This window comes from Mesocricetus auratus, unplaced genomic scaffold (genome assembly GCF_017639785.1).
Source record: "Mesocricetus auratus isolate SY011 unplaced genomic scaffold, BCM_Maur_2.0 Super-Scaffold_100707, whole genome shotgun sequence".
Classification (NCBI taxonomy): domain Eukaryota; kingdom Metazoa; phylum Chordata; class Mammalia; order Rodentia; family Cricetidae; genus Mesocricetus; species Mesocricetus auratus.
Genome location: NW_024429269.1, coordinates 2628225 through 2757247, shown reverse-complemented (window position 1 = coordinate 2757247; position 129023 = coordinate 2628225). Strand labels below are relative to the sequence as shown.

The window sequence follows — 129023 nt, the reverse complement described above, 5'->3', positions numbered from 1 at the left end:
CACCAGAAAAAGGTATTGGATCACCTGGGCATGGGATTGTAGACAGTTGTGAGCCACCATGTAGGTACAAGCTGGGAGCAGAATCCTTCGCAAGAGCTCTTAAATGCTGAGCAATCTCCCAGACTCCCTACTGATATATTTGAAAACAATTTCTGTGAATGTAGAGAAGACAAAAACCCACAAACCCAATGTGAGTTAGATTTATTTCTTTTTGTTTTTCTTTTCTTTTCTTTTTTTACAAATGCAGGGGATAAATATAAATGTAAGAGTTAAAAGGTTGGAATCAATGTCGATGGGAAACAGGTTTTGGCATGATAGTTGAGAGTTAGGGAGCTCTTGCTTATGTAAATCTTAAAGAACTATCTGATTGTTTTAAAAAACAGTATAATACTTGCATGCTTTTCTTTGATAAATATACACTCTAAATAGAAAGTAAAAATTCCATTTTGCACCAATTGTAACTTATGCTTCAGAAAAAAGAAAGAGAGAAAGACAATAATTTACCACTCTTTCTTTCCCTCTCTGCCGTAAAATTTTTTGTTTGTTTTTCACAACAGGTTTCTCTGTGAAGCCCTGGTTGTCCTAGAACTCGATCTGCAGACTGGACTGGCCTCAAATTCAGATTTCCTACCTCTGCCTCACAAGTGCTGGGATTAAAGGTGTGCGCCACCAATCCCAGTTTCTTCTTTTTAAAAAATTTATCTGTGCAACTTCCTTTCTTTTCTTTCATCCTTTCTCGATCTTTGTTTTTCTCCTTCCTCTCTTCCTGGAATGATTCACGCTCAAGTGTCTTTACTATTAGGCTCATCATGTCTATGTGATACCACATTTCCAATTCTCAGTTGCTACTAAAGGCATGCATGGAATGTTCTTTCTCTCCCTGACCACAGCAAACTAAGCAGCAAAGCCATCTGTGAGTTACTGCTCAGCAAGATGGAGGGGCTTTATTACGTGTTCCTCTCAGAAGTGGGGGAGGCATCAGAGGTCACAGGGTCCGGCAAGCCACAAGATGTAGGAGACCCCTGGTGTGATAATCCTGTTGGGAAAGAAGTTCCAGGCTGTGATCATACAATGACCACAGTGGAACTTTTTGATTCTGATGGCCAGTTCTAGATGGCTCAGTGCTGACCCAGGATGCTGTGGTTTGAATGAGAAATACTCCCTGTAGACAGATGTATTTCAGTACTTGATTCCCTGGTTGATAGTGTTGTTTGGGGAGTGTTAGTACATAGAGCTTTGCTGGAGCAAGTCCATCACTTGGGGGTGGGTTTTGTAGCTTTATAGACTTATTTCCTGTTCCCTCTGCTTTCTGTGTGGAGATGAAATGGGATTGGCTCTTTCTGTCGTTATGGACTCTCCCTCTGGAACCCTAAGCATAAATAAACTCTTCCGTAAGTTGCTCTTAGTCATGGTATTTTATTACAGCAACAGAAAACAACTAATTCATAGGCCTTTTGCTAATACATCGGCCTCCTCAGATGATTCAGAGAAACCCAGTTCTTCCCTTGACAGCTCTATACATATCTGCCACCAGAAACATCCTCTGAGAGATTTCTTCTCAGAGCCGAATCCTTTCTTGCCCACTTCTGGACCTTCAACATCTCTGTCACAGTGTCTACCAGGTGCATCTAGAGCCAAACATGGCATCCTGTATGAATTTGTCAATGCAGAGGTCAGGGACTCTGTGACTTCCATGCTTTTGCCCATCTTAAACTCGTAATGGCTTGCATTAACTCAGAGTCCTGTAAATTAAGATTTTTTTTTCTAATGTGCCCTGGGAATCCTGGTAGCCCACATCCTGTCCATGGGAAGGAACATCATTCCAACAGTGGTGTCTGTTTTACATTTATCCCATTACTTTCTTCTTAAAGGTTTTGGCCCAAAGTCTCACTCTGTTTTGATTGTTTTTTTTTTTTCTGATTGAATGTTTGCTACCAACTACAAATTGCTCAGATTACAATCGTTTCATTATCTAATTGTCAAGCCAAATTTGGATCATCTGGGCTCTGAGATACATCCCTTAGAAAGTGCCCTGGCTCCCTGAGTTTGACAAGACAAGGAGCTCCAGGTAGATCCCTTGAGGTAGGCCAGGGAGGATGCTTATCTGCCTTATAGCCTGAGACTCTGAGCCTGTGTGGGGAAACCTAGGCTGTCTCCTGCAATTCATCATCACACAGCTTCTGGAGAATGAACTAAAATGCACCCAGGGAGACAAAGCAGGTGGCTGTGCAGATTCCGCGATGGGCAAAGAACAGGGAGCTCGGAAGACAGAGGCCCGGAAGACAGAGGCCCGGAAGACAGAGGCCCGGAAGACAGAGGCCCGGAAGACAGAGGCCCGGAAGACAGAGGCCTTGGCTTCATGGCTTGGAGTCGGTGCTAGCTGCCAGCAGCTGGACACTGCCGAGACCCACATGGCAATTAGTATCCCGTTTGTCAAGAGCTGTCAGCTCTGGGAAGCAACAGCAACAGCTGACTTTCAGGATTCCCGAACACGTTTTTTAAAGAGTCTGTCTCTCATAAATACCCCTAAGACAGGGAAGCCAAAACCAGGAACCTGGCTTTACAGACAAGGTTCTGTGTTCTAAGAGGTTCCATGATTTTACCTATAACCACAGAGCCAGAGGCTGCCTGCCTGGAGACCTTGTCTTCTCTTTACAGGATCCTTCTGGGGGTTGCCACTCATGAAGTCCACAGCCAGGGTTGACTTTCTACTTCCTCTGGGCCCACTTCTGAGCTCTGTGATGGAATAGGACATACAAGACAGATGTAATCCCAAGAATGCAAGAAGCACTAGAGTGTGTGTGTTATGGTCTGACATGGCTCCTCACCAGGAATGCAGAACTGATGGGATTGCCTTGGAGAGATCTCAATTACACAAAAATCTTGTCTCTTCATAGTAAACACCCAGAATCCACTTCTTTTAGTTTCACTGATGTAACTATAGGCAAAGCCTAGCTAACCCTCCATCATGCTTCCTGTTACCGTGTGTATGTGTGTTTGTGTGTGTGTGTGTGTGTGTGTGTGTGTGTGTGTGTGTGAGAGAGAGAGAGAGAGAGAGAGAGAGCAGCTGTCATAAGCTCATGGTTTGGATGGAAACAAACTGGTTTTGGACTTTTAAAAATTATTTTAATGTCAACCAATATCTACTTATTTATTTGTTCATTTATTTTGCACGCATGTGCACTTGTGTGTGCATCATAGCGCACATGGGGAAGTAAAATGACAACTTACCAGAGTAAATTCTCTTCCTCCACCATGTGGGTTCCAGGGATCAAACTCTCAGACTAGGCAACAAGCACCTTTGACTGCCGAGCCATATCATAAGCCCTAGATTGGTTTGATCTTACGTGACAAGAAGGTCTGACTTGAGTTGCCTGAAGGACTTTCTGCCCACTAAAAAGAAAGCCCGCCTTGCCAGCCACTGCTCTCCTCCATTCCCAGGAGGCCCCTTAACTGCCTGAAGCTGTTATTCACAACAAAGGTGGTAAACACATGAAATGCCCATGAAGGGAGGATAAACAGGGGTTGGGAAGATGGCTTAGCTGTTAAGAACACTGACTGCTCTGGCAAACCATGCTGGTTCAGTTCCCAGCACCCACATGGCAGCTCACAACCATCTGTAACTTCAGTCCAGGGGATCCGATGCCCTCTTCTGGCCTCTGTGGGTTCCTGCATGCATGGCGTGCACATGCATGTGCTCTGGCATACACCCATATGGAAGAAAACTTAAACAAAGAAGTTAACAAAGTATGGTCCACGCACATGTTATACTGTTCAGCAAGAAGGAAGGAAAAGGTCAAGGACTTAGCTGGTGCTGTCTTTAATACAGATAAACTTATCCTGCGAGAGGTCAAGTGAGCCAGAAACAAAGGATGGGAAGGAGAAAAGTCTCCTGGCCCATAGCCACTGGGTGTAAAACAATACACAGATTCCTCCAGCAACCTTACAGTTTGACAGTCCCATGCCTATGTGTGGGCCTCGTGCAGAAAACTGGGCCCTGTCTCATTCAGCATCGTTAATTACAGATGGTGAAGGAGAAGCTTGGCCAGCGCCTTGTCACTTCTCTGCTGCTATGATAAACGCCATGACAACTAGTGGAAGGGAGGGTTTGCTTTGGCTTACAGTTCCAGAGGGCTAGAGTCCATAATCATGGGGAGATCACGGCAGCAGGCTGCAGACATGGAGACTGGAGCAGAAGGTGAGGGCTCATATCCTGAACTCAGAACGGGAGGAGAGAGAGAGAGAAAGAGAGAGAGAAAGAGAGACAGAGACAGAGACAGAGACAGAGAGACAGAGACAGAGAGAGAGAGAAAGAGACAGAGAGACAGAGAGAGGCAGAAAGAGAAAAAAAACGAGAAGTAGGCTTGGCTTTATTTTCAAAAGTTACCCCCAGTGGTATACTTCCTTCAGAAGGCCACACCCAAACCTCCCTAAACAGCACCGCTGACTGGGGATCAGGTATTCAAATGCAGGAACGATGAGGGACACTTCTCATTCAGTCCACCATACTTGGGCTGTGCTTAGATGTCCTCTTCCTCCTCTGTCCATATCTGTCTTCTTCCCCTACTGCTGAATGCAGGTCAGTGCAGATTCATGGGGAAGAAATGGTGTCCATTTTAGGCATAGTTGGAGTTACGTTTTGAATCTGAAATTCCCACCACAGACTTCATGTTTTGAATACGTGTACCCTCGTCACTGGCGCTATTTTGGGGTGCTGTGTAGTCTTTAGAAAGGGGAGCCTGACTGGTGGAATAGCTCACTGGGGTAGGACTTTGGAGGTTATGCCCAGTCTCCACTTCCCGCCTTGGCATCTGCTTCCCAGCTGACCATGTGTGAACACCCCCTCCAGACCATCTTGCATCCACCCTTCTCTACCAGGGTGGTCTGAAGTCCTGAGCCAAGGTAAGTCTTTCCTTCCTAGTTTTGGTTGGCTACTGTGGTGCCAGCGGCATCAGAGGTGAGGAATACCGTAGGAGGACCCCAGCTCGTAGTGACTATCTCAGTACATCCGTGCTCTAAAACAGAGCGCCTGTGAATAGAATCTATAACAAATGGAAACTTGTTTCCTCACCACTTGAGACCTGAAAGTTGAAGGTGAAGGTGCCAGTCCCTGGTGTGTTCTTACAGTGTGCTCACAAGGCAGGAGACAAGAAAGAATGAAGGTTGAGTCTTGTCATATCAAGGGATGGACAAGAGGAGGGCGGTTCTGTAAGCCCTTCTTACTGTGGCATTGGCTCCTGTCATTCCCACTAGGCCCTGCCTCCCTGCACTGCTGTTCTAGGGATTCAGTTTCTGGGACATGAACTTCCAGCCGTAGAACTGACGCACTGCATACGCTGATACACACGTGTCTGCAGTGAAGATCTCTGAGTGTCACGTTCTGAGCACTCATCTGGCTAGTTGGAAGATTCCACTCCCTGGGGGTGTTGGTGAGTTCCTTGGTAAGGGGTAAGACGGCGGGGCAGTGATTATAGGCTCAGACTCCACAGCTCAACCGCCTAGGGCTGAATTACAGCTCTGCCATTTACAGACCGAGTGACCCAAGACAAGTCACTTGATCTCTCTCTGTAAATGGCTACCGGAGCGGTACCTGCTGCTAAGTCTATGTCCTGAACTGCACTAACAGCGCCCACCTGTGCAGATTCAAGCTAACTACAGCTCAAAACTACTTTAAAAAATCGGTGTCTGTACTGAATATGAAGATTTATTCTTATCCTAATTCTCAAACCAATATGGCGTGGTAGCTGTTTATGTGGCAGGTTTATTGCGTTGGGTAGTATGCATAACCTGGAGACAATTTAGACAGGACATCGTGGGAGCTTTGTGCAAACACCAGGCTGTTTTGCACTAGGCACCTAAATGCCAGGGGTTTTCACATTCATGGGAAGAGTCCTGGGGCCAACCTCAGGAGGATATCAAGAAACAACTACATAGACCCAGTAGATCGATACATGAAAAGTCCTTCCTCCTCTTCCCCCTCCTTCCCTTCCTCATCCTCCCTTTCCTTCACTTCTTTCTCCTTACACAATTACTGCTTTTTTTTTCTTCCTGTAAAACAATGTCCTGCAGGAGCTGCCGCTGGGGACAGTTAGTTGGGTGGTCACTAAAAATGACTAAGACTTTCTGAGTCAGTGAGGGTTGGCAGTTGTACTGTGGAAAGCGTTGAGTTTGACCAACTCTCTTTATGTTCAAAGTCTGACCTTGAAGCCCCTGGGGCTTCTCAAGTTTAACCAATAAACAGAAACTTACATATGAATGTTACCTTCTGAGCATTGTGGTCCAGATCCACCGTGTGATCTCACTATTCATGGCTCACACTGGGTTTATTGGGAGGGGGACTTCTCTGATATTATCTCACCCTTCCCGGTGCTCTCATCTGATTGCTTCTTTAACATCTGGTTGGATCTCCTTTTAATCTTTGTATTTGTGTTGTACTGTATTTATTTGTGTTCCATTGTGTTGTGCATGTCCGTATTTGTCTATGAGTGTACAAATGTGTGTGTGTGACTGAAGTCAAACTCGGATGCCATTTCTAAGAACCATCCCCCATACTGGGAGTTTTTAGACAGAGTCCCTTACTTGCCGGGACTCACCAAGTAGACTAGGCCAGCTGGCCATTGAGCCCAGTCATCCTCCTGCCTCCACCTCCCCAGCACTGAGGAGGGTGGCACAGAGGAGTTTTGGCATCACACCATCCTTTTTTTTTTCATGTGTGAGTTGGGGATCCAGCTCAGGTCTTTCTGCTTGAGAGGTCAGGCCCGGGCAAATACAGCCATCTCCCAGCCCGGAGCAGCTCCTTTTCACCGCGCAATGTTTGTGCTGAGGTGCCCAGCTCTTTGAGGTGTCGCCAGGCTCCCAGGCAGCTGGCTCCTCCCAGTCTCATCTCTTGCTCTTGTGCAGTATCTGTGCTCCACAGACACTGGCATTATCACTGAATCGTCTTGAACTTAACTTTGGGAAGTTCTTTTAGAGCCCCCCAGACAGTGTTCTAAATAGCTCCAGTGTGAACGTCCAAGTCCTTTCGGAGTGGATGTGACTTCAGGAAATGCCAAATTTGCGGAATGAATGAATTGAGGAATGCCAGTTCTGTCCTACTGTACATTTAAAAGACTGGTTTCCTTGGGTGGGTCATAAGTCAGGCCTAGCTTCCATTTTCCCAGAGGCTGTCCAAAAAATATTTTGAGGAGTGCCTTTAGAACAGGCACTGGGTCCCATAGCCAAGGCTGAGTTGCTCTGGCTGGGGCTGAAAGCTCGGTGTAGAGCTGTAATTCCTAGAGTGGTCACAAGAGGGCGAGCGTAGTCCGGACTCCCTCTAGTAAGATACTCTAAGAACTTTTTTTTTTTTTTTTTAATAAAGATTGGAGGAGGTTGGAGCAACTCCCACCCAGTCAGTACCTAGCAGAGCTGCGGGAGCCTCCACAGAACATCTCCGGATCGCTTTCCGAGGCTGACGTCTGAACCAAGACAGAGAATCCCAGGTGCAGACCCCTCATTCAGTCACCAGGCTGAACCGGTTCTCCTACAGAAGTGACCCTGTGGCCCTGACCTGAGATAAGTTACTAGGTGACCCCCGCGGCCTCTTTCTATGACTCCATCTGGATTTGGCTGGCTGTGGGGACAAGCTTCAAGGGACTGCCTGAGTCTCCGTGGGACAGCAGTCAGCTTTCTGGCTACCATGGCAATTGCGGGGAAGTGAAGGCACAGGCTCCAACCTCAGCACAAGGCACACAGGTGAGTCTCGAAGCTTTGACCTACAAGCTACTGGGTGATAATGCCCCAAAGGCAGATTCGGGAAACGTTGCACCGATGGAACAGTGCTAGGAAGTCTTGCAGACACAGAACCTGGAGTTGCCTGCTTCGGGTGGGAGGGTCCCAGTAAGCTGAGTCTGTAGATACCTGGGCCCCAGGACCCAGCTGTTAGGGATGTAGAGTATGAGAGCCAGCATCCTGATGCCAGAGGGATGCTGTTGTTTCAATAGCATCTCGGACTGTCTGATTATGTCATAGCTCCAAGCCTATTCAGAGAGTAAAAGGGTCAAGGAACAGCCACTGTGTGTGTGTGTGTGTGGGGTGTAGGTGTGTGTTAAATGTATGTATGCATGTGTGTTTTTATATGTGTGCATATGTAGATATGTATGATGTGTATATATGATGTATATAAGATATGTAGATATGTATGATGTATGTGCATGTGTAGATATGTATGATGCGTAGATAAATGATATGTATATGTATGATGTGTATATATGTATGATATATGTGTATGATGTGTATATGTATGATGTGTATATATGTATGATGTATATAGTTATATGTACACATGTGTGTATGTGCATATATATGTATCAGGGTAGGATTGTGATGCAGGAGGTTATTAATGGAGCATCTGCACCTCTCCAGCTAAGGATCCAGAGAACTGAGCACAGTTAGAAGGAAGGGGTTTAAGATCTACCTAGCAACTTTTTCTCAGAGGCCACATTTGCAGTGACTTTTTTTTGGTTTAAATAAGTTTTAGAATCTTGGCAATCCAAACAACAACAAAGCTGTAAGCCCTGCTGAGTTAGAAGCCATAGCTCACAGAAACTGATCCAGAGTTGCAAGTGAGGCTCCTGATCCATCTCAGTCCTTTTGGTGCTTTCAGAGAAACTTCTAGAACCAAGGTCCTAATCTCAATCTTATGCCACATTTGAAGTTGCATTTTTGCAAAGGGAACATCACACAACTTCATTTCTAGGACTTTCTGAGCAATGGGAAGTCTTCCTGACTCTGAACCCCCCTAACCAATGGGGATGTGGTTTCTCTTTTGACACTGTGCCTCAGCTATAATGTCTGTATGACTTTTCAAAGCCCTCCCTCCTGCATCAGCTCCCAAGATGCTCACTGTCCTCCCCGCTGCAGGGAGGGGGTCAGGAGAATGGACTTCACATCCCAGGGCTGAAGCGCAGAAGGCTAGATGAGGTCAGCAGATTGGGCCACCTTCTCAAACTGATACAAAAAGGAACCCTTGTGCTGTGAGCTGTTCCACTCCCACACCTGTGCAGAGTGTGAGGATTTCCCACACCTGTACAGAGTGTGAGGATTTCCCACACCTGTGCAGAACATGTGAAGATTTCCCACACCTGTGCTGGGCATGTGAGACTTTCCCAGGGTGTTTTTGGTGGTCAGATACAGACTCTGGAAGCTGTGCTTGTACCCTACCCCACCCTTTGTGGGGAGTGCATCATAGCACCCCCTGGAGGTCAGTAGGACGCCCTTCCCTGTTTACAAGGTGGCTTCCCTCTGATGGGCAAAGTTGAAGTCCGAGCTCCTTGAGCACTAGGGGACCTGTGACTCCCTCCATGCTGCCCAGGTTTTCCCTTCCAGCCCCCTCCTCTGATCATGTCCTTACAGACATGCACTGGCTGCCCCTCCAAGATGTGCCCATTTCTGCTGCCTTATAGTGTCCCTGGAGATGACCACAGAAAGTGACTGACACAGATGTATATCCTTGGTACAGCAGCCATGACCCCCAAACTATCTAGTTACTGCCTCTTCCGCTCTGATTTCTAATATTGTCATTCTTGCCTCTTCGGTCTTGCTTAAGTTATCTTTTAAATGGGAGTGATAAAATGATGGCCTACCTTCCTGACCTGCTCCTAGTGCTCCCAGGAGGTCCCTGAGGGCAATCCATCTGAGGCCCAAGGGACATTTACAGTGTACTAGCAGCTTGCACTATGACCACTACTCTAGATGGTCAGTTGTGGCTTGCTTGAGAATGCAAATGGGGTCTTAGAGTCCAGCACCTGCTCCCTACAGGAGAAAACACAGCCCCCCATAAAACCAGGGCAGGCAGAACATGCTTACATTTTGTTTCCAAGTAATGAAGAGTTGACAATTTCCAAACTCAACCCTCTCACATCTGGCCCCATTCGGCCCCAGCCCCTTTCCCTCGGCTCCTTAGGCTGTTTCTCAGTCCGGCCAAGGGGTGGGGAGGATGGCTAGGAGCGGTTGCCTTGTGGACACAGTCCAGATCAAAGCAGCCTGAGTCGGTCAAGAGAGAAGGAAGGTGGCATGAAAGTAGGGTTCCCTGCCCTGTAGGTTCTGGGGCCTTCTGCAGGCAGATACTGTTGCCTTTGGCAGAGCGAGGGCAGCAGAAACAGTGAGGCCTCCTGCTGTGTAGCTCCCCAAGATTGAGGCCAGAGGGGAAGGGACCACACATCCTGAGACCAGTGAGGATCCCCTATAGCTGAGCAGGATTGGAGCCACCCAGTGCCCCACCTAGAGGCCCTTGCTGGATGGAAGGCTTGGATGGAGAGCCAGAGACAGGAGACTAGCAGACTGGACACTATGGGGAGAGACACAGAGAAGCTGGGTGGGAACTGTCTATGGGAGATCCTTGTAGACCCAAGGACCATCTTCATCTCCCATCTCCTATATAGACTGGGAGCAAGACCAAGAGACGGAGTGCATGTGTGTTTATGTCTGTGCCCAAGTGAGTGAGCCGGCGTGTGGGAACATGGCATCTCATCACTTGGCATGATGGAGGCAGGAGACCCCGTTGCTCCTGAGTCATTGGAAGGGCAGTTGAGCAGCCACTGGTCAATGGCTCTTCTTTTTGGCCCCAAAGTCCTAGTCTCTGGAGACCAAGTTCAAGTCAGGAAGAGAGCACACGTTTTCGCTCTGGGCTTTCCTCTCCATCATTAACCCCACCGATGCTTCCTTCATGCCCCGCCTTTAAAGAGGGATGGGTTGAATCCAAGACCCATTGCAGTCTTCCCATAAGGACCTTCCAGGCACTGTACCATCTCACCCAGGCTGTGGGGACTTGCTTGCTTCTTTGGATCTCAGTGAGTCTCCTCCATGCTGGGATTGTACCCATCTCCCTAAGGGCTTTGTTTTTCCAAAATTCACTTTAAAGAAAAGTAAACGCCACCATCTGATTTATTTTCTCTTCTTCTTTTACCTCCTTTTCCTCCCCTCCCCCTTCTTTATTCCGGTTAAATAACTATACCGCTAAAGAGCATCAGCAAAACAAGTTGACATAGACTTACGGGCAGTTAGAACGGTGCTGAAAGCAATGTGTAAAATTACAGGGCATATATGTGAGGAAAAAGCCAAAGGATTTTGTGTAAACAAACGCTTTGTAATTTGGTTTTACAAAAAGGATTTTTCTCATTACACAAAGAATGCAAAGGCATCTTAGAAAAACTCAGAAAATCCCTTCCAGCCCGGATCTCATAATGCCTTCCTGCCCCGGAGCCACCCGAGCAGTCTCTGAGGATGGCCTTCCAGTCACACACAGTTCTGTGTGACAGAATTCGATGGTGGAGGCCTCACTGTTGTGCCAACACCATGGCTGGGTCACTTCGAGTGAGAGGATTCCCCAAGTCAGGAGCTCAAGACTTTGCTTCAGCCTTGGGGGATCATACAGGCACAAGGGTCCCGGCCAACAGTTGCTCATTAAGACTCCTTGAGACAACTCAGCCCCTAGGCTCCCTGGAAATGAATTCCTGCCATGGTCCACTGTGGGGCCAGGGGGCATCTCACCTGCTCAGCTGATCCTAAAACGTTCAATGCATCTGTGCTTCTAGTTTCCTTTATGCAATTATCTGACCCTCCAAAATTGCTGATGGCTTATTCAGTGGTTCTCAGCCTTCCTAACGCTGTGACCCTTTAATACAGCTCCTCATGTTGTGGTGACCCCCAACCATACATTATTTCCATTGCGACCTCCTAACTGTCATTTTGCTACTGTTAGGAATCATAATGCAAATATCTGTGTTTTCTGATAGACTTAGGCAACCCCTGTGAAAGGGTCATCCGACCCCACAGTGGTTGCGACCCACAGGTTGAGAACCTCTGGCAGAAGTTGCTGTCTATTCACCATGTGGGAAGTAGGGTGTCCTTCAAGTTCTGTCCAGCATGGCCATGGTGGCTCCAGCCTAAGGCTCCAGCCCCACAGAGAGCTGTTATTAAAAAGGGAAGGACAGATTCCCATGCTGAAAGCTGGCCAGGGCTTGGCCTTCTAGCAGTGACCAGGGAGAGGCTGGAGATGGAGGGATCCCAAGGACCTGGGTGGTGGCCCTAGCGCCTGTAAGTGTAGAAAGGGTCCCACTCCAAGCCGGGGCCATTGGGAGGGCACCCGGTTCTACCATTTGTGTTTTCCACACAGTTGACGCTGTGTCTCCTCTGTCCCCTGTGCCACCCAGTGTCTCCACTGCTCCGGACACGATGGACAACAAAGCCATGTACATGCACACCGTGAATGACCGTGACAGCGGCTCCATCTTTGAAGAGCCCTTCGATGGCAGGAGCCTGTCCAAGTTGAACCTGTGCGAGGACGGTGAGTGCGTCTAGCTCTCCAGGATCTTGCTTTCCACGGGGCCTTGGTTACCCCAGGGCCTGCTGACCTCCCTGTCTAGCTCTGTGTGTCTCTTCGCTGGGCTTGCACGGAAGAATGGAGCACCGTCCCGCTTCTGAGAGGGTTTTTTGAAAGGACTTCAGGATGCCTGCCAAGAGACAGCCCCGTTCATGCTGTAGTCTCCAGAGCGGTACTCGGTTTGGCAACTCCCTGCCAATGGCGCTTCTGGGGAGCCATGGCTCTGGTCCTTTTCCTCACATCACAGGAACAGATGTGGGAAGAGAGGGGGGCAGGGACAGCCCCAGTAGGAGGGACAGACAAGGAGACCTGAGCTTCTGAGTAAGAGCTCCTCCACCTACCCTTGGGGATGCTCAGCAGTTAGCGCTTTGCCCAGGTGCTAGTCTGTGTGCTGGGTGTCAGGGATGCTGGGGGCCAACATCTGCCCTCAAACAGTTGCTATCTGGAAGAGGAGCAGGCCTGACAGTGGTCCCCTGAGTGCGGATGTCGAGGTCAAATAGGGAAATGGCTTCTGGAAAGTGGCTGAAGAACGACTGTACCATTTTTTTCCCTCTGCTGTAATAAAATGTCCAACAAAAGTACCTTAAGGAAGGAAGGGTGCATTTTAGCTCACAGTTTGAGGATGTTGCTGTAATAAAATGTCCAACAAAAGTACCTTAAGGAAGGAAGGGTGCATTTTAGCTCACAGTTTGAGGGTGTTATGGCGGAGACATCGTGGTGGTGGGGGCCGTATTTCATTCTCAGTCAGGAAGCAGAGGGAGATGAATGGGGGTGCTGAGCTCCCCTTCTCCATCTCATTTACTTGGGACCCCTGCCCATGGAATAGCACTGGTGGGTCCCCCTTCACTTAAACGTGTCTGAACAACCTCACAAACACTTAGAGATGTGTCTCCAAGGCAACTCTAAGTCCCATCAAGTTGTCAGTCAAGACTAACCATCACAAGAAGATTTTGAAAGAGGCGGGGAAAGGCTCTGTCAGCTTGTTCCCCAGACTAGGCCAATGTCCTGCCTACTCGGGTGAGGGAATCGTGTGTGAGTGCATTCATGCCTGTATGCAGTTTCTGGTGCACTGAAGCTAGGGGCTGTGGGTTCCAGACTGACTCCAGGCCTTCATCTGCCGGAAGGAGACACAGTGGGTACCTCTGAGGGTGTGGTTCTTTAAGTTCAGGCTCGAGGAATGATGCTACCCCATTTAAAGTTGAGACAAAGTCTGGGCCCTGCTCATGGCCCAGGAACCCAAGCTCTTGTGCTCCCCTTCGGGATGGGGTCCCCAGTCTCTCCCCAGCCTCTGCCCCTGAGGAAGACGCTTTCTCCAAAGCGCCTATAGACACTGTCCTCACTGCCCTCGCATCAGGCCTCCAGAACTTGCCTCCAGTCTGCTACCCTCCCACCTCTGCTTCCCACCTCTCATTTTCCTCCCTTCCACAAGCTGTTCTTTCTCATAGCACTTCGCAATTTGCACCGTTATTACATTGTTTCTTCTCTGCTCAAGTGGTAAGAAGAATGTGGGCTGGAGGAGAGCTGGCATCTCCTCCAAAGCAGGAGGGCTGCTTAGTTCACGGATGCCTCCCAGGCCCAGTGCAGGGCCAGCACCATCTAAATATTCGCAGAGGAGCTAACTAAAGAGTGAGTGGATGAACAAGGGCACAAGGCCCTTGAAGTCTAGAAGGAGCAAAGCAAACGCCTGTGTGCCCTGCTCCTGAGCTCTCTGCATTCCTTAACTCCTTGTCCCCGGCTGGTAGGTTCCTGGAGGGGACACAGAAGTGGGGAGACTCGAGCCAGATTGGATCTGTTTTGGAAGGATCCTGATGCTTTTCTGATCTTCCTCTCTGGAGGGTAAGACAGAGGAACAAAGGGAGTGAGGCCAAGAGAGGAAAGAAGAAACTGGAAGGAGATGGCAAAGGGAGGGAAGCCTGGGCCAGGTCCATCCCAGAGGCCTTCGGTAGATTAAATCCGAGAAGTGTTGGATGAGCTCCAAGCCCCTTTGAGGACTGCCTCCTGAAAATGAAGGGTAGGAGGAAAGAGGAAGGGTGTGTGTGCTTCCTCTTGTTGGAGGCTGGCCCTGGGTCTTGGCATGGAGCAAGATCCTGAAAGCACAGCCCAGCTGTTCAGGTGTGACTCAGATTTTAATGCAGGTGGTACTTTAAGAACTGTTGGTGGGGGCTAGAGAGATGTCTCAGCAGTTGAGAACACTGGCTTCTCTCCCAGAGGACCCAGGTTCAATTCCCAGCATCCATAGTTATCTATAACTCCAGCTACAGGGGATCTGAGACCTTCACACAGATATGCATGCAAGCAAAACACCAATGCACATGAAATTAAAATAACAAATTATTTAAAAAATAACATTTGGGGGCTGGAGAGATGGCTCAGAGGTTAAGAGCACTGACTGCTCTTCCAGAGGTCTTGAGTTCAATTCCCAGCAACCACATGGTGGCTGACACCCATCTACAATTCAATCTGGTATATATGTAATAAATGAATAAATCTTAAAAAAATAAAAATAAAAAATAACATTTGGGAAGGAGACAGAGGCAAGTGGATCTCTGAGTTTTATGCCAGCCTGGTCTACAGAATGAGTTCCACAACAGCCAGGGTCACTCAGAGAAACCCTGTCTAGAAAGTAATAATAGTAATAATAATAAATGAGAACCATGGGTGTAAATACTCCCATTAGACAGAGGTCTGACCCTGGCTGCATCCTTTCCAAGTTCTGCCTTGGCCTCCTTGCCTGATCACTCCCAACGTGAGTCAGTGGGTTCTGTCTATACCGTCTTGCTCTTGCTCAACCCCTGAGGCAGCCACAGCTTCCCCACTCCATACTCTTCACCTGCCTGGGCCCCATCCATCATCTCAAGCCCCATGCTTCACTTCCCCAGACACAGCCTTGCTTGGTTGGTTTCTAGTCACTGTTACAAAACCTCTGGCAGAAACCACCAACAGGAGAAGGGTTTATTTGGTCACACCCGTTTGACAGGTTTCAGCCCACGGTTGGCTGGACCCATTGCTTTGGGCCTGAGGTGAGGCAGAGCATCATGATGGTGGGAACGTAGGTAGTGGAGGCCGCCTTTTTACATGGTGGCCAGGAAGCAGAGCATAAGTCCAGGACAAATTATAGCCCCCAAGGGCAAGCCTCCAATGACCTACTTCCTCCAAGCAGATCCTGGTTCTGGAAGTTTCCATCACCTACAAATAACGTCATCAAATATGAAGCCATCATTGTGTCAATTCACCAGTTAAGTAAGGGTCCTCAAGAGCCTCTCAATTCTCAAGGGTCAGATTCACAGTCTGGGGACCAAGACTTCCACACCTGATTCTTTTGGGGGACACAAACCCTAAGCATAAAATACAATGTATTCTAGCATGCTGGGCTCTTCTTTGAGTGGTGTGTGTGTGTGTGTGTGTGTGTGTGTGTGTGTGTGTGTGTGTGAGATTTCTTGTCCTTACTGCACTCCAAACGTCTTGAAGTCAGAGAAAGTGAGACACCAGGTACTTTTTAGGTGATAGGCGCTCAGGAAATCTCAGGGATAGTTAGCACATGACTTGTCCAAGGCCACTCAAGTGGTTAGTAACAGACTGAAGCCTGACTTGGGGCCTCCCTGCCTATAATTCAGGGCTCCTCCGTGGGAAAGGAATTGGAAAGCAGACTAATGATCCTAATCTCTGGATTCTGAACTGATAGAGAAATTGACTGGGCAGTGGATGAGAATTAAAACACAGAATCTGCCTCTTACCTGGAAGGTTACCTTCAGGGGTGTGGCCGGGGCCTGCCGCTGGCATTGCTCGGCAGAGCCCTAGACAGGAGTTTGTGGGAAGACAATGCTCACCCAGTCAACACGCATGCGCAGCTGCACTGGTACTGACCCTCGCTTGACAGCCACCCCCTACCCTCCTCCCCAGAGCAGTAGGGCCAAAGGACTCCAGTCACAGGCCGCCTTCTCACCAAACGAGCCAGTGGTTCTTGTGCAGGCTGCAGGGCCCAGAGTTCCTGTCTTGCAGGCAAAGTTCTGGACTGCAGAGCATGGGGGCAGCATCGGGTGTGAGGGTCGAAGCTTGTGCCGCATCCTGGATGGGGGTCCATCGCCCAGGGAGAGTCCTCAGTGCAAAGGAAGGGCCCCCCTCCCCCACCAGCGTTTCCAGCGGTCACCTTGCTGCTTTTACTACAGATGTCTGCCGCCCCTTCCTTCCTTCCCACGTCTTCTGTGTCTGCCCCCTTCTCTCTGCTTATTCCGGGCTTTTGCCCTCTCCTCTCCCTCTCTGCCTCCATTCCTGTGTACTTCACAGGTGACAGGGAAGTGGAGGGACCGTGGCACACCATTGGTCCCCTCCATGGAAGGCCCCTTTTCTAACACTGGCATCCTCACATATGTCAGCTGCCCCTCCACAGCGGCCTTGGTAATTCAGGGTTCTGTACCTCTGAAGTCCAGTCTTCCTTTCCGTCTTATCACTCAGTGGCCTCCATGGAGCCCGCTGTAGACCAGAAGGCTAAGGGCAGGGACCAGAATGTGCCAGGCATCATATGGGGGATATAATCCCAGAAATGCTTAGAGGATGTCCCAGAAAAACCCAAAAGGCCCCTTCCACCATGTGGCCTCACTCAGTCATCCCCCCAAACAGAAACTCAAAGGGGGCAGCCCGGCCTGTTTCCTATTCCTTTCTTCCCTCTCATCCCCCATCCTATCCCTTGCCTCAACCTTCTTCTCCAGCCTTTGTTTCCCCTGCCTGCTCAGCCAGCTGGGGACCTCTCTAGGCGGGTTCTAGGACTCAGAGGAGGCCTGGGAATAGGAGGCGCCTGGCTGGGCCCTCCTCTTCTGAAGCAGTTTGTGAGGCCTGGGGAGAGGTGTTAGTATCAGAAAAACATAGTCCTGCTCTCTCTCCATGGCCTTAGCCCGCCCCTCTGCGAGTGTGGCGTCATCCATGACTGCCCACGGGAAGCCAGAGGAGGTAATGAGTTGCATGTGCTTCTGGAGGTGGCAGGGTACCTGCAGCCTGGACTCTCTGGTCCCATGTTCCTTCCCCACAAAATTAAATTATTCTCCCAGGGGACCTGCTACATCTACCTTCCATCCAGCAAACACCCCTGCTGCTTCACTTGGCTTAGCTGAGGGCCGCTTGGTGGCTACACAAGGGTCTGGCTATGACCTTACTGAAGGTCACCACCTTTTATAGGTTAGAGCAAAATATGGGTGTTAACTCATTCAGTACTGTGACACCAGGGGACATGTCCTGCTAAACAAGAGCGGAGAGCCAAGTCCTGGTAGATGAGGTCGTAAGCACTGGGGATGCTGGTGGCCTGGTGACCCAATGGGTTTTCTCCCCAACACAAAGAGGCTTAATGAGGGGAAAGGCAGCCAGGATTGCAGTTTTTCAGATCATAGGCCACACACAACCACTGTGGGCTTGGGCATGGTCCTCAGGCCGGGTGCAGAAGCCTCTGTGAACTTTGCTGGTCCCACTTGCTGCTGTTCTGTACCCTGCCTTATGTCTCCTTGGGTCCAGGTACTGGGGGACCCTGGCAGGAGATGGGAGGATGGAACACATGGGAGCTTGGGTATACACTACTCCCCAAGGCCTGCTCTGCAGGGCTGCCTCGGGCTGGGGTCCTCTTTGGGGGCACTTTTCTTCCTGAGTTCAGCTACTCTGTCTCATCCCTGAGATATCCTCAGGCCCAAGGATGCTGACAGCTCCAGCATCCTGCTCTGTCCCTGGAGAATGTCTCACACCTTGCCATCCATTTGCATACACTAGCTTTGTAAAACCTAGACAACTGTGTGTAAGTGATGTACGTCTTTTGCCCTGGTGAGGGGGGTGGATTTACTCAGAGTCCTCATCCTTAAATGAGAGTAATGTCCTCCCAGGACCAGAGAGGGATGATGTGACAGAACCATGTACAGCAGTAGACACTCAGTCCCATTTGAGTCCCTTTACCTGTTTGGAAGACCTTGGAACCCTTGGAGAGGTGGGGAAATGGAAAGACAGAGAGATTCTGAGGAGGAGGAAGAGGAGGAGGAGGAGGAGGAGGAGGAAGAGGAGGAGGAAAGACAAAAGACACAGAGAGAGAGAGAGAGAGAGAGAGAGAGAGAGAGAGAGAGAGAGAGAGATCCTAAACACACCACAGACAAGCCCAGCATTAGATGTGTGTTTATCCTTCGCTAAGATACGCACTTCCTTCTGTGGCACACCCTGCTCTGTTTTGGGGTAGAGGTGGTCCAGCTGCAGCCTCCAGGGACACATCAAGCTCAGTCACATTCAGATGACCCAACCCTCCTGTCTTCAAAAGCAGACATCCGTGTGGTCCTTCCAATGGGTGCGTGCAGCTGCTTGCAGAACTGAAGGAGAGAAGGCAGAGACGTTAAACTTGATTGTCTCTGCCCAAAGAAGCCAATTCACCTGTCACATCAGGATGGGGGCAGGACGGGTTGCAGTTCTGGAAAGAATGGTGGTGCAGATATAGACCTGGCTTGAGTCCCCCACTTCCACCTTGCAAACATCTTCAGGTCAGGCATCTGGCAGGAGGCAGGAGAGGAACTTGGAATGTTTACTGGCATTTGGGGCTACTCTACAAGCTGGTGACTGTCTGGGATTTTTGTTTGTTTGTTTGTGGTGGGGTGTGCATGTGCACACACACACATGTGTGTATATGTTCCTACATGTGTATGTATGTGTATACGTGTGTGCATGAATATGTATTTATCGTATATGTGTATGTATGTGTGTGTGAACAAATGAGTGTGTGCATGTACACAGATGTGTATGTGTGTGCACACATGTGTATGTGCATGTATGCATATGTGTGTGCTGTGCTCATGCATGTGTATGTGTGGGCATACATGTGTATGTATGTACTAATGCATGTGCATATGTGCATGCACGTATGCATACATGTGTGCATGTGTGTATATATGTGTTTAAGTCAGAGGTCAACCTTTGGTGTTGTTTCTCAAGCATCATGCACCTGGCTTTTCTCTCTGACCTGAAACTCACCAGGTACGCTAGGAAAACTGGGCAGTAGGCCCAAAGGATCTATTTGAAGTCCTTCCCCTGGTCCCAGGATTACAAGCATGTACTACTCTCCCAGCATTTTTTCATGGGCTCTAGGATGAACTCAGGTCCTTGTGTTTGCAAGGCAAGCCCTTTACTGACCTAGCCATCTTCCCAGCCCTAGAAGAGGATCTTTTGGCCTGAATCGTGCAGAATCCTAGGCCTGGTACTTTTTGAGACCCCTGTATTTGCAGTATCCTTTTCAGACAAGGGCATTGCCTTTCATTTATTTTATTAAGTTAAACTTTATTTTTTTAGAATTTCATGCATGAGTACTGTATATCCTCCCCTTTCGCTCTCTCCCCTCCAACTCCTCCCATTTGTTTAGGGCTGACCTCTAAGCACCAGACAACCCAACAAGGCACGTGCTCTAGCAAAAGCCGATCTTTTTCTCTCAGTGGCCATTAGTCGCCTCTAACTCTTCATCTAATGGTAGGGCTTTGGAAGATTTACTCCCATCCACATTGTTGTTGTACCAGTGTTGTTTAGGTGAGCAAATTTATGAGATTTTATGGGTGTAGCCTCTGTGTTCTGGCTCTGAAAATCTTTCTGCCCCTCTTCCGTGGAGTTCTCTGAGCCACATGTACAGGCGTTGCATTGTAGATGTATCAGCTAGGGCTGGGCACCCACGGCAGTTGTTCTCTGCAGTTTGATGAGTCATGGCTTTCTGTAATGGTCTCCATCTGCTGCAAAGGAGGGGCGAGAGGTCATTTGCTGTGAGCATAAGGGTGGGTGAGTACTTAGACTGCAGTAGGAAGTATGCTGTCTTGGGGAAGTGGCAGCAGTAGGTGCTCTTTTAGAATCTATGGCTCTACCAGCCAGGGGTAGTTGATAGTTGACTAGGTTTAATGTAGCACAAGTCCAACTTAGACACCTGTTGGTTGCCCTCAAGACATAGATACGGTGTCACTACCACACCCTTGGGGATATCTTGCCATGCCGGTCATTATCATGGGCTGTAGGCTTTATGACTGGGTAAGACTACTGACTAGCTTTCTTTCTTGGCTGTAAAGAGAAGCTTTTTCTTGTTAGCCACTTTGGTTTATCACCCGCCAGTCACTTGGGCTCTGCCGCGTTGTAGTCCCCAAATAACACACAAGACGCTGTATTAATTATGAAGCTGTTAGCCTTGCTTGTCTCTTACTGGCTAGCTCTGCTTTAAGTAATTACCCCATAATTGTTAATCTAAGTATGTCTCTTACCGGAGAATAGTTCCGGGCTTCTACCCCATGGCGGTTACATATTGACTCTCCTGTGTTTCTCCTTCCCAGAATCCTCCTGGACTCCTAGTCCCACCTATCTAGATTCCTATTGGCTCAACGGTGCTTTATTGACAAAAGACTTCCCCAACACTTGGCAGTTTGCATAGCATCTTCAGATGCCCCTCAGGGAATTGGCTTCCAGGTCAGTTCCAGCTTTATTCCTCTGAGTCTTGTGTCAAATAAGCATGGAGTCTTCAGCAACTCTCAGGTTCTGGGAGACAGACAAGGATGAAAGCCTGAATTGTTTGGGGAGTCTCTTTGACTCCACTGACCAACGACATGAAGGGGGGTTTCCCATGCCCAACATTGGGAATTTTGTTAGCTAGTGTATGACTTTTGAGTAGAGCATTATTACCACACGTGGCACAACTTCATTTAATATATGTGTGTGTGTGTGTATAAACATATATCACATACATATTTCAAGTAAAGCTGAGATAAAATGACTCCATCTGGGACAAAAATAGTGGTAACTTCAACCAGGCCCTACAAATGGTTCATTCTGTGTATAGGACCCCATGGCCCTCTCCATCCCACTTGGATCTTGGTGGCTAGCTGACTCACTTTCCCTGCTCTTCTCCACCCCTGGCTGGACACTCTTTCCATCTCTGAGTCTTAGCTCTAAAAGCAGATGTGGAGCCGCCAGCAGGCTGTTCTTGCATTGGTGGAAAATAAGCACAAGCCATCAATTGTTTTCAAAGAATCTTTATCCAGAGTAACCTTGGGAACAGATAGGGCTTGGGACACAGAAACTTTATGGGAACTGACAAAATTATTAAACAATCTGGAACTGTCCTAGAGCCCCATGAAATCTTTGTGGAATTAGCTTAGACTGTCCCCACCCCGTCCCCATTTTAACCATCTTACCTCCTTTTCTTAAAAACTGAATGTGAAAGGTTCAGACTCATTTGATGATGGAAACAATCACTTGTACATCTACACCTCCACTTACACCTCCTCTTTCCTGCCCTCTCTTCCCCAAAGACTAAGCAAGGCCTGCGGGCAAGTAGGGTCATTGTGTTTGCTGCTCACTATAGGAAAACCAAACCAAGTGGTGGTGTTGGCTTTTCTTTTTCCGTCCTCCCACTCAACAATCAACACAGAATACTCTAGCTCAGCTCATCAAAAAGTGGGGGTGGGGATCAAATATGTGGGGGTGGGGCCACTTCTCCACCAATAACCAGCTCTGAACAAACTGGGCACCAGCTGTCTTCCAATTCACTTCAGTTCTGACTGTATCTTCTTACACTGGCCCACTAGAGAGCACATTCATGTGCCCCAGGTCATGGTATATGCTTCCACCCCTGGCTATAAATCAGAGTTCCCATGAGCCCCTTCTCTAGTCTAATTTGTTTGTTGCAGTGGCCCAGTGGTCAGGAAAACACTTTAATCACATGTCCCCATTTATCACAATTGGTGTTACCAAGGATACTGCTCTACAGCTATATGGAAGCATTACATAGGATAGGAGAGGGGTGCAGAACCCTCCATAACGTCTTGGGACACACAAATTCAGCTATCTGGAAGCCCTCAGAACCCAATATTTGGGGGGATTTAGGGAAGCTGGATTAGCTAGTATGACTGAGTAATCACTGGCTATTGGTGACCAACCTTCATCCCATCACTGACTTTCAGGGATCAACCTTCATTCTTTACACCTTCTTAATGAGTGAAAGATGGTCTGCATGTTGATCATTCTCTGTGTACGTTGACCTTTTTATGGCCAGGCTTATTTTAAAGCTACATATGTACAAAAGGCCTTCTGTTCACTCTTGAGGTTTCAAGGTTTTGGGGGAGATTTCTCTAGCATATGCAATGAAGATGACTGTATACATCACCATATCAAAGATGTTTATGACCTTCCCAGGTCCTGGTAAGACTGCAAATGTCACTTCAGGCCAGAGGCTTTCTTGACTTTGTCCCTGCTACATATGTGTCCTCTTCTGTTTTATGAACAAAGCTTAATGGAGGTCCTCATTAAAGGCACAAAGTTGCAGCTACATCAGACACAGAGGTCATTTGGGGCTGCCTCTCATCATGCATATTGTACAATGAAAACCACGTGAGCGATGAGTAACCAGAGTGAGAATGAAGCTTATCCTAATGAAGTCAGACTTGGGCAGGTTTATTAGAGATCCTTGGATGAGCCAGCACTGGGGTTCCTCCCAGCAATAAAACGCTGGCCCCACCTGCTGTTTATGGGCCCAGGACCAATACCAATGAGAACCAAAGAAAATGGCTGTCGTGACTGTTAAAACTCACGTCTGTGGATTCAGACGCATCTCATCCCGTATACTGTTGTTTCCACCAGTTACTTTGCCGACAAATACCTGATTTATCATACTTAACTTGCTAGTGTGCTTGTGGATTGAAAGAAAAATAATTCTAAGCAGAGAACTCCCAAAAGGGTCTTAAGTTATAACTAAAAAATGGAAACTTTTTTAAGAGAAATTGAAGGTTACATTTTCAGGGGACGAGCACATTAATGAGGGACAGTTTGAAATGTTTTCACATGTCACACGGCCTTTCTGTGACAGACAGGTTTTAAATCTCCATACACAGCCCCATCCCCATGCCTGCCCTCTTGGCAGGGCTGGGAGGGGCCTGGGCTGCCTGATACTCTTTGGGCATGCTCACTTCTGCTCCCATTATTCAGAGTACTCCACACTTCCAACCTATGGGAATCATAAACTACTTTAGGACAACCTTATTTTGACAATGTCCTATCAAAAAAGAAATCAAATGTTTATCCCCTAATAAATTGAATTCTTACAGTAGACAATTGATTTGCTGTCCAAGAATGTGTCTTCACATTCTCTCTTGATATGACAGTGTTTTACTCTAGAACCACGGACTTCTATGCCCTAGATCTGTGATGTCATCACTGGAGCAGAATGAGACTGTCCAGGGTGGAGCTCAGCCTATAGAACACTGAAGAATATTAATTCAGTTCCAAGGATTTGGTTACATGGTTTACTTTCGTGGGCACTAAGAGGTGTTCAGAGTCCTGGGTATGTAAGGAGAACCAGGCCTTCGTTTGCCCTTTTGGAACAAAATTTTGCTCCAAGTTATGTTTTGTAGCCAAGTAGAATTTGCCAATTATTTATTTGTATGGGGAAAATGTAAGAGATGACCTTTCCAGAAAAAATAAATGTGCTCACATGTGTCCATTCCTACAGAGAATCTCACCAAGCCCTGCTGCTCCCAGAAACAAGAGGCTGACCCTGTCCCTGAAGCCCTGCGTGGTGTGTGGGGTGGACAAAAGTGTACAAAGACAGTCACACATAATGAGGGCAGTGCTAGAGAGATGTGTGAGGTCCTAGCATTGCTCTCTTGGTGTTCTTAGCAATCCTCAGTGTATTGCCTTCCAGAATATTCCCCAGACCTAGGATTATAAACCTCTACCACCACGGCTTGTGTATGAGTGTGTGTGTGTGTGTGTGTGTGTGTGTGTGTGTTTCTGGGAATCAAACGTAGTCATGCTTGAAAGACACTTTGCTGACTGAGATATTCTTCTTAGTCCCTTCCAGAACATTCTTAATCTTGAACACCTAAAGAAAGCTGGGATTTTCTTACCATCACTAAAGTCGGTGTTTCCTAGAATGTGACTGTGTTCAACACGGCAGCACTAAAATTGACTGAGTCACACACAAGTGTGTATTTGTCATTTTAATAGTGAGGTATTTATTTAGCTACTTACTAGGAAGATATTTGCTCTCCACTTGTGATGATGCAGTTTTTTCCCTAAATAAACTTAACTTCAATGGTGGAATGATGTCAAGATCGTAAGACCCTGGGGTACCCAGCCATGGGCAAATAGCACAAGGAGCCTGTAGATGCAGATGTTTAAGGACGGGGACACCCCAGTGGTCAGCAGCTGCCACTGGTTCCTCAACTAGATCATCATCCCTATGCTGGCACACTGAGCCTAGATCACCATCTCCTACGATGAGCTCTTTCTTTAAGTCACTTTATGTGGGTTCAGTTTTCAACTTGCTCAGAGCTGTTGGCCTTGCCCTCTGCTGACCTCTTGGATCACTTCCGGGTCTCTGAGACACTGCTGTCTCTTCCACAGGCCATAGACAGAGGGAAAAACCTTTCCCATAATCCTCTTAGAGCTTGGATTCCAAGTACTTCTCAACCTTCCTAATGGTCAAGTTATGTGACCCCCAACCATAAAATGATTTAGTTGCTATGTCGTAACTGTAATTTTGCTACTGTTATGAATTGTAATATAAATTTATGTTAGGCAGCCCATGGGAAAGGGTCATTCAACCCTGAAGGGAGAGGTGACCCACAGGTTGAGAAGTTCTGCCTTGGAAGGTTTTGTTGTCATTCATCATTTTCTCCATCAATATGGTCACCAGTGTCCCTTCAGCCCTTCAGCTGCAAACAACAACAACATTTAATAACTCGCAGCTTCGCCAGGACTCACTTCAGAACTGTTCTTGCATTGGGAAGATCATTTTCTTCTCAGAGTCCCGGCTTTCAAATCTACCACAGCTGCTCATGTAACAGTGAGGCTGGAGGGAGAGGCGGGACATCCGCCCATGCGCAGGCCGGTCCTTCAGGCCCACCAGAGCAGGACTCCTCTATGCAGATTCCACCTCAGGTACAGGACCACCTCTTCCGCCAGAGCACTTCCTGTAGAGGCTCTGCTTCACTCTTCACAGTCCACATGTCTTCTTCCCATCCTGCGGGAGCTACTGGAGGGCGGTGGTTGCCTTCCTTCAACAAATGTGTTGAGCGACATGTGGTCGCTTTCAGGTCTAGGAACCAGAAAGTTGGCGAGGAAGGGCCAGGACATGTCTCTTCCATATGCTTGCCTTTGCACTTACGGAGCTGCTTATAAGTCTATTAGTTAGCTACGGGCATGTGTTAATTTACCCCCCAAACTTAACAGGATAAAACAAACAGATGTGTACCTCCCTCACATGTTTTCTGAGGAAGTCATAGGCATTGCCAGCTTTTCTTAATTTAAATTCTCTCTGTCTACCTTTTGCTTCTGGGATTTGACCTCTCTCTATTTCTGTATATCTTTTCTTTCATTCTCATTCCGCATCTGGCTGAGTGTCTGACCCCTTCTTTTCTCGCTCTTCAACCTCTCCTCCCGATTTCTCCTTTTATTTATTCCTCCTGCCAGGCCCTCCTATCCTTTCTCCTGTTTTGCTATTGGCCATTCAGCTCATTAGACCAATCAGGTGTTTAGACGGGCAAAGTAACACAGCTTCAGAGTTAAACAAATGCAACAGAAAAGAATGCAACACATCTTTGCACCATTAAACAAATATTCCACGGCATAAACAAAATAATAAATGTAACACATCTTAAATTAATATTCCACAACAATTTGCCATCTTTTTCAGATAAAGATTTTGCTAAAAAAAAAAAAAAACCTCCTCACTTAGAAAAAAAAAAAGGGGGCAATAATAAAAACATGCTTCTCTATGGTCTGGTGTGATGACTCAGTCATTAAAGCGCTTGCTGCCCAAGTGTGAGGATCTGAGTTGGATCCCTTTCAATCCACATCAGAAGCCAGACTTGACAGCACACACCTGCAGCTCCAGTACAGCCAGGGGACTCCTCCAGCAAACTGGTCTGTCAGTCTAGCCAAATGGGTGAATCCCAGAGTCAGCAAGAGACCTGTCTCATAAAATAAAGCAGAGCATTGAGTCAGTCAAAGTTGAGCTCTGGTACGCACACACACACACACACACACACACACAGTAACAAACGTTCCTCCATTTGTTAGTCTTCATCTTAATTCCTCTTTGCTTCCCTTGCAGTCATATTCTCTAGCATTGTGCAACAGGACACCTCCTGTTAGGAGCTAGCAATATGCATGCAAGCTGCAAAGGTTAGCCTTGAGGTAGCAATATATGTGTCTGTGGCTTTCCTCCCTCTATTCTGTTTTGAGACTCAGGGGTGGGAGACACAGCCCAGGACAGCTGGGATGTGCACTGTATAATGAGAGTTAACGTGTGTGTGATATTATGCACTGTATAATGAGAGCTAACATGTTTGTAATATTAGGCAGTGCTCTGCCTACTGCCCTGGCTCTTTCAGGAGGCAGGCTTTTTTTTTTCACTGTTAAGTGGCAATAAGAAAGTTAGTGACTCTCACCAGAAGAGGTAGATGAAGTGTTCCCAAAGCCTACATGTTCAGGAGTAAAACCAGTTGGTTCCTAGTATAGGAAGAGATGGAAAATTCTAGAAAGAAAATTCCAGGTAAGTTAAAAAGATGTGCTCTGTTCAAATGCTAGTGGAAAACCAGATTAATTTCCCAAATTTGCTACCATTTCAGGACCGAGGAGAGTGATCGTCGACTTTTATTTCTTTGGCAGTTAGCTTTGCATTGTGCCTGATGTTTTATGGCGAGATTGTGCAACCGTCCTGATTAGTGTTTTAAAGGCAGTGTTTACAATAAAATGGAGTATATGAATGGGAAAATGTTGTTCAAGTCAAAACACCTGAGGATCCAGGACATCAATTGCCACCCACAATTTCCCCATGGTAACAAAACCTGCAGAGGCCAAGAATTAGTTAGTAAGGATACTCAAGAGAGAAAACACAGCTCTTGACGTTCCTCAAAACCAATGAAACTACCAAGGGACTGCAAAGATCTCACCAGCTTCAGTTTCTCTTGCCAACCCTTTCCTTCTCTGTACCTGTCCAGTTAGCAGCACTGGACTATGAAGGGCAGTCCCTCTGGAGGTGCCTTCCACCTCCATGGAACAAAAAGTGAAACAGAGACATTGTGCTTTGAAAAGAATGCCATACATTGATTCTTATAAATTGTCATAGGAGGGTTTCGCATTGATTGACATAGGAGGTTTGCAAGTTTCCAGGTCTCTGTGTGGGCTCTTAAGGACTGCCCTGAAGGACAAATTGAGTTGACAGGTCACCTGAGTCCTAACGCAAGGTAGCTGCTATTTGCAGTCTGAGGATGGGGCCTAGGGCCCAGTGTGTGCAAGATAAGCTCTCTACCACTCAACTACCAACCACCCTTTTATTTTTATTTTGAGGCAAGGGCTCACTAAGTTACCCAGGCTGGCCTTGAACTTACCATGCAGCCCAAACAATCTTAAATTTGCTATACTCCTGCTTATCCTCTCAAGTAACTATATTGACAGGTATAATGGTTAATCTCCCCCTTACCCCCACCCTCAGACAGAGTTTCTCTGTGTAACCACCTAGCTGTCCTGGAACTCAATTCTGTAGACCAGGTTGGTCTCAAACTCGTAGAGATCTGCCTGCCTCTGCCTTCCAAGTGCTGGGATTAAAGGCATGCACCACCACACCCATCTATAATGGTTAATTTTAATTGCCAAATTCATTGGCTTTGAGAATCACCATAAAATCACCCCTCTGTGTGTACCCATGATGGTCTTTCCAAAAAAAATTTAGCTGAAGAGGGAAGGTCTACCCTGAATCCAGGCAGTAGCATCCTGTGGGCTGTAATTCTGGTACTGGATAAAACAGAGTAAGTGGGCTAAACACCGCCACTCATCTCTTTCTGTTTCCTGACTGTGGACGCAGTATGATGTCACACTACTGCCACCATGCAATATGGACGACATGCTTGGACCAAACAACATCATCTTCCTTATTGCTTTTGTCAGATATTTTATCGCAACAACAAGAAAATCAGTACGCCAGGCAGTTAGTTAGCTGACTTTGGATGTGAAGCCCATAGAAGTGGACACACTGTGAGGCCCATGATAACACGCTCCGTGCTATCTCCAGCAGATGCTGGTGGCCTAACAGCACAGAATGAGGTTACTGTGAGTTTGGGTAAATTTAAACCCAAGTTTGCAAGCTGGTGATTGGATTTGGCTTACAAACCTGTTTTATTTGTGCCTTTAGCTTCTAATTAGTTGCCAACGTTAAAGATAAATAGTCATGCAGCACCTTCTAGCACAGTGGTTCTCAACCTGTGGGTCAAGGCCCCCACAGGGTTGCCTATCAGATATTTACATTATGATTCAAAACAGAAGAAAAATTGCAGTTATGAAGTCTCAGTAAGATGATTTTGTGGTTGGGGGTCACCATAACATGAAGGACTGTATGGAAGGTGGCAGTACTGGAAGGTTGAGAACCACTGCTCTAGGATGAGGTTGAGAACCACTGCTCCAGGATGAGGGTGGCAGTATCAGGAAGGTTGAGAACCACTGCTCTAGGATGTCTGCTTCTTCCAGAGCAGGTGCCCCGCCCATAGTCTATCAGAGCCTTGTGCTCATCCCCGCTTACTCCTCACCACTGCAGAAGTTGGAACTTGCGAGTCCTATTCCTTTAGAGTCATTATTAACATGTGTGCATGTATGTACCCGAGATGTGTATGTGTGGTGTGAATGACATAGTAGACTGTGGAGGCCAGAGGGAAACTCCATGGAGCCATTTCTCTCTGTGGGGATCAAAGCTGAGTCCCAAGTATGTGCAGCAAGCATTTTCATCCATTGAGCCATCTTGCAAGCCCAGCAATTCTTAATTTAACTTTTCTCAATGTTCCCTGGATTGCATGAGGTAATGGCACTTGGTAAAGAACATACATTAAAGTCCATCTTAGTGTGCTTCTCTTACTTGGAGATGGGTTTGTGGGGACCACACAAACCTGTTTGGGTTGTTCATAGAGGGTGCATGGAGAGCAAAATTCTGAATGGCTCATGATGGTCTTAGGAAGTTCCTGATTGGGGTGGCTGTGTTATAGATGTGCAGAAGGGCGTAAACATCTGTATAAAAGAGGGAGAGGTGAGGCCTCAAAAGAAAAACAGTCCATGAGGTTGTTTTCAAACATCGTTTCTGTTCCATTTCTCCTCTTTTAGGTCCATGTCACAAGCGGCGGGTGGGTGGATGCTGTTCCCAGCTGGGCTCCCTGTCAGCCCTGAAGCACGCAGTCCTGGGGCTCTATCTTCTGGTCTTCCTGATTCTTGTGGGTATCTTCATCTTAGCAGGTAAGAGCAGCCTTTCTGTGTCCAGGGCTTTGGGGATGAGAGAGGGAGACTCATCGCCTCTGCTCCCCACTCCCACTGCCATAAGCCCAAATGCCACTCTTGTTACTATGGAAACCAGAGAGGAAGATGCGGGCTTACCCTGTTGCTGTGGAAACGACAGAGGAAGACGATGGCTGGTCTTTCTGATCAGACACAGTCTTCGGTAGTGCTGCTTGTTTCTGTGTGGAGTGGACTGGAAGGGGAGGCTATTTGAGGTTGTAGGCCCTCTGAAGCCAGTGGGATAGATCCAGCTCTCCAGGGTGACTGGCTGTCCCTACATCATCCCTGACCCTGCATCACCATGGGACGTATGCCTTATACAAGGCCTCTCTAACCTCTGGGATGTAGTGTGTCCCTAGGGTGTCATCAAAATAGTCACGTGGCACTTTGTTGCTGAGGCTAATCAGGGTTGGGGAAGCCTGCTTCCCTTTGCAGTTATGAGGAGGAAGAATTGGTTCTATCTCAACTCTTGGATCTTCCTCCATGGTTTTTTTTTTTATGAGATGGGTCTTTGATGGGTAGGATGGGAGGGGGACATCCTTTAGATAGGATGAGGCAGAGCTGGCAGATTTAGAAAGGGATGGGGTGTTGGCACATATTTAATCCCAGCACTTGGGAGGCAGAGCCAGGCGGATCTTTGTAAGTTCAAAGCAAGTGTGATCTACATAGTGAGTTCTAGGACAACCAAGTTTATATAAAGAGAAATTGTCTCAAAAAAAAAAGGAAGGAAAAAACTAGAAAGGATCTAACGGGAGCCTGTTGGCTTTGTGCTGTGAACAGCCCAGTTTCCCAGCTGCGGGCCATCCCACCATGGTGGAGACAGCAAAGCCAGGCTCTTATGGTCTCTTCCTGGCTCTTCCCAGAAGACGGAATGCTCATTTACCATCTTCTTAATGGAGACATGGACAGTTTGGCAAAGTAGGCCAAAGGGGCCACTCTGTCACATGAGAACCTACTTTGTGCCAGGCTCTGTGCTAAGATACAGCTCAAAAAGACCAGGGGATCCTCTCAAGGGGTTTCCACTCTAGAGGCTGATCCAGGGTCAGGTGACTAGAGCCCTCTCAAGGAGAAATACGGTGGCCACTGTGCTAGGGTATAGAATGACGCTGGAATGGGGCACTCTGAGAAGATGGCTGTTGCCTGAGAGGGTGGGGTTGTTTGGAATGAGGCGGTGGACCAGGCAGAGTTAACTTGGAGTGCTCAGGGTGGGGTCCTTGTGTTAACGAGAGGGCAAGCCTCTGGAGGTTCAGCCCATACAGATGACCCTTTGCTGGAAATCCTGAAATGAGGCCCAGGACCTCCCTGATCTTGACTCACTCCCCATCATGTGGGACAAGCCACTTGGGCATTGTAATGGGATAGCTGGTGTTGCCTGTGCCTTCAGGGTTCCATACTCAGGGTTTCAGGGGTGGTGCCCTGTCTCACCAAGAGCTACGCTGAGGAGTGGCCAACAGCAACACAGAGAGAAACCCATGATTCATCCCAGCGACCAAAGGATGGTTGGTGTTCAGCAAGGTCTATCATGGGCCAAGCCAGCCAGGGGATGATTTGAACATGTTCTTGGGATCTGGGTTTTGTGGTTTTGGCTGCCAGGACCATAACAAATTTCTGGAATGTTTGGAAAGTGTCTCAGCCCAGCAGGAAAGCCATGGTGTTACAAGTGCTCTGAACAGGAACTTTTAGGTGACCAAAGGGGGTTTCCAGGAAAGGGACAAGGGTGGGAAGGGACCTGGGATAGGACCTTGGAGGCTAAGGGTGGGGGCAGGGAGGTATCGTCTCATCTCAAGAGAAATGTGCCGGGGAGGAACGCCTTCTGATGTCTGAAGGGCTGCCACATGGAAAAGGGTAGACATGTTTGGCTTGGCTGAGGGTGGACCTGAGACCAAAGGGCAGATACTGTGAAGATGGATGTCCCTTCAGAACAGAGAACCAATGCCATGCAGCCAAGCCGTGCAGCAGGACACAGTTAGGCTCTCTCTTTCTTGGTTTAGTGGTCTCGTGGGATTTATGATGACATCCTGGAAGCTTCAGAAAGGAGGGCGGAATGGGGTTTCCCAATCTTGTGAAAATGCTGCCAGGCGTCCTTAGCTGTTCAAGTTATCCAAACCTGAGCAGGGTTTTTTGTTTGTTTGTTTGTTTGTTTGTTTTAGTTATTGCTGTCACCTTTGAGCCTGTAAGTTTTGGAGTAATGGATTATTGCCTGGGTACGATGAAAATTTTGAACAGATTGGAACTAATCTCTTGGCTTGGAGGATGTGGCCATTATCAACTGCCTAGGTTCTTGTCTGGACAGGCATGTTGGCCTCAGGGAGAGGTTTTATAAGGGAAGTCCACCGAAATGCAGGAAGCAGTGGCCACTCCCACAGGAAGGAGAATATTGTACTGAGTAGAATTCCTTAAGGAGGCCTTCCCAGTCTCAGGGAAGAGGGCTCTTTGGTCACCTGCCCCCTCCTAGCAAATACCAAGATGGTGGGAAATGGAGGAGTTGGTTCAGGTGACCTAGAGTTGCCTGGCTGGCTGCCTTGGGGGTTCTCACTGGGAGTGCTTCACCTCAGGCAGAACCAGCCATCCATACCCTCCATGCTCTCCTGTATTATAGCCCACGCTGAACTGGAATTCACTACATAGACCAAGCTGTCCCCAAATTCTTGGCAATTCTCTGTTTCCTGAGTCCTGGGCTTATAGGTGTATACTACCACACCTGGCTTTAATTCTTTCTTAATAATAGCAGTTGACCATTGCTATCATCTTCTTCAATCATGGGAATACAAAGGTAATGAGGTGTGGTTGCTGCTCAGGATGAGTTTAAAGTCTCTCTCTCTCTCTCTCTCTCTCTCTCTCTCTCACACACACACACACACACACACACATACACACACACACACACACACACACACACACAATGTAGCTTATGTTACATAGCAGATTATGCAAGAGGAATGTCCCATTCCCAAACACTAGCGTTGAAGAGTCCTCTGCCTAGGGGAGATTCTACACTATAGATTCTGATGTCAACATGCCTCTTGGGGGTCAGTGTGTGATGCCATCAGTCTTTATTGCGACAATCTGGTGGCATCTGTGTCTGGCAATCCTGTGTCTGTAGCTGTGGTCAAGGACATTGCTCATTGTGTTACAGAATCTTGACGGTAAGGATAGCAGAGAGAATTTTCCCTGCCCCTGTGGCAGAAGGAGGTGTGCACCTATGAGGAGTTAATTTTCTCTCTTTCTTCCTGAGGAGGCTGTAACTCTTAAGTCATTAAAATCACTTTTGAGGAGGTAATTAACATGGACAGAGTCAGCTGTCACCATGTTGTACCTTGTGGGAATTTGAAGGTAATTAAAACAAGAACCGAGAGACACATCTGTAGTCTACCTGTAGCAAGTGCATAGACCACAGAGAAATGATTTGGGGTGTACCGAGTTTGTGATCCATTTGAGGCCTCTACACTTGCCCTTCCTATGTCACCTGCTTCCATCACAGTGTATTCCAATCTCCCCACCAACAGCACTAATCCTTTTAGAACAAAGAAAGTATGTTATACTTAGTTTTGCCTTACAATTTTTTGTTTACTTGGTTTTTCTCTTCGGACTGATTTTCAAATGTGTGAATGGACGAGAGAATGAGTGAACAAGATAACCTTGGAAAAACATTCATGTGGGGAAAATGGTTATTTTCATTTTAATCAAGTATCTAAAGGATGTGAATATGGAATTGCCCTTCAAGAACATTTGGTGCTGGGCGATGATGGCACACACCTTCATTTCCAGTGCTCAGGGAGGCAGAGGCAGGTGGATCTCTGTGAGTGAGGCCAACCTGGTCTACAGAATGAGTTCCAGCACAGACAGAGATACACAGAAAAACCCTGTCCCAAAACAAAACAAAAAGAACATTTGACTAGGAGACTTAGTTATGTAGCTGAAGATTAGTACATGCTGACCCTATAGACTTCAGAGAGAGTACTAAGATAGAGAGGGTTGTGTAGTAGTTCACACTGGGGTAAGTCTGGGTCTTAGAGCTCATCTGGACTTGAACTCTGGCGTTTCCAGGGCCATGTGATGATAGCCACGTCACCTGACATTTCTGTACTAGGTCCTTTTGTTGAAATAGAGGAAGCTGGCATTCCTACTGGCCACACTGGGCTGCCATGAGGGTTAAAGTGTCAATATATCTAATGCACTCAAGAACGTACCTGGTACCCGGAAAGTGTGACTGAGGTGGGTGAGCTGGTATTATTGCTGTTGTTGATAGCCATTCTTTTCCTTGGTTTCCTTTGCTGTCAACTGAGGTGAATGATGGAGACTGGATGTTAGTTTCAGCTCATCTGAAACTATTCTCAGAGCATCTCTCTGCTAACTGGATATTAGGCTATTCATTTGTAAGACGAGCAGGGTAGACATGACCAGGGTCTCCCTCCCTCCCTCCCTCCCTCCCTCCCTTCCCCCCTCATGGCTTAGGTACATTTTACATCACAGTCAGCACCCACACACAAACCTGACATTGAAATGTCTGGTTTCACTGATGATTTTCTATCCTATTCTAGTCAATTTTTTTTTTTTAGTTTTTAAAACAGTCCCATCACAGCCATTCATTTCATAATCTCTGAATGGAACACAGCCATTGTTTGAAAAATATTGGGTCAAATGACAGTTTTATTTTCCTCTGTGTCTTTTGTATATTGTTAAAGAGTGCTGTTCCCACTAGGCTCTGGGCTCTGAGGCCAAACTTGTGGTTTGACTCCAGGCTCCACCATTGAATGGCTGTGTCATCCTGAGGGTAAAAAAGAGTAACCTTTAATAATTCTTATTTCCTCGTTTGTAAAATAGTACACACCCCTGTAGGATTGTCGTAAAGATTAAACAAATCAATGCGTGAAAACTCTCAGTTCCTGGCACAGGGAAAGAACTCAGTGGCCCTTAGATGATTAGTATTAACACACTCCGGGATTTTGTTTTGAGCATAGCAAAGGATTAACAGACCCACTGGTTTAGCCTGAGCACTCAAGACTGTCTGTAGGTGGGCTGCACTCGTGCAGTATGTGTCCAAGCCCTACCTGATTCTAATGAACCAAGACAGGTGCCTCGTGATCCATCCTGGTCCAGACCCCAGACAGCATTTCCAACTTGTGGGTCTTGAGCACAGAGGATGCTCATGTCACATCCACAGTGCCAGCCCCACCCATGGCACTGACGCTCAGCCTTGGAAGGGACCTCTGTAGATGTCTTACAGAGCCTCCCTCCTTCCTCACTCCCCAGGCAGATAAAGTATTCAGCTTTGCCTGGAGATCGGTCACAAATGAGAGAGACATTTTTATACCTCTTGCTGTCCCTCGTGCTGTTTGTAGTGTCGATTAAGTGCAAACCCGAGTGAGCAAACCCATTCCTTCCAAATGCAGTAGCTCAACAGACCTGGTTTGGAGACCCCCTGTGAATGGAGACCTCACTCTTTACATTTCCATATTGAAATGATTGGTTTAGATCCCTGTTCTTTTCCACTCTAAGAGAATTCTTTCTTGGTGAGGAATTACCTCTTGTATCCTTAATCCCCTGTATTCAACCAACACTAAGTTAATAAATAGAATAAGCACAATTCCATTCTCCCTCAACACCTGTTCTCCCAAAAAACTCCAGGTTTGAGTGATAAACATAATTAGATACTATTCATGATTTGATGCGTCTAGGGCAGCATATACTAGACTGGGCCAACTGTGGTCTGGCCCATGTAGATCTAATTATGGAATACTATGCAGCCCCTAACAGTCATGGCCATTTCTTGCCCCAGCCCCTAGGTCTCTTTCAAAAGACTCACTTCTCAATTCTCTGCTAAGGAAAACAAGCTTTATTGGTCTTGTTGCTGTTTCAACTTAAATGCAGATGTTGTCAGGGATCCCAATGAGATGTCATCACACTGGATTCTGCCAAACATCGAAGTCTGTTGCATCCATTTGACAATGGGTGCAGACATCTGTCATTCAGCTTTCCCTTTCAGCCTTGTGCCAGTGTCCCAACCCAATCCCTACTCCATAGCCCGCTGCCACGTGTACAGTTCCCTGGAGAACGTGACCAGGAGCTCGACAGCCCGTACTTGTACTTTCCCATTGTGCCCTGTAAGGTGAGAAAGGTCACCTCCAGGATCCTTAGATTTGGCCAACACTCACCTGAAAGACTACTGCTCCCTTAATTCCACCTGACTCTGCAGGGTTTCCCACCTGTCTGAGCATCTCCCATCATCTCCTTGTAGGTAGTGGTAGAAAAAGAAGGACCAGGATAATTTTGACACCCTGATACCTCTAACCCTAATTCTATCACCCAGCTCGATGTCTCTGACTTCCCTTGAGGCAAGAAAGGTAAGGGAGAGAGGCAGACAGCATGGTGACATCATGGTGGCTGAATTCCTTTCTCTAAGTTACCAATCAAGTCCTGGCTGCATAATAGGGAAAGAAGAGAAGAGACTTCCTCTATATCCCATTGGAATCCTACTTTTAATGAAAAGACCATGTCTGATCACCACCTTTTTAATAAATAAAGTTTTATCAGAACACTGCCACACTCATTCATTCACATATATCACAACTGCTTTCACTCTAGAGCAGCTAGGTTAGTGATAATAGCCTTTATGTGACCTACAGTGCTAAAACACATGCTGCCTGATCCTTGGAGGAAGGGTTTGGCAACTCTGCTTTTAGTCTATTTGCTCGTCAGCTAGTTCCCAGACACGCATCTCAGGCTTCACAATTTTCAAAGGTTTTCAGGTAGATTGTTGTCATCTATCCCCATAACAAAAAAGGAATATAGAAGACAGTTCATTTTTAGAGTGAAGAAAATGAAATACAGGGGATGTGTATTGTGGCCCATGGTCCCACAGCGCTGGGCTTCAGGCCTGGGGTTTTGAAGGGTAATCAGGAGAACATGGTATCTCCTTGACCTGAGCCTCCTGGTGTGAGATAGGATCGGCTGCCTGGTAACGTACACACAGGTGTTAGACTTCTGCTGAGAGTGGACTGGTTATTCCAAGGGTCCAATGCTTGTGTCTCCATCCACACAGAGAAGAGAGGACCCTTCCCCCTGGACATACACGTCACACTTAGCTCCCCTATGCAGGAAGAGGAAAGGAGTCCTCTGTACACTGCCTACTCTTGTGGACGGGGCGTCACTAACTCATTCTATTACTAAGTTGCCTCTCTTGGTGCGTGGCCATGCAAGTCCATTGGCATTCGTGAGGTGGTTACAACTCAGAGCCAGGGTCTTCTTTCATCACACTCCACAGAAATGATCAAGCGTGTTGAGTCTGTGCCAGGACACAGAAGAAGAGGACCCTGGAGACTGTCTACAGCATACAGACCTCTCTAGAGAACAAAATTTTCTAAGCCAAGAGAAGGGGAGGCAGGCCGGGGCTAGCAGCTCCCTTCCTTTTATGACCAGTCTCTTTCTTCAGGGCTTAGCCGTAGCACCTTTGCAGTCTACCTGTGTTTCTGCCTTCTGCTAGGGGAGCCCAGGGCTGCTGAGGAGATTTTACCACTAACTGGGGACTGTGAATTTTTTTTTTTTACTGGGATTGACGCCAAGCAACTGGCACGCTTTTGTTTCCACCCTGTTGGTGAGAAATCATAAACACTTGGAAATTCTGTGATAGTCCTGCAAACAAGAAGGCTTAGTAGGCACACCCAAGGACTTGGAGCCTTCCCTCCTCAAATTCAACTCATCACCAAATGTCATCAATAATGCCGCACACTGTGAGAAGGAGAGGACCAAGGAGACTCCCTGGCCTTAGAGGTCAGACCTGGCAGTGTAGCAGGCAACAGGAAGGCAGAAGGACTAGCAGAGATGTTTCGGGTCCAGCAAACCAGAGTTTGCATTTTAGCTTGATTGTTCTTTTTAAAAGTGTGTTTTTAGGATTTTACATATATGTGTGTTTCTACGCGCATGTGAGTGCAGGTGTCTACTAAGGTCAAAGGTGTCCAATCCCCTTATGGCTGGGATTACGGGAGGTTGTAAGCTACCCAGTACAGATGCTGGGAACTGAACTTGGGTCCCCTGAAGAGCAGTGCCTGTTTACTTGAGCCATCTCTCCAGCCCCAGCTTGATCATTCATGATCTGCACTCTGGGGAGATGACTTAAGATTTCCCAAGCTTTGAGTTTTAAAACCCTTAAGACGGGGATGTGAGTGATCACTTACATTCCAGGCTGTCACATCTAGAGTGCCTCTGTGCATTGCCTACCTTGTACCAGACACTCAACAATGGCTTCCTTGAAGAGCTCAACAGGGAGCTCTAAGATACTCTGAGGAGTTCTAGTTTAGCTCAGTCACTCACTGTGTGCTCTTGGCTTCTCGCCCCAACCTGCATCACCTGTATATCTTGGAGAACAAGGAGCTCAGTCCAGGGCGTCTTCTCAGTGTCTTCAACTGAACTGTCTTCCTAGTGACCAACATCATCGGTATTGTGTCCCCTAAAATTCTTGCTGTCTTGACCTCTGACCTTTCTCCTGAATCCCAATCTAATACATTTCATAACCACTTGGTCATTTAGTAAGCACAGCAAACATAGCATGCAGACGAAACTCTTGATTTTTTTTCTCCCCCATTGTCCTACATCTCTGTAAATGGCTCACTGTCTACCCCAGTATGCATTTTAAAGACAGGACTCCTATTTGGATGACCTCATCCTCACTCCACATTCATTCTATCAACATGCCCTCATCCTTGTCTCTCCATCTACAGCTGCCAGAGTCAGAAAAACAAAGTGTGTGTGTGTGTGTGTGTGTGTGTGTGTGTGTGTGTGTGTGTGTGTGTTATGCCCATGCACATTGTACAACCAGTAACTTGGAACTTCTCTGCTCTGAAGCAAATAGGAGCACTACAGATGAGTGCTCTCAGCAACAAGGTGTGGTGAGCTGTGTCTGAGCATATTAATGCCCTACTGGGGTTATACTTGGAAGAGGACTAGCAGAAGCACATTTGACCATGAGGACAAATACCTTCACTGCACAGAGGTACAATCAGACCCAGGAGAGGTAGTTCACAGCCTCAGGCCAGACTCGAGTCACTATGGTGGGACCACTTAGGAAAATGCAGTGATGGTGGACATGATCTAGAGAGTGGAGAAACAGAACTCTTACTGTTAGGTCTGAGGTCAAGTGATGCTACATAGATTCAGAACCAGCCCTTGATCAACAATGACCTGGATAGCACTACCCTTAACTATTCATACAAAGGCATGGGACCAGTCTCTGGCTACCAGGATGAGTGGGATCATCTCTGGAAGTCAATCCAAGTTACTCTTGCCAGTCATTTGGTTCCTTGGAGTTTCATTAGAGAGTTCTCTATCCATAATCAGACAGACAGCTCCTCCCTGGGAACCAGGATGTTAGAAGAGGAATCTTTATCAGTCTTTGAGAAATATGTGAATGTTACTGAAGGAAGTTGAACTGGTGGATCATGCTGTCACTCTCAAGCTGGGAAATCTCCAGGTGTAAGATTCTGTTAGACTGGCATCTAATAAAGGATGTTGTCTAATGTGTAGTGCATATATATATACATATATATATATATATCAGCAACAAAGGAGAGTGTTTTTACAACATCATATGAAGGGGAAAGAGAGTTCTAGTGGTCTGTATACACTTAGAGGAACATTATGTAAATATGTATATAAAAGGATAAGGAGAAGAGAATTTGGAAACATGAAAACCATACTGGTAGGGTGGGTAGGAGGATTGCTAGAACCCATTTTTCATTTTTTACTTTCTTTAACTCTGTTGGTGCTGGTACTCAAACAGCCCTTTTAAAATGGCACAGGAATCCCTCTCAAACCCAGACAGCTTGGCACCCACTGGAGTTTCTGCAGCCTCAAGGGAGTGTATCCAGGCAAGTCCCCCACCCCAAGGTGGCCTGGAGGGTGTTCTCTAGCCTCTGTCCAGACACTGCTCCACATGGGTAAGCATCCTGGACAGCATAGGACCCTTGAGTAAAGAGCTGGAAAGGCCCATAGGATACACACAAGGCAAGGCAGGGGTTGGGGACTGTTAGCCACTCCTCAGCAGTATAAATGGGACTGAAGCCAAGGTGGAGATGAAGCAGAGGCCCTGGCCTGCAGGCTCTGGTTTTCAGAAGTCCTGCCTTCCTCCTGGGGGTCTCAGCTGCACCAGATCCACACACACCTTCTGGGGCCTCCCTTGGTTCTTAAAGCCTGCTATTTTGTTCATTAAAACACAAAAACAGAAACAGAACCCACATCTACCATTTCTTTTTTGAGCAAGCCATGAATCCTTGAAGCTATTTATCTGGGTGGTATCTTCCATGAGGTCCACCTTCCCAGCACCAGAGGGGTATCCTCAGTGAACCCACAGTGTCTACTATCATGCCTCTATATGCGTGTTCTAATGCCAAGAACTCACTTGTTTCTGTGTAGGCAGTTGCTTTCCAGATGGCTCCATGTGGAGACTCTGGGGACTTCTACTTTACCAAGAGAAGCCCAATGTCACCATCTCCTCCACACCCCCATTCCACATCTTCATTAATGACACGGTCCTCCTAGGGTGGGACCCGATTTTACAAACTTAACATCTTATTTTATCTAAATCCCTCTGCTGGGAGCTAAAACTTCCAACTCCATACCTTAAGGTCAGGAAAGAACCAAGGTTAATGATGTGGAGTTCTTCAGCAGGCCAAGGCCAGGAAGGAGACTGGATTGGCCTTGAGCCTGGGCTCTGGGGGAAGAGAAGCAGAGGCCCCAGGTGGTATGCTAGCCTGTGCATCTTGCCTTTGCAGTAGCTCTCAGGCTCTATGAGAGGCAGCCCTTTCCTGCCTCCCCCACCCCCCAGAAAGACTCTCTCCTCCATACTTGGCTTTAGATGTCTTAGCTCCCATGCTCCTAAGTCCTCTTACCCATTGGTGCTGATTGTCAGCGTTCAAGCTGTAGTGTCTCTCCTGGGTTCAAGCATAGGAAGAGAAAGCCCTTCTCAGTTCTGCTTCTGGGTCAGGCATCTATACAGAACATACTTCACTCGAGAAATGACCCACTTTCAGTGAAACTGTCCCACACCATGTTGATGAAAAGAATCCCTCCCTTTCCTTTCCTTTGTGACTTATGACAAAAGGCCACCTGCTGTAACTCTAGCTTGGCCTGTGCCTGGTATCAAAAGGAACTGGGGTGTGTCATTTGCTGCATAGATCATGTGTGCCTGGAAGCCATCATCAACATGACCAGTGGTTTCCTCAGGCTAGACCCTTGATGATGCTCTAATGAGGGCAAAAACATAGTTTTATGTCTTTCTGTTTTGGATTGGCCCAACTTTTTAATTATCCTGTCTCTGTGAGTATGTGTAAATGACTTATTATTATTGGGTCCACAAGAAGGGTTGTACATGTTCCCCATGAGAAATGCAGCAGTTGACTTAGTTACACTTTGGGCAACCATAGGTCACTGTGTGTGTGTGTGTGTGTGTGTGTGTGTGTGTGTGTGTGTGTGTGTGTGTGAGCGATTCTCAATCTGTGGGTCTCTACCTCTTTGGCAAACCTCTATCTCCAAAAATATTTACATTATGATTCATAGCACTAGAAAACTTACAGTTATGAAGTAGCAATGAAAACAATTTTCTGGTTGGGGGTCACCACAACATGAGGAACTGTATTTAAAGGGTCATAGCATTAGGAAAGTTGGGAACTACTGCCTTAGGTGATGGCAGCAAAAGTAGAAAGAAAGGCCATATCCCACTACCTTTTCAAAGACTCAGTCCATATGAATCACTGTCCATCCACCCTCTGGAGCCATTTCCAGAACATTCTCCAACAGTCCTTTCCATGCCTCACCCATTCAAGTCACTGGGGTCTTTTCAGGAGCTGAGTTCACACCCATGGCCCTTCCACACACAACAGATTGTGAGGGCCCCCAGATCTGAAACCCTGTCAGGATTTCCCTAGCTGGCTCTGGTCTCCATAACTGCCTTTCCACAGGGCAATGCCAGGAATGGGATGTGGCCAGGAGGGAGGGGTGGGGCAGATGAATGAGGATCCTCTGCTAATCTGTACTCACCTGACCGTCCTCTGAGACGTCATCCTGCAGCAACAATGGCCACTTTCCAACCTGTGCAATTTGTAGTGCCCCAACACCCTGACCTTCCTGTATATGAGAGTTCCCGCCTGTGCCACCATTACATTACAGCAGTGGTTATATCTCACGCTTGTATGTCACGGTCCTCCTAGTGTAGACAGTGTCATCCATCCCCATTCACAGGTTAGAAGACTGAGGGCCATAGTTCTTACAGAAGACTGTGTATCAGGAGGGGTGGGTGGACGAGGTGTTTCAGAGTAAAGTGCTTGTCACACAAACATGAGGGCATGCGTTCAACTCCCCAAAGCCCACGTAAAAGCCTGAATGTGACAGTGTGTGTCTATAAACCCTGTGAAGGGGTAGGAGGGACAGAAGGACAACGAAGACTCATTGACAGACTTCTAGCCATTAAGTGAGTTCCAGACTCAGTCAGAGACCCTGTCTCAAAAAAAGAAAAAATAAGGTGGGGAATAATGGAGAATAATAAAGGAAGACACTTGATATTGACCTCTGACCTCTACAGGCAGGTGCAACTATATGCACATGCATACTAAAACACACACACACACACACACACACACACACACACATCACCACCCATAACAAAATTAGAGCACAGGAATTCAGCCAACTTAAATGTTACTAATGATTGGAGTTCACCCTGTCCCTAGTTCAAAGCCTGTCTCATGGGCTCCCATTATCCACTCCTGATTTATACCTGGCCCCACAAAGGGAATGTAGATAGATCAGTTGAACCTAGAACCTAGGTCAGACAGAGTTCTCTTCACATGTGATCGTGCTGAGCCAGACCTCAGATCTATCATCACCCACTGGATTCTTAACAAGTACTGGGGGGAAATGTGGCAGCCAGAAGTGATTGACACAGGGGGTGATTTTTCCACAAGGAGTCAAGTACTGAGCCAATTCTTCATTCCCCTCGTTTGGGCTCAGCACACACAGCCTGGGAGTGTGGGTTTTTATGAGGTCTGTTTTATGGTACATGCTCACACACAGATGTGCAATAGGATCATAGCACCACATTGAAATTACGAAGCAAAACACAGGAGCTCTCGGGGATGGCTTTTCAATTTTCCTTGATAAAATGGCTTTATGGAAATGTTCCCATTCCCTCCCATTGCCTGTTGCTTTCCATTTAAGTAGACATCTGGGGCTGGGCTAGCTTTCCCCATCTCAGCTTTGGGACATGAGCAGCAGCTGGAGCTGCCTACTCTCAGCTGTTTGTTTTTCTTCCTAGGAGAGGGGCTTGGAAATGTTACCCACCGAGGCCCATGGGAGCTCAAGAGTTCCCAGCCACACAAACCCCAAGCACGCGGTGTTCAAGCAGTGCCCTTCCTCTCCTATTAGGCAGAGCGGCTAGACCCTCATTCCAGACAGGCTCATAGAACAGGCCCGGCCCAGGCCTCACTACCTCTTCTTTATTTGATGGAAGAAGGGATGAGAGGCAGTGAAGAATGAAGACTCCGGCCCATGGGCTGGGAGCCAGACCCCCAAATTTCAATTGTGAAAGCTGAGCTGGGGCTTCACGGGGTCCCTCCCAGCTGGCCCATCCATCATGTGGACTTGGGTGGGACAGGCTGACGCTGAGTAATCGCTTGCCGGGAGAGCTTGCCTGAATCTCGCCAGACTCTCCCTTAAGTTGCCTCCATCATCCCTGGGGTTGAATCTCGAGACCCAGACTAAGTTTCAGTCCATCTTCCCACCCTCCACCCTACTCAACACCACTCTTAAATTACCCTTTGGAATCATTTCATTGTGGGAAAATGCATGGCAGAAAAATCTGCCCTAATAACAATTTCAAGTGTGTAGATTTTTGTTCTCTTTTCTTTCATTCTCCCCCCCCACCCCACCCTGTGAAACGGGGTCTCACTATGTAGGTCTGGCTGGTCTGGAATGTAAATGAGGCTGAAGTTGAACTCACAGTTCTGCCTGCCTCTGCCTCCTGATTAAGAGTTCTGGTATTAAAGGCGTGTGTCACCACACTCAACCTTTGAGTGTGTAGTAATGATATTGTGTGTATCCATGTTGCTGTGTGGCCACCAACACTAGTTCAATCCTGGGAACTCTCTTCAGCTTCTCGAATGGGAACTGTGCTGTTAATCACTTACTCCGTCTTACCCTTTTAGTTCCTGGCCAACTCTATCTACTTTCTGTGGCTACACTAGGTACCTCCTGCAGGTGGAGAATAGTGGATCCTGTTTGTGAGGGGTTGATTTCACTAAAATCATCAAGGCTCACCGGTTATACGCTGGGCATGTGGGGCTGCTTCTGCCTTCTAATGAATACTGTTGTGGATGAGAGTGTATATAGTCTGCTTGAGTCTCTGCCATTCATTTCTCCCCATATTTCACTGTGTGTGTGTGTGTGTGTGTGTGTTGTGGTATGTATAATGTGTGTGATCTGTTTTGTGTGTGTGTGTGTGTAGTATTGTGTGGTATATAGTGTGTGTGTTGTATGCTGTGCATGGTGTGGTATGTATGTGGTGTCGTGAGAGAGGGAATGGGGTATGTGATGTATATGTGGTGTGTATATGTGTGTGTTAGTGTCAGAGGGAGGAGAATGGAGGGAGAGAAAGAGTGAGAGAGGATATAAGGTGTGTGTGTGGTATGTTTGGGGTATGGTGTGTGTGTGTGTGTGTGTGTGTGTACTCGTGTATGCATTTTTGCATGTGTGGGGGCATATTGCGTGGGTTAGGAAACCTCTCTCTATCTCCTTAAACCCTTCCCACTTCTCTCAAGGCCTTGTCTGTATGAGCGACATACAGTTCTGGGCTCTGGGACTTCGATGTATGAATTAGGGGGAGCCACAGTTTAACCCTTGACATGCTCCTTTTCTCCTTTAGTCAATCTGTGATTGAGTCAAATTCCTTATATGGCCCAAACATAGCAGCTGCATGTGGCCTATCAGAGCCCGCTCATCAGTCCCATGCTCTACCGCCAGTGGCCTTAACACCCACAGCTTCCTTTTAACCCCATGTTCGCACATATAATACATACACCCGCTTGCTACTGCGGCACATGTATTTCAGTGAGGTTATGTAAGACACATCTCTGTTTTTTGGATATTTAGGGGGGGTGACACCCCCAGGAGGAGGAATAGTTTATGAACAATGTGAACCCTTTTTATGGCTTGAGATACAGCTTGCCAGATTGTTCTCCAAAGGAATTTTGCACAGTCATCAGCAATGTGCAAACGAGTTGGCTTTCCCTATGGTCTCCCCAGCATGATGCAGCACTGGCCATTGTATTTCCAGAGCAGTCCTGTTTTGTTTTTTCTTTCTTTTTGCTAGATAATGATCTCATAATGTTTTTTTAGGTCCCTGTGCTTATCAACTGAATGACAGCTTAAGGGAACTGAATCTTCAAATCTCTTGCATGTGTGCTGTGAACTGGGAAGTCAGTTGTTCAAATATGATATGCTCATTGTCACAGGCAGCTAGGGTGTGACCAATGAAAGCTTGCTTCTTATCCGCCAGAAGGTTATGGCTCACCATCGCATCTTATTTATTTGTTGTCACTTCAGATGTCACATGTGTGCAATGCTGTTTTGTTCTATGTGGTTCAATCCCAAATAACATGTTAGTCTTCTTTGTAGTTCTCGGAGCTCTGTCCTGAACTGCAAGGAATAGAGAATCTGAATCTAGCGTAAGCCTGAATCCCGAGAGAGAGAGAGAGAGAGAGAGAGAGAGAGAGAGAGAGAGAGAGAGCTCAGACCCAGCCTTTCAATAGTGACTATGCTACAGTGGTGCCAGGGAAATGGGGAGGCTGTGGTGCAACAAATGATCATTTTAATGCTCAACTGTCAATAGTAATCTAAGTACTTACGGGTACAGTGTGAAAATTTCAACTGAGGATTTTGCTTGTAGTTTTGAAACATGGTCTCAAATCTGTGGCCCATAGTGACCTGGAGCTCACCCTGGTCTTAGACTTGAGACCAGCCTCTTGCCTCTGCCTCTCACCCTGGTCTTAGACTTGAGACCAGCCTCTTGCCTCTGCCTCTCACCCTGGTCTTAGACTTGAGACCAGCCTCTTGCCTCTGCCTCTCACCCTGGTCTTAGACTTGAGACCAGCCTCTTGCCTCTGCCTCTCAAGTGCTGGGCCTGCGAGTGTGAATTAACCACCATGTACAGCTTCCATTCATGTTTGACAACAGTTTTCAAGGCAGGGTTTGGGTTAAGGTTGGTATTATGTCAATACAAAGCTACATTAATAGAGATACAGTGTATAGGATCAGGGGTGTGACCATCCTGTTCAGCTCTATGTACATCAGACTAGCCTCCTTTGTGACTGCCTTTGTTTTAAACCCACAGAGACAGGAGACACTGTAGCCAGCACCCACAGATCCTTTATTTGGGCCATCAACTGTGAATATTTTGCTACATTTTGATTCTTCTTTAGACTTTTTCTCTCACCCTCTTGTGTATTTTTTGTAAAACCATTTGAGAGTGGGCACAAATGTCTCCCCTAAATTAGTAAGAGTTCATAAAAATAAAGGTAGTCTTCAGTCACCTCTATATAACTGTTAACTCCAGGAATTTAAACATTGATAGAATTCTATCATAAACATATCATCCATGTTAACTTTCTTCAGTTACCCCAGTACTGTCAATTATACCCTCATTTTGACCCTGAGGCATCATTCAGTCTAGGGTCATACATGTGGGTGTTGCGCCTCATTACTCTTCCATCTAGAATGACTCCTAGCCCCTCACCGTACTTCACGGCACTAACGTTTTTGAAAAAGACGGGTCAGTTGCTGGGCATGCTTTTTTACAGCTTGTGTTTACCTCGTTTCCCCATGGCGGATGTAGGTTAGACATTCTTGGCATTCACACTACATCCTGCTCAGGAAGCAGATTACCCCAATTTGTTCTTTTATGAGTGGTGGTAAATCAAATCCTTCTTTAAAATGATACAGCTAGATTTATCTACTGCCAAAACGTCTTTACTTATCTGTGATTAGGAAACATTCTGAATCTAGTGGGAGAGCCCTGTTAGTCAGCGGCTTGCTGTGCGAACTTAAGGGTACAAATTGCATCCCCAGCACCAACTTTAAAATCTAGGCATGGTAGTCTGTGCTTATAATCCCAATACTGTGGAGACAGAGACAGGCTGATTCCTGGAGCTCACAGGCTGGCCAGTCTAGCCTAATCAACTTGCCCCAGGTTCTAGAGAGAGATTCTGTCTCAAAAAACGAGGTGAGTGGTTCCTAAGAAACAATACCTAAGCTTAACCTCTGGCTTACTCGCATACATGCATACATATACACATATGCACACATACACAAATAAATGATCTGTTGTGATACCCTCTGATATACTGTGTAAATATGCACGACTTCCCAATAATCTTTCTCTTAATAATTTTAGCATCCACTGATAATTCTTGCCCAAGTAACTTACAGGTTGAATATCTCTTACCCAGAAATACTTAAAACCAGAATTCCAGTTTTTTTAAATCAAAATGTTTGCATATGCATTTGCATAATGAGGTCACTTGGAGAAGGGAAAAAGGACCCTTCTTATTCTGATCCTCATGGAAGCCGTGTGCATGCAGACACTGTAAGGTTCACAGTAAGCAGAGTCCAAGCTATGAGGCTTTCATATTCTTTGCAAGGTGGGTAGTGTTACATCTAAATGAGAGGACAAGGCAGGCCTGAGTGTTAAGGAGTGTGTAAATTTGGGGTGGCATCCAAGGATACTCACCTACCACTCAAGGCAGTTCAGATCCAGGTGTGTTCAAAGAACATAGGAAAATCACATCAGCAAAATTCTTTAGGGATTCCAGATAACCCAAGAGTGAAAGCAGGGAGAGAAGTTTGGTACCCATGGCCAAGGATCATCATTCATGGGTCTAGAAGTAGTGAAGTTATGTAGAAGACAAGGGCATTTAAGTACAACACTGCCTCCAGGCATGGCAGTGATTACCGAAGTAGAACCAACAGAGAATGTTAAAATTCCTGCATCTACCTACCCATTCATGTATCACATGCATCTTGGACACTTCGCGTATTGGTAATTTTATAACATTTTAAGTGTTTCTGTGTTTCAACGTGGCCTCTAACAGCATGTCAGGTATAGAACTTTCCGCTTGTGCTTAGATGGATAGGTGTTGAGTGAGTAGGCAGTTAGGTGGCTAGACAATGGATGGGTGGGTAGAAAGATGGATGGATGCGTGCATGCATGAGTAAATTCCTAGGTGATGAGTGAATATGTGGGTAGACATATGGATGATGGGTAGATGGGTAGGTAAGTGAGTGGTGGATGGCTCCTTATATAGATGGATGTGTGGATGGATGTGTGGATGGATGGACATGTTGGTGGATGGATAGATGGGTGGATGGTTGTAGATGGATAGATGGGTCGATGGTTTGATGGACACATACGTGCATGAGGACAAGGGTAGTTTGGGGTGTGGTGGGGAGATGATAGCTTTAATAGAGGTGGACTGATATAAGAAGACAGTGTTCTGAACCTCTTTGGAAAGCATCAAGTGATCACCATGCCCTAGGGGGAGCGAGCCTTGTGGTCACCTGGGTAAACAGGGCAAAGAACTGTATGTTGAGGTTTTAAAAAGTCACAGATTTCAGACCAGAACCCGAGAAACACACATCTAGATCTAGAGTATCTGGATCCCATTTAAGGGTTTGGTTGTCACTGATCTGTAGTGGGAATATTATTCTTTTCATTGGCCTCACTTCTTTATCTGATAAAAATGTATACTGAATGCTGGCCAAGTGCCCTTTGCTCTGTGTTAGAATATTAATACCAGTAAATTTGATAAAGAGAAAAAGGGGAGCATCAAAATGCAGAGGATGAGCATCGAAGTATGTTAATGATGACCATGGCCACAGCTTGGATTTGAGTGGGGCTTTGTAGTATATACCAATATTCTTCCCTTATATTTGATTTCCTCAAGTGGAAGAAAATCTACATAAAACACAAAGCACAGAACCTGGCTCATAGTAGGTGTTTCTATAGAATTCATTCTTTACTTGAGTCCTTACACAAGTTCCCAGGATAGGTCTTAGTAATTCCTCTTTTATATGAAAAATAAGATACTCAGAAAGACAAATTCCTTTGTTCAGAAGTATATAGCAAGGTTATGGCAGACAAGATTTGAACCCACTTACTTAGATTACAAGTTAGTGGTCCCTTCCTTTCTAACTTAGATATGTCTAATGGCCCATCCAATTTTAATATTCTAAACCCACTTCCTGTATGTAACCTTCTGCACTGTACACAAAGTTGCCAAATTTTGAAAAACTGTAAGCATGACATTCATGTAGTGGGTTTTTTTTATTACAATATGTTAAATTTGTCATCAGAATTGTTCCCTTTGGTTCAAAAGGTTCTGAATCCATCTAACACCATGCTGTGACTGATGACTATTGCTGGCACAATTTCATACAAGCCTTTTGCAACACTAAATACTTTTGCAATACTGGAGATACTCCACCAATTTTATAATTCCAAATACTCTGGGGACCAATTAATCCTCCCAAATCACTATTGTGTTAATGGTCTTAATTGGAATGATTCTGACTGTTTAGGTAGAAATGTCATTTAAGTTACTGTCAGTAGAGATTCAGATGAATGGATAAGGGGAGGGAGGTATATGCACATATGTCTTAATGAGTAGGTTGATAAGCAGTGGATGAATGGATGTGCAGATGAATGAATAGATCTATCCATTAGGTAGATGGATGGATTCATGAATGAGTGCACACATGTATGAGTGGAAGGATAGGTGGTGAGTGAATAGATGGATATGTTAATGGGAAGATAAATAGATCATGGATGGATGGATGGGTGGTTGGATGGATAGATGGATGGATGGGTGGTTGTATGGATGGATGGATGGATGGATGATTAAGTGTGTGATAGATAGCAGGTGGGGGTTGGACAGATGAATAAATGGGCAGGTAGATGATACATGGATTGACACCCAATTCTGGTTTCGTTGGCAGTTATGTGGTACAGGGGAATGAAATATAAACCATGTCTACAGAAGTATGTTCATGGTTCTTGATTGTGTCACCAGTGATATAGGTGACCCAAAACATGTCATACTTCCTTTTCCAGTCTAGATTTCTTCATCTGAAAGTGAGAAGTGAATTAAGGTCACTCTCAGCTCAGAGCATCCATGATTTACTTACTTTTTGGAGAACAGTGATGTGAGAAATTCAAAGGCTCCAAACCTCGAGTTCTGAGAGAGAACTCCCAATAAATGTCTACAGTCCTGGCAAGTCTGGCCCAGATTCCTTACATGCTTATTAGTGGGGATAATTTTTAGTCTCCTTAAAATACTTTATGACAGGCTCAGCAAGTGAAGAAACAGGGATCTAAGAAAATTGGCCAACATTGCTCCAACCAAAAGCAGTGTGGACACGCTGGGGGAGCAGTGTTGAGTGGTTTGAAAACAAGCACTTACGGAACAAATTGTCCAAAAAGATAGAGTAGAGAAGCAAGCTGTCTGCCCTTGATGATTTCAGATCCCAACCTTGTGGGACTGAGGCTAGGAAGCAGCCCCGTGAAACACAGAAGGAGACTTGCTCAGTTCTTGTGGGTTCCTGCTAGAGTGAGAGGGCTGGATCGCGTGAGGACGTGAAACAGAATGAGGCAGACAGACAAGTTTAAACCCTGTATTTGTTGTTCTTGAGTGCAATTATTCTGAACAAACCACTCAGTCTTGTTAAACCTCATATGTAAATTTAGACAAGGGAACAATGACCTCAGGGGCTCTCTGTCTGGCTGTGAGTAGACACACATTAGTGTCTGCTTCCTTTCTTGTCCACTCCAGTTAAGTAGATAGACCTCTAGATTCCTCATCCCATCTTTATCTCCATCATGGCAGCATGGGCCTGTATCCACGCACTGGAGAGGTGGAGACAATATTATTCCTGTAACTCACTGGTCAATTAATAAGCAAAATCAGCGAGCTCCCGTCCAGTGGATGACTGTCTTAGAACATCAAGGGGAGAGCAATTGAGGAAGATACTTGACATTACCTCTGTTCTCTAAACTTACACACACGCACACGCGCGTGTGCACATGCTCGCGCGCGCACACACACACACACACACACGTACCCACACATACATATACGGATAATAATATGACAAAGCAGAGTGTACCCACAGGTTTGAGGGTTGGAAACATGATCCTATATCAAGAGACAAACTGTCCCTGCTGCATGAGTCTAGATCCCACCTCTGCCACAGCCACTTGCACTGAAACTCTCTTTAGAGCCCACATCTCCCCAGCATCGGACTATAGATTCATCTTTTCATGAGGCAAGAAGAAAGGTTACAATATTGAAGCAATGAAACACAAGAAATCTCTGTTCTCCTGCATTTAATTTAATTTTCCCAATGATCAGAGAATCCTGCCAGACCCTAGGTTTCACACATCACATGTCTCTGAGGGCTGCTATAAAAAAATCAGGCCAGGCCATAATCCCAGAGAACCCAGGTAAAAAAGAGGACCCCAAGAGAGACATAAATGGACCCGCCTAGGAAGAAAGACAAAACCTCCTGGGTAAATTGGGAATGTGAGGGATAGCGGATAGGGTGGAAGGAGATGGAGAAGGAGGGGAAGTGGGAAAAATGTGTAGCTCAATTTAAAAAATTAGAATGGAGAGACATGACTCAGAAGCTAGGGGTGTGCACTGCTTTTGCAGAGGACCCCAGGTTGGTTTCCAACACCCACAACAAGTGATTTGCAACTACCTGTAACCCCATACTAGGAGATCTGATACCCTCTTCCTGCCTCTACATCCACAACCACCCACAAACACACATATATAGATGTAATTTACAAATAAATCTTTTAAGAATAAAAATGAAAAGATCTGGTCATATATCAGAGATTCCATATGTATGAAACTGTCTAGCACAGAGCCTGGCTATCTGTTTAAATTAGGAATAAACAAGGGTTTCCTCTCTGATGATCAGAGCCCAGTTGCTATATCTCTGCAGTAAGTCTTAAAATGATCTCAAGCCAAAAATGCACAGCAGAGAAAGGACAGAACCTACAGCAAGTGGTGAGGTCAAATTGGATGTCTGCATGTAGAACAATTCAAATTGATCCATATCCATCACCTGCACAAAACACAACTCCAAACGGATCAAGGACCTCAGTGTAAGATACCCTGAATCTGGTAGAAGAGAACCTGGGGAATATGGTTGAATTCACTGGCACAGGACTTCAAAAGCAGTCATTATGATCAACAATTAATAAATGGTACCTCAGAAAGCTAAAAACTTCTGTACAGTAAAGTACGCCATCGTTTGAACAAATAGGCAACCTACAGAATGGGAAAAAAATCTTTATCAATAGAGAGTTAGTATCTAGATATACCAAGAACTCAAACAAACTGAACATCGAAAAAACAAATAACCTAATTTTAAAATGAGGTGTAGAACTAAACAGATGCTCAAAAGATGAAATAGAAATGTCTGAGAAGCAGTTAAATAATGTTCAACAACCTTAGCTATCAGGTAAATGTGAATCAAAATTAATTAGAAATTTCATCTTACACCAGTCAAAATAGGTAAGATCAATAAGACAAATGACAGCACATGTTGGTGAGGATGTGGGGAAAGAACACTTAGTCATTGCTGGTGGAAGGGCACAGTGGTACAGTCACAATGGAAATCAGTGTGGTGGCTCCCTGGGGAGCTGGAAATAATGAACTACAAGTTCCCGATACCACTCTAGGGCATATACCCCAAGAACTACATCCTACCACAGAGATGCTCTGGCTCTCATCGTAATAGCCAGAAACTGGAAACAGCCAAGGTGTCCATCAACTTGAAATGGATGATGGAAATAGGGCACACAACATAATATTATTCAGCTGTTAAGAAAAATGAAATTTGCAGATTAGTACATTATGTAACCTCACCAGAAAAGCTTCTTCCTGCAGTAGATGTCGAGTAATGCCGAGACGCATGAATGTGCAGAAAGTGAGAGACTTTGGAGTGCTCGGGTTTGGGGATCTATACAGAAAAGGGGGGACTGTAAGAGCCAGAGGTGGGAGCTAATTTTAAGGTTGACTTTAAGGAAACAGAGTTGTCCAGGTGGACAGGTAAACTCACAGGGACTGTGGCAGCACACACAAAACCTGCACAACATCAAAGCAGACAAAAATCCCAGCGTGAAGGAGAAGTTGGCACAAAGCCCCACTCCTAGTCGAGAAACTTCACAAATGATGACTGCTTGGAGAGAGAAAGTCAGTTTTCTTCAGTGAAGTGACACTTCGTGGATCAACCACACTCCAGGGCAGACCTTATGGTCAGGAATAGATGGCCAGCACCAACCGTGTTTCCTAGTGGAATTTTTTTCTTTTTTCTTTTCTTTTAGGAGACAGAAAGACATGAAGTTGGGTGGGTAGTGGGGGAGGGGGGTGTGGGAAGAGCTGGGGAATGGGAGGGAATATAATAAAAATACTGTTTGAAATTCTCAAAGAATAAATGTAAAGGAGGGGAAATGAGTAGAACATAAAATAAATCAATAAAATGATGTCACAATTTCTTAACACAGTTTAAGCCATGTGTTTGTTTTTAAGATGTGTAGATGATCACTTTGCTAACTCAGTGATGAAATAAAATTCCAAAAGGGAGTAACAGTTTTATGATGGGCGGGTGCTACATTTATGGAAAGGGGCTGAGTAGTGCATGAACTCCAGCTTGTCAGGGTTTATTTCCAACCTGAACTTCTTAAATAGGAATGAAACCTCTGGAGATAAGATCAGGGCTGGGCTCTACAAAAGCAATCCACACTCATGTCTCTGTGTGTTACATCACTGCAGGTGGGACCTTTGTTTTCTCACAAGCCAGCTGGGAGTTTTTGCTTAAATAAAATGCTGAGGTACCTGGGAAGGTCAGTGAGCTTGTCACTCTCCTCTATGTGGGAGCCTGTGCCCTGTGTGTGTTTGAAGACAGTCTTTAAATTTGCCTGGAGACTTTTCTATTTCTTTATATCTATAGTAAGTACTCCATTAGCCAGTCATTGAGAAAGGCTCTCTTGAAACAACTACAAAAAGCACCAGTAATGGGCATTGCCTCATGGAGGAGTTTCTCCACAAGAGATTGTGTTGTTGTCTCAAGACAGTAGGAAGGCAGGAAGTGAAGAAACTAAAAGCAGAGAGGAAGACAGGATTTGAGATGACCTATTGGTATGCTGGAGGAAGGCACGACTCTTGTTTTACCCTGGGATTTCTGCGGAATGGGAGTACAAGGTGGAGGCCCCGTAGCTGTTTCTGAGATGTGATCCTCAGAAGCAGTGGTGGGAGATGGAGAGGATAAAACCAGGAAACAGAGGAAGCCAAGAGAGGCACATGGCCCTGAGTTAGTCTCCACTGGGATTCCACCCCTTTCTGCTATCTAAGGAGCTGGTCACAAGAGCCTCAAGCTGTCTGTTCCAAGTAAGTGTTATCATCTGGCACCTGCCTCCATCCATCAGGATGTCCTGGGGGTCAAGGGCATAGAGGGTAATTTCCAAACCATTTCTGAGATGCCAGATATGCCGGATGCAAAAGGCTAGAGATGGGGAGGCGAGCTCGGTCGTGGTACAACAGGTGGCACTTTAGGGGACTTGGGCACTGTAGATACAGTTGGAGGAAAAAGTTGGCTGAGGACAAGAAGCACAGCCCACAGCCTGCCAAAGCAGTCAGTCCAAGCCCATCTTTTTCCAGGAAAGGCTGAGGACACTTGTGTTTCACGACACTCTCCATTTTCAATCATTCAGTAACACTTTTGACAACTGGCGACTATTTACTCATCGCCTGTGAAGTTCAAGAGTCCGTGTCAAGCATTGTGCTGGTCTAAGCAATCTTGACTTGCACTTGGAAAGAATCAATGGCTTTCCTATCGGGTATATGCACCTAGTGAAATCTCCTCTCCTCTCCCTCCCTCCCTCCCTCCCTCCCTCCCTCCCTCCCTCCCTCCCTCCCTCCCTCCCTCCCTCCCTCCCTCCCTCCCTCCCTCCTCTCTCTCTCTCTCTCTCTCTCTCTCTCTCTCTCTCTCTCTCTCTCACAGTGCCTGGCCATGATTTCAGACACTTGAGCCTCCAAAACGGGAAGCCAGGCCTAATCTCCTTGTTACGAGGCTTTTGGTTTATAATTCGTCTTGGATCTTGGATCTCATTTTCACAGTAATCAGCAGAAACATTAGAGACACTGTGTGCTTGGATCAGGATGAGGCAACCTTTCTTCCAGGACACAGTATACACAATGTATCCAGCCTGGCCTCGGGGACAATAACAAACACATTGGTGGGATTGGCCTCCTTTGAAGTTCTGACGGGGCATCCTAATATGGATGGCTGTGACTGGCTGATGGCCCCTATCCAGCCTGTGTACCAGCAATGTGCCAGAGACAGGACCTATTTGTAGACAATGGGCAGATCAAAGGTGACTTAGCAAGATGAAGACAAGTGGAGGCAGAGTGTGGTGGAAGGGTTATCCCCTTCATTCCAGTCATGAGAATTCTGGTGGGGTGGTCCAAGCCAGGCATGGTCAGCCCCCTCTGGGCTCTGCAGAGCTCAGCCACTGAACCGATCCCCACACTCTCTAGTGAACTGGACATTCCCATTCTATTGATGAAGAAACTGAGGCCAGGAGGTGGAACGACCATTAGTGACATGCCTCCTGACTCTTGTTCCCATGGCCCACACCGCTGCCACCCTCTGGAAGGAGAACTACAGAGTTGTCAATATGCAAGCCGCTTGCAGGGCAGTGAACCCGTGAGCAGCACAGCCAGGAGTCCACAGGACTGAACCGAAGGGAGCACAGCAGGACAGTGGGGTGAGGCACTGAGACAGGGCAGGAGGAGAGCAGAGATCCCAGCATTCCCCATGAGTGTCTGCTCAGGACACCCCGGAGCTCGGGCAACCCTCAGGTCACCAGGGGAAGGAAGGCCACCTGGAGGTGTGAGCACTCTGCTTCTGACATTGTGATTGGGGGTGATGGGGAGAAAGAGTGCCAGCCCCTTAGCTGGAGTCACAGGAGTGGTTCAAGGCCACATTGGCCCAAAGTCCAGGTGGTGAGATAAGCAACTCCTTCTCCTTCATCCACAGCCCACTGGTTCTCAGGCCCCTGGAAGCCTCAGGCCCTGCCTGTCCCGGCCTCCTCAAAACAGTCCAGCTCTGAGTCCCTCTCTCTGAACATACAGTATTCCGAGACTGTGTTCATGAAGGAACAATGGACAATCAGCTTCCTTGAGGGGCTTTGCAGGTCCTTGATCATTGCACAACTAATTTAGCCATAAATCCAAATTAAGAAAAAAAAAACTCCTCCCTAAGCCCACACCCTCCATTAAGTCAGAGTTTTGTTTTTGTCCCTTCCTCAGATCCACCCATTTGCATATCTAGGTTTTACAATGTCATTTCTGGGGTGCAATTCCATCTAATATTAGTATAATGATCTCATGAGAATTTTGCCATCCTTGTCCTGGTCATTTATAATTCCAATGGCTGAAAAGACTCCCACAAGGGAACTCCTAGAAAAAAAGCAAGCTTTCTTCTCTGGTTCTCAGTCAACAGGCAGAGGAGAATATGGTACACGCTGTTGGGGGAGTCTTCCTCTCCACACCAAGCAAGCAAGAAGTTCAGCCAAGATCCCAGTTGTCTTCTAATTTACTTCTGACTATTTACCCAAAGGTAGTGTCAGTCCCCACAGGCTGAGGACTTGGCCTCTAGAATGTGTGCCACCTTCAGTACCAGCCCCAAGCCCAGGTCTGTTTTGCCTGTTTTGGTGAGCTACAGAATGGGGTTTCCAGAAACCTACCTTTGGGATTAGTTCATTTGCTAGAAAATCCAGAGAAGCAATTATGCTTAATGATTTATCATAAAGGGTATTACCAAAGATGAACACCAAGATGCGCTTGGGGCGTAGCAGACAGTTTTCTTTGGACCTGACCGTTGTGAGCTGCCCGGTGTGGGTGCCAGGAGCACCCAAGTTCCTTATCATGTCATCTTCTAGCTATTCCGAAGCACCACAAACTCAGTCTTTTGGGATTTGGAAGGTTCCTTTTGTAGACATTGTTAGTATTCGGCATCTGTACCGGCCTGTCCTTGGGGTTCTGACAGGATACGCCCTCAGCTGCAGCCACGAAGAGAACCATCTGAGCATATTAACTCTGTTCCCTTTTAAAAGGGCCCTGCTCACCTCCCATCCTCCTCTCCCTCTCCATCTGTTCCCCCACCTCTTCCCTCTCTCTCCGCCTCTTTCATTTCTCCTCTCTGCTGCTGCTCCTGTCTCCAGAGGCTGGTCTCCCTGCCTCCCCTTTCCCTTTTATGATCCCTTTCCCTAATTCAAAACAAAACAAAACTCTGCTTGCCCCTGTTGCATGGGGCCTTTCTCTTGAGCCCCGCTTTTCTTAAATTACAACAAATATGCTTTATTACATCACTGGCCATTTAGCCTTCAGCCCTTCTCCTTCCTAAAGGTTGGTGTGTGTGTATGTATGCATGGCTGGGACTGAAAAAAATCCCAACTGTCCCAAATTGTCTCTTGCTTTTTCGAGTGACCAGACATTCCCAGAGCCCCTGGGGACCAACCATCATTCACTTCATTGTCATACCAGGAGACACACTTGTGATATTATTGTGCAGATTCTGAAAGGGTTATCAGTCCTGAGCCAGAAAGGGAGTAAAGAACAAAGATATATTTTGCAATAACCCAAGGACACATTGTAACTGACCCAATTTCTTCCCGGTGATTTCCCCTGTTCAAACTTGATAAATAAACATAGAAACCTTTCCCCATTTCTTTTGAAAATTTTTTTCCTAACAGTAAGTTCCCAGAAGTTAGGTTAAATGGTAAAGACATTTTTTAACTCAAAAAAAAAAGAAGAAGAAGAAGAAGAACAACCAATAGACTGGAGATATGGCTCATACTGCTCTCAGAGGATGCTAGTTTGTTGCCTAGCACCCACATTTGGCAGCTCACAGCTATCAGGTCCCAAGGAAACTCCATTGCCCCAAATTCTGGTGGTTAGACAAAATCCTGAATTCCTCGGGAACTTTTGAAGTCAGTTCCTCTCTATCAAAAGAAACCATTTCCTTTATCATCAGCAGAAGGACTAAATGGCTATCTGTGGTGCCTATTGGCATGCCAAAGCCCATGGTGTCTCCAGGCTCCCTCGGTACCATCAGCACCTGTTACACATTTCGCCGTCCATGCTAGCATCCTAGCCCTTCTCACCTTCTTCCCTACCCTAACTCCATCTCTAAGGAATTCAACATTTTCTGGTCTCCATAGGTGCCTGCCTTTTCTTGTACACACCCCGACACAGAAACACATGCACACGCGGTGTTTTTAAAAGTGGCCAAATTGTTTCCCATGCATTATACTAGTATATACTTACATTATAGACTTTGAGTGGGTTCCATATTCTTGTTAGGAATCTGCCCCGAGGGCGCCACTTCCCACCATCTAGTGAGTGTGGGTTCCATCTGCTGGTAGGAAAGAGCATTCTCCACCCACAGAGAGGGCAGCAGAAACACAAGCTCCACGCCAGTGTGCCTCCAGCTCTTTGAGCATAGTCTAGGACCCTGCTGCGGACTGAACGTTTATGTCCCACGCCCAGTAGGACTAAAATTGGAGATGAGATCTAAAGGAGAGACTTAAGGAGGAATGAGATCATAAGGGTGGGTCATGGGTCCCATGGTCTTATAATGCCATATCAGGAGAGCACTTATTTGGGTGTCCTGCACACCCAGTGGGAGGCCTTAGGAGAAACCCAGCATTGGGAACACCTTGAACTCAGACTTCCAGCGTGAGCTTCCCAGTCTGTGGTCTTCCACATGACAGTGGAGCTGACTTCCATGATGGCCCCCTGCTTCCAGGACTAGCTTAGTCAGACTTGCTATCTGAACTCCAGAGTGACAGTGGTGAGTTTGGATCAGGCCCTCCCGAGTCATCTGAGAGTCAAACACACAGCATAAACGCAGGCACTTTGTCCCCAAATGGGGAAAAGCCGCCAGGAAATTTTATTTGATTCGTTGCTGTGTCTCCTTGGGCATGGGAACACACTGGTCCATGCAAGCCTTCGTAATTGCCTGGGCTCCTGGTAGGATCCATCACAAGTGCTGGAGCCACCCTGACCGTTCCCCTCATGGACAAAGATGAGGTGATAGATGGTGAGAGGATACAACTGAGGGGATAATGTGTCACAGCGGCAGTGCCTAAGACCCGAATCTCTTGTCCCATGGCATTTCACTGGGGAAACACAAGCTGAAGGATGAATTGCTGTCCAGCTGTGGAAAGAAGTCTTGGTGGGACTAAACATGAATCTTGGGAGGTTGGTCCTGATTCTTTCCTGTATCCTGCAGTCAAGAGACACTAGTGAAGTTGGGAAAACAATCCATGTCACAGCTCTGCGATGGACTCCTCATTAAAAGTGCCGAAAGAATATTGGGCTCTGCTTTCGTGTGCATGTATGCACACGTACAAGAATGCACGTGGAGGTCAGAGGGCAAACATGAGGTGTCATTCCTTGGGTGTCCTCCACCTTGTTTTTGGAGGCAAGGTCTCTCACTGCCATCGAATTGACTGGAGTGGACTAGAAATGAACTGCCAGTGAGCCCCAGGGTCCACCTGCCTCCACCTCACCAGCGCCAGGCCTGCAAATTCATGCCACCATGCTCAGATTTGTTTACGTAGGCATCAAACTCAGGTACTCATGCTTGCACAGCAAGTTCTTGACCCTGGCTGTGACCTCGGCTTATAAATGATTTTTTTCACTCAAATCGCTTACCTTGACCTCAAGTAACATAATCCACTCCCATAGCTCATCTGACAAGCTTGCCTCTTGTTCCTGATGCTTCCTTCTTTGGTCATGCTGGCATGGCCGTTATCTTTCAGCCTATCCTCCCTCACACTCTGCCTTGAATGTGATGTTCTGGGATTTCTGATACCTGCCTGACTACCTTCTGTGTCACTGGCCTGATGATAAGGCAGGGTTGGTGCTGGGACCTTGGAAGGGGTGTAAGGAGTGTCGGCTTACACCCAACCCCGATTAGCAGGGTGGCCTTGAGCTAGTGATTGGAAGGCCCATTTCTAGATTTTCCCAGCTGTGGACAATGACACTGTCTCTCCTCAGGAGTGGAAGGACCACAGGGACACTGAAGGACACTTGGCAAGTGCCTCCCTCCAGGGCTCTTCTAGATAGACCGAGGGCAGATGCCCCATGCAGCTTTGTGAGGTGAGGACGGCAGTGGCTCCGGGGCCTTCCCTGCCCAGCAGCCAACCCTGTCCACATACCTTGCCACCTCTAGGATCTGCTTCATCTGAAAGTGGTTGTGGCCATTTCTACTCCCCAGGCTTTCTGGGAAGAGCAAAGAGCAACTTCTAAAACCCAGGACTGTTTGGAAGACAGTAGATGATGATAACTGTCATTTCCTTCCCACCTGCCTGGATCTGACAAGTGACTGACTACCCCGGCAGCAGATTCAGAGGAGAGAACCAGTAAGGGACAGATGGCCCAAGCTCCCCCTTGCTTTGTGGTTCAGACAAGCTCTTGGCCTCCCATCTCAGATAAGTAAGAGTACGAATTCTGTCCTCCACGCCTCTCAGGGAAAGCTGGGTTGAAATATCACGGTTGATGTGTGGTCCTATACAGAAAGGCTCTAACAGTAAAGTACTTGGCTTACAAGCAGGAGGACCCAACAACCACATAAAAATTAGGACATGTTGCCATCTATTTGTAATCCCAAAGCTGTGTAAACAGGAGGATTCCTGGGCCTCACTGGCCAGTCAGCCTAACGAAATTGGCAACTTTGCCAAATTGGCAAGATCTGGGTCCCAGTAAGAGACCCTGTCTCAAAAAACAAGTCAGATGGTGCTTGAGGAACTACACCTGAAACTGACCTCTGAACTACACACACACACACATACACACACACACACACACACACACACACACACACACACACACACACCTGATGAATATATGCCCCCCCTTTCCGGGTCTCTCTCTCTCTCTCTCTCTTTCTCTCTCTTTCTCTCACACACACCCACACACACCTGATGAACATATGTCCCCCTCCGGATCTCACACACACACACACACACACACACACACACACACACACACACACACACACACCCCTGATGAGCATATGCCCCCACGGCCCAAATGCCCAATGTCACTAAACACTCAGGGGGTGGAGAGCCTTCCTGCCTGCCACACACATGGGCTTCACTGTTGTTAGTGCACTCTTGCTGTGCTGGGGAACAGCTGTCGGGTTAGGTCACATCTGAAGCACCCTGACTGAGCCTGAAGATGATGGTTTATGCATGAACAAGACAACTGTGGCCAGGGAGCTCACTCAGAATTGAGTGTGGATGGAAGGCCAGATGGTGCAATGAAAGTTATAAGAAACCAGCTTATTCAAGACACTGATCCTGCTGCAGCATGAGGCAGCTTTTGCTCATACACTGACTATATATTGTCACAAAATATGCATTAATTCACCAAATAGGACCCAGCAATCAATACCAAGTCAGGTTCTGAAATCAAATAGCTGTGTGGTTTCTACCGAGTACCCCAGCTCCAAACTGGGTTTGTGGAGCTCACTGTCTTCCAGACTTATTCTGCGTCTGTTACAAAGTTTGATCTCCACTTCAGTCCTTCATCAGAGAGCAAAGGTGATCATACTGGGGACCCTGGAGCCGCATTTCCAGAGTGCAAAGTCAGTCTCCCCTGCCTCCTGGCCCTGTGATTGTCTGCGTGACTTACCCTCCGCCTGCCTCAGTTTCCCCATTTGGAGCAGGAGGTTGCTAATGACACTTGTGGCTTATGTGGCAGGGTTTTGAGATTCTTTGTGTTAGTGTGGAAGACATGCAGAAGAGTGTTTTGCACACAGTGAGACCTCAGGAGATGCCGGTTGTTACTGTTAGTCTATGGTTTACTTTCCCACTTGTGAAAGTATAGAAGTTGAAGAATCATTAAAACACATTAAGAGTAGGTATGCCAGGGAGGGAGATAAATGAGCTGTTTGCATAAACACAAATTAGAGAGTCACACTCAAGTAAGAATTGTTCCCTGCTGAGAAGAGCAACCATCTGGAAAGAATTAAAGAGGGAGGGGGTGGGTCATGAGCAGAGAACACTCGGTGACTGTTGGAAGGAGATAATTCACTCTGCTGTGCGTAAATGGTCCCAAAGGAAGGACATTGCTCTAGGTTTGGCCAGCATGAATTGGGGCCTTGAAAATATTTGACCTCACGGTGATCTGATTGGTCTATGTACCTGCACTAGCTAGGCCATTCCAATGAACAGACACAACACCTTGAAAAGGCTGTGACAGAATTACCCTAGTAACAAGGTGCTGCGTTCTATCTGGAAAGAGCAATAAGAAAACTGATGTGTAGTGACATACAGGTGTTTTGAAACTGACTCTCTTAAGCGTCTATGCTGTAAATATGAATTAGCATCATTTGGGGAGAGTCATTGACTGTGGTTTTATTGTTTGGTTAGTTTTGGCTTTTGAGACTGAGGGGAGGGTAGTCTCACTCTGTAGCCCCGGCTGGCCTATAACTTACTATGTAGCTTGGTTCAAACTCCTGGCGCTTCTCCTGCCTCAGCCTCACTCATGTTTGTTGTGAGCCTCCACATCTGGTTATGGAAGTCATAAAAATGACTATATCTTTTGGCCTACTAATCCAACTTCTGAGTCTTTGTTGTTATGAAAATCTTAAGTGAAAAAGAGAGCGAGAAATAAAGGAAGGAAGGAAGGAAAAAAGATTGGCTTTTATTTGCTGGGATAAAAGTGTATCCTTCCAGAAACTCTTTGAGTCAACAAAATTATAAGAGACTCAGAGAAAGATGGTAAAAATTCTTGTGAAATAATTATAATTGTAATACTAAGTGGAAAACTGCAGAAAAGGCATTGTAAAGCCTAGGTATGCAAACGGATCGAGCTGGGAGAACAAAGCAAGCAGTGCTTTGATGGAGGGTGTGGCTTGGGGAGGAGCCTTGGAGGAGGATGTGGCCTTGGGGAGGAGCTTTGAAGGAGGGTGTGGCTTGGGGAGGGGCCTTGGAGGAGGGTTTGGGCTTGGGGAGGAGCCTTGAAGGAGGTTGTGGCTTGGGGAGGAGCCTTGGAGGAGGGTGTGGCTTGGGGAGGGGCCTTGGAGGAGGGTGTGGCTTGGGGAGGGGCCTTGGAGGAGGATGTGGGCTTAGGGAGGAGCCTTGGAGAAGGGTTTGGGCTTGGGGAGGAGCCTTGGAGGAGGGTGTGGGCTTGGGGAGGAGCCTTGAAGGAGGTTGTGGCTTGGGGAGGAGCCTTGAAGGAGGTTGTGGCTTGGGGAGGAGCCTTGAAGGAGGTTGTGGGCTTGGGGAGGAGCCTTGGAGGAGGGTTTGGGCTTGGGGAGGAGCCTTGGAGGAGGGTGTGGGCTTGGGGAGGAGCCTTGGAGGAGGGTTTGGGCTTGGGGAGGAGCCTTGGAGTAGGGTGTGGGCTTGGGGAGGAGCCTTGGAGGAGGGTTTGGGCTTCGGGAGGTGCCTTGAAGGAGGTTGTGGCTTGGGGAGGAGACTTGGAGTAGGGTGTGGGCTTGGGGAGGAGCCTTGAAGGAGGTTGTGACTTGGAGAGGAGCCTTGGAGAAGGGTGTGGGCTTGGGGAGGAAGGTGTGAGCTTCTTTTCCATTTGGATTTGGATTCATATTGGTTGTGCAAAGAACAAGGACTCCTGGGGACTCCCTGGGACTGGGGAAGGTAATTGTCAGCTGTCCCTATACAGACACAGGCTTAGCTCCTTTCCCTGAACAAAGAGGAAGGCCTAGAACCTCCAGGCACCAAAGAAAAGTTCCACTGGGAAGGTCTTGAGGCCTTTAGGGCTGGGAAGCAGGGTAAGGGAAAAGAGTTGCTTATCTCACCACCTGGTCTGTGGGCCAATGTGGCCTTGAACCACTCCTGTGACTCCAGCTAAGGGGCTGGCACTCTTTCTCCCCATCACCCCCAATCACAATGTCAGAAGCAGAGTGCTCACACCTCCAGGTGGCCTTCCTTCCCCTGGTGACCTAAGGTTTGCCCGAGCTCCGGGGTGTCCTGAGCAGACACTCATGGGGAATGCTGGGATCTCTGCTCTCCTCCTGCCCTGTCTCAGTGCCTCACCCCACTGTCCTACTGTGCTCCCTTCGGCTCAGTCCTGTGGACTCCTGGCTGTGCTGCTCACGGGTTCATTGCCTTGCACGCGGCCTGTGTATTGACTACTCTGTAGTTCTCCTTCCAGAGGGCGGCAGTGGTGTGGGCCATGGGAACAAGAGTCAGGAGGCATGTCACTAACGGTCGTTCCACCTCCTGGCCTCAGTTTCTTCATCAATAGAATGGGAATGTCCAGTTCACTAGAGAGTGTGGGGATCGGTTCAGTGGCTGAGCTCTGCAGAGCCCAGAGGGGGCTGACCATACCTGGCTTGGGCCACCCCACCAGAATTCTCATGACTGGAATGAAGGGGATAACCCTTCTGCCAGGCTCTACCTGTCCATACTTTGGTTAAGCCTAGTTTGTCAATCAAGGTGTGATTCGGAGTACAGAAGGCAACCACAATGTCTGGAGGCTAAGCCTAACCCCGAGAAAATGAATGAGGGAAGTGTAGCTTTTAAGTAGAAAAACTCCTATGTATTAAGAGGATGATATGTTTCTTTGAAATTCTGAACAGCCACCTTGTTGCAAAATGTATAGGTTCTACATTCTACTAAAGGGAAAGATCCATGGATAAAAACCTTGGTGTGGCCAATTCAAATAAGAACAGAATGCAAAATATTCCAGCAGTCAGAACTAACTGGCCGTGGAGGGACTGAGGGAGGGCTTGGCAGACTGACTTTCATGATGGGGGGGGGGAAGGTTGACGTAAGTCTCTAGGCGTCACTCAGCTCCACATCCCAGAACCTTTTCTAAAGTGACTTGAGTCCTCCAAAAGGGTCACCACACATGCTGTGTGGTTCCAGGGACATCACAGAAGGAGCACAGCAGCAGGTTATCATGTGGCCCAAGAACCCTCACCACCGGTTTTCCTCGCCCCTTCCCGCAACCGGAACTCTGTTCATGATGCTTGTGACCTCAGAATCAGAGATAGGAAGTGAATCTTCACATTGCTCTTTATTCACGGTGCTGGCAATCTGAGCAGAGAGTGACTTTATTTCATCTCTTTTCCAGTCAGCAGATCTCAGAGGGAGAAAACAGAGAAGAGCCAGTCAGTCCTTCTGGGGTTCAGGCGTCAGCCCCTCTGCTTAGATGTCAGCCACGTTTCTATGCTTCTCTCCGTATTCCTTGTGCTCTTTCCCTCATTCTGTGGCTGGGTGGGCTCAAGAACTTCTAGAAATGCTGAGTCGAGTTAATGTCTGCTGGTTTTGACTTTGTTTTCCTCCAAGGGTGTCTGGGTTGAGGCGGGGACGTATCTCAGAACACACAAACTCCCAATAGTATGTGGATGTTGAGCTCGCAATCCGTGTGCGGGCTGCTTCCTTTTACAACATGGAGGACAAGCGTGTCTCTATAACACAGAATATAAGCATGTCCCCGCAACACCCCGCCTGTCACTTCCCAGCGCAGAGCCCTCACAGAGAAGTTGCGTGCCTGCTTTCTGGCCTGACCGAGCTTTGTACGAAGGTCCTGGCCCTCTGACTGTCAAGATTTCCAAACCAGAATTAACTCATTCTTGTCTGAGTCCCACCACAGCCATTGGCTCCCTCTTCACACTCTACAAAGCAGAGCAGTGGTCCCTAGATACCTCGGCACCCAGTTTGCAGGTGCTCCCAGGAGACACCACAATGCTAGAATCTAGGATATTTCATAACCAGGGAAAGGGCCCTTATCCACAGGGAAATGTTGGGAGGGAGAGGGTGACTTGTTTTGCTGGGAACAAGCGTAGGGCAGGGGGCAGAGAAGGGGAAGGAACAGATCTGAACCACCACCGCCTCCCGGCTGCCCAGAGGTGCTGCAGCCAAACAAGATAGGACCTTGAACAGAGGAAGCCATGAAGCCAGCACTGTAGCTGCCAGCCTGGCTCTGCCTGTTGCCTGATGGGATTGTTTTAGGCAGCTCCAGAGAAGACACAGAGGAAAACCCAGTTCTGGGCTACCCTAGGATTTGCTTGTTACCCTGGGCCACATTAACAGGTCTAGCCATAAAAGGAGGTATAATGGGATTGGCTTAGTCTATTTGGGCAACTATAATGAAACACCTTAAACTGGATAATTTATGAACAACAGAAATTTCTAGGATCAAGGCCCCAGATGATTCAATGCCTGATGGCAACTCTAGTACGTTCTGCTGTCAGGATAGGGTGGACACTTTCCTTGAATCTCATGCAAGTCATAATCATATTTGATCATATTTGTGACATCATATTCTACCACATGACCTATTCCCCTCCAAAAGGCCTCATCTCTCTCTCTCTCTCTTTTTTTTTTTACCAGCGGTGACCGAGTGGCTATGAAGACTTTCTCAAATTATTGAAAATGTTGTCATTTAAATTATTCATGTGTTTATTACATAAAAGTTACATGGAACCTTCAGGTCACTGGAGTACAAACATGGTACAGACAATGAGCCTGACAGAGAAGCAAAAAAAACCAGGCTTGAAACTTAAAAAAAGAAAAAAATTTTGGTTATCCTTGCCAGGCATGAAATGCCTATAATTCCTGCACTCAGGAGGCTAAGGCAAGGGGATCAAGAGTTGGAGACCAGTTTCAGCTATGTCGAGGTCTCATCTCTTAATGTTATCACTGGCAATTAGGTTATTAAATTTCCATAGACAAATGGGGAGAACTTTAGTTGATTGCTGATGCCTACTTCTTGAGGTGGAAGGGATCATAACACACATATGCTCTTTCCGTGTGTGTGTGTGTGTGTGTGTGTGTGTGTGTGTGTGTGTGTGTTTAATTAGAGTTACTTTACAGGAACATGGGTGAGCAGTATTTAGAGGAGCATGGACAGCTAACCATGGGCCACATCACTAAAGAAAGCATCTTCCTTCTCTCCAGCAACCATTAACTGCCAGTAACTCTTCAAGGAGGATGGATTCTCATGAATCCCTCTCTTCTGTAGGACGGAATGCTGACAGGCCAATCTTGTGTGGGTTCTGTAAATTCATGAGTACAACAAAGACCCTGCCATACTTGGAAGAAATCCTTGTACACCAGCCCTTCCTCCTGCACTTATGTTCTTTCCATCCCCTCTTCCGGGATGTTCCCTGAACTTTGAAGAGAGTAACCAATATCTTAAGTTGAATTTCACACAACTGTCCATATTAACATATATGCAATGGAAAGAAACCAGCCATTTCCTATGGAACAACCCACACATGATGTGTATATTTATGCAGCCAAACACAAATTAGGTCCCAACTTAGACTTACTGGGAATCTTTTAAAGTTCCTGTCCAGTGTCAGCAATATCTGCAAGGGATTATATTGGCAGGCTTGGGGACCACCGCTAGCACAGTGCGGGAGATCTACTGAGGCTCTCAGTATCAGCCGTCCCTGCCTTTCACTCACCTTTTCCTGAGCACCTGCAGTATGCTGTAGGTCTGCCTGTTGTTTTCTGAACCTCCCTGCCCAACCCTTCTCACTTCTCACCTCCTTCAGTGTCCAGGCCTCGAAGCTCCCCAGATGACTTAAAGGCGCTTACTCGGAACGTGAACCAGCTGAATGAGAGCTTCCGGGACCTGCAGCTGCGGCTGCTGCAGGCTCCACTGCAGGCGGACCTGACGGAACAGGTGTGGAAGGTTCAGGATGCGCTGCAGAACCAGACAGACTCGCTGTTGGCCCTGACAGGCTTGGTGCAGCGTCTGGAGGGTACGCTGTGGGGACTGCACGCACAGGCGGCGCAGACGGAGCAGGCGGTGGCCCTGCTGCGTGACCGCACAGGACAGCAGAGTGACTCCACACAGCTGGAACTCTACCAGCTGCAAGTGGAGAGCAATCGCAGCCAGCTGCTGCTGCAGCGGCACAAGGGCCTGCTGGACGGGCTGGCGCGCAGGGTGGGCGTTCTGAGCGAGGAGCTGGCTGATGTGGGTGGCGCACTGCGTGGCCTCAACCAAAGCTTGTCCTATGACGTGGCCCTGCACAGCACACGGCTGCAGGACCTGCAGGTTCTGGTGAGCAATACCAGCGCTGACACACGCCGCATGAGGCTGGTGCACATGGACATGGAGATGCAACTTAAGCAGGAGCTGGCTATGCTCAATGTGGTGACCGAGGACCTGCGTCTCAAGGACTGGGAACACTCCATTGCCTTGAGGAACATCACCCTTGCCAAAGGTACTTGAGTGTCCTAACCCAGTCTGTAGTGCCTCCTGCTTGCCCTTCCTGCTCAGGGTTCCCCTTCAAAGCGCATGCCAAGGACCCATCCCAGAGTGACAGCTTAAACTCACACCTTCACCTTCGGGTCTTACACTGTATGACTCTAGAATGTTCTACCCAAACGAGTGGCACTCCAGGGACTGCAGAATGCCACGCTTGAACCTGGTCTACCAGGCAGTGAGAAAAATATGTTTGTCCAGGTAGCGTACATTTGGTTCATTTCCTAAATACGATAGGCAGGTAGTGTGCACTCAGGAGAGGGAGGTGGGAAGACCGACAGATGAAGCCAGACTGGTCTGTATAAGAAGACCCTGTAGCCAGGCAGTGGTGGCGCACGCCTTTAATCCCAGCACTCAGGAGGCAGAGGCAGGCAGATCTCTGTGAGTTCGAGGCCAGGCTGGGCGGACAGCCTCAAAAACAATACAGAGAAACCCTGTCTCCTAAAAACAACAAAAGACCCTGTATATGAATGAACGAAGTTACTGATAAATGGGTAACTACAGCTGTGATGAAACACCATGGCCAAACACAAATTGGGGAAGTCCGTTTGGTCTACATTTCCACATCATAGTCCATCACTGAAGGAAGTCGGAGCAGAAACTTAAACAGAGCAGGAACCTGGAGGCAGCCGTTGATGCAGAGACCATGGAGGAGTGCTGCTTACTAGCTCACTCTCCATGGCTTGCCCAGTCCACTTTCCTATAGCATCCCAAGCCAGCAGCACTGGGGTTGCACCACCCACAAGCCCTACAGGCTTGCCTACAGTCTGATCTTGGGGAGGCATTTTCCTCAGTTTTCTCCTTCTCTTCTATGATTCTAGCTTGTGTCAGTCTGACATAAAACTAGCCAGCACACCCAACAACTGTCAGCCTAGACACCTAATTCTGCTCTTTTCTGATAGACCAGCCTCTCTCTTCTCACAGCTGTGGAAGTCATGAACTCCTGATTGGTCTGGAGGCCAGCACTACTGAAATTGTCCTTTTAAGTCCACCTGCTGCATGTGGGTGTGCTGAGAGCATGCCACACAGCACCTCTCTGGAGATATGTCACTGTCCCCTTGTGTGTTGGCATGGGCACTGAGACCCAGGAAACTTAAACAGCCTGCCCAGGCTGCAGGGTGAGGTGGGAGTAGAGCCAGGTGTGGATTCTGGCCTTGGTGAGCCCATATTCTTGTGACCCCTCATATGCTCTCTGGAGTATTCCCTTCCTTGGTCTGCCTTCCACTCCCATACAGAGCTATATAGAATCATCTGCATCTAACCATGTCATTTTCAGCCCTGTGTCCCCTCCTCATCATGCTGCAGTCCCTTCCCTAAGCTTCCACAGTGAGCACAGGAGGCTATAGTCACCCTGGAGACTCCAGCAGTGCATGTCCATAGTGTTCTTGTATGCTTACTTGTTTTTCTATACTGCTATTGGGGTGGCCTTCCTGTCATAATTCTATCTAATTCCTCTCTAGTTTATTCCTCTCTAAACACACATGTACACATTCATACACACACATATGTATACATACCTATACATACATTTATAAACACATAAATACACTTGAATGTATAACTCACATACACACACAGATACCTGCATACATAAGTCCCATGTGTTTATACATATATACACATGCAACCTCACACATAACTCACATGTACATACACAGGTATATACATGCACAAGCACATATATAAACACCTCCATGCATAGCTCAGGAGCATAAACAGGTTCACATGCACAAATACCTGCATACAATTCACATGTATATGTACACATATGAACAGACACATGTATGTGAATGCATAAGTCATGAGTACACAGATAAGCACATACACACCCAGACACCTACATGCATAACTCACATGCATGCACACACACAGATAGGCACATATACAACCTCCCCTTTGCTCTCTTCTGCCTCAGAATCCACAAATACTCAAGTGCATGTATTTTTCAAAGATGAGAGCATTACATTATCCTTGAACTTGCTCCAAAAGGTTTTCATTCTCTCACTTTGCTGTGCAGTGTTCTGTGGGGTTTGACTCCAGCTCATCTTTCATGAACATTCAGCACAGCACTGTTTGTTTGTTTGTTTTCTGCTCTGGATTTTTCAGCAGCAATGTGGTCTTACAAAATCTGTGGGACTTAAAGGCATAGAGAACTTAGGTTATCAGAGAGAGAGTTATCCCCAGGGTAGGAAGGAAAATCAGAGACATGCCAGAAGACATTATTGGTGCAGCAAGCCTTGAGGCAGGCCACCTAGCCATATGCAGATGACTGGAATGCAAGCCATTCTTTGGAATGGGAATAGGCCTCTAAAATCATCTGGTCTAATCCTCCTGTATCATAGTGGAGAACCACAGGGCCCCGAGAGGGGAAATGACTTAACCAAATCAAATGTCAAGCCAGATGTAGAAAGCACACCTCTTGATTAATGAAAGCAAGTTTCCAAAGCAGCTTATCTGGCAGCTGCTTCATTTTTATAGAAAACGCCACCTAGTGGAAGGCGGAGGGAGAACTCCTCAGTGTGGGGAGTTAAGGAGAGGACCTGGATTCTAGATCAGCCAAGGGGACTCTGGGTTCCAGTTAATAGAAGTGGACCATTGCTGTGAACGGAACCACTTGTAAAAGAAATATATCTGCCCTAGGAGGGTTGGGGTGTGTGCACAGGTCCTGGGAGGGTTATATGACCCTCTGTCCCCTCACCTTCCTCAAAGAGGATGCAGGTTACTCTGAGGTGGGTAGACAGATGCATCCTGTCCCCTTCCTTTGCCCTTGGGGGTCTCTGCAGCAAGGCTTCCCCGGGCTTCTTGGAGGTGCTGATTTTCTGGCTGTGGAATGGAGCGGCAGGCTCTGCCCTGTCCTTTTCTTAGGTCAGATGCTTTGAATGAGGAAGGAGGCACCCTGTGCTCTTCTTACATTGCAGAAAGAGTGGAAGCCCAGGGCCCTGTAGCTTCAGGAAACTGAGGCAGAGCAATCAGCGGCAGGGTCCATGTGGGTCCAGATGGCAGGCAGACCTTGTCCCAACCCCGTCCACACCATAATCTACCTCAGGAAAAGAAACTCAGGATGTGACTATAAAAATCTGAGAAGTAAAAAGGCACGCTCACAAGGCTGGCCACAACCGAGGCTGTAACCACATACACTGCCCTGAGGTCACCTCTGAATGCCAGTTTTAGAGGGTTCAGGGCTTGGAGCCCAGGGTCCCTGGCAGGGGGAGATGAAGAGTGAAATGGGGTGAGGTGCATGGGATGGGTGGGATTTAGCCTAGAGATCTGTGCTAGGCTTCCCCTGCTGCTGAGTTTGACCTGGAGGGGAGGCTTCTGGATTTGGGATGGGGATGGGGCACGGGGTGGGGGTAATGGAGCTCATTTGCATCTTAGTTCTGCCTTTCATTGGCTGTGTAATTCTTGATAAAACAGGTTTCACGTCTTGATCCTGTTATCTGAAAATTGGGATCAAAAATAAGATGATGTCTAAAAACTCCAGCTTCCCATAAATGTTTTATGCAACTCGTGAATTGAAAAGAATGTTGACTACTTTTTCCTTGCTCTTATGCCATTGAGTTGTTAAATAGCTGTCAACTTTGGTTAATGTCTGAGGACAGTGCCAACTTTTGGAATGTATCAGTACATCTCGATCTTGGCAGCCGGGTTGTTTTGTATGTATCAACACCCTGTGATCTCATATACTCATTCATTTGTCAAATATTGGTTGTGCAAGACACTGGTCTGCTGTGAGCCTACATGTTTTGGTTTCCTGGGAGAGCACCACAGGCTGAGGCTAAAAATAGCAGTTTATCGTCTAGAGACTGCAAGCCTTTAACCAAGGCATCCATAGGATCCTGCCACTCTGAAACCCAGAGGGACAGTCCTTCTTGTCGCCTGAGCTTCTGATGCCTGGGGCAATCTTGGTCTGCAGATGCCCCATTCCCACCTCTGCTTCCATTGTCCTGGGACTCTGTCAATTTATAGGACTCCGGTCACAAGGATAGGGTCCACCCCACTCCAGTATGACCTTAACTAGTCACATCTGTAGAAACCCAATGTCCAAAGAAAGGTGAGAATGTTCTGGGGACGGATGAGTTGGGAGTACGATTCAGCCAGTAGAGCAAGAGGTGGGTGCTCGCAGCCTGGGTTCCCACAGCAGGGTCAGGTATTCAGGGTGCCATTGGGAGGAAGAAAGGAAAGCAAGGCTGTCTGAGGGCTGCATCCAAATACCCAGGTCTGCTTCTCCAGCTTGCGTCCATACCAGCGGGCACCATGGGGCCGAGAAAGGTCACCAGCAGAGTGATAAGAAGCATCCCCAGCTCCTAGGTATGAAGTTGGCAGGGAGGACTTCTGAGTTCACCAGCTCGGGAACAGCAGGTGCCAGAATGAGTGGCAGGAAGGTGTGGCGCGTGAGATGTCTGGTCTCCTGGGTGTGGCAGAAAGGATAACTGCCAGGCAGACCTGGACTGAGATCGCGGCTCCTTCACCGGCTGGCTGCCTGTGTGGTCTCAGAGAAGTAACTTCAACACGTGGCATAGGCATGGAGACTGAATTCAGTCTTGTATACTTGAATCTCTGCCACACTGCAGCCTCTCCTGGAAGGAAGCCCTATTCAAAAGCAATTAGAAACTTATCCTCCACCCAGGTGCCCAGATGGAAACCTGAGCTTAGCCTGGCCTCCTTCCCTGCTTCCCCAGGGGAAGCCAAAAGCTGTCCTACTTTCTAACTGCCTGGCCATCCCCACATGTCTGTGATGGTCACTTTCCTAACCCAGGGCTCTTCAACCTTCTACCTTTCACCTGAATGGACCACAACCTCTGCCTCCATGCCTCTCACCTTCCTCCTGTTCCATTCTTCTGTCCCACTCAGCCCAGCCGTCTCCCTTCCTTGTATGCAGACCTGCTGTGGCTCTCCCACCAGGCCCCTCCCAAGGCTTCTAGCACTACCCTGTCAGGGTTAAGTCCAGCACCTAGGCCTCCAATACCCCCAATTTCCCAGCCCACCGAGCCCCTGCTGCTAGTTTTACCAAGGCTGCATCTTTGCCTTAAGCTCCTGTAGGGATTACTTCCTCTGTATAGAGCTCTCCCTTTCCCCTCTGTCTTGGTCAGCCCTGACCACTGAAATGGAGGCTTGGGGGCTTACACCACAGGCATTTCTTTCCAGTTCTGGAAGCTGGAAGACTGAGTTCAGAGTACTAGCATAGTTGGGTTCAGTTGAGGGCTTCCTTTCCTGGTGTATTGTATTCTGGTCTGGGAGAGGGGGGTGGGAGGGGACAGGAAAAAGGTAGAGAAAAGGCTGATATGAGTGCTAGTGCCAAGCTCAAAGGTGTCAGGCAGGAGATGGGAAGTTTATGATGTAGCCCAGGATGACCCTAAGCTCACCATCCCTCTACCCCTGCCTCCTGAGAAAGTGCTAGGGCTACAGGTGTGCTCTACCATAACTGACCCTCCTCATTTTATAAAGCCACTAATCCCATTGAGGAGGATCCCATCCTCATGACCTCACATAAACCCAGTCTCCTCCTAAAGCCCCACATTTCCAAACCATAACCTGGGGGGGTAAGAACTTCAGCATGTGTATTTGAGAGAGGCAGTAGTAGCCCTGAATACCCTCACCCTTCTTTACTTAGCTAGTACCTGTTTCTTCTTGAGATTTCATGGAACCTCCCCTAGTGCCCCCAAAGCTGAGTAACTGGCATCTATGTGCTTCCAAAGAAGAATTCTGGTTCTTCCTCTCATCATAAAGGGAGTTGTTTGCTTTCTCTACTAATACCCTGGCTGTCTAACCCTCTAATCTCATTGTTGTCATCTTTCAGGGCCACCGGGACCCAAAGGTGACCAGGGCAATGAAGGGAAGGAGGGAAAGCCAGGTACTCCTGGATTTCCTGGACTTCGAGGTAATGGGGTAAAGGGATCTGGGGGAATGTTACAAGTCTATCCCTGTCCCACTCTTCCTAGGAATAATAGACTTCCATTGTTCTTCCACCAGGTGACTAAGAGGATGTCAATCAAACATAGAATGCTTTTCCCTAAGAAGTAGCAGGATCTTAAGGGAAGAACACACAAGAGTCCCCAGGTCCCGTAAGCCACTGCCCACATAGGAAATCAGGTGTTCTATGATACTAGGAGCCTGACTTCCCTGCCCCATGTCCGATTCCCCATGGCTGGTGGCAGGAGGAGGGGGGATTTAGGACCTTCTAGAAAAACTATGTTCTTCCTCGGCTCATAGTCTTAGAAGTTTGTTATCGGGGCCTCTGTCAAACATGGCAGTCTGCCCATTCCTGAGCCTGTGTGGCATGTCACATTCCTCTGAGTGAAGAGGCTTCAAAATGATGCAAGGAGAAGAAACCTCATGGGGAAGGTTATTATATATATTTTAGGAATTATTCCTGCCGTATCTCTATGTACATTGCAGACAGGGGAGAAAAGATAGGCCATGGAAGGGGAGCTCTCCAGCCTGACCTCCATTGTGTCCTCAGCTCCTTGGCTGAGGATGCCCTGAGGTTCTCAGGACAGTGGAGCCACTTTTCCTGCCGGATGAATCATAGGGTGAGGAACTTTGGGCACATCTTGCGTTAGGCTCAGAGCTCAATTGCCACAGGACTCTTAGACTCTGGAACAGATGCATCATGTCAAGAAGGGAAAGAAAGACATTCCATCAATTTCTTTGACGTCCTCACACCCTCGGGAGGCCATTGTCCTCTCCCAGTCATTTGATATTAGCCCCAGGGTAATAGCTGGGAGATAGGTTTCTTATGCTGTGGAAAAAAAGTCCAAGGAAAACCAACTTGCTTTCCAAACAGGAAAGAACAATTAGGCAGTTGATTAAGAGAACCGTGTTCTGCAGCGATGACTAGACTTGGGTCAGGACTCTTGGGGGCCTTGGGCTCTTGCTCCATAAAAATGTTTGTTTATTCTGGCTCACCATGGTGCATTCAAGGCAGGCTGTGGCCACTGGGTCTGATGGCCAAGAACCTGGAGCACAGGGTCTAATGAAGTGGCAGACTATGCACCCATTGATTGGTTCTGTGGACATCTTCTAGCTTTGGCCCTTTGTTTGTGGAAAGAAAAGGAATGGTTTGCTTTGTTTTAAATAGGTTCAGGCATTACCTTACCCTTTCTCACTCAATACCATCCCTATAGCATCCTCTTCCTAAGGATCATCAAGCTCCTTAGCCTAAAGTACCACATGATGTTGACCAATCACGAACTTTCTGTAAGAAGGAACAAGACTCAGATCCCGCCTCCAAAGCCCTTTGCTGTGTGCCCAAGTGGCTTACCATCCGTGAGCCTCAGTTTCCTTATTTGTAGTGTGAGTGAAATAATACCTCCATGCATGTCATAAGGAATAAATGAAATTCTTTATACCTGGCACACAGACAGTAATCCAAAAGATGTGTGCAGAATTTAGAAGTCTAGCATGCTTACGGCTATTTGGATGGGACTGACACTACTACCATGCACTCACAGCACTGCTGGGCCTTTCAAGGATGAAGGGCCAGGGAAGGGTGATAAAGGTGCATATGAGGATGCTCTGAGATGACACTCGGGATGCCAGGCAAGAGGAAGCAGAGCCTGTGGAAGACCAAGCTCACATCAGTCATTAAAGCAGACAATGGCAGCCCATGGACCTTTCGGTTCTGAGCCTGTAGCTTCACCCTTGTCTCTTCTCACCCCAGGTCTGCCCGGAGAGAGAGGGACCCCAGGACTACCTGGTCCCAAGGGTGACGATGGGAAGCTAGGGGCCACAGGCCCCATGGGCATGCGTGGATTCAAAGGTAATACTGACACTTGCTGCACCCTGGAGCCTCACATGCCTTCAGTTCTTCAGCAGCCTCGGAGCTCTGAAGTGGGTGGACCAGTGATCACACTCCACCTCTGCCATCCAGCAGAGCTGTGTGTGTGTGTATACAGATTACAGCCCAGAGATATAAGGGAGCCTAATGAGGGGTCTTTCAGAACAAAACTAGGCTGCAAGCCCTTATCGCCCTCCTCACTAGTCACACCACCTCCTCTCTTTCTGCAAGACTCTTCATGGGTCCCCTAGTGCTTACAACTTTATTTCATTTCTCAGGATTACTTTGCCAACACTGTTTCTTCTTTCTGTAGCTAGTCCCCTTGTTCATTTTTAGGGGAGCCTGCTTCAGAGTCAGTCTCCTATGGCTTCCTCCTCATTCGGGATTGTCAGATTGGCCAGGTGTGATGATGTGCACCTTAAATCCCAGCACTCAGGAAGCAGTGGTTCATGGATCCCTGTGAGTTCGAGGCCAGCCTGATCTACATAGCAAGTTCCAGGCTCATCAGAGCTACATAGAGAGACCATGTCTCATATGTTCATATATGTAAGCATGTAGGTATTATATGTATGATATATATGAGATATCAGCAAACATGATATATATGTATCCATATACATCATATATATATGTTTGTGTGTATATCAGCAGACAGGGATACCTGATGTTCCATGCACAAGCTGCCATGATTCTCTTATTACCACGATAACCTAGAAAAACTACTGCTCATCATCCCCACCTTGTGTCTGGGAGGTCCCCTGAACTTGGGTCACTGGAAAATCTTATTCTACTCTCTGGTGATAAAATGAACTGAGGTTTTTCTTTTGTGATCCTATTTTGAAAACGTGTAGCTTTTAAAGAGAGTCCCTGCTTATTGAAAAACAACTAGATAATACAGACACGTTCGAAGAGTCCTAGGAAGTCTTTTCTTCTTTGGCTCATTTGGCTCTTTTGCTCTTCAGAGTGACCACTGTGAACTCTTTGGAGCACACACTGCTGGATGTTTCCCTAAACGTGTTCAACCATGTATGTGGTTGGTTTTGCTTTGCTTTCCAAGCCTGGGATCACAGTAGATACTCTCTCCTGGCAGCTTGCTCTCTTCACCCACGGTATGCAGCTACGTTGGGCTTTGGCTAGCAGATGTGTGTCTGGAAACCCTTAAAATAGAACCGCCCTTGCCTTTGTATTGCCCACTGAGCAGTGCCAGGGCGCTCTCCTTTATTGGGTGAAGAGGAAACTAGGAAAAGCTCTGATCTTTTACCCCAACCCTGGAAAGGAAATTGGAGTCCTTGGAAACTCTGCCTCATGTTTTACAGTCTCCCCCACCAGAAAAACCAGGCTGACTTATAACCTGACTATAGACAGCCCGAGCTCAGTCCCCTTCCACATTATGATTGGGGGAATGAACTCGGGTGTGACTTTCTCCAACTTTGCTTCGTGGTCCTCCTGCCCCATCCCAGGCATCCCTTGATGTTATGTGGCAGATGGGGCACTCTTGTACTTTGACTAGAGGGGGAAGTAGAGGTTCTCACTCTTTCCCGTGTGATCAGAGCAGATGTAATAATTTTCTTCCCCACAGTGCCCTCTGGTGGCTGCTGGCTCCCTGCCTGAGGGTTTCCCTAGCTGTGGGTTAGCAAATCCAAAGAGAACATCTCAGTAACAAGCAGGGTTTGTTTCCACTCCTGATGCCTGTTTTTCTTCTGTTGCAGGTGAGCGAGGCCCAAAAGGAGAGAAAGGAGAGAGAGGAGAGATACATGGTAAGGGAGTTCTGCTGGCTTACTGAGTGCTGTGGGGCATAATGGATCCCCATAAGGTCAGGAGTCAATTGCTGGAGCCATGCGCTGGGATTTGAACCTCAAAGAGCTTCCCTTTTTCCTTCTTTTCTCTTTTCTTAGCCTCCACTGGCCCAGCAATAGGCACTGACAAATCCTAGGGGCGATGGCCTGGGGTCATATGGATGGATCTAGAGGTCCCCTCCCAGCAGCTTCACTAGCTGCCTATATATAGCCTCTGGGTGTCCATATTCATCTATAAAGTGGAGAAATTAAGAGTCCTGAGTTCTTAGGACCAAGGGGATAACTGACTGAGTTGGCCTATGTCCGATTCAGGGCTCACAAGGTATTGGCCATTAATATCCCATGTCATACACCAACTCAGACATACTTCCTAAAATCCCTGGAGATGTTTGATAAAACTCAACTTCAGACTTTGCAGAAAGAGCTCATGCAATGCTCCAGGAAGACTACAAAGACTAAGTAGAACCTCTTCTGTCATCGTCACTACTTCTGGGGCCATGAGGCTAAAGACCTTTCCCTGGGTACCGCACCATTTGACGTGGGAATGGGTGCCTCTGCTGAAACCCTTCCTGTAACAGTTGCAAGCTTCATGATCTAGCTGGACCACATTTCTATGACATGTATTTTTCCCTAAAGTGCTACGTGTAGACTCAAGGGAGATTGTCAGGGAAGAACGCACATAGACCCTTCTAGCTAAGTTCCAAAGAAAAATGGAACACCCAGCACATGGAGCCATTGGCTCTGAGTCTGTGTTCAGGAGGGCATGGGTGTATTAGTGTGTCTGTGAGCACCTGTGCTTTAGGCATTGCTCTCGGGGATGTGGCCTGGGTACAGGTGCTGGGGAAGTACAATCTGGAACAATACTAAAGACCTCCCCCAAAGGACAGGATGGTAAATGCCGTCTTCAGGGCACTGCCTCCTCCTGCGCTTAGTGTGGAGTGTTTGTGACAGAACACTGGCGAGGTGGTTGAGAAGGACTGGACTGTGGCATTTAGCTCTGAGAAATAAACAACTTGTGTGGGGTTGGGCAGGAAGGGAGGAACTGTATGGAAAGATGACCTTTGAGAGTGAGATCAGAAATGCTGCCCACATACCAGAGGGGTCTCACCAGGAGCTGTCTGCCAACTGTTCTCTAGCTGACTTGAGAACCCGCACAGGAGGTCACAGCCAGTAGAGTGAGCATGGTCACTATCTTCCTGGACAGAACTTGGGCTCTGAGACCAAAGTGGTAGAGATAAAGTTGAATGGCATGAGGTTCCCCAGCTAGAGGCTAGGGAAAAGCACCCATCCGCTTGACCTTACAGCCTATGGACTGCCCAGCCAGGGGCTGACATCAGCTCTGGATGTGTTTCCCAGGGCAGGGAAGGTTTCTTTCCTGTCTTCAGGAGACTACACCCAGGCTGGAGTCCAGGGCTCATACAGAAAGCCCAAGCCACAGCTTGTACAAAACTCTTCAAAGACTCCAGAAACAGACTCCTTGTGTCATGGAACTGGAAGGTGAAGGGGCTTGGCAGCCTGGAAGTTATACTACAGTGTGAGAAAGGGCACAGACAGGAATTCTAGAACCATGAAACTGGAAGATTGTCATTTACCTTCCCCACTGTCAGAGGCCCAGAACTGAACACTGGGGCCCTGGTTTTCCTGAATTTGGAATGAAAAGTCAGGCCACAATCTTGGGACTGTGGAGTCTTGGATAATAGGGCTGGGCTCCCCAAGGTTCCTAGTGAGTTTCTCCTCCCATATAGCGCTAGATGCTGACAGAAGGCCCAGGCTGGTGGGACCTTTGCCTCGATTCTGAACTGAAATCTGAATCTCTGATGAAGCAGGGTTGCCTTCCCACAGCCTCAAGCTTCCTAGGTTGCTTCAGGCCAAGCCAAGTCATATGTAGCCTTCTGCTGTGTTTCCACAGCCCTCCTGTCCCTGAGGTATTAGTTATATCCCTGAGACCAACCTCTGAGGAGAGGCCCACAGTTCATCTTTCAGAAAAGGGTGGAAATTCTGAGAGACGCAGTGCCTACTACTGTGGCTTTCTTAGTCATTCCCTGGGCCTGGGCAGTCCCACTGTGGGATGTATGGGGTAGGAAGTGTGAGTTCTTAGTACCAGAGACCTCAAAACCCTGAGTAGGCGATGCAAAGCCAGGTCATCAGGCTGAGTTCTGGCAACTAGCCATAGGCTTGAAACCTTTACCAAATACCTCAGGTTCACCTGTATTGCAAATCCCCAAGGTTCCAACAAGGAGTGTTACTATAGTAACACCATTCATGACAACATCAAGATGGGCACCTCTCACTGGCTAGTGGACAATGCATGGTATTAGAGAAAACTCCTAGGGGCCGTGTTTGCAGTCAGTGTTAAGGTTTATTTTAGAACAAAAATCTTACTGGTGTTTACCCATATTAAATCTGGAGTCCTGGGATTTGAGATCTGGGGGTTGGCTAGGTTTCAGGTCACTTCCTGTCCCGTCCCCAGCTCCACCCGTGCAGGTCATCCAACAGAGACCAAGAACAGAGAAGGGGAGGGACTGTAAGGCTACCCGCTTAGACGAGGGCTGCCCTGGGGCTGGGACCCAGATCTCTGGGTGCTTTTCTTAATGAGAAGTAAGGAATTTTATTTTCCCTTCAGGCCCTAGACATCAATCATCCCAATAAATGCTTGGCTTTTGGAGATTTGGCCAGGGAAAAAAACAAGATCCATACGTACATCTCAAGGAAGACAAACGTTTGTTTTACCTTGGTATATAGTCCGTTTGCAAGATAAATATATATGAGCGTAGGTAAAGTTTTGTTTAAATCCCAGGGCATGAATTTTAAGCAGCGTAGAAGCTCAGATTTGCTTAAAATTGTTTTCTTAGTTTGGCTTCACATGGGAAAAAAATGCTGTGCAGCCAAATGTGAGTGAATCCCAAGAAAGTATTAGTCAATAGTTATCATTGGAAGTTCAGAAAACTGGGAAAATGCTTAATATTTTATGTGTGTTTTGTTGGTTAAGTAAAGGGGGTTCTGGGCCCCAGAGGACCCAGACCCGGACCCAGATCTGCAGGCACGCAAGCACCCACGCACGCATGCAACAGCAAAGGAGGCTCAAATGGCCTCCCTTATTTCTGTCAGAATGAGAAGGTAGGTGTGTAGATGGAAGGAAAGTGTGAGTGAAGGGAATACACGCGAGAGAGAATACACATGAGAGAATACACGCGAGTCAAAGAATACACGCGAGTCAGAGAATACACGTGTGTGAGAGAATACACGCGAGTCAGAGAATACACGCCAGAGAATACACGAGAGTCAGAGAATACACGTGAGTCAGAGAATACACGCGTGTGAGAGAATACATGCATGTGAGAGAATACATGCATGTGTGAGAATACACATGAGAGAATACACTCGAGTCAGAGAATACACGCCAGTCAGAGAATACACGCCAGTCAGAGAATACACGAGTGTGAGAGAGTACACGCCAGTGAAGAGGTGCCCGTTCCTTTGGCAAACGTCTACTGAGTGTTCACACCAGGACTCCCATCCAGCAGAGGAGAGAGGCTTGTTAACAGGACAGAAGGCCTCCAGGAGAGTTATGGTAGAAGTGGGGGCAGGGTCAAGGAGGAGCTCTGACCCAAACACTGATGGGAAAGCGGAAGTCCAGTAGGTACTTGTGGAGAATGACGACAGTTCAGGTGCAGGGAGCTGGACATGGAACTGCTGCTCCTGATGATGGACTGAATGAGAGTCTAAGGTATGAGAAACAAAATCCAAGCCCAGTGGACAAGTAAGGATCCCCACCCCCGCCCCGGCCCCAGAGCTTTGCAGTGGTCAGGAGGTTAGCTTGACCCTCTCTCTGCCAACACAGGGTGTAAGTAGGAATGAGCACTGGAAGGTGACGGGGGAAGCACCAACCAGAGGCTGTATCACCCCTGGTGGCCCTCCTCCTTCCCAAGACCCGAGGCTCGCAGGTGGGCCCTTCCTCCCCTGGGAACCGTCCCCTCTGGATGCCCAGGTTGCTCCTCTGCTCCAGCCCCTGCCTGGGTCTAAGGCGCCCTGTCTCTAACCAGGTCTTTTTCAGAAACATCACCCCAAACAGAGACAAGACGCAAACTGCATGGAACTTTAAACACACAGTATGGGCCATGGGGCAGCTCAGAGAAAACTCTAGTTTCTTCTGAGCTTGTTCGCATGCTAAGACCTCAGGCTGGCTTTTCTCATTCCACAAGTCTCCTGGCACCAGCCAGATGTCCTACTTTATCTGCCTGAAGTTAGTATGGACGCCTGAGGTTCACGGGGTCCCCACTTTAGATCCAGTGCTGAGATTGGGGCTTCCCATGACCTCCTTGGGTTCAGTCAGTTGCTAAAATGTCTCACAGAGCAGGCACCTCCTCCTGTCTCCTCCCTGACAAAGGACATTCTTGCCATCCCTGGTCATCTGGAGAGGCAGGAATGGGGTCCGGTGCCCAGGCAAGGAGCTAATGCAGAGGCCAATGCTAAAAGAACACAGCAGTGCTGAGGTCATTAACATTAACTGCTAATGTCTGTGTTCCAAACACATCTAAGTGAATACAGAAGTCAACCACCAGTGCCTGAGAAGGGCAGCTAGTTAGGAAACAATAAACAAATGAATGTTTGGCATTTGTTCTAGGCAAGAGTTAGCAGCCAGGGGCATATTTAGGATTTGGGAGAGCTGGCTGCTTGAACGGTTTTCTTGTGGGGGTATTCATGCCTGCTAGTCAAGCCAACCAGTTTACTGTCCAGCATGCAGCTCATCTCCATGGCTCTGTGCCCATCAATCTTTCTGCCCAGGGCCTGAAGGCAGCTTCCTTAGGATTCAGAGGGCCACTCTCTTGGATTTGCCCTGCAGGAAGACCCTTAGTGATCCAAAGCTCAGGCAAAATAAAGAATGCCTTGGCGGTGCTGGAGAGGTGGCTCAGCAGTTAAGCAAGCTTGCTGCTCTCCCAGAGGACCCAAGTTTGACTCCCAGCACCCACATGGGGTGCCTCCCAATGCCTGGAACTCCAGCTCCAGAAGATCTAACACTCCCTTCTCGCCTACACACACACATGACATACACATTCAAAAAAATAAACTAAAAAAAATGTAAAAGCCTTGAAACCACTAAAGAACTGAAGTTTGGGTCATTGATGTGGTTTTGTACAAATAAAGTGCACGTTGAAGCAAAGCTGAGATATACATGGAAACTCGGAGTGAGTGGACTGTTTATTTAGAAATATTTCAAACAAACTCAAGAGTGATTCCCAGCCCTGGAACCCTGGGCTCGCTCTCCTTGTGGTGCTGGGCGGTAGAGTTAATATGAGAACCCTGCAGATGAAGCTGGAAAGATGTCCTGACTCCGTGACCCTTCCCATCCTTGGATGTGGAAGACACCTTGGAGGGTACTTGGGGTCACCTTCAGATGGCCTTGCCTCTCCCAAGGGTGGCAACCAGTTTCTTTTCTTCAAGGAGATGTCAGTGAGGCTTAGATGGGAAAAGAAAGCATGGGAAAAGACCTCCAGGGAGGTCTTGTGGGTGCTGTGGTGGCAGGCTGTGCATTCGCTTCCTTGCTGACTCAGCCTGGGAGGGTCACTTGCCACCACACCACAGTCCCCACCATGATCCTCCCTCTGCCTCACACTGAGTTTCACAACACAAAAATGGACCACCCTTGTCACTGCATTCCCAGTGGGTCATCCCTCAAACAGAGGCAGACACTTCTGAGAGGGCATGTCCTCACCCAGGGTGGCAGCGTTAGTACAAAGCTGAGTATCCAGGTGAGGATTTACAATATGGACTTGTGGGTGCTGAGCCCTGGACTTGGAAGGACCCAAACTAATGTAGGAACCAGTATGTGGAAGGAGAAAAAAGCATCTTCAGGAGTGACCACTGGGCCTGAGGGGATTTGTGTGTGTGTGTGTGTGTGTGTGTGTGTGTGTGTGTGTGTGTGTGTGTGTGTGTGTGTGTGGTGGGGGAGGCTGGCTAAACAATAGATCCATAAATCCTTTGCCAGAGAGGTCTTTCAAATGGCAGCATCTCCTCCTGAGTGGCTTGAGTAAGGAAGGCTCAAGGCTGACACAAGACGTCAGTACTCTTCACTGTCTCCTGGCTCTCCTGGCTTCCTTTCTAGCCTGGAAGATCAAAACAGATTCATTGGCTCTCTTGTCTTAGTGCCATTTGAAAGGCCACAAAACGAAAGGAGAGAGGACAGCATCAACTATCCACACAGCTGCCTGGTAGATATCCTCAGCCATCCACACAGCTGCCTGGTAGATATCCTCAGCCATCCACACAGCTGCCTGGTAGATAGCCTCAGCCATCCACACAGCTGCCTGGTAGATAGCCTCAGCCATCCACACAGCTGCCTGGTAGATACCTACAAATGTAGTTGTGAGAAGATTTGGCCTTTGACCCTCTCCCACTGTCATGGAGTGAGCTCCTAGCTCCAAGATGGCAAGGTGAGCTCTTCATTTATTATTTGATAGCTGCATTTTTAAGGCTTAGTTTTACTATTTTCAGCTATGCATATGTGTGCTGTTGGTATATGCACAAGTATAGGTATCTGTAGATGGAGACATCAGTTGTTGGAGATTTATAGATGGTGTGAGCCACCTCCTGTGGGTGCCGGGAACCAAACTCATGTCCTCTGTAACAGCAGAATGTACTCCTAACCACTGAACCATCTCTCCAGCCCCAAAAAGCATCTTTTAAAAATGAGATTAACTTATTTATTGTGTGTATACATGGAGGTCAGGAGTCTGATCTCTCCTACCATGTAAGCCCCAGAGATCTAACTCAGCTTGGTAGTGCCTTAACCTATGGAACCTTGTCACCAGCCCCTAGACACATCTTTATTGACAAGTACCAGGAACCAAGCAGCCAGGACTAGCATCAGAGAGCCATGCACTTAGCTTCCAAAGACCATGTGACCAAACTGGGGAAAGAAAGGGTCAATACTGGGGAGTAGGGAGGTGACTTTGCTGGTAAAGTATTAGCCACATGACCATGAGGACCTGAGTTCAGAAGCCACATGAAAAGCCCCAGTATGGTGATACACATGTGTAATCCTAGTGCTGGACAAGTAACAAGAGGATCCCTAGTCCTGCTAATTGTGAAGTCCAGTCTCAGGGAGAGATCCTGACTCAAAAAAAAAAAAAAAGATGGATAAAAGTAGAGGAAGACACTTGACTTCATCCTCTGGCCTCTACAGACAAGAGCACACACAGATGACTGACAGACAGACAGACAGACAGACAGACAGATGACAGTTGGATGAACAGATGGACAGGCAGATGGACAGATATATTGCAATGCAGTCAGGGTACCTCAGGGGACATATCTGTTACATCTTCTACCCTAATAAAGTCCTTAGTATCCTGGTATGACCTCCCTCCAGAGACCCAGCATAAGGGAGACCCAGCACAGGAAAAACCCAGGAGGGATCACTTCTTCAGGTGACCTAGAGAAAGTCTTTTCCTTTCTTCACTCTCCTTGGAGGAGGGTGGTGGCAATGGTTCATTGGGAACATCTAATAAAACACCCTGAAGAAACACCAAGTCCCCCATTAGGATCAGAGCAGACACCCCTCCCCCAATAAATGGTGTTTTCTACACCCACACCCGCGGGCAATGCCCTCCAGGAGAGCCTCCCCAGAAATGCCTTCCTTCGTTTCAGGGATGGCTCCCATGCTCCCATATGGATCACATTTCCTGTTGAGAAGTGTCACCCCAGCCTAGGGGGTGGGGACTCTAGGCCAGCTCAGGGCATGAGGAGTTCTTCCTTTATAAGAGAATGAAAGTTCAACATTCTTAATGGGCAGATGGTCCAAATTACCCCTGGGCCCCCTACCCCCACCCCCACTCCGCAGCTGCAGAAACTGCAGAGCCCATTTTCCCAACCCCGTGTGTTTATTTCTGTTCTCCACAACCTCCTTTCTTCCTTCTTGTTTGGCTTTGCCAGAGGGGACTGCAAGGCAGGAAAAACAAACATCAAGGGACCGGGACTATTTTGACCATAGCTTGGGCTGGCTCCCTTGCTTTAGAAGCAGAATTCCCCGGGGCTCTGGAACCTCCGATGCATAGCCACTGGAGGTTCTGAAGTACTTAGTTCTCTACCCTGTTCTTAGAACCCTTAAAAAGTGGTCCAAGTCCCACTCAGCCATTCTCTCATCTACTCTCCCACTAAATGCAGTGTGGTGAATACTTCTGCTGTTCCATTGTTAAACCCTGGGTTTGAGTCCGGAGGGTACCTGCTAAGATCTCCAAATTCTTATGTACCAGAACAAAGGCATAGACCATGAATAGTGATAAAATAGCTGTAAATGGAGATAGGCACTCTTGATAGTGGGAGTGAGTTAGAGAGCTGGGACAATCCCAGACTCAAAAGCCGAGTCCTCTCATCGCCCATCTGTGACCCTTTATGGGTCATTTACATGGCACTGACTTCCCAGATGGGACTTTTCTTGTTTTGTTTTCTAGTCCTGCCAATTGCTTTTCTCATACATTAATCTTTTTTCTGAAGATACTGTTTATTATTTATTTTTGCATGTGTGCACGAATGTGCATGTGTATGTGTGCAGTGCCCACAGAGGCCAGAAAATAGTGTCAGATACCGTGGAAACCAAGTTCTGGTCCTCTGAGAGAGCAGCAGAAGCCAGAGCTCTTAAGCCCCGAACCATCTCTCTAGCCCCATGTGTTAATCTTGATGACATTCTCCATACCTGCTTTCCTGCCACAGCAGGGTACCTGTGTGTAAGTGGGGATACAGCAGGATGTTGAATGGACATCATCATCTCATAACATCGTGGAGGGTGGGGTGCACAGGAAGGGCAATTGCGGTGTAATAATCCCAAAAGACTGGTAGCACCCATCAGGGAAGCCTTCCTAGAGGTGACCTCTTTGTGCGTTGCAAGACTGGGCAGGTGGTGAGCCTATAGCTCAAATGATGCTCAACATCTGGCTTGCCTTCATACTGCTGTGGCTGTACATGAAGATTTCCTCCAAAGTATTCCAAATACCCCAGACTGTTCAAAACTGTCCTTGTATTGGAGGCTTCTGAATCTCCCCAGCTGATTCCTGTGTGGAGTGAGACAGGACTTTAAGTTGGAGACAAAGTTGCTGTGGTTCAGGACAGTAAGTGCTGAAGACCCCGTAGGACCCTTAAACAGAGAGAAAAGCACCTCCCATTTGGAGAGGGCTGGTGCTAGACAGCAGCCACCAGGGTTCAGCCTGAGACTCTTTTTCTGTTTGCCTAAGGAGAGGCTATGGCTCTGAGCAGCTCTGTAGTGGATGTGTGATCCCAGGAAAATCAATTGACACTTTGGGTCATGAGAGAAGCTATGACAACTTACTCACAGAGCTCTTGTGGATGGCAGCAGGATACACGTATGGGGCACTTTGCATAGCTCCCCGCATTCAGGGCAGTCAATTGACAGACTTCCATTCCCTGCACTGTTCCTACTTCACTTGAAACCTCCCCCTGTGATAAGCCCAGGACTGGGCTTCGATGTGGCTGGGTCTGGGAACAGCTCTGAGCCATGCTGGGAGTTCCAAGGCTACATCAGCCTGGAAACCAGTTCTGAGAGATGGCAGCTACAGGGCTACTTATGTGACCCTCCCTCTGCCCCGGGCACAGGGATGAAGCAACTTACTCAGTTGTATTGAGAGTAGAAAGACATTTCATAGTTTGCTCCCCAGTAAAAGCCACAAAACCCCAAACAGGGCATGTTAACGAGGGAGCCTGTGGATGAAGAAACACCAGGGACAGCCAGAGATGCCAGTGCTCTAGAAATGAAACCAGATGCCAGTTTGAAAGTCCTGGGGTGAATTCCCAGGAGATATTGTGCCTTCCTTCCGGTGCCCAGAGGCAGGATGAGCAACTGCCAGACCCTTGGAAAGATCAGAAATCTGAGTTTGGAGTGGGGGAGGGGTCCAAGGCCAAGGCCAAGGCCACCTCCCACCTGGTGCTCAGGGAATCATGACTGGGGTTCAGGCTCCTTTCCCCAGGATCCTGCTTCTCTTACATGCGTAATTACAAGATAACAAGAGTAAAGCAATGTTTGCTTTGAGAGAAGAATCCCCATGTTAGATTTATAAGGACAGCGTTAGGCGCCCAGGAATGGCCTGGTCCATGGTGTGGAATTCCCGGATCATTCCGGAACTGCCTTGCCTAACAAATCACATCCAGTTTGCATTAGTGTGCAGAGAGTTGCTGACAGCAGGAGCCAGGCTTCTGCACCCCACTCCCTCCCCGCTAGCCAGCAAAGGAGCCAGAAACTGGGGAGAGTAGAGGAAATGCAAAGGAGACCAATCCAACTGGAGAGAGCAGATAGGTTTTCTGCATGCTGTCTCTGCTGGGGGCCCTGCTATGCAAGCTGTCCTCGGCAGTGCATGGAGATGTCAGAGAGAGCTCCCAAGTGCTGTAGAGAGTCTGCTGTAATTCACAATGTCAAATGTTCTAAGTGCCTGACACTCACGATTGCTCTCACTGCCACCATTCTACCTGTGTGGCCAGAGATGGCACCGGTCAGTGTCACCAGCACCGTCACCCAATCCCCAAGGGGCAGCCCACTTCTACTCATCGGGACCACAGGACGAAACTGCTAGACCTAGATGTTATGCAAACCTCTACTCACAATGGGGGCCCTCGGAGGCAGGTTGGCAGTCAGCCCTTAGGTGGGTGTGGCATTGCCCCAAGTTCTGGTCTCTTCAGCTGTTTCTGGAAGTCATTTGAGTCACTTTAGGTAATGGGGCCTGCAGAAAGGCCCATCATATTGGCAAGCCTCATTCAGGGGTTATGGGGACCCAAGGCAGCTCTGGGCCCTCTGCCATAAGTAAGGGGTCAACTTGTCTAATGTCTCATCTTAGACATGGCCTCGGGACACCAATTCCTGACTCTCAGCCTTTTTGCTCCTGCCTCCAATTCCCCATCTCCACAGTTCCCAGCTCATAATCTTGAGAGATTCTGAGTGATTCTGGAATCTTCATTACAGTGGCTTGGACAGATGTTCCGAGCTAAAACAGTCCTTCTGGGTCTTTCCCATATATAAGGAAGTGGTATGGGCTGTGGGCACAGCGCACTCCTTGATCAATTTATCAAATGTCACAGCCTTACCACATTAATTGGCAAAGTCAAATCAGCACCAGTGACAGGGTACTGAACAGATTCAAACGGCAGTAACTATTGCCATAGGGGAAAGAATTCTGCACAAAGTGAATTCTCTCTTGATTTGGACACAGGTGACATGTGTTAAAGGATGAAGAGGGGCCGAGAAGGAAGTGAAGGGCTTGGCGGGGCCAGGAAAGTGGAGTTACAAAAAGAGGGAAGTGGGCTAGTTCCAGGACAGCCCATATGGGCTTGGCAACTGATAGTAATCAAAGCAGGCTGCTCTTGTTCAAGGGAAAGATTCTGGGGACAGAGGTCTTATGTAGGCAAAGTTTCTGTTCATTGGACACCACATGTAGATAGAAGTCTGTCCTGCCCAGTTCCATAGCCATTTAGTCCCAAATAAACACACAGGGGCTTATATTAATTATAAACTGTTTGGCCAATGACTCAGGCTTCTTACTGGCTAGCTCTCTCTTAAGTATTAACCCATTTCTATTAATCTGTGTATTTCCATGAGGTCTTGACTTACTGGTGCTGCCTGAATCTCTTGCTTCCTTGGCAACTACAGTCTTGCCATTAGTGCTTGCCTAGGAGACCTTCAGGCTGCTCCAGGAACTTACTGTCAGATCTGACAGCACCTTTAAGGCGGGTTGTGGTGATTCTGGGGCATTGACTTAGAGTTGTTGGAAATGATATCTATGTCTTCTTGAAGTCCTTTTAGGTCCGGGTTGATGTCCAGTCAGGAGGAGGGTTCAAAGGTGCCTGGCTTGGGTTTCACCATGAGGAGACCGTTTGCCACTGATCCTGTCACCAGGCTGGGAAATGACAATGTCAGTGAAGGAGTGGGGCAGATGTCCTCATGTATCAGATCAAAAGGGTGCTAACTGCCTGCCTTGATGGGCCCTGCCCATCCAGCTCCTCCCAGACATACTCCTCTCTTCCCTGACTGGGCTGCTGCCTCAGACGCACAATGACCATGCTTAGCAGGGCTGGCCTAGGATTGCCTCACAACACTGTGTCTGAAAATGATGGGATCATACACCTGTGCCTCTGTCTCTAGCTGGCTGGGCCCTGAAAGTTAAGATGGGTCCAAGAGAGGGACAGGAATCCTGAAGTACTCAGATGGGCTTTCTGGCCCTGCTCACTCATGAAGACACACATCCACCCATGCAGCCCTACCTATCAAAACGGTGTAGTGCTCAAAGCTAGCCTGGACCAACAGTGAGCATCCAGGGCTGTCATTGCAAGGGAAATAGTGTGAGCACATGTAGCCTGAGGATGGCAGCTTCCTAGAGCAACCTCAAGCGGAGTCCTCTGGTCTGAGGCCCTGCCTTGGGCCTCCAGAGTTAACTGTCACCAGCTTCCCTTGGTGGGATGACCCAGTGCTGGGAGTGAAGAAAAGAGGTGCTCTGGGAAGAGGGAGGCCTGACCTCCATGGGTGTGGGGGGGACGTGGGAGTTCCTGAGTCTCCTGCCATTGCTGGCACCTTGTGGTCCTGTCCTTTTCCCCTGAGTGATTCGAGGTGGAAAACAATGCTTTCGTTTCCACAGTCCTTTGGCATCAATTTTATCCTAGGAATGTGCTTGGGAGTCCCAGAGGTGCATCTGGGTAGAGAACTAAAGGAGCAGTTGGAAATGCATGTACTGACCTATTATAAGAGATGAATAGGTAATGCACAGCACAGGAACCCACTCACCAGGCTTTCCTCCAATGCTGAGGCTGGCGTGTCCCTCCCCTGCCTAGCGCAGCAACACATTCACTTCCAACATCACTCAGCAAACCTGTGCCCCCAAAGGATGTGGCAGTCATCACAGTTTACCCATAAGTCTCCAGGGAAGCTGGTGTGTTTCTCTGAATTTCTAGCAACGCGTGATAGCCCCAGGTTAATTAAAGTAACTTTCCTGGGTTTCTGTTCTGTCATCGTCGTCAGGCAGATTAGCAGACCCTGCTCAGATCTCGGGAAGAATGGGTGGCTCTGAGAGAGGGAAGAGCACAGCACTGGCCCTGGGTTAAATGCCTGGTGCAGACCTCAGCTCTCCGGCTCACAGGGATGGCTTGGATAACTCACATCACCTCTGTGTCCAGGGCTCTAGTCCTTCATGTGTCACACGAAGACCTTATGCCATCCCAAAGTCTTGGCCATTTGGCAAATTCCATGCATTTCTGTCATTTGTGATGATTGGAAAAGCCCAGTGATGGTGTCACCATTAACTAAAATAGCTCCATGTGCTACGTGACAGGACATCTGAAGCCCATGGCTAAGCTGCCCCAAAATGCTGCTGGCCACAGTCTCAAGAAATGCAGAACTTCTTAGTCCAGACCCACTCGTTTCTCCATGGGAAGGTAATTCAGCAGTCTAGGAACAGGAGGCAGTTTCTAGGAGCTGGGGTAGCTAAATAGAAAGTCATAAACAGAGGTCAGAATCACTGTCACCCAGGAAATTTGTAGGTCAAACAATGAGCCTGTTGAACTGCAAGAGTGAGGTGGCCATGTGGCTTCAAGGGGCCGATTGCCTGCCCTGGTTACTTTACCAGTTTCTTCCAACCAGTGATGCTTCTGGACTAAGCCTTGGGGTGACTGCAGCCTTCTCAATATGAAAGGGAAGACCTCCAGCCCCAGGTACTGTAGGGTCCACAATCCCCAAGCCTAGAGCAGAAGGGAAAGGAACTGAGATCCAGCCTGTGAGCACCTCAGCTGAGTTTGGGAGGGTGGAGGCTACAAAGGGAAAGCTCTGCCCAAGAGCTGTGAGCTGCAGGCTGGGGACAAGCCATCAAGTTGGGGTAACTGTCCGCCATGTTTCAGATGAGGAACAACGGCTTAAGCAACTGGAGTTTTCCGGCTATGGAAAGGCATGGCAGGGAAGCTGTGGTGGGGAATGTATGTTGTCAGGACAGCAAAGCAAACTGGCCACATTGACATCAGCAAGCGGAAGAGTGAACAGGACATCACACCAGGCTTGTTTCCCACTTCCTCTAGAGGCTCCACCTCCTAAGAGTTCAAAACTTTCCAAAGAGTACCAAAGAGTACTACCAGGCTACCACAGTAGCCTGCAGGAACATTCCGCATTCAAACCACAACACTGGCTGAGGCTGCTACCTCTTAGGCATCGGATCTGGTTAAGGGGAGGCTGACATATTAAAGATGGGGTGGGAGCGTTTCTGGATATTGGGTGATTGTTTCATAGGAAAACTACCTGGGGCAGAAACTGCTGGGAAGAAGCCTGGTGGAAATCTTCTACTCACAGAAAACATAAATGTCTAAGTGAGATTATGACACTCTACTTGGGCTAGAGACAGATTCTTGGTGGAAGGCTTGGTGACCTCCAATAAGCTGATGGAAGTAGCCCTCCCCTCCCCCGTAGGCCTGGGAAAGCTGCCCCTGCACTGTAGCCTCCATGTTCCTTTGCAGGGCTCAGGAGGCCAAGGGCTGATTGAGGGAACTGCCTCTGGAAATGAGTCCCCGAATTGGGGCAGTCTGTACCTTAACCAGGATAACCTCAATGTCTGCGTCTCTCTTGTTCATCCTTCAAGGTGGCACCTCACCTCATTCCACCTACTTTCTTGTCTACACTTCTGAGATGAGGCCTTCCACACCTTCTACTCCTGTCTTCTATCCCTATCTACATACCTAACTCGGCCTGGAAATACATACATTGAGACAGGCTCTTACCATGCAGGCCAGGCTGGACTAGGAGCTAATGATACTCCTCCTTCAGACTCCCACGTGCTGGGATTACAGATGTGTGCCATGACACCTGACTTTACTGCTTGTTTCCTAGGCTTTTGTCAGCTTCCAGTGTCAGCTTCATGAAGGCACACCATTGCTCCACTGTACTCTAACAGATGCTTGGTCATCCGTTTGGCTGTGTGTGTAAGGGGACAGAATGATGCCAGGCTGTGCAAAGCACAGAAACTAAGCCAGGAATTCCCTGCACATCAGACTCACCCTCCTTGTCACATTCTAGCTTTTTCTCCTGCCCTCACCTGATCCTCAGTGCTGCCTGGCTTGCTCTGGAACCCATACCTCCTCCTGTCTCCTCTGGCCTCACAAGGGCCTCTGCTCTCAGCATCACTGCACAGCATGATACACACTCTCAAGTGGCCTGGTGTTGGCAGAGGCGAGGCTGGGGAAAGCTATAGCCAATCTGAAGTCAGGCCTCAGGCAGAAGCCTCACCTGGTTTTGGTGTCACTGGTTCCCCCTTACTTTCCCCAGGGAGTTTCTCTGGTCATACATAGCTTCTGGGTTCCACCTTCCCTCCACAGTTTCCTCTTCAGCATTTAACCATTGTGTCCCCATCCCCCACCCCCCAGTTTCTCTTGAGTGCTGGCAGGAGCTGGGTTTTCAGTAACTGTCAGGGGGTATCTAGTTGCCTGGTCCACAAAATGAATGGAAATTTCCTGGTCCAGTGAAATGAAACTCACACAATATGCGAAGAGAATTTTCTAGTCAATTTCGCCATGAACTTAAACTCTTTTTTAGAAATCAATTGGCAAGAAGGAAGCTGACAAAGACTAAGACTAAAGCTGGGCATGGTGGCATTCAGCCATAACCCAGGCATTTGGAGGTCAGCTGTCTCAAAACAAGGCAAAACAAACCAAACTAACAAACAAAAATAAGCATGTGGTGACCTCAGACCTCATGGTTTTAGCCCTAGCTCTCTCTTCCCTGTTTGGAAGGAGGGTCGTTGACAAGGCCTGGGTGGCGTTCTGGGATGTGCAGAGACAGGTAATAAAGGTGACTCTCCCGGCAGATGGCGTGGATTTCACAATGATTCGCCTGGTGAATGGCTCTGGGCCACACGAGGGCCGAGTGGAGGTGTACCATGATCGTCGCTGGGGCACCGTGTGTGACGATGGCTGGGACAGGAAGGATGGGACTGTCGTGTGCCGCATGCTGGGCTTCCATGGTGTTGAGGAGGTGTACCGGACAGCTCGCTTTGGGCAAGGTAAGGATAGTAAGGTACGGTACAGATTGGATGATGTGGAAGAGAGCCATGGGTCTGGCCTCTCCCTACTCTGTCTCAGTGTGATTGTCTGGAAAGAGACTTACAGATTCTGGAATGCTTTCCAGCCTAGGCCACTGGGATCTAAGATGCTGTCACTCAACTGTCATGAATACTTGCATTCCATTGTGCAGGGGACTAGGATTTGAGCTGATCATATCACAGCAGCTGCTGGGTGTGTCTGGCGGCCTGTGAATGGAACTATGTAAGGAACCAGGCAAGCTCACTATCTTGCCCAAGGCTTAAGCTTTCCGTTCCTCTGAGCTGAAATAGTTATAAGGACTGATAGTATAGCATGAGGAAAGGGGGTGGGTAGCTTGCCCTCTGCTAAATGGATTGTCCCTGAAGGTCCCCACTCCTCACAACTGCCTAGCTTCTCATTCTTGCTCTGGGGCTCATGTGCACAGTCCAGTCACACATTGGTCCTTGGTATCACCTGATAAGTGACCACCAGTTCAATACTCCTACATCCTGGCCTCTTGATTTTCCTCCTCCTCCTCTTTCTCCTCCTCTTCTTCCTCCTCCTCTTCTTCCTCTTCCTCCTCCCCCTCCTCTCTCACCCCTTCTCGAACTCTGCAGGCTGTCCGTGGAGCTCATTTCTACACGTGGGGCTTCAGTCATGACCCAGATCGTTCTCTCTGTCCTGGAATGTGCCCCTGAGCCTCAGACCCCTCGGTGTCCAGTTATTTCCTAGACAGCTGCACTCAGACACTTCACACACCCGTCAAATGGGCCACACTTCCTTCCTGTCAAACCCTTTACCTCTGCATGCCTACAGTTTTCTGTTAGACCCTATGTAAGCCAGACCCTGGGAACTTCCACCCTATATCACCCTCTCCTTACCGGTCCCATCCCCGAGTCTCACAGATTCTGCCAGTGTCCACCGGTCCAGGGCCTTTTGAATCTGCTCCTCTGCTTCCTCCTCACTGCCCCGCCTCAGACAGTATCCATCGGAGCAGAGGAGTGGTTAGCATAGACTCCTGGGCTTGAATGCACTGATGTCCCTGAGCACATTTCCTATGCCCTCTGAGCACCGATGCTTTCTCTTCTAAGGACGGGCTGCCGATGTTAGATGAGGTTGTGACAGCGCGGTGCAGGCACCATTGCCCATCTCTGTCCACTATTCTATTGAGTGAAGATGGCTGTCGGTTCATGGGGCCTGATAGCGGCTCTGAGCTTTTATGAGCTGCTGTCATTTGGACTGTCTCACCACAACCTATAGGTTGGTTCCTGGGCCTGCCTTTTCTAGCTGCCAGCAACCTGCCTAAGATGAGTGAGTGTTTGTGTTAACACATTCCTGAATCTTCTATGGGCCTTTATTGCTCTTGGGGTCAAATTAGCTTCCCTTGGTTCAGCAACAAAGTCCTTCTTTTTAACCCTCCCCCAGCCCACTGTTCTTTGAGACAGAGCCTCACTTAACATTCAGGCTCATCTGGGGCTCACCATACATCTCAGGCTACTCTCTAACAAGCAATCTTCTGCTTCAGCTCCCCCAGGTGAAGGGATTTCAAGTATGCCCCACTATTATCAAGCCCTGACCAAAACCCTTCTTAAGTCACCTCTTATCACTCCCCACTTGTCACAGGGTGCTTCTGTCATAGGGGTCTACTGTGTTTCTCAGAGACCGCCTGAGGCTGTTTGCTGGTACCCTGTCTCTACATGTTGTCTTCCCCCATCAGCTCTAAAAGTCAGCTCAGTTCTGTCTCCTGGAAGGAACTTTCCAAGCCCTCTGATACCTCAGCTCATGGTGAACACACTTTAGCTCCTGTGGCACACTCTGCATGTCTCTGTCATCCGTGCTGTTCACTGGTGTATTCTAAAAACACAGAAGAGAGTTGAGTGGAGAGCAGACCCTCGGATTATTTTTTTTTTTGATGAGGGAATGGTCATCTTCAACCTCGTGCTCTATGAGACAACCCCGGGCTGTGGTCTCAGTCTCACCCCCTGGTAAAAGAGCACCTGTTGCTTCTCACCTGTTCACCAGGAGGCATTCATTGTGCTGAGCCCTTTGACCCTGGGGAGCTTCATTGTGAACCTCAAGAGAAACAACCAGAATGGAGCTGACCCCAGCCTGAGAAAGGCTCCTCACACCTACATATATCCCTGGATCACCCAGGGCAAGATGAAGTCCTAACAAGTTCCCAGGCTAGTCCTGGGACCTCACCTTGTGTAGCCAGAGGGCAGCTCTAAGGCCAGGTGACAATGAGTACCTGGAATCTTCAAGGCACTGGCTTCTGTGACATGGGGTGAGGGGCACGGATGTCTGCTGCTTCCTTAGCAGTGCCCCATGTGCTCGTTGGAGCTGCAGTTTGGGGGCTGCTCCAGTGTACTGGCCTCCTGAGACTGGACACTAACCAGTCCTGGCAGAGCCCCAAGCCGAGCTTCCTGTGTCCACATCCTGCAAGTGCGTTTGGGATGGGCAGCCATGGGCCTGTTCTTTATTTGTCAGTCCCCTTTATTTGCTTTGGGTGTGACTAATCCCACAGAGCTCTTGGGCCCCTGCCGCTTTTTCCTGGGTAATTTGTGAAGTGATGTGTTTTCCAGGAGACATTTAATCTGGGAATCATTGCTGTGCCTTAAAGGGCTTAATTGTGTAAGAGCCAGAGAGAGGCTCTGGTGAAGACAGGGTCCAAGCAGACAGCAAAAGGAGGCCTCTTGTCCTCCCTCTGTCCTTGATTCAATGCATGGCCACCCTGTGATAGAGAACACTGAAAGTCTCCACGGAACATTTCTAAGAAGCTTGACCCACATAGTTGGTTTAGTCAATAGCACTGTGGCTTACATGGTCCCCTGAGCTTCTTTGTAAAGGGATGCTACAGGCCGATCTGGAATGGGTGACAGAGCTGAAGGTTTTCACAGTCTCAATGATTCCTCTAAAAAGAGAAGGATAATCTGGCTGTGGGGGCGGATACAGTGTGGAGGTCAGTTTCGGGTCCAACCCCTGAGTTACCTCTCCTATCGGCTTTCATGGATACCAAAGCCCTTCCCAATACATAAGCATCTTATCGACACAGCCAGAGACACTGGAACCTGGGTTAAGCCCCTCAATCTTGTGCTTTATGTTCCTTTGTTGTATTTTTTAATTATTGTGACTAAAATACCATACATAACCCACTCAAGGAAGGACAGACTTGTTTTAGGGCCTGGCTTCAGAGAGTTGCAGCCCATCCCCATACAGAAGGCATGGTTAACAGCTGCAGCTAATGATAGTGAGAGTTGGCCTCTCTTCCATTCTAGTGACTGAGAAACAGGGAAATCAGGCTGGAGCCAGCTGGGGTACATAATTTTCAAAGCCTGAACTTTAGTGACCTACTTCCTAAACAGGCCCTACCTCTTAAAGGTTCTACAGTTTTTTTCCAGAGGAAAAGGAAACAGATGCTTTAAATATGATCCTAGGAGGGAGGGAGGAAGGGAGGGAGGGAGGGAGGGAGGGAGGCAGACACTTCAGCTTCAATACACTACACATCATACATCATACACCTAACAGGTAAGTGTGTTGGGGTGACCAGCAGTCCAGGTTTGCCCAGGACTTACCAGGGCTCATAGGAAAGTCCCATGACCTAGGGCACTCCTCCCACTATGGAAACTGAAATGCACCCCTGCCCTGGTGCTGAGCCCCGGGTTGAGGCATGCTGCACGGCCTTGTTTTTGCTTCTGTCACCAGAGTTCTGCAGTAACAGAGTTGAGCCTCTGTGAAAGTGCAGGCTCTGCCTTAGCAGGACAGGGCGGGACCTGTGGTTCTGCGTATCTTACAAGTTCTGTTGATGCAAACACTCACAGTCCAGGGCCTCACTTTGAGTAGCAAAGCTACTGCTTCCATGAGGTCATGAACTTAGTCATCCTTCTAGAAGGCTGCCAGCAGCCAGAGCCAGGCATATCCATCAGCATAAAGAGCCTACCGGCACCCCCAGGCCCCCGCTGCCCAGCTTATCAGTAGGAGTGCAGGGTAGTTGGCACACCCTGCTTCCTTCTCCTCCACAGACTTCTAGGCAAGTCCTCTATTGACTCTGGAAGGTTATCCCAGCTGCTGTAACTCCTGATATTCATAGAATGATATCAGTGATAAGTTCACACCGTTCGGTGGCCTGATGCTCTTCTGTGACAGCCCGTTAAAGCACCAGGCTCTCCATATGTGGCCACCTTCAGACCAGCACACTGACCCATTACAGCTGACTGGACAAGACTAGCTGCCAGTCTTAGGGACTCCATATTTGAGGGCTAAGGATATCTGACTACAATGTTAGATTTGGGAATTCTTCATCTTTCTGGAACTGTTTTTGGGCTCACAGAATGGAACCATGTAGCAATGTTGGTGCTAACAAACTCTGGGACACTGGATAATACAGGAGCTGCCTGACATTACCCTTCTGATTAGGCCTTGCAACAAGATAGTGTAGCTCGGTGTCAGGACAAGTCAGTCATTAAGTGTGAGCCTGGGATAGCTGAGTGGGTAGCAAGATTTTGGTTGGAAATTAGACTTTGCCAGTTATAAGCTGTGTAATCTGATATCAATTGCTTTCTGAGCCTAAGTTCACTTACAGAATGTGTATCTACCCCAAAGTATTATGGTGAGGACTATGGAGGCTCGTATCTGTTAGAGGCCTGACTCATAGAAGATACAAATGCCAATATCATCTCTTATTGTGATTCTACCTATAGGAAGCTAAGCCTGTAATAAGGATGCATTCTCAGGAGAGCAGAGAGGGGAAAATGGCCTCCACCAGATTTGAGAAGTAGCTGCAGGGACAGCCAGGCCATGGTCACGTCATTTACAGGCATATTCCCTTTTCTCCTTCTATCTGCTTCCCGAATCACTGCTAAGAAGTGTGTGTGCCTCTCTTCACAGGCACAGGGCGGATTTGGATGGATGACGTGAATTGCAAGGGAACCGAGCTCTCCATCTTCCACTGCCAATTCGCCAAATGGGGAGTGACAAACTGTGGGCATGCCGAGGACGCCGGAGTGACTTGTACTGCATTCTGAAAGCAGGCACAGCCCAAGGCCAGGGCACTGCCGTGACCACATTCCCTTGTCTCTGGGGTTGGAGGATTGCTTAGAGCTACCTAACCATGGCTCATGCCCAGTTCAGCACCACCCCCAACCCTGCTGCCAACTGGTCCTACTCTGTTGTCATTCTCCTTCCAGACAACTGCTCCAAAGTGCTCAGTGGGACCTGCGTTCTCTTTCCTTTCCACCAGGGTGTCTACGTGTGGGCCCTGGTCACCACCAGTATGCTTAGCTATCTGATGACTCTCTACAAGGCCTAGGGATCTATGTTACAGGCGGTCTCTTGGTTACAGCTGGACGCTGATATGACCTCATAGGCAAGAGCAGCAATGGAGGTGGGAGGTGTTATGGGTCATTCACTTTGCAGATAAGTCCTAAATTCCAGTTTCACCATCCACCTCACCAGCAAGTAGAAACCCTTAATGATTCTGTTTCCCCTCTTCACACTGTTGGTTTGAGGAAGGGGCAGAGGAGAAGCCAGCTATAGGAGACACAAGAAAATACCAGTTACCAGAAGGAACCCGGCAGGAGCCGGGAAGAGAGGGGGATAACTACTTTGTGCTACAATGTATCTTGGGTGCTGAAACCTCTTGACCACTTTGCTGTGTTAATACCAGGTGTGTCAATCAGGGCAGGACCCTGCCTCCGGGTAGTGCTCACCTGGACCATTCATCTGACTCCCAAGCTAGAAGACAAAGAATGACCAAGACTGAGACCAGGTTCCTCCATGAACCTTGAATATAACTAGTACATATAAGATCAGACAGGATGGATTTTTTTTTTTGGTTTTTCAAGACAGGGTTTCTCTGTATTGTTTTGGAGGCTTTCCTGGAACTCAATCTGTAGACCAGGCTGGCCTCAAACTCACAGAGATCCACCTGCCTCTGGAATTAAAGGCATGTGCCACCAACGCTCGGCTCAGGATGGGTTTCTAAGTCAAACAGCCACACAGGAAAGCTTGTTTAGAGGTGACATGGGAGCTGTCCACATTAACCTGAGGCCATCAGTCATTAGAGACTGTGTCTTAGAGCAGTTGGTGATGCACCTTTCAGACCTCTTTAAATATAATCATGTGTTCAGAGGAAAACAGACCTGGTAAGTTTCCCAAGGGTAGAAGTGTGAATTCCCTATTACCTTCCCTGGTAAATGAGTTGCCTTGGGCCTCTTCAAACCTGTGAGACGCACTCCACTCCTGGCTACAAAGAGAACATGTTCTGTTGTTAACAGGAGGAGGTTGAACTAGATGGTACATGTGCTCTAGAATTGGGAGAGCTATGGTATAGCAATTGAGGGCAGACCTGTCTGGCTATAGTAGAGTCACAGACACAATCACATATCTTACAAGGTGAGCATCGTCTTGCTTGGGGTGAGGAAGACCTAGGTACCTCCAAGTATAGTTCCCCCCAAAGATCCTGGCTGGCTACTATGCCAATGTGTGATCTTGATCATTCTTGCTTTTGATATGCGTTATTTACTACTGTTTTCATGATCTGACCAACTGTTATGTTTACATAACATGCATGTACTCATGCATCTTCTTCCAGAGCCAATGTATGTATACCTGTATAAGCATAGCACCCTTTATTACACAGCTCAGCACATCACAGTGGTTATGTTTTAAAAGATATGCTAAAGGTTGTTATTTTTAAAAAACAAACAAAGATATTTTACGAATGTGTAAACATCACTCTGTTAATTCTGGGAATGAACCCTGTTACCCCAATGATGAAGACTCAGGTAACTTTTTCACTTAGTCTTTACATGGGGGAAACACAAGTTTGGTTTTATATCTATAAAAACGATGTTGAAAAGTATTTAACCATAAAAATAAAAGTCGACTAGTTTACAGACCTACCTATGAGGACATGGGAATGACCGTGGACTGTATTTCAGGGACTAATGGAAACTAGGCCTAAAATACTTCAGACCTTTTGTAAGAAAAAATTTCAATAAAGCAAACATTTGAAAAAGATGTCACTAGCAAGTGGTTGTATTTGTCAGGGTTCTCTAGGGTCACAGAAATTACGGAATCTCTCTCTCTCTCTCTCTCATATATATATGATTTAAAGGCTGCAGTCCAACAATGGCTAGTTATGAATGGAAAGTTCAGGAATCTGGCTGCTCAGCCCCACAAAGCTGGGTGCCTCAGCTGGTCCCGCTGGGGTTCCAAAGAAGGAAATGAATGTGCTGACAGAGGTGAGGGCAAGCAGGCGAAGGGCACCCTTCCTCCTTCCGTCGTCCATATGTAGCATTCCAACAGAAGGTGTGGCCCAGATTAAAGGTGTGCCTTCCTGCCTCAAGGTCTGGACCAAAGACAGGCTGTCTTCCTGCCTCAAGATCCTATCACAGGTGAGCCCTCCATTTCAGAACTACAGTCCATTCCAGATATAGTCAAGTAGGCAACCCGGAATAGCCACCACAGTGGTCCATCATACTCTTTTTCATGAGGAGCCAGGTAGTGTGGAGAAGGCAATCTGATTATTTTCCAGCATGTGCTGTACATTAAAAGACTCCTCCATGCTTCTAGAAGACATTCAACACACATGTCTAGACTGAGAGAATACCTAATCTGTTTCCTGTTGCTGTAACAGAGTATCTGAGACAAGGTAGATTTATAAAGAAAAGAGACCTATGTACTGAAAGTCCAAAAGTGGGCCTCCATTTCTGGCAAGGGATTCATGCTGCTTCAACCTTCAGCAGGCAGAAGGAAGAGGGCACAAAGGTCTGTGCCACAGAGACTAAGCATGGGGACAGGCTTGCTTTGGAACAAACCTGAACCACCATCACTAAACTAGGCCTGTGAAAAGGGGACTCTGGGGAGAAAGGCACTTACCTGCCCATTCATGAGGACTCCATACCTGTTACCCAGACACCTCCTCAAACTGCCACACTGAGGAGTCAAGGTTCCAATCTATGCATGTGTGTGGGACACACTCAAATCTCAGCAGAACCATGCTGTTTTATCCTCATTTGGTGGTCACCAAAGGAAACAGGTTCCAAGCAGCAGAACAACCCTCAGGACCCATTCATGACAGGATGGTTTTGAACTTCACTTGGTCTCTGCCAAAAGGAAGTGTTCATGTTTGTAGCTGACAAAGGAAAGGTGTCATAGTCACTGTTGTATTGCTGCAAAGTACCACCATGACCACAGCAATTCTTTTTTTGGGGGGGAGGGTTCTCTGTGTAGCTTTGGAGGCTGTCCTGGAACTCGCCCTGTAGACCAAGCCGGCTTTAAACTCACAGAGATCCACCTGCCTCTTCTGGGATTAAAGGCACACGCTACCAATGCCCTGCTCCACAGCAACTCTTATAAAGGAAAACATTTAATTAGGGCTGGCTTACAGTTCAGAGGTTTAGTCCTTTATCTCATGGTAGGAAGCGTGGCAGCATTCAGGCAGACATGGTGCTGGAGAAGGAGCTGAGAGTTCTAAATCTGGTTTGGCAGGCAGCAGGAAGAGATGGACACTGGGTCTGGCTTGGGCTTCTGAAACGACAAAGCCCACTCACCTCCCCCACCCCCATCCCCTCAACCTCCCCCACCCCCCACCCCCTCAACTTCCCCTAGCCCCCCACCCCTGTGACATACTTCCTCCAACAAGCCCACACCTACTCCAGCAATGTGATATATCCTAATCTTTTCAAGTAGTGCCACTCCCTATGAGCCTAAGGAGACCATTTTCATTCAGACCACAACAAAAGGACACTTGTGTTTTTCTTCCCACCTCTAGAATTCCTCCTAGGAACACGCCTCCCTTGGGATACCGAGGATGCTAAGGCAGCCCAGTTAGGTACTGAGTGCGTGCTTCCTGGGCTCTAACATCTGAAGATAGGCAGGAGTGTTCTAGACACAGAACCACAGCAGTCTGTGAGGAAAGGTCTGAGCCACACAGTCCTATAGCAGTCTTTGTCTTTGAGGTCACCAACCAGCTCCCAAATCATGACACAGAGGCTTATTAGTTATGAATACTTAACCTTAACTTATGCTCGTTTCTGGCTAGTTTTTTTTTCTTCTTCTTCTTTAGATTAACCTGTCTCTCTTCATCTACATTTTTTCTGAGGGCTTTTTACCTTTCTTTCTGTATGTCCTGCTGGCTGGTGGCTGCTGCCTGGATGTCTTCCTCTCTTTCTCCCTCATTCTTCTCTTCTCCTCCTTCTCCCTCTCCCCCTCCTTCTTCCTTTTATTCTTATTCCTCTCCCCCTTTCTCTTCCTTTCTCTCTCTCACCTATATTTCTCCTCCTATTTCTTCTCTTCCTGCCAGCCCCGCCTAACCCTCTCCTGCCTAGCTATTGGCCATTCAGCTTTTTATTAGATGAATCATGTGCCTTAGACAGGCATGGCGAAACAGCAACACATCTTTACATAATTAACCAAATGTAACACACCTTTGCACAGTTAAAGTAATATTATGTATCATAAACAAATGTAACACATCTTTGCCTAGTTAAAGTAATATCCCACAGTTCCCACACAGATGCTCATGGTGGCAGCTCAGGGAAGTCCTCACACCCTGAGTTTTCTGTGGGCCACTGCAGTGTGCTAAAACACAACAGATGTTTCTGGAAGTCCATCAAGGGACTACCCTTTCCTCCTCTTTCCAGAGGCCTGGATGCTAGCCTGCCCCCAAACATGCCGTGGTGCTTCTGGCTGTGTGAACAGGGCCCTGGAGGAAGGCAGCACCCACCACTTCTTTGTTGATCTCTCTACTGCCCAGAAGTCAAACTTAGCCACGTTCAGCAGACAAACACGCATGTACTTTTGGACAAATTTTTGGAGCCCCATCCCAAGTTTCTTCAATGACTTTGATGACAAAAGAATAGAAGTCATGCTAACATTCCATAATAGGTCCAGAGTGTGAATCAATTTGTTCTCTTTGTAACCTAGCTCTCTACCTGAAACCTTCTGTAGAACATGCCACATCCCAGCTTTACATTCCTCTCCTCCTTCACCTATGACTGTGTGGAGTCAAAGTGGGTTTTGCCTGTCAGCACCTTGTTAGTCACCCCACTCCACCAAGCACAATAGGTAAAGGAACTTTCTAGAAGAACTCTTAATCTCCTGGGGAGACCTTGAACAAGTGCAAGTGTAGCCAGTAGCGTGGGCTCTCATCGCAGGTCTTTCTTTAGAAGTTGTACCAGTCACATGACTTCACACTTGTGCTAATGAATGTTGGCTGTCAAGGCCTCACAGGAATGCCCATGCACCTTCCTAGAACCTTCTCTGTGCTGTTCCCTTCTCTCAAGTACTGAGAAATTCTGCAAACCTCGGCCTCTGAGCTCCAGGCACCATTCCTCACCTCCACACAGCTGTTAGACTCAGCTTACTCCTGATGCTGCAGAGAAAGAATCTAGGCCAAGGTCGAGCTGCCCATTTGCTCCCCTCATCTGGGGGATCACAGTCTTCTTGTTACATGTTGTTCAATGTCTTAAATGGTAGGTTTCAAGAAAGTTGTGCAATTTGCAATTTTCCAATTATGTCAGAAGGTGGGTAATTCCGGTAAGTATTCCCCAAGGCCAGGAGTAGAAGTCTTCCCTGTGGCTATTTACTAGTCCAGGACATAAGGGAACATCTTTGTTCAAACACGGCACCTTTTTGTAAGATGAACTCTGGAAAGATCTTGTAGGAAGGGTAACTGAACAGGCAGAAGCTTCACGTAGCCTTCCCTCATGGTCCCTTCCTTCCAGCCCCTCCCCTCTAGACTCCCTTCCTAGGTCAGTCCCAAGGCTCTCCATGAGTTCTCCTTTAGCAGTTGAAGAATTAACCCATGGGTGAGCAGCAAGGAAACCTTTTCAGTACAAATACAAACAAGTTTAAACCAGACAGATATCCAAGTAGGCTGTACAGCAGCTGTTAATGTTGTGGCCTCAAAGAGCTGGTAACATTTCAGTGGCTGCTACCCCAGCTCGCTTGCCCCTCCGGTCCTGTATAGTCCTCACCAGGGGCAATTTCTTATCCCCCAAGCTGTGGTCTCTGTGAACAGAGGCAGTACCTTTTCCCCGTCATCCACCCCGGCTCCATTCCTGGAGACATGGTTGTGGTCCTGAGGACAGACCTCATGCTTCTGCAGGGGACCAAGGCAGAGTCACTTTCATGGGCACTATGAGAACATTCTCTCCTTGCGGGAACTCATGCCCTGTCCATAGGGAAGCGGCACGGACTCAGTTCTTCGTTTATATGTTCACTTACCATGTGCTGATAGAGTATCTACTACGCGTGAGGCCCATTGACCATGGTTAACAGGCGTTAACAGGACCTGCCTGGCATTCTTTGCCAAAAGGCAAGAGAGAAAAGTGCGCATGTGTACAAAATTGGTCCCTGGGATTGAAGAAACTGTTCTTGTCACTGCCTTTCAGTATAACCCTTACCACCCAGGGAGAATATTATCCGTTGACAGCAAACACACAGTGATATAAAGATGCTTGATTGCGAAACACAGCAGCTCATTGTATAAAAACACAATTAAATACTTTTAAGTATTCCTCCATGGCTTCTGGTCCAGTGCCTACCTCCAGGTTCGTACCCTGACTCCTTCAATAATGAATGGGCTGTGATGTGGAAGTGTGAGCCACATAAACCCTTTCCTTTCTAAGCTGCTTTTGGTAGTGGAGCTTTAAAATGACAAATAAATCGGGTGTGGTGACACTCATCTGTAATCTCAGCTGCTCAGGGGGCCGAGGCAGGAGGATCAAAAGCTCAAGGCCTGCCTGAGTTACACAGTGAGTTCAAGGTTAACCTGAATAAGTTAGCAAGGCCTTTTCAAAATAAATATCTCAAAGGACCAGTGTACCTCAGTGACAAAGGGTTTCTGTAGCACATGCAAGACCTGAGTTCAGCCCTTCATACCACAAAGTAGTAATAATAATGGCTAATCCAAAGGAATATTTTTTAAAGCAAATAAGAGTATTTAGAATGCGAATGAGGACAAAGAAGAGATGTAGCCACATAGGAGAACGTGCAAAAAGACTATCATAAGCATGTTTATGCCAATGCAATCTTGGGAAATTAGGCGAGACTACAGTTTAAGACATATAAGGAAGCCAGGCAATGGTGGTGCACACTTTTAATCCCAGCACTCGGAGGCAGAGGCAGGTGGAACTCTGTGAGTTCAAGGCCAGCCTGGTCTACAAAGCTACACAGAGAAACCCTGTCTTGAAAAACAAAGCGAGGCCGGGCGTTGGTGGCGCACGCCTTTAATCCCAGCACTCGGGAGGCAGAGGCAGGCGGATCTCTGTGAGTTCGAAACCAACCTGGACTACCAAGCGAGTTCCAGGACAGCCTCCAAAGCCACAGAGAAACCCTGTCTCGAAAAAAACCAAAAAAAAAAAAAAAAAAAAAAAAAAAAAAAAAAGCCAGACATATGTGGAAACAGAATCAAGAGAAAGACCTGAATAGTGCGGTAAGTTCCATGAGAACGGAACCTACTGTTGAGATGCTTCCCATAGAGGAAGCAGCACTCGATGACTGACTCCAGCCCTTTGCAGAACAGTGTGCCCAGGCAGCTTCACAGAGCATGGCAGTGGGGAAAACACCCGCCCGGGTCATTTTGTGAAACTTGAATCACTTTTGTGACGAAATGAGACAAAAGCATAGGAAAGCAGAAAGATTCAGTCTCACCCACCAACACACATACAGAAGCCACAAACAACATTTTAGCAGGCAGAACCCACCAAGCACCAAGAATTATACGTCAGACTGAGTTTCAGTTTCCTAGAAATGCAAACTTGGTTTGATACAATAAAAATCCATAATTGTAGTTCTTCACATTAACAAAGTCAAGAAGAAAAATATACAACTATCTCAATAAACACAGAAAATTCAGTATTTATGTGCAATCAAAACTTTTAATGGGCTAAGGAGAAGTGGGGACTTCCCTTTAAGAACTGTCAACAACATGGAATAAACAGACGTGAATGCAAGCATTTCAAATGTGAACATGGCAATAAACAAAGAGAAGCATCGGGACGTCTTGCTGGTTTTCCTCCATGTCCAGAGACCCCAGCATGCACGGCAAGGAGAAGAAAGTTACTAGGACTGGAAAGGAAACAGACTTTAGCATGCATAGATGAGGGACTCACATTTACAGAACTCCCAAATAAGGACCTCTGCAAATGGCTCGGTAGGTAAAAGCATATGCTGCAAAAGCACAAAGACGTGAGTTCAAATCTCCAGCACCCATGTAAACATCTGGGTGTGGCCTGTGCTTGCCACTCCAGCACTGTAGGGGGAAGAGATAGGGGCTTGCTGGAATGCACTGGCTGCCAACCGAGCACCAGACTCTGTCTCAGAGGGAAAAGGCAGTGATTGACATCTTCTGCTGTCCTGAAGCTGCCCACTGTGTGTGCATATAGAACACCCAACTACCCCACCCCCTGAACAGAGACCAATGTACTGAACAGAACAATCAATGGGAAATTGCTAGAATGAAGAAGGCACCTTCATTGCATGTGAGTATAACTAAGATGTAAACGCCAAACTTCAACGTCTCCCCATTTCAGTAAACTCTTAACTGGATGTTTAGAAAAACAAAGAAACAGTTACTGAGGGCTCAGCAGTGAATGAGACAAGCATTTCCGGCCCTCTGAAGCTCAGGGACCAGGCCCCGGTCTAATTCTCATGCTGGGTCCCTTTGCTATTAGCTGTCATGTGACCCCATCCTTTTCCTCCATATTGCCACTCCTATTTGCTCAGTGTCCAACTGCAACAGACAGTTAATTCCATGAGGGCAGGAACAGGGCAGTAGTCACCCACTGTATCATCAGTTCTAAATACAAGGCCTGGTAAGTGCTGGAACAATAGTCTAGATGTCTATGAGCCCTCTGAATGCATACATTAAAATCCTAACACCCAAGGGAATGATAGAAATTGGAGTCCTTCTGATGGAAGCAGAGACAGATACCCACAGCTAAACACTGAACTGAACTCCTGGAACCCAGTGACAGAGATGGAGGAGTGATGAGCAAAGGGGTCAAGACCATGATGGTGAAACCCACAAAGACAGCTGACTGGATAAGGGGGGAGCTCTTGAATCCCAGACTGATCCTGACAGGCCAACAGGGAACTGATCCAGACTCCATGAATGTAGTGCCAGTGAGGAGGCCACAGAAATCGCTGGGGCGTCGGGTAGTAGATCAGTGTTTACCATGGTGTATGAATGATCTTTGGGAGCCCATTCCAAATAGAGGGATGTTCTCTCATGGGGAAGGGCCTAGGTCCTGCCCTGGATGAAATGACATACTTTGGAGATTCCCCCAAGTAGGGCCTCATCCACCATGGGGAATGATGTGGGGATTGGGTGGGGAGCTGGGGGGGAGGGTGGAGGGACAAGGGAGGAGGGGTGGGAGAGGGAGCTGGGATTGACATGTGAAGCATTCATGTTTCTAATTTAAATACAAACATATATTGAGAAAAAAAAAAGAAATTGGAGTCCTTGGCAGTGGTGAGGTCAGGGATTGGCACCCGATTTAACGCCTCCTTTAAGAGGTCCACTCTTTTAAAGTCATATCTGAAATAAAAGAATGACTCTCTGAGCCAGAAGTGGGACTTTACCAAACATAAACACCAAATCTGTCCATTCCTGGGTGTTGTGCTTCCTAGCCTCCAGAACCACGAGAGATAAATTCCCATCCTTTATAAGCTACTAGTTTGTGGTGATTTGTTACAGCAGCTCACATTGTCTGAGACTCAGATTTAATATCTGAGAAAAGGAGGGAGATGGAGGGAACAAAGGATTCTCATTGCCCCAGAAAGAAAAAGAGCAGTATGGTGGAATGTGGGAACTAGGGATGTGGTTTGCTTTCCAAGTAAATGTCACCATTTTTTACTAGAACAGCACCTTCAAAACCCAGAAGCAGTTCCCAATCACAGACACAATGGTATCCATCATCTTTGGAAATGGTGGTACCTACCTTCTTTGTAACTGGGGAGGACCAGCACTGCCGAGGAAAATAGCAACAGATAAAGATGGAGGGCTGGTGATACAGCTCAGCCAGTAAAAGCACTTGCCTCCCAAACCTGACTTGAGTTCAACTACACAGCTCCTATAGTGGAAAGGAGAGAACAGACTCTTCCTAGTTGTCTTCTGATTTCCAAATGCACACTATGGCATGCACATGTCTACACACACACACACACACACACACACACACACACACACACACGCGCGCGCACACACAAATAATGATGATGATGATGATGATTTTTAAGACAAAAATAAAGATGTTCAGTTCCCACATGAAACTTCTCAATAGTGGGTGACTACACCTTGGCATAATTATAGAGCAGAAATTTTATTATAATTAGTGGAGGTTGCTGGTACAATAAAAAGATTATGGAATGTTGAAAGGAAAATTCCTGTGACCAATTACATTTAGCAAAATTAGTTTGAGCAATGAAAACCAAACAAAAGTAAGCAAAAGAAAAAGCAAAAGCCAAAAATGGTTCAAGAATCAAACTCCTTCCAAAACCAGGGCAGATTCTGAGAACTCCAACCAACAACATAATCTGACATTTATAGAAAATGGAACTGTGAGAGACAATTTAATTGGTTGCAGCTTAATTGGATAATTGGTTACAGAGCCTCCTGCAATGAACTAAATAAAGGCCAGCTACTGTGATTAAATTCCATATTGGTTTGGCTGTTGAGCTTAGGCCAAATCAATGTCTCCTATAAAATTTTATTTGACAAGAATATGGGATTGAAGGATCTAGCTGCTGATCTTGCTTCCACAAATTTGTGGATGAACAATGGCTTCAGGGCCATTGTTATAAGTGAACACTATCCTATGCACCTTTAGTTATGAGGGTTAAAAAAAGTTCATTTGAAAATGGTTTGCAAACTCTGAAGTGTTATGTAAATAATACAGTTTGGATAGCACAGAATATTCTGGCTTTTGGAGGACGTGGTCATTGTTTTTTAAAGTTGTGGGGAGTTGGTGTATAATAAAGTGTAATAGAGGGGCTGGAGGAATGGTCCAGCAGTTAAGGGCACTGGCTGCTCCCGTAGAGGACCGGGGTTCGTTCCCTGAACCCGCATGGTAGCTCACAGCCATCTGTAACTCCAGGTCCAGGGAATCTGGGGCCGTCTTCTGGTCATGAGTACCAGGCACACACACAATGCACATAAATGCAGTCCAGATTCCCATGCTGACCCGTCCAGCAGGCCAGGTTATTTACTGGGTCTATAGCGGGTGTCACCTGTAGGAGTCAAACGGGGGGAGAGAGAAGTGGAAGCCAAGGGCGTAAAGAAAGAGTCAGTCTGAGTTGCGTCAAGGCTTCGTTTATTAGCTAGCAAGGTCTCATTTTTATAAAGCAGTTTAGGCAGGGCGGGGGATGACGACAGGGGCAATGGAAAATACCGGGCCCGGGTACAGAAGGAAATATTTCTTATAGAACACCTTATGTTTAGCCTGTTCCAGGAACCAATGTATGCATGACCAGTTTGTTCATAATAACTTTTCAATTCCAATTGTTTCAATTCAAACTGCCACTTAGTTCTGCTACAACTTAAAGGTCTCCGGGGCTCCAACACCATGCACATAAAATAAACAAATTTTATTTTAAAATAAAAACCAAAGTATGACATAGATATCTTCATGAATATTCTAGGAAAGGAATAGGTTGTATTTCATTAGATGACCTTATTAGAGTGGAAACATCCAACATAGTTTTATCTAAACTTGCAAACAAATAGATAAACAAATGTGTGGAAGGATGGATGGGTGAAGGATGGATGGATGGATGGATGGATGGATGGATGGATGGATGGATGGGTGATGGATGGATGGATAGATGGGTGGATGATGGATGGATGATGGATGGATGGGTGATGGATGGATGGATGATGGATGGATGGGTGGGTGGGTGATGGATGGATGATGGATGGGCTGAGGCTATAGCTCAGTTGCTAGAGTGCTCGCCAGCAAGCATAGCACTGCATGGAAGCAGATGAGTGTGGTTATACACACCTGCAATACCAGGCCCTTGGAGGAGGAGTCGTGAGGATCAGAAGTTCAGGGTTCAGCTCTATCTTCAGCCAGCCCTGACTTGATGAGATCCTGTCTTAAAATACAAAAACAAAGAGAATACACCAGAATTTTTGTTTTAAAAGAAAAATCATCATTTCGTGTGTATTGTCTCCTCAGATAACCTTGGGTTCAGCTCTTTCCTAAACTGGCAGTCGCTTACGTGTCTGTAGTGTGAGTAGCTTCAAAATCCATGATGGGACACATTTCTCTATAGTTTCATAGGGTATCGGGACAGAGCAAAAGAGAGTTCTCTGGAAGGCAGGGAGCAAATCAAACTGTACTTCAAGAAGTTTACCTCCACAAGTCTGCTGTCAGCTCTCTGTTGACATCTACTGGTTAATGAGAGAAACAGAACGGAACTGTCAGAGAAACGACTACACAGTCTAGACTCAATTTTAAAGCCAGGTCTTAAGTAGAAGAGGATTGATCACCTTACGGTTCCATCAGTAGAACTGGGGCAAGGCTCAGCATTCTGCATCTCTGAGAAACTCCTAGACGTTGCTGCAGCTGCTTCCACACAGCCATTTGGGGAACCGCAAAGCTCAACAAAGCTTTCAGAGCATGGGATGTCAGAGGTGGAAAGGACATTAGAGTTTGCCTTAATCAGCTTTCTTGTTTTATAGGTGTGAAAGCCACAAACAGGGAGGAAGCAGGTCCCAAACAAGAACATTCAATGTTTCATTTCCTAAGCCTTATGTCCCGAGTCTTCTGTAATCTAGAACTGAGAGTACCCTGAAAGGCTTTCAAGAAACAACAGGATATATATATCCCCTAAATAACTGACTTTGACATAAGGACTATTTTGAGCTGAAAGCAATTAAGGAGAAACACACGTGAGACATGTTTTTACCTTTCCCCTAGAGTGGGGTAGAACTTTGTAAAGTCATCCTTCCTTCCCTCTCTACCAGTAGAAACTAAATTGATCACCTGCGATGGCTTAAGACCCCTATTGGCCTGGACACCACACTAGGGCATTCAAAGCCACGAAGACGTCTGTATGGTAATTAGTTTCCCACATGCTTGCATTTCCACTTTTCACAGCCCCTAGAGGCACTGTTGTTTGTGGATGATTCCATTAAGCATGAGTTCTAAACTACGTCTTTGACAGTCCATTAACTTCTGTATTTCTTCCCACACATACATGAGACATACATGTTAGTACACTTCTATTTGTCTTCATCTTGCAAATCTGTCTTTTGTTATAGGAGACCTAAACAACAGGACAGACGGATAAAAGGAAAGTGGTTTTTTTCTCTCCTGTACTTCCAAGCTCATATGCTTAATAGTTGTCCTGCTAGATCAGAGAGTGAAGGGTCTGTAGCCAGCCAGATCTGACAGGCCTTGCCATTCTCCCCCATTCCCTCTGCCTTGCTAAAATCCATTAGATTGCACTTCTAGCTACCAAGGTCTATTCCCCTATTTGGCCACTTCCTCCTCTTGGGGCTGACTGCCAAGGTTCAGCTATCAAAGTGTTGAAGTCCAGCAGTTAAAAGCCCCTTTTGGCTACCCTAGTTAATATTCCCAATTAAAATTAATCAACTCATCCTAAAACAGGGTTTCCCTTTGTACATCTTCATTTGTTTTTTAATGCCAATTGGTGTTTTGCCATGGGTTTCAGGGCCCCTGGATCTGGAGTTACAGACAGTTGTGAGCTGCCATATGGGTGTAGGAATTGAACCTGGGTCCTCTGGAAGAGCAGCCAGTGATCTTAACCACTGAGCCATCTCACCAGCCCCACCCTATGCCACTCCACCTGACCTGGTACCTTTATAAACTGTTATTTGCCTATGGGTCACATATGTCTTCTTTTCTATTCAGAGGCAGTTCTTAGTCTCTCCAGGATCCCTTCTCCGCTCCCTTGTTCCTTTCCTCCTCCTTCCTCCTCTATCTCCTATCTTTTCCATTTACTCCCTGGCCTCTGTCCCTCTGGGGCAAATAAATCTTGTGATGAGAACTTGGACTTGGGGTGTCTTGTTTCTTTGTTTGCTTGTTTGTTTGTTTTTTGTTTTTCGAGACAGGGTTTCTCTGTATTGTTTTGGAGGCTCTCCTGGAACTCGCTTGGTAGACCAGGCTGGCCTCGAACTCACAGAGATCTGCCTGCCTCTGCCTTACGAGTGCTGAGATTAAAGGCGTGTGCCACCAATGCCCAGCTTGACTCTGGTCTTTAAAGTGTGACCGTAAGGTTCAGTTTCTGACCCAGGAACAGAAGGGGTTATGGATACCCAGAGAATAAAGAGAATTCAAGGAGTTGTTGGCAGGTAAGAAAATCTGCATTTCCTGGCACACCAGCTACAAGGCAGGCAGACACCGGCAGATACCTGGGTACACACACAGGCACACAAGTAGACAGGCATGCAGGCCACCGGGTTAGCACACATACTTAAACAGGCTGACTGACAAACACAAAAAATGAAGGCCCTCTCCTCCAACATCCAGGCTATATTTACAGACATATATTTACACATATTGGTCTGTATGGCCACCTCTTCTTTTCAGCGTACACCACTTCTTTGCCTCTTTGAGAGAGTTGTTTGTGAGGCAGAGGCCACCAGAGATTAATTTGATAGCCAGAAGTCTTGGCTATGAAAATGCCTGTTTATACAATAGCCAATTGTTTTCTTATTTTGGATGTGCTGTTGGCTATGGAAGTAACCCACTTTAGATGCAATGGAAGGTGCTTCTGGCTTCCAAACAAACTTCATACTTTCCAGATGGTGGTGGCCCAGTGTAGCATGGGCTTCCAAGTAACAGTGAGTCCTTCTTCCTATGGCCTCTGGATGCTACAATAGAGGAAAGCAGACCCCAGACCGCTCATGCCTATCACCCACCAAATGATGTTGGAGCTCCTTCAAGCCCGACCCTTTTCCTTCCCCCAGGATATCTATGTCACCATGTCCTGTGGAGAGCCTGCACCCACAGTGGTAAAGTTATACCCAGAGCCAGGTATGATGGTGCAGACCCTTAATCCCAGCATTCAAGAGACAAAGCCAGTCAGATGGTTGTGAGTTCGAGGCCAGCTCCAGACCAGCTGGGGCTACAGATTAAGATTCTGACTTTAAAGAGGAAACAGTTCCTCCCAGTAATCACGCCATGAGGAAAACAAATAGCACTATTGATTTTTAACTTGAAGACTGAGTTAACCCTCAGCTATAATAGGTGTAATTGATCCAAGGTTTGGAATGAATTACCTTGAAAAGGAATTAGCTGATGCCATACTTTATAACCAAGGGACTTGGAATGGATTATCCCCAAACCACAATTAATTGGCAGAATATGAAAAATAAGCACTGACTCATGGAATTCACTAACATTACCATTTAAAGAAGTGGTTAAGGTATAGGAGTTAGAGTACAGAAGTGACGTGTGTGTGTGTGTGTGTGTGTGTGTGTGTGTGTGTGTGTGTGTGTGTGTGTCTGGCATGGGGCAGTGGAAAATTCTCTGCAGCAGGGAAGCAGAAGATAAGAAGTTCCTCCCAGAGTCTGCCACTAACCAAATGTGTCCTTGGGCAAGCCTCTTAGCCTGGGAGGGACTCGCATTTCTGAGTTTGTAAGATAAAGGACTGGACTGGAATTAGATGGTATCTCTGTTCTCTTCTGGGTCCAGTATTTTATTACCTCAAAACCTTTTCACCTGCTGGCAAGATGTCTCAGCAGCTAAAAGCTCTTGTCCCACAAGCCTGGTGACCTACATTTAATTCCCACAATCCACATGGTAGACAGAGAGAACTGATTTACACACAGAACTAACTGTTCAGAGAGAATTGGCCTCCAGCTGCAAGGGACATTGTCACCAGGGCTGTTGAAAATGACTTTCTCTTCAGACTGCCTTGTGCCAGTCACAGCCTGCACTAGCAAGACAGGCAAAGAGTGAGTTTACATGAGTCTGCCAGTGACTGCTCTGGACCTTGCAGGGCCTAGAGGAGGGAGCCCATTCTCCTTGTGATTCAGCTAAAACCCTGTGATTGACAGATGGAAGAGCCCAGAAGCTGTGTTGTGTTATAGCTGGTGTTCCCGTCACCACTTTTGGACGCCACACTAACACCATACCATGCTCCTTCCTGTATGAGTAACTTGAGTTGCTTAAGTCATTTGTTTTTAGAGCCAGCCTAGATCAGTCTCTTGTGCTGCCCCCAGGGTGTGACAACAGTATAGGGATGTTTCCTTACCAACTTGTCATTTTGTCGTAATTAGAAAAGGCTGAGCTGTTATCATGAGGAGGAGACAGTCAAGCCACAGAAGTGACAGCAGCCTTGTGTCAGTGCCAGCTTTACTGATAACTTGGGGGAGTCTGGTGGAGTTACCACACATTGCCATAGAAATCAGTGTCCCTTTATGAGATTCTTTTTTCCCACTGCCCAGAGATTCTTACTCTTGTTAATAAAGGAGTTGAAGCTGGGCAGTGGTGGCACACACCTTTAGTCCCAGCACTTGGAAGGCAGAGGCAGGCAGATCTCTGTGAGTTCAAGGCCAGCCTGGTCTACAGAGTGAAGTCCAGGATAGTCAGGGCTGTTACACGGAGAAACCCTGTCTTGAAAAACAATAAATAAATAAATAAATAAATAAATAAATAAATAAATAAATAAAGGAATTGAAGAAAAGACTCAGGAGAAAGCTTGGGAGTAATTTAACCAGAGTTTAAAAGAATCCCTGCAGCCATGTGCCTGCCACAGTACGCACATGGAGATCAGAGCACAACTCTGTGGAGTCGGTTCTCTCCTGCTACTGTAAGTCTGGGAATTGAACTCTGGCTTGTGATTCACTGGACCACCCTCCAGGCCCCAAACAGCACAGAACTTTTAGCTAGCTGTCATAAGGCCATATACACCATTTATTTTCCCACAGTGCACTGTCTCCTTTCTTACCCCCCATTCACACACACCCCCAGCTCCTACTGGTTCTTCCCACCGCTGAGCTGGTAATATTCTGAACAGACTCCTTACCACACTGACTGGTTAAAAGTTGCCCTTGTCGGCCGGGCGTTGGTGGCGCACGCCTTTAATCCCAGCACTTGGGAGGCAGAGGCAGGTGGATCTCTGTGAGTTCGAGGCCAGCCTGGTCTACAGAGCGAGTTCCAGGACAGCCTCCAAAACAATACAGAGAAACCCTGTCTCGAAAAAAAATAAAAAAAATAAAAGTTGCCCTTGTCTTGTTCATAACACACGGTCTGTCTCACAGCTGCCTGGAGGAGGAGGCCAGGGAAGAGGAGGAAACACCCTCGCTGTTTGCCTGTTCGCATTAAGCCAGCATGAAAGTCAGCCACTTGATGGACAAGCAGTCACATGGCACGGAGGGGGACACTGGAGAAAGATCAAGGTCTGGAGTGTTAGAGAAAGCTTGTTTAGGCTCTGGTTAGCATCCAAAAGAAAAATATAGACAGGAAGACAGAAAGAGAAGAAGTTACTGTTTCTGAGGCAGACCCAACAGAACCCCATGGCAGCCCTGGAACTACTGCACAGAGGGCAGGAATTCTGGGTTGAGAAGGCGGGGGGCAGGGAGGAGGAGCACACATTATCTCATTAAAGGGATAATTATTCATCTTTTCTCTTCAGCATGGTTTAAGGTTGATTCAACCTCCTGAGGGGTGGTCCCTTGGCCAGGTGACTGGCCAACTGAACTTGGAGGAGACTATGGCAGTCTCCACTCAGAGGTAGATTCCATTCTTTACTGTAGCAGTAGTCACAGAAACGGTGCTGGCAGTAGCAGAGGAAGGAGAAAGTGGCTGGGGACAGACTCGGTGGGGAGCAGAGAAAGCAAAGTGTGTAGGTGGAGCAGATAGCAAAGGAACAAGGGCTGTGGGGTACAGAAGGAGAAAGGTGACCCAAGTCTGCAGAAGTAGAGCTCCGAAGGCCAAACAGACCACGAGCCCTGGGTTCTGGAAGATCACTAGGGAGCTGCTAAGCCTCGGAGGCCAAGGGCCCTGACATCCAAAGTGAGGAGCTGTAGCTGGCTGGCACTAACTACCATTGACTGCAACTGCCATTGCCAAGTGCCAGGCACCCACTGGCAACCAAAGTCCAGATCATGGAGCCTCTGATTTGAGAAACCAGATGTGAGTCTAGAGTTCTCAAGACTATGAGTGTCTTCCTTTTTCAATTCCACCCACAAGCCTTTGACACTCCAGGGCCCATGCTACAAAAACTATTCATTGATACATCTAGCCAAGGACAAGAGGGCCCTGGCCAGATCACTGGTGACACAGCCACCGTTCAACTCTGCTGTCCACCTTCTCCTGTGCATGGTATGCTCATGGGGCCTTCACTCACATCTGCTTTCCTTCCAACCCCCACAGCGGGAAACCCCTAACATCTTTTGCAGCCTTCACTCCTTACCATGAGCTTCCAAAACACCACAAAGTCCAGCTCCAAGAACCCTTGTTCTCTATGGTCAGAGAACGAGCAACAGCCATACTTTGCATTTTGAATGAGTAAGCTTATTAGGTATACTGCAACCTAAATTAAAGTAATAAAGCAAGTGAGTGAGAAATGAAAGAAAGAGAGAGAGAGAGAGAGAGAGAGAGAGAGAGAGAGAGAGAGAGAGAGAGAGAATATTAAATCGAAAACTCAAAACATCCATTGGAAATCAACCAAGAAGGTCCTGTGAGGGCTGCCAGCTGGAGTTCCTGACAAGAGAGTCCCAGGCAGAGTGTCTCCTTGGATGAGGCTTCCAAGTAAAAGAAGAAATAGAATCGGTTCCCATCATGGCTGGAATGCAGCTTCTGTTTCTCATTTAGGCACGTTCCCATCATGACACAGACAACTGTGATCTGTGGTTCACCCTCTCGCCGCTTTGAAGAACAAGATGCTTTCACTCTTGGGATGCTTTGCTCTTCCCTTCCCTCCCTGTCAGAGTTCAGGGTGTTGGTTCTACTCCAGATACAGGTTCTTGAAGGACACTTGAGGTACACATTCGGGCCTGAGACGGGCAGGGGCAACCCTACTTCCAGAGCCAGCTTCTCGGGGAGCTCCAACAGCACACGGCATTTTGTCACTGTGCCCACAGGAGATGAGACCTGGGAAGGTAAGGGTGGCGCACACTGTAGACTCACTCAGGAGAAGAGAAAGGTTTGATCTGTGCTGCTGATGTTGCCACTACTGTTGTTTAATGTGATTTTTTTTTTTAAATTTTGAGGCAAGTTTCCATCTCTTCAGAGTCCAGACTTACCTAAAACTCATGGTAATCTGCTGCCTCAGCCTCTCGGGCACTGAGATTACAGGTGGGGACTAGAACTGAGGCTTCATGCTTTTTTTTTTAATGAAGAAATAACCCCACTTGTGAAGGTGGAGCCCACACGGCTTATTCACCTCTTTGCTTATTAGAGAAGTTTCACCATGAGTTTAGAAAGACACAGCAATCTCCCAGCTTCGTGCTGTCTTTTCTTAACCTACTGAATCCAGCCAGTGCTCAGAGCAGGGACAACCTTGCCAGAAGCCACACATACAGAGGAACACTGTCTCTCCCTTCCGCAGCAACCAGCAATACCAGAAGCTCCTCTAGTGGGGAACATGCTTCATGAGCCCCTCCCCCATCCATGCCGGGATTTTGATGGGCCCATGTCTCCTTGAGATATGAAGCTTCTGGTTTTTCTCAGGCGCATGGCCTTGGACTTGCTCGTAGTCGCCCTGGGAGGAGAGCTATTTTTGCTGGGTTCTCTTGGGCAGTCTCTTTCCTTGACCACACCCATCTGCTAGGCTTCACTAATTCTGTGTTATCACTCTACGGTTCTCTACAAATGCTCTGGGGTAGAACCCTGGTCAATGTCTGATCCAACAAGGTGGGGTCGTGTGCAAGGGTGATTTTTGATGCTAGTGGTTTATCCTGACAATGAGAACTCTCTTCTTAGATCCTTCCCTGATTCTCTCTGGTAAACAAACCAATGAAGCTAGCACTCTGATGTTAATTACTTACAACCCGACCTCCAGTTGCTGCTGGGGGCTTTAACCTCCTCGCAGTCTGTTTTGAATTAAGTTGGGTCCTCTGAGGGAAAGTGAGGCACTTTCTGTCTCTCCCCTTAATGAAATCTCCAAGCCACAAGCTTGGGGCTGCAGATGTGGGAGTGGCCTGCTGCTCTTGCAAGGAGCACCTGGCTTTAAGCACTTGACAGGGGAAGAAGTGTTAGCCTCTGGCCATCTTGGCTTGCCTCCCGTCATGATCCTCCTCCCTACAAAGGAGTTGGGACACAGATGATGGGCCCTTTGTATTCAATGTGATTTTCCTAGTATGGAATCTTAACCTCTTAGGTGGATGTTGGGTAAAGGGGAGAGGGAGCATTTGGCCTTTTTGCTGTACTCCCCTGAACTTCAGGGTGCAGCTGAGAAGTTGGATGGAGACTTGAGGCATCCTGTTCTCACTGTTGAAGGTGGAGTTCCTGGCATAGTGAACTGGGGGTGGGGGAGGGAACCAGGGTTCAATGCCACAGACTCCCACAGTTCTAAACAAGTTTTACTGGTTTTTCTTGAATGAATTCTTTATTTGCTGTATGCCCTTAGGATAGTTTCCATAGTGTGTGTTCTGAATTTGACTCATGAACTTTACCAGTGTGTTTGCTGGGTTGGAGTCTGTGGCACCTCTCACCTGTTACTCCGTAAGCGGAAACCACAATGCGGTTTTAAGACAATAAGAGTGTGGCCATTTGTTTTGTGGCACAGAAAAGTGTTGACAGAGGACCACAGACCCCCCAGAATTGAAGAAAAATTGATACAAGCAAGCACTGGAATGGGCTGGTGAGCAGGTTAAGTTAAAAAAATGACCGTATTTACCATCAACAGGGCTGTGGATGTGGCTCGTGCTTGTCCAGTGCACGCAGAAGCCTGGGCGCCATCTCCAGCACTGCCTCCACTGAAATCCCGGTGCTGTGCTCAGACGTGGAAGCAAGGGGACCAGAAGGTCAAGGTCATCTGCCTCACAGTGAGTGTCCAGATCTTGTCTCAAAAAGAACAACCACAACAAAAAAAACTATTGTCTTATTTTGAAGATGAAATATTTTAAGATATGATCTTAGAAAGCAGGACAGTCAATATGGAAAACACTGCCACCTCTTGGGAGTGAACATTAATTACAGGCAAATGTGTTGCACTCGCCACATTATCTACTTTTGCTAGGATAAAATGCATGACAGAAACAACTTGAAAAGAAAGATTTATTTACATTGGCTCATGAGTTCGGAAGGTCATATTCCATCACGGCAAGGCAAAGCATCTCAGTCTGGTGGTGGACAGTGTGGTAGTAACTTGTTCCCGTAGCCACTGACCAGTAGGCAGAGAATAGTCTGGAGCCTGAAGTAGGTATAGCCTTCAAAGGCATGCCTGCAGTGACCTACCTTGGGCAACTAGACACTACCACGTGAAGGCTCTACAGCCTCCTGAGGTAGGAAACAAATACGTAAAACACTTGACTCCTGGCCCCAAAAGATCTGTGTTCATCCTATAATGCAAAATGCATTTAATCCAACTCCAGTCCCCATAGTGGGACTGGAGAGATGATGGCTCAGGAGTTTAGAGCATCTACTGCTCTTACAGAGGATAGCAGCTCAGTCCCCTATGTCAGGAATATTACAACTGCGTGTGACTTTAGCTCCAGGGAACCTGATACCCTCTTCTGGCTGCTGTGTGCACCTGTACAGATACACACACACACACACACACACACACACACACACACACACACACGCGCGCGCGCGCAACTAAAATATAATAACAGATACAATTAAAATGTTTTAACTTTTTAATCCCTGTAGTCTTAACAGTCACAACAATGTTCAAAAGTCCAAATTTCCAAGAGTTCACTGAGTCTTGAAGCAATCTTTCAGCTGTAAACCCTGTAAATTAAAAAGGGAAGCTACATAATTCCAGTATGCAATGGCCCAGAGTAAACATCCGGACTCCAAAAGTGAAGTAAAGAGAATAGCAAGGAAACTTTGAACCAAGGCAAGACTTAGACCCAGCATGGAAAGCATTCGATTCTGTAGCTGCAGCCCAGGATCTGGGCATGTGGTGGCGTCATCTGGATTCCAACAGTCTGGAACAGCCCTGCATCTCAAAGCACACTTGGCCCCCTTCTTGAGCCAACTCTACTTGGTGCCTGCAGCTTTTCTCAGCAGATATCCTGTATTTCTGATGTCTCCAACAGCCTGTGCTCTCCTTTATAATTCGGATTCACCCTAAAATAAAAACTTATATGTAGTCTATTTAAGAGCTTAATGCAAACAATCGAAACTCAACAGGCTTTGCTTCTTAAATCTTGGTGCAAGCCTCCATGACCCTATGCATCTTGCATTCTGTTCACCTGCAAAGCAGTGCCACATGAATAATGCTAAGTAATGCTGCCAACTTGATCAATAACCGGCCTCCACTTTTCCTTTTTTGAAACAGAGCTTTCCTTGACAGGCCTGCAACTTACTATGTAAACCAGGATGGCCTCAAACTCACAGAGATCTGCCAGCATCGTTGTTGTTGTTTGAAAGAAAATAGTCCCCAAAGGGAGTGGCACTACTAGGAGGTGTGACTTTGCTGGAGAAAGTGAGTCACTGTGGAGGCAGGCTTTGAGGTCTCGTATATGCTCAAGCCATGCCCAGTGAGACAGCCCACTTCCTGTTGCCAGCAAGATGTAGGAGTCTCAGCTACTTCTCCAGCCTCATGTCTGCCTGCATGCTGTCCTGTTCCACCGCGATGATAATGAACTAAGACTGAACTGTAAGCCATCCCAGTTAAATGCTCTCCTTTATAAGAGTTGCCATGGTCACGGTGTCTCTTCACAGCAATAGAAACCCTGAGGCACTCTTCCCTCCAAGTTCCGGGTTTTAAAAGCATGTAACACACCATGCACAGGGCCCCTTCTATAACAGCTTTAGTCAGTGGCCTCCAAGTGCCTGGGTGACAGAAAGAGGAAAATGCTTTTCCAGGTTCTTTCCACCTCCGTGTCCTGGGGCTGCCTCTTTTCAGACACTCACTCCTTCCTTGTCTTGTCTTGTCTTGTCTTAGAATTGTTGGGGATTAAACTAAGGGCTTGCATGTGCTAGGCAAATGCTCTACCGTCCGGCTACATCCTTAACCCATATACTCTTCTCCAAAGAAGATCTTTCTAGTGCATTTGCATTTTGATACCTTGGGTCCCTCTAGGACCTTTTCTATGTTCTCTTTAACAGTAATAACCCTAGTGACAGTCACTATATACCTGCAGCTTACTATAAACTTGGCTAAATGCAGACACATTAACTATGACACAGACAGAATGTAAGCTGTCTTGTTATGCTCTGCCAGATCAATGAATTCATTACTTTCAAAGTCAACTCACTCAAAATTTAAGGACGCAAGCAAAATGTAGCCAGTTTTTGTTTTGTTTTGTTGTTGTTGTTTGCCAAAAGGTAACACAAATGGTCTCTAATTCAATTCCTGATGCAATCCTTAATCCTATCTCAACCTCATGAACAATTTTCCGACCCATTTTTCTAGTGCCAGTCTGATCATCTGACCTTCCACAAGAATGGTTCATTAATTTCTGCTTATAGTACTCTAGGACTTCTTTCATATCCATCCTATATTCTAGTTCCAAGGCCTAAAAGACCAAATGGTTGACTTTATACAGCAATGACACTACTCCTTGGTACTTGTGTTCCCTTGAAATAAAATGGCCCCCAAAGGGAGTAGCCCTATTGGGAGGTGTGGCTTGTTGGGTAGGTATGGCTGTGCTGGAGGAAGTGTGTCACTGTAGAGACATGCTTTGAGGTCTCATATATGCTCAAGCCACACCCTGTGAAACAGATCACTTCCTGTTGCCTGCAAAATGTAGAATTCTCAGCTCGTTCTTCAGCATCATGTCTACCGGCCTGCAGCCCTGGCCCACCGTGAAAATAATGGAATAAGCCTCTGAAACTGTAGGCCACCACCTCAATTAAATGTTTTCCTTTATAAGAGTTGCCGTAGTCATGTGTCTCCTCACAGCAATAGGAACCCTAACTAAGACAGTACTGTTTTCTGCATTCATTTCTCCTCCCATCACTGTGACAAAATGCCAGACAGAAACAACTCAAGAAAAGAAAGATTTCTTTGGGCTCATGTTTTCAGAGAGTCACAGTCCCTCATAGAGGGAAAGGAAAAACAGGGGTTTGCTCCATGGCACTGAGAGCATTTGACAGCAGCTTGTTAACATGGCTGTAGATGAAGAGGCAAAGACAATAGGCCAAAATCAAAAGCAAGTATTACTTCAAAGGCAAACCCATAGTGACCTCCTGCTGTCAGCCAGACTGTACCTCATCTATGACCCATGGACTTCCAAACAGTGCCACTAGGCTAGCGATTCAGCAATCAAAGCATGAACCTGCAGGGGACAGCAGATCCTAACCACGATCTACATTTCAGAAGGTGAAGTAAGCCTGGTTAAGTGAGCCAAATTAAACATTTAGGAAGAAGCTAAGACTTAATTCTTGTAATGCATAAAATATCAAAACACTAAACGGATATTCACTTAACAAAAATATTCAATAAGTACTCCTTTAACTAGGTAGATACCCTAGTGTGTTTACCTTGTCATATTTAAATAGCTGCCAAAGAAACTCTGTGAAATTAGAGAAATTTCTCCAGTAAGAGAGATGAGAGAATATACATTGACTTTTAGCCATGCATGCAGATTAAACATGTCTGAAATCATAATATACTGAAAGGGAAGGCAGGATTTACATAACAGTTTCCAAGAATGCTGTGAATTATGGGATACTCGTGATCTTTAGTAATATGATTTGAGACCAAATCCCAGGATGCTGTTCGGCTAGCTTAACATCTCTCTGAGAAGTTCTACGCTTGAAGAATACTGCAGCTGCACTGGACTTCATCCAGCTCAGGCTAAGGCTAACATCTCTGTAATTCTCTGTACGTCTAATGAAGTCTCCAGAGGCTTCTTACGGTGATTAAATGCTAGCGGAGGCCTTGCCAGAGCCACTTAGCAGAGAACTGGCACAGCGGGTTTCCAGTAACTGAGTGGCCACAGGCAGTCAGGGGTAAGAGCAGAATCAAGTTCTGTGGAAAATACATCCATCGCATTTGAGAAAAAGAGTCGGCACTCTTTCTGGTGTGAGCACTTCTGTGGTCAAGGCATCCCCCTTGTGGGGCTCACTGGAGGTAAACAGCCTGCCACGGGTGCCTTGTTTTCCATCTCTAATTCCATATTGCTCCTCCAAAGAATTCTAAGGGGTTTTTTGTCTTCTCTTCGTCTTTCCTCTTTGCAAGGGAAATCAAGTCATTCACTCTTCCCAAAAATTATTTGGAGTAGGAGGATCAGTAGGGCAAAACAAAATCTCTTGAAACTAATTGTGTCAAGTCTTTTCTTTAAAACTTTCTGTAGGCTATAACATGCTTTGAAATAGATCATAACTCTGGAAGACCCAACACTTAGAACGAGGAGGTAAGATTAGATTCTGGTCAAGCCAGAATCCAGGTTATGCTATTCTGTGCTTCACTGGGTAGATGGGCCCTTTCACAAAATTCTCTTCCTGTTTGGGAAGGTTTGCCTGCCTTAGAGTCAGGATATCACAGGAATCTGACATACCTGAGGGTTTTGATTGTGTTTACAGCTGGCCTTACCTAACACACAGCACCTAGGAATCAGGGCTGTTGGTATGGTTTTGATAACCAGTCAGCTCACATCAAGGTCAGTAACAGCAAAGCTGCAACAAAAAGACTTGTGTTGATCCATATTCTCTTATTACAATGAATGGGAATCCGGATAGTCTGGTTTATTAGGCTCTCATTACAATGAATGGGAATCCAGATAGTCTGGCTTATTAGGCTCTCATTACAATGAATGGGAATCCAGATAGTCTGGTTTATTAGGCTCGCAGTTCAGGTGGTGCGAGAGCCTGGTATGACTTCTGCTTAGCTCTGGTGTGAGATCACAGAAAATCACATCCCAGTGGTGGCAGCTCAGACAAGAGTGGCAAATGGAACATACAGAGAGGCGTTATGGGGAGGTGCAAAGTTCCTTATGATAATCTATTCTTGTAGGAACTAATCCAGTTCCAGGAGGCATGCGTGAATCCTTTCTGTGGATGGAGATGAAGACCTAGTTACCTTTTGTATCAGTTACTTTTCTATTGCTGAAACAAAACACTGTATCCAGGGTATAGAAGGAAGGGTATGGGGCTTCTGGTACAGAGGGATAAGAGTCCATCACCATCAAGGTGTGGTAGCATTAGCAGAGCACCTGAGCATGGCAACGGGAACAGCTGAGAGCTCACATCTCTAGCCACAGGCAGGCGCTAGCACACGGTAAACAGCACATGGCTTTTGAAAACTCAAAGTCTCCCACCAGTGACATACTTCCTCCGGGAAGGCCACACCACCTAAACCTACCCAAGCAGTATCACCAACTGGGGACCAAGTACTCAGATGTCTGAGAATATGCAAGGACCTCTCACCCAATTCACCGTACCTTCTGTGATGAGGTTCCATCATCTTAGCCCTGCAAAGCTGGGGTGGAGTTTCGCGATACTCTTAGCACATAAACCTCTGACGGACACAATTAAATCATATCAATCTGCAGCAAGAGTCTAACTCTGACAGAACCAGAAAGTCCAGGTCAACTGCATATCTGTTGAATCTAGAGGTGCTCAGGGAACACAGACTTGGGGTCTTAGAAACCTGAGTAATGAGATTACCAAGGAACGCAAAAGGCAATGGCAGTCGGGTGAAAGGAAATTCATCTCATCTCAAGAAGGCTCAAGAGAACTCCATTCTATCCCATCAATATTCACTGAGGAGTAGTAAAGCCTACACATGGACTAAGATTATGAAGATGAGACACTAGAGTTCAGACCCTCTGGATGGACATGGCAGGTACTGGTGATCCCAGCACACATACACACATGCATTCTCCCCAAACATGTGCATATACATATATGAGAAGATGCATACACACACATATACCAGATATGCATGTACACACACAGAGAGAGAGAGAGAGAGAGAGAGAGAGAGATACACACACAGATACAAGAAAATGAAGAAATATCAAGATAATAACTCAAAGCTGTAAGTAGCAGACTGGACATATGCATCCTCTTTCAATGACTCCCCAAACCTTAGTGAAATAAGAAAAATGAAAATCATTCATAGGCATATAGTTATAAAAATGAGCCAGTAGGGTTGGGCAGAAACACAACACTTCTGAAAATGGAAATTATGTAATGTCATTTGACCTGAGAGACACAGAAGAGAGAAAGCTAAGCCTAGAGTTAAAAGGCCAACAGATTCAGGCAGTGGTGGTGCATGCCTTTAATCCCAAACCTGGGGAGGCAGAGGCAGGCAAATCTTCATGAGTTCCAGGCCAGCCTGGTCTACAGAGTAAGTTCCAGGACAGTCAGGGACACACAACACAGTGAAATCTTGTTTAAAAAAAAAAAAAGAAAAGAAAAGGGAAAAAGCCAACAGATTCCTTTGGGGTTCAGACATGGGAGAGTGGGAGTGAGAAGGTGTAGCTAACACTACGGGATTAGATGGAAATGTGTGTGCTCAAGTGCCCGTGTCTGCAAGCATGGGCATGGAGGCCAGAGGTAGATGGCTGGGTCGTCACTCTCCACAGTATTCCTTTTCAGGGGAAAACAGACAAGTGCATCAGTGGGTCAGAGAAGACAACCACATCAAGGGAACGCAGCGGTACGGTGGAGACAGGATGGCCTTTCCCACAGTGTGTGCTGGAGCAAGTGGAGAGCCACATTCGGAGAGGAAAAAGCAACATAGCTACCCCAGACTCACATCCTTTACAAAAAGTAACTCTACATAGATCACATACTCCATTATAAAATGGGAAACGGTGAAACTCTAGAAGATAACATGTGAAAAGTAAGTGCCCTTGGGGCGACAGTGACTTTCAGATCCTGATATTTATTCAAAGGAGTTGAAAACTAACATCTGCACAGAAATCTGCACATGACTATTTATATCAGCTCACATGGATATTTATAGCAGCCATATTCACAATAGCAGAACATAGAGGCAGCCAAAATGCCCTTGGGTGTTGGGATGAACACACAAGCATCACACAATGGCTTTTGTTCAGCACTGAAAATGCATGTACTACCAAGCCTTAAAGAGACATCGAGGAACCTTAAACGCTTATCACTCAATGAACAAAGGCATCTGAAAAGGCTACATGGTGTTTGATATACGGCGTTCTGAAGAACACAGAGGTATAGAGACAGTAACACCATTAATAGTACACAAGAATTCAGGATGAGAGAGGAGGTGAAGGGCTATGACAAAGAAAACTTGGGACAGTGGAAATTCTCTGTGCAGACCCCTGGCCTCTGTGAGGTCAAGAGTGGGCTCTGCTATGGCAGTATAGGTTGTGACAACTGGGTCCTTCTGGTGGAGGATACTGGTAATATCTGGAATTGCGTGCGTAGGGGGTAGAAAGTGTACAGAAACTGTACTTGCTACAAAAATCTTTCTGTGTATGATGTGTGTACACATGTTTGTGTGCAAGGGTGTGAACATGTGTAGGGGATTGGAGGACAGCCTCAGGACAGCCTGCCTTCTTCCATCTTGTCTTTTTCTAAGATTTGTGTGTGTGTGTGTGTGTGTGTGTGTGTGTGTGTGTGTGTGTGTGTGTGGGTGGGTGGGTGTGTGTGTGTGTGTGTGTGTGTGTGTGTGTGTGTGTGTGTGTGTGGTGTGTGGGTGGTGGGAATCAAATTTGGGTCCTCTGGAAGACTTAGCCCTGAGGCAGGGTCTCTCTGTTTGTTGCTGCAATGTATTCTGCAGGCCAGCTGAAATCTTGTAGGGGAGTCTCTTATCTTTGCCTTCTGTCTCCCCATAGACTCACTGAGAGCAGACATGCACTACTGCATTCAGACTTTTGCATGGGTTCCAGGGACCCAGCACCGGCCACTGGGCTTTGGTGCCTTTATCCACTAATCCATCTTGCATCATTCTAACACCATCAGTTTGTTTTATAATCTAAGATATGAAATTGGTAGCCCTACACATCAGCCTGCTACAGGGTTTTCCTTTTCAGAAACAATCATGAGCCAGAGTTTCTCACATGTTTCCTTTTCAACTGTGGTGGCTAAATCAAAGCAGCTGAATTTGAAGCAATTTTGATATCACATCCTGTCTCGGGATTTTTATTGCTGTGATGAGATACCATGATCACAGAAACTCTTATGAAGGAAAAATTTAATTGGAGATAGCTTACAGTTCAGAGTCTATTGTCATCATGGTGGGAAGCATGGTGGTATGCTGGCATCAGACATGGTGCTGGAGAGGTCGCTGAGAGTTCTGTATCTAGAGCCAAAGGCAGCAGGAAGAGACTGTGAGCCACTATGCCTGGCTTTAGCTTCTGAGACCTCAAAGCCCACCCCCAGTGGCCCATCTCCTCAAGCAAAGCCACACCTATTCCAACAAGGCCACACCTCCTAATACTGCCAGCCCCTCTGGGCCTATGAGGGCCATTTTATTCAAACTACCACATATCCATCAAGGATTAACTCTTCTATTTGATCTTAACAAACAGAACAAGCAACACCATTCTCCTGAGTAACGGCATTGATGGAGAAGTACGCATCCACAGAGCTCATCTTGTAATGGAGGGGCCCCTATTGACTGTGTTCTGTGTGTGACAACAGATCTTACTAACAGCAGCCGGTTCCCACCAGAGCCTCATGTTTTCCTTTCCACGGAGACTGAGCTCTACACCTACATGACTGAAGTCAGCCTACCCACGAGCGCCCCTACTGGCCAGTCTATGAACATCTCTCTCTCTCTCTCTCTCTCTCTTTTTTTTTTTTACACTTTTTTATTATATATTTAAATCAGGAACAAGCTTGCTTCCCATGTCAGTCCCAGCTCCCTCTCCCTCCCCTCCACGCCCACTCCCCCCCCAGCCCCTCAGCCCACCACCCAATACCCACTCCATTCCCCAGGCAAGGGTAAGGCCCTCCATGGGGAATCTCTAGAGTCTGTCATTTTGTTCCGGGAAGGCCCCAGGCCCTCCCCAATGTGTCCAGATTGAGAAATCATGCCTCATTGTGGGATGAATCCCCAATGTCCATTTGTGTGGCATGGATAAATACTGATCTACTACCCAAAAACCACATAGATTACCTGAGTCTCCTCACTGACACCCACATTCAGGGGGTCTGGATCAGTCGCATGTTGGCTTCTTAGCCATCAGTCTGGGTTCCAGGATCTCCACCTTGTTCAGGTCAGCTGTTTCTCTGGGTTTCATCAGCCCAGTCTTGACCCCTTTGCTCATCACTCCTCCCTCTCTGTCACTGGGTTACAGGAGTTCAGTTCAGTGTTTAGCTGTGGGTGTCTGCCTCTGCTTCCATCTGTCACTGAAT

The 129023-nt window shown here is 47.2% G+C and overlaps 1 protein-coding gene across 1 annotated transcript; it reads left to right on the top strand.

Moving 5' to 3' along the window:
- Positions 1-7373: 7373 nt before the first annotated feature.
- On the top strand, positions 7374-100650 carry Scara5 (scavenger receptor class A member 5). Its single transcript, XM_013117248.3, has 9 exons — positions 7374-7731; positions 12189-12322; positions 29483-29611; positions 67301-67975; positions 73814-73894; positions 75677-75775; positions 77503-77550; positions 93420-93614; positions 98518-100650. Exons 2-9 carry the CDS (start codon positions 12211-12213, stop codon positions 98652-98654), a joined length of 1476 nt encoding a protein of 491 aa, XP_012972702.1. The 5' UTR covers positions 7374-7731; positions 12189-12210; the 3' UTR covers positions 98655-100650.
- The last annotated feature ends 28373 nt before the right edge of the window (positions 100651-129023 follow it).

Excerpts from the sequence above, each read along its gene's own strand:
- Scara5 (XM_013117248.3), top strand. The coding sequence starts at position 12,211 with ATGGACAACAAAGCCATGTACATGCACACCGTGAATGACCGTGACAGC. Across the intron at positions 67,976-73,813 it reads GAACATCACCCTTGCCAAAG|GGCCACCGGGACCCAAAGGT; the intron begins GTACTTGAGTGT and ends GTCATCTTTCAG. Across the intron at positions 93,615-98,517 it reads GACAGCTCGCTTTGGGCAAG|GCACAGGGCGGATTTGGATG; the intron begins GTAAGGATAGTA and ends CTCTCTTCACAG.